Source organism: Urocitellus parryii, unplaced genomic scaffold, assembly GCF_045843805.1.
Source record: "Urocitellus parryii isolate mUroPar1 unplaced genomic scaffold, mUroPar1.hap1 Scaffold_79, whole genome shotgun sequence".
NCBI classification, from domain to species: domain Eukaryota; kingdom Metazoa; phylum Chordata; class Mammalia; order Rodentia; family Sciuridae; genus Urocitellus; species Urocitellus parryii.
This window is the reverse complement of record NW_027554171.1, coordinates 1,369,426-1,513,604: the sequence shown is the minus strand read 5'-3', so window position 1 is coordinate 1,513,604 and position 144,179 is coordinate 1,369,426. Positions and strand designations below refer to the sequence as shown.

Here is a 144,179-nt window from a genome sequence, read left to right as displayed (position 1 = left end):
TTCTTGATATTTGGACTCATTTATTTAGTTGACCTCTCCACTTGAATGCCATACATGATTCAAGTTTAAAAAATTCATACCCTATATCCTCCTCTATTCTTTTCTATTTTCACCTAAAAGTGCTCTTTTTCTTCATTTTCATAGAGAATGGCATAATTCAGTCCCCCAGGACTAAATGGTGGACATCGTTATCGTTATTTTGTTTCTCTATTATACCTATATTCAAGTAATTTAAGACAACTGTCATTTTTTCCTATACACCTATACTGATGTCATCTCCTTCTGTTTAATCCCTGTATCACTAATGAGTCTCAATTGAACACTTTGAGAAGGCTATTTGGTATACCTTCAATATGCATTCTTATGTTTGTTGAACAATTGTATTTCTCTTCTGTATTTCTCTTCAGCTCTTTAACCCATTTATTGATTGGGTTATTTGTTTTTTTTGGTGTTAAGTTTTTTGAGTTCTTCATATATCTTAGAGATTAATGCTCTGTCTGAGGTGTGTGTGGTAAAGATTTTCTCCCATTATCTGGGCTCTCTCTTCGCTTTATTGTTTCCTTTGCTGAGAAAAAGCTTTTTTAGTTTGAATCCATGCCATTCATTGACTTGTGATTTTACTTCTAGTGCCTAAGTCTTTGATGCACTTGGAATTGAGTTTCGTAAATACAATCAATCAACAAATATATGAAAAAAATGTTCAGCATTTCTAGCAATTAGAGAAATGCAAATCAAACTACTCTAAGATTTCACCTTACCCCAGTCAGAATGGCAATTATAAAGAATATAAGCAACAAACAAAAAATGTTGGTGAGGCTGTGGGGAAAAAAAGTATTCCAAATAGCCTTCTCAATGTGTTCAATTAAGACTCATTAGTGATAGAAGAATTAAATGGAAGAAAATGACATCAGTATAGGTGTATAGAAGAAAATGACAGTTGTCTTAAATTACTTGAATATAAGAATAATAGAGAAACAAGAACCAATGATAATGATGTCCACCATTCAGTCCTGGGAGACTAGATGATGCCATTGCTGGTAGGACTGCAAATTGGTGCAACCACTATGGAAAGCATTATGGAGGTTTCTCAGAAAACTTGGAATGGAACCACCATTTGACCCAGCAATCCCACTCCTTGATTTATACCCAAAAGACTTAAAATCAACATACCACAGTGACAAAGCCACATCAATATTTATAGAAGCTCAATTCACAATAGCTAAACTATGGAACCAAACTAGGTGTCCTTCAACAGATGAATGAATAAAGAAAATGTGATATGTATACACAATGGAATATTACTCAGCCTTAAATAAGAATGGAATTATGCATTTGCTAATAAATGGATCTAGCTGGAGAATATTAAGCTAAGTGAAATAATCCAATCCCCCAAACCAAAAGCCTAATGTTTTCTTTGATATGGGGATGCTAATTCACAGTAAAAAAGGGCAATAGGGAAGAATAGAGGTACTTTGAATTAGGCAGAAGGGAGGGAGTGGCGGAGAGGAAGGAGAATGAATCTGACATTATTACCCTATGTGCATATATTACTACAGGACAGGTGTGATTCTACATCCTGTACAACCAGAAGAATGAGACCTTAAACTCCATTTATGTATGGTATGTCGAAATGCACTCTACTGTCCCACATACAAATAAAACTATCATACAAATAAAAATGTGCATTCTTTATATATTTGTTATTGTTTATTTTGAAAAGATGAGGGTGGAGAAGGATGACCACTGGAACTAATGTGCTCCTTTGATTTTTATTTTCTTAAACTTCATTTTTGTCTCTGAACTTGAAAATAACAAGACTTACCACCCTAAAAGAGCATGTTGCTTTCCATCCATGGTAACTTGAGATTGCTGCTTAGGATCTCTATCATCACTCTAAACTGGTGAAAGTATATCTTTCAAAAATAGACTGTGTTCTACCAGGGAGGAGCTTTGATAATTGTGGATCTTTCCATTCTCTTCTTAAGTATCCTGTAATGTTTTATCACTCTTGTGATATTTTATTTACACCTGTAGTTTGGCATCCCCCCCAAAAAAATATGTCTTGCTGGCCCACCTCTGCATCCAGGTGCTTCCACTGTTGAAGCTACAGACATACCATTTCAGCCTTGGAGTTTTGCAACAGCTTCCTACCTGGTCTCTCCATTTCCAGCATTTCTGTTTTCTCCCTCCAACTCCACTACAAACACAAGTCATTTTCTGCACTTTAGTTGGAATGATCTTTGAAAACTGCAAATCTGATCATATCACTCCCATGTGTGAGTCACTATACTGACTTTCTCTTTTTCATAGGAATTTTTTTTCATAACTCCATAGGAAATATATTCTCCATCTGATCTTCTGACACTCCCTCATCACCCTTTATCTTCTTTAAGTTATTTACATATACTGTGGGGCTTTTTTTCTTTCTTCTGATGTTTTTCAAAAGTTGTCCTCTCTCTCTAGAGCATTCTTACTAGATAGCCAGCCCTTGCTCACCATTTGATTACAAAACTAGACTTCACTCTTTTTAGAACTGTTTTCTGTCCCTTCCGGCACCTGATCCCACAACCTCACATGCCTACTGCAGTGTGTTTCTTTCTTTTTTTATTTTTTTTAAAGAGAGAGTGAGAGAGAGAGGGGGACAGAGAGAGAGAGAGAGAGAGAGAGAGAGAGAGAGAGAATTTTAACATTTATTTTTTCTTAGTTCTCGGCGGACACAACATCTTCGTTTGTATGTGGTGCTGAGGATCGAACCCCGGCCGCACGCACACTAGGCGAGTGCGCTACCACTTGAGCCACATCCCCAGCCCCTGCAGTGTGTTTCAAGTTATTTAATCGCCTTTTATTTCCTCTTCTAGATCATAAGTTCTGTGTCCAAGCACAGAACACTTTCATAAAACTTTCATAAAACACTTACATAAAACTCAGTATCATTAGGCCATAGCGTGATTCACAAATCAATTATTTAGCATTCAATAAGCACTTATTGAACACATAGCCACGTGCAAGAAATGTTGAGATAGAGCAAACCATCCTTTTTTCGATCCCATTCTAAAGGGATTTAAAAAACTATGACATATATTTGGTTTTCCAATAATTCTTATAATTCACAGAAGTGCAGGTTTTATAAGACAGCCTTCTAATCATGAAGAACAGAGTCTGAGAATAGACCATAGGGAACAGAGGAGAAAGAAGATCTAAGCCTGGGAAACAACTGAACAATCATCTAACATTTTCATACCTAGATTCATGTTAACATGGTGAAAATATTTCCCTTTGTTAGTGCTCACTGCCCGCGGGGTTTAGTAGAATTTCTATTTTATTTCTCTTCTGATAACTCTACTATGCAATATTTAAATAGGAATTATTTCACAGGTATTATTTGAAATTTACAATTTTGTGTCCTCTTTCTAAAGTACAACTGTGTGCTTTTTCCTGCATTGGCTGCTTAGCATTTTCCCCCTATATAATTTACTTGTCTCATTTACTTTCCCTGGTGACACTTTCCCTGGAGTCCAGAGCTGTCCCAAGAAGGATGTTTGCTAATGCACAGCACCATCTCCTGGTGATACTTGAAATTGACAGTGGGATTGCCTAAAAAATTGAAGCTTGTTTCCTGGGGAGGATGTTTGGCCTTTGCCATAGACAGATTATGTTTGTTTACTTGTTCCAAGATTTATTCAGAAACTTATATAAAATATTCCACATAAGTTAGTATTTACCTTCGTCTTCCTCCTTTTTTGCATACCGACTAGTTTGGAAATAAGGTGATTAGTAACTGCTGCTAGCAGTTATACACAGCCAATCATACAGATGATTCCTCATTTTCAAATATTTTTGGTGAGATATTTCAAATGGCTCTTAGAAAAAGATACCTCAGGAGTTACAAGAATCTTGCTTTTGCTACTTTCAATGGTTAAACTCCTCCATCAGATTGTCAGATTTCCATTCATTTTGATTTTTTCTTGGAGAAACTGAAATTGGCAGCATCTACAGTTTCCTCTTCTACAAGGTGGGCATAGTCAGAAGACAATGTCAAGACTTGTTTGTTGTTGTTGTTGTTGTTGTTTGTTTGTTTTGACATAGCAGCAGTGGACGCAGAATGATGGTTTATAGATAGGCTTTTGCTGACATAATGGTATTAGAAAACTCTAGCAAAAGCCACCCTTTTACCAGAGATGGACCTGCATGACTTGGTATTATAGAGGGGGCCAGATTTACATCCTTACTTTAGGGTACCACTGGAATCACATAATAGAATAGAATCTGTGGACTTGTGATATATGATCAATAAATATTACATACTTTTGATGCATAATGTATGAATAGCATAAAATATCTTCATATTTGAGATTATGAATATAAAGGACTCATCAAGGGTCAGAAAATCTGGATCTGGGAATGTGCCTTTGCTTTTGTGAGTCTCAGGTTTCTCCTCGGTTGAATGATCATGTTTCTCCAACATGCCTCAGGGTGCCATCCTAAAAGTAAAGTGAGACAGTGGGTGCAAAATATCAGTGAAAGACTAAAGATACACAAGTGACACTTGAAGTCCCAGATAGCTATTGAAATTGCCACTTTTCAGGACAGACACAATTAAATATGTGCTCTGATACCATTCCAGGCAGACATTATAATAATCTTGTCTTGTTGGGTTGAAAAAAATTGAATTTAAGGACTGTTCACAAATCTTCTTATGATCCTGTGGGCAAAACACACAATCCCGCACTCCAAGGATGACCTTCTCATTCCTCTAAGTTCCACACTTGACATGAGCTGAGCACACAGAAGAACCTATCCAACCTGGCATGAGATGGGTTAACCACAGAATGGTATACTTGAGGGGCCACAGATACAGACAATGCAGTTTTATCCTCTGTCCTTGCCTGATGATCAAACAAATGAGACTCATAGGACTGAGGGCAGCTCTTTATCCATTCTCTAGGCTACAATTACATAGGTTGCTTTGATGCCTGTCACTCATTTAAGGTTACCTGTTAATGCAATTTGTCTTTTTAAAGAAGAGTTTTTAGACAGCTTGTGCGTAGAAGAGCTCTAGAGAACTGTGCATCTAATGGTCTCTTTTCAGTGATGATAAAACTGTTGACCACACAGAAACAAAAATATTTACTCCTACTATAACAGTGATAGCAGGTACCCCAATATACTGAACCCCAACTATATCTTTCATTTTGTTTCTACAGTACGGAGTGCTATCATAGTTTTGTGTTTTCTCCTTGATCTATACTTCAAAAATTTTTTCTGATATAGAATATCAACATCATGAACAAGCTAGATGTAATGGAGAAGACATTGGTTCTGCAAATAGGATCCAGAGATTGTGTACTGCCAGGTTTAGTGTCCTGGAATTTTTTTTTTTAATCAAAGAGGACATAACCCAGGTGATGATGAAGAAGTGATCAGAGGTGTGCTCAGGCAGAAAATGGGACTCTCCTAACTGCAAGGCAGAAATACCAGAGTCATGCTACCCTCCTCAGTAAAAGCCTGGGGATTTATTTGGGCTAGTTATCAGAGATGAGGAGTCTTCTCTTAACTTTCTCTAGGCTACACCTGACAGCCTGGATCCCTAAGTCTAATTCTGAACCAGGAACAGCTCTCAGAGACTCTGACTTCAGCCAGTGATCATAATAATGGCTGGTGACTCTAACATTGCCCTTTACCTATTTGAGGCTTAGTTGGAATCTTGTTGAGTTTGGAAAGCTACTCAAGATCTGGAGGGAACCTGTCCTCCATAGGGAGCAGACACAGAAAAGACTCTAGTGATGACCAGCAGGATTCCTGACTCTGGCTAACTCTGACCTCTTTATCAGGGGACCCAGGACAAAACTCACTGAGATGGACCCAACTCAAGGAAACATATGATGAGAGTGTAGCACTTGGAAACTTGTGACTTTGGGTAGCCTCACTTTTGATTTCTTAATGACCAAATGTGTATCCGTTTCTAGACCTGAGGGCCATGAGGACAATCAACTGGCCAAGAGACAAGTTGGTCACTTACATGATCATTCAGTGTAAAGTATCCTGAAGTCCAGAGCTGCAAATTCTGGAAAAGAAGCCTCATTTCTGCTAGTCTTTTTTTTTTTAAATCTCATTCAGATCCAGAAAGGCATTCAAATGGTATATTTGGATTTTAATTTAAGAAAAACAAGTAAGGCAGACAGACTCACTGAAGGACACACACGGAAGGCCCCACACACGGAAGGCCCCACAGCCCTGCACTTTCCTATCCCAGACAAAACTGAGGCAGTTACTTATAAGCTTCTTTATGAGCAATGCTGCCTGCATAGTTAGTTATTAAAGCTGGCTGCACACGTGGGGGTACTCAAAGCACAGTAGATTTTTACTGTTTTTTTAATACAACCTTGGAACCTGTGTCACACTGCAAGCCAAGGCAGGTGGGATACATCTTAGTACATAAAAGGAGGTCTGAATCATACCACAAAATTCCTGTACTTGAACTAGTCATTTTGTCTTTTATGTATAGCATTTAATATCATTTATATTAGTGATCATTTTAAGTCTTTATTTGTACAAATTTTTTAAGTTTACCACTGTGGTTCCTCTCTCTTGGCCCTGTAGGGTGAATGTTCTTGGTTAGTGATCTGGACGCAGGCTAGACTCATTCAGAAAAGACACTTTTGTGGGAGTGGGATAACCAGGGATTCAACTCAGAGGCATTCAACCAATGACCCACATCCCTATTCCATATATATATATATATATATATATATATATATATATATATATAATTTTATTTAGAGACAGAGTTGCACTGAGTTGCTTAGCATCTCCCTGTTGCTGAGGCTGGCTTTGATCTTGTGGTCCTCTTGCCTCAACTTCCTGAGCCACTGGGATTACAGGTATGTGCCACTGCACCTGGCCAGAGTAGACACATTCCTCTTCAAATTGTTATATGGCTTTTTAAGGAAGCATTAAAATTTGAGCCCTATCTGGAATTGTCCACTGTTACTAAGATAATATTGCACTTGAAGTCAAGCAGATATCACAAGAAAAATTCTACAAGTGAAAAGGGATCTTTTAAAAATAACACCTCACTGAACTCTGTGACCTTTGAACTCTATTATACTCAACACATATTTAGCAGCATATTATTGACAGAAACTATGAAAATTAAATACAAAATTGATTCATGTAAAGTGACTAGAAGAGCACACAGTAATTGATGGCCAACATACATGCTAAAATACATATTGTTGTTATGGTAACAAATACTTAAGTAGAAATCTTAGAAAATTCAGATAATAGCAAAGATAATAATATCAACATTGATGTCATACCACCACAATAGATAACCCCTGTTAACATTTATAGTTATGTAAATTTTATTACTCTAATAATAATTATTTAAAACATATCCTAAGGACTTAATGTATACCAAGATAACCAACCCTGAAGCATTTGGCGTAGAATACTGAAATGAAATTAGGAGATTAAGATTTTAGGCTTTTTTTTGCATTGAACTAACATTCTGCCCTCAAGAGATTCTCATATTCCTTAGTCTTCATTTGAAACTTCATAAAAACCAGCAGAGATGGAGAATCATGAACAGCTCTCTCCACTAACACTAAAAATTAGAAACCAAGTGCTATTATCCCCCTTTCTCTTTATGTTGACATGTTTACCCCACTATGCAGACATATAAATAAACAGGTGTAGATCAGATAATATTGAAATTACAATTTCTAAGTGAATAGAAGTAAAATTTTTTTCTCACGTATTTTACATTAATGATCATGCACATATAGCTAAAATGCACAAACACACACACTCACAAGTTCTTGGAGGTACTAGTCATCTACAGGTCAAAAAGATGCTCATCTATAAAATCTGACAGAGTTTCAGCAATCAGAAAAGCCAAATCCATTTGATCTTTGAAGTTGTCAGTGAAAAATTGATGAGTTGTTCCTGCTCAAGCTCTGAGCTAGGGTCAAATTACCCTTGAAGACACAAGAAAGAATAAGTGATTTGCAGATAAGGCTGATGGCCTTGGCACCAGACGCTTTTATTTTCTTAGTTCTAGTCCCTGGGAGAGGAGTGTGCCTCAGCGGATACAAAGTGTTCCCCAGACAATGTTAGACACACGCCAAACTGGAGCCCTGCCAGGGTCCAGCTACTACACTGAATTGCTGCTTGCCACCCCTGGGCATACACAAAAGGCAGGCCCAGGTTACCATAGCCTCCCGGGAGAGGACCAAAGCTGCCATTTGTCATATTAAATGAATGGGCCATTCTTTTTCCTCCTGCCCTCTGATCAAGGGCAGTAAAACTTAACTGGAAAAAAATGGACAAAGAATAACTCAAAATCCTGAGCTTAGGTAGAAGTGAACTCCCCTCAACTTCTATATTAAGTAACATTGCCTGATTCTGCCATTTATTTTTCATGTCAGTCTGAGTATGCATTTCTCTAATTAGTGACATAAATCTTAACACAGTAGTTGTTCTCTGAATGAGAGAAATGCTTATCTGTAGATAATTTTAAAAATCAAAAGAGTCCAATAAAAAATTAAGAAGTTATCATGATCCAAAATTAGAGATAGCCACAATAGTCAATTTAATGTGGTTTGTTCTGATCATTCACGTGTGGGTGGTGTATTTGAATATGCATGTTGTGCAATGCAGATGACTAGAAGCAGAAAACAACTGTTTTCAACAATTGGAACACATTATACATAATATTTTGTATTTTTTATCTAACACGTTATGCTATTATAATTGGAAAATTATGAACATTTGAAAATAATACTTTTCAGGATTGCTAGAAGTATTATATAGATAAATTTAAAATCTGAAATGACAAGAGGTATGTAATAATCAACTAAATAATGTTCATTCCATTAGAGTCTAATCAGCATGAAATTATTTTTCAGTTTAAAATATTCAAAACTATATAAGTAAACTATCTATGGAAAGACATGAGAAGGGCATTGTTGAATATCACAGACTAATAAAAGCAGTGATCCTAGAGTTGGTTGATATTTACTTCTGTACTCTACTAAAGAGCAGGCCAAATTATGCTTGAGCTGAGTCCACTGACAGAGAAATTATTAGATGCTAACAAAGCTCATTCTGTTGTCTGATGGCTTTAGTCACTAGAAAATTCCATGTAATGTTAATATCAAAGTGTCTCCTTTAATCAACTCAGTTGGTGCTCCTAGTTCAAGTCATTTAACCATATTAAAAATATCTAATTTTCTTTATTTAAGATCACTGTGCAGAAAATGTAAGACATTGAAGTTCAACACGAAGGTACTCCCAGTTTTCAATTAAAGTAGGATTCACTGATCTTGTGCTCTGGATGCTTTTCTTCTATTTATGCAGCTTGATGGTTTAAATTCATTGTTCTCTCAAATTAGGCTTATTATTAATTAAGAGGTTAGAGTGTTTTTAAAACTGAGGGCAGCCTTGGTAACAATATCATGCAAAATGTATATAACATGATTAAATCTGTACTACTAGAAGATAGAAAATCTTTGGAAGCTCATGATGAAGATAAGAAAAAACACTATCCAGAAGATTACGCCTATAACTTATATAAATTATGTTTAGCATGCTCAACTTAGAACCATTGTTAAGAGGATGAACTGCCATTATCAAGCAGCAAAAGTACTCTGAGAAGGTTTATATCAAATGAAAATATATGGATGTCATTGTAGCCTTTCAGTCTATTAGAAACACTTATTAAGTGTCCACATGTGCTGGGCACAGCGATTATTTTTTATATATGTACTTCTATTTAATGATTAATCCTCCCAGAAATCATTCATTTTAAAAGTTGATCAGGTAAGATGAGAATGTTGATATCTAGTTATTTGATGTTCAAAATAACTCACCTTTGATTGCATAGGCAAAAATGTCAATACAGGGTTTTTCAAATTGAATGTGTGTGTGTGTGTGTGTGTGTGTGTGTGTGTGATTGGGAAAGAGGAAAATATATATGCAATTGGCTTTAAATTTACAGAATTATTCACGCTAGAATTATTCTTTTTCTCATTCCCACTTCTTTTCCTCTTTTCTACACACAGACACACACACACACACACACAGAGTTAGGTTTAATCAAAACATCAAAAGAACAAATGATTATGTTTTCTTTATTCAAGCTATTTAATTGACCTTCTAAGTAGTCTCCATGCCTGCCACAACCTCTTCTTTAAATATATCCCATATATTCTATTTTTAGAAAGACTAGTTTTACAAATCATAGGCTGATATGTACTATTCTTGTCTAAACAAACCAACTTGATGGAGCTTCTTTGTTTTCAGGAAAATTCCAAAATCCATCACATTAGAATTCAACTCTATAGGTGCTCAATCTCATCCCATGCATGGTGTTGCAATGTTACTGCAGGGAAGTCCATGTTCCTCATGTGTATCACTGTATCTTTTCTCTTTTTTCTAGCTAAGTATAGTTATATGATATTCCCCAAATGTGGTATTCATCTCCATATTTTGCTCATGTCATTTTCTTATAGTTATTGCCAACTGAGTTAATACTTCACTCTTGTTTCACATACTATCTCTTTGATTATGTCTTCATCATGTAGTCAAAAATTCTTTCTTCCTCTGTCTTCTCACCTCATTTTCCTTGTACACCTGTCACAGGATGAATTTTGTTCTACCTCATAAGCTCTTCAAGGTCAGATGGTACTTAAATGTGAGACACTACTACACACCAAAAAAACTAAAGATGGAACCATATTGGATATCTGCTCTCCAGAAGCTGTCAAGTGTGAGCAAGACTCTAAAGCCCTTAACTTCACATTAGTCAGAATACTGCATTATATATACTTATTTGTATATACTTCTTTGATATTTTGGTTTCACTCTAATGATCATGAATGCTTATTCATTTTTATTTATGTTTCTTAAGACTTGAAGATCTGTTTAGTCTTATCAAGTCTGTCTTAATCTATTTGTGCTGCCATGAGAGAATACCACATACTAGGAAATTTAGAAAGAACATAGATTTATTTCTAAATATTCTGTATTTTCTAATTCTTTAACATATATTCTGTGTATGAAGTGATTTCTTCAATTACAACTTCCAGTTCACTAATTCTTTCTTCAACTGTGCTTATGGGCTGTTTAATTTTCCAGTTCTTAAAAAATATTGTGCTGCATATTTTTTAGGACTTTTATTGATGTTCAAACATTTTTAATACTTTTTATAAAACTAAGATTTTTTTTATCTTTACCTGTACATTTGACGCAGCATATAATCAGACTTTTTCTATCTAGTCTTGAAACAGTTGTGTGTTAAGGGTGGACATTAGTCATTTTTCATTTGATAAAACTATTGATACATTTTAATTTACTTATGTTATTCACTAGTTTTCACCTCTGTATTCAATTATATTTTCTTTGCCTTCTCTGAAATGTTTAAATAATCTTAAAACACTTTAATTTCTCTTCTAATCAGAAGTTACATCTGATTACCTTCTTGTTTGGTTTTTTTCCTGGACAGTATGGGTTATAATGTTAATTTTAAAAAGTCTAATATTAGTACATACCTTTAACCTATCTCCACATATAACAAACTGTTTAGGAACTCTATATCCATTTCTTAAAACCACATTATGGACAATTATTTTATTTGCCCATATATTTAAGAATAATTAAACATGTGTAAAATAATTATTATGTTTATGGATATACACCTCTTAACATTTTTATAAATTATTTTAAATAAGTAAAATATCAGCTCTTCCATCTTGAATAACTCTAAATCCAGGCATATTTCCCACCATAGGCAATAGAACATTATGGTCAATTACCTAGAACTTTGGCTATATTTGAAACCGCATGACTTATGGGTGTGTAAGCTCATGGTTACTAAACTGGCTTCAAAGTATTCCTTCAGATATTGATTCTGAGGACTTTACATCTTATGATTAAGTGTAACTTTATATATATATTTTTTAATTTTACTCTTAATTCATTTTATTTATTTATTTATTTTTTTATTGGTTGTTCAAAACCTTACACGGCTCTTGACATATCATATTTCAGACATTAGTTTCAAGTGAATTATGAACTCCCATTTTTACCCCAAATACAGATTGCAGAATCACATCAGTTTAAATATACTTATTAGTAATTATCAATTATTTCTAGCTGTGAGAAGAAAGAGAAGACTTATCTCTGCCAGCATATTTGTCATGAGACTCCTATTTCGGGTTAGAGTGATCTACAGGACTAATTTTTTTTTTTTCTGGAAAACTTCGTACACTTATGTGTAAAACATGTTATATATACTTTTCTATCAGATACAGTTGTAAAACTGTTCTACATTGAATATTATAATCTCACATACATGGAAACCAGGTAAAAATGAATTCAAGATGATCATGATATTTTCCACCTATTAAATGAAGTGTGCTTATCACTTCAACATGCTACTCTATTTCTTGATGGAAAACAGCCTACAAAGTGTTCAATACACATGCACACAAATACACACATACACATACATCACACAACACGGAGGTATCAGAGTAAAATCCCTAAGACATACAAAATAAGAATTATCAACATGCCAGAGAAAATAGAAGTTTCTCTCTAGTGGTAATGATCTCAGGTAGATCTAAATAAATTCATTTGATCATTGTCTGTTTTAGCCTTGGATTAGTTATCAAGGGGATTAAGTTTCAATGGAAGTCCTGTGTGGAGGTAGTAAACTTAGCATTTGATCTGCTTGATCTACTTCTCTCTTCACTTTTCTTCACATAATACATGAGGGTAGAAATGTCACCTTAGATTGGGTAGAGAAAAGTGATAGGAGGGGAGGGGCGGGGATAGGGGGAAAGGAAGAATAGTAGAATGAAATAGACATTATTATTGCTGTGTGTATATACATGACTGCATGACCAATGTGATTCTGCAACCTGTACACTCAGAAAAATGATAAATCATATCCCATCTGATTCAAAAGTATGATATGTCAAGGTCATTGTACTGTCATGTGTAACAAATTAAAACAAATATTTTTTTTTTAAAAAAGAAATGTCCTGTTGTCTACATGGTCTTATTTCTGACCTAACTTTTTCATTTTATTATACCTTTCTTCTTCCAAGTACCAGGTTTCACAACTCAGTATTAATAATATGATGAGTATTCTATTTTTGAGATCCTCTAGAAAGGAGGTGTTGGTAAATAGGATCATGAATGACAAAACCATTACTTTAGTAGATTAAAAAAGAATCTATCTCTATTATAGTACCCATATTTAAATTATTCCAAATATCTAGGAATATTCAGAATCTTATGCAGGTATCCAGGTCAATAATATAAAGAAATGGGTAAGGTATATATGTGATATGTTATTATATAATTTGCTAGAAAGAATTGTCTAAGAACATTTACAGAATATCTATTGAAAATTTTTAGAATTATAAGAATTTTACTATCTAAAATTGCTGAAAATTCCATGACAGTGTTAAAAACCTTAGAAATGTTATAAAAATTCATAGTACCGGGAGGCTGGGGCAGGAATATCACTAGTTCAAAACCAGCCTCAGCAACGGTGAGGCACCAAGCAACTCAGTGAGACCCTGTATCTAAATAAGAATACAAAAAAGGGCTGGGGATGTGGCTACATTGTCAAGTGCCACGGAGCTCAGTCTCCAGTACCAAAACAAAACTATATATATATATATATATATATATATATATATTCATAGTATATTAAAACTAATCTCACTATTGAGTGTATTCTCTATTTACCATCTTTTCTTTTATATGATCCATTCAGTCATGGGCTTCCAGTACCCAATGTATTCTATGTATACGTTTCTTTAATTCCTTTGAGTAGATATTCATCTAACAATATAATAAATGTCCTATAAAATGTCAGGGAAACCCTAAGCTCAAAATGTAAAAATCTAAACCATTTCAATTCACTTTCTTGGCTCCATCTAATGTCCAAACAATGAACTCAAACTTCCAATCCATTTACAGAATTGAACATATATATTCACAAAATTTTAATTATTTGCATATTCATTCAGCCACAAAATTGGATGCTGTTAGTTCTTAAGCTTATTTGGTATCTCAAAACTGGCAGAGCTATCCCCAGTGGTTGATTAATTGTCCATCATGGACACGTTGCCTTCCCTATCTGTCACATCTGGATTTGATTATTCAGTGAGGTAGACATGGTGTGATGGAGGGATTTGTGGCTGAATAAAAACCTCCCTACTCAATTAAAAGCCTGGGAAACTTATTTTTATCACAACAGCTTATGTGAAATTGACAGAATTTTACATGATAGTGTAAGATATAATCATAGAACTGTCACATAATGAAGAAGACTTACTGTTTAGTTAGTGCTCTAAGTATTTTCTTCCCAACAAATGCAAAGCAATGTTTTTTAACCTTTTCCTATACCACACCAAAGCAGATAACTTACAAATGGCATTAGTAGACTTAAAGATGATATGTTCTCACAGCATGTAGTGGAATAATTTTGAGATATTTATGTTGTCTGTGTTTATATATGGACTCAGGCCCATTCATGGCCAGGTGTTGTGGCCCACACCTGCAATCTCAATAGCTCAGGAGCCTGATGCAGGAGGATGGAGAGTTCAAAGCCAGCCTCAGCAAAAAGCAAGTCACTAACCACCTTAGTGAGACCCTGTCTCTAAATAAAACAGAAAATAGGGCTGGAGATGCAGCTCAGTGGCCAAGTACCCCTGAGTACAATCCCCAGTACATCCCTCCCCAAAAATAAAGTCATTCATGACCTCATTCCCATTTCTATTATAAATTCTAGAAAACAAAATATTTTATACTCTCTTAATCACTTGAGTTAGATGTGGTCATGTAAATCTTCCTTTAGCAAATGAAATGTAAGAGAAAATCAGTGGGTTAATTTCTAAGGAAGGTTTTAGAAGATTAGGCTAAACTCTTGGTATGGCTGTTATTTCACCTCTCAGCTCTTCTGATTATTTTTTTTTTCCTTCCTGGATGATAGATGTGATGTTTGGTGTGTGGCAACCATGTAAAGATTGTGACAATAGCATATCCTAGGTGAGTTTTGCCCTTATCAGGCCTTTATCCTGAGCTTTTTGATTCTTGAGAAAAACAAACTCCTATTTTACCCATGGCCAGTTATTGTTATTATTGTTGCCATTATAATCATAAGTGATGCACCTTCCCCACCACTTGGGCCACAGTAATAGCTCCTCTTCATTGTGAGATACATGTCAGAGGGTTTCTGTCTTCATAGTGCCCCAGACCAAAGAACTACCCAACAGTTCAGTTTATTGAGTAGTTAAATCCAGTTCAGCAATTGCAGTTTGTGTGGTATCTGTGTTTCTCTCAAATATGTAAAATAGCCCACTGCAACCCTGTGAAATAAACTGCAGTGTCCCTGAGTGAAAATACATGTATAAAAGATCTTTCAAAGCCTGGTCTCCTGGAGTAGGGCAGGGTACATATACAAGGTACATATTATTATGTACAAGGATACATAATAATACTTTAGAATAAAGTTTTGACCTATATCCTGATAATCAGTCTTAGTTGCACAATATTTTACGAGTATCAAAATTCAAAATCATGTGTGCATAAAACTGATAAAAATATCACATGTAAATGCACAAATGGCAGTAGTTAGGATAAATTATTAAAGAAGGAATAGAGGACTCAAAGTGACAATACATAGAAATCTACAATGACTGAAGTAAAATTATATAACATAGATACAGCGTTAAAACTAGGATGAGTCGGAGCCAAACACTTCACAACAAGAGGTTCTAAGAAGACAGATATGGGCTCCTACTGTGTGTAAGAGCTATGTAGATGTCTTCTACCTAAAATCAGAAACTACCAGCTTGTGTGCAACCTGCCTTGGAGTTATGGAATCCATAGTTTTGACTGGGATTTCTTAACACTCCACTAGTGACAGAAGAGTATTTCTGCTATGTAATTGGCCCCAATAGCAGAACCCACTGTGGTTGTATCCAAGACCAGGTACAAATTCTTACTGATTAAGCAGTGTTGATAAACTGGGACAAGTCATGCCCAAATCCCTGAAATGCATGGTCACAAAACAACACTGAAAAGTATATTTTATGCATTAACCAAAAATTAGTGCTATGCAGATACCATAGTGGTACTGCTCAGGCCAATTATAGGTCTGTTGGACTTAACCTCACAGCACCATCAATAACACCTTAATGAACAGCAACAAAGACACACTGAAAACCACATGCAAACACCATCCATGGTAATAGAGTGATGACACTATACTAATATGTGTTAATGTCAGTTCAAATAATACCATGCAAGTGAGGACTGCCTGTCTTGTGACTATAGAATTTTACAGTGAATTCTGTTAGCCATGCAATAAAAACAGTTCCACTAATTTTGGATTTGCATTATAGAATATTGAAGAACTAGTTAAAATGATCAGTTTCAGATTTTGTTGTAGCTTGATATTTTTTTTTTTGAGAGAGTGACAGAAGGGAGAGAGAGAGAGAGAGAGAGAGAGAGAGAGAGAGAGAGAGAGAGAATTTTTTTAATATTTATTTTTTAGTTCTCGGCGGACACAACATCTTTGTTGGTATGTGGTGCTGAGGATCGAACCCGGGCCGCACGCATGCCAGGCGAGCGCGCTACCGCTTGAGCCACATCCCCAGCCCCTGTAGCTTGATATTTAATTCAATCTTGAGTGAAATGATCAATTACTTTTGATTATTCATTTTATTCTGTAAGAAACTAGGACAGGGGCTGGGGATGGGGCTCAAGCGGTAGTGTGCTCGCCTGGCATGCGCGGGGCGCTGGGTTCGATCCTCAGCACCACATAAAAATAAAATAAAGATGGCACTGGGCATATGAGGAATTCAATTCATAATTTCAGGGATGGTTTTATGATTATGAAGAATATATATGATATATATATATATATATATATATATATATATATATTGCCTTGCAGTGAACCAAACAACACAAGTTGTTACACAAGGTACAACTTAGAAAAGGGAAAGTTTATTTGAGGATTATGGTTTCAGAAATCTCAGCCCACAGATTGTCTACTCCATTGCTCTAGAACCATGTTGAAGCAGCATATCATGGGGGAAGAGTAGGCTCCCCCAGCGAAAGCTATGAGTCAGAGAGAGAGAGAGAGAGAGAGAGAGAGAGAGAGAGAGAGAGAGAGAAAGAGAGAGAGAGAGAGAAAGAGACAGAGAGAGACAGAGAGAGAGAAGAGACTGCAGCAGGGAAGATGCACCCTTCTAGGCCATGCCCCCAGTGATCATCCCCTCCAGCCATGCCCCATGTACCTACATTTAACACCCAATCAGTCCATTCCATCTAAGATGGACTTGATCAGGTTACAACTGTCATAATCTAATCATGTTGCCTCTGAATATTGCCATGTCAACAGGAGGTTTTGGGGAATACCTCATATCTGTGGAGGCCTCAAGAATAGAAGTGTCAAATATTTGCAATCCTTTGCTGTCACCATATTGAAAGTCTTAATAATTTAATCTATGAACTTTGAACCTGCAGTTTGGGATATTCAAATGTCACAAAGGACTATACAAAATATATATGTCCCCTTTTCCATTCACATACAGTGTTTGAGATGTTCCATAGGCAAAAAATTCTTGCAGATCCAAGATACATGGAAGTTCAGGAGACTCAAAGTGAATCCAAGATAAGTAGGCTGTGTCTATACTGACAAAGAATGGCTCTGCTTACCTCAAAAAGGCTGTGCTTTCTTTTTTCCTTTTCTCTTTCTTTCTTTCTTTCTTTCTTTCTTTCTTTCTTTCTTTCTTTCTTTCTTTCTTTCTTTCTTTCTTTCTTTCTTTCTTTTTGGTACCAGGCATTGAACTCAGTGGCACTCAACCATTGAGCCAGATTCCCAACCCCATTTTGTATTTTATTTAGAGACAGAGTCTCACCGAGTTCCTTCATGTCTTGCTAAATTGCTGAAGCTGGCTTTGAACTCACAATCCTCCTGTCTCAGCCTTCTCAGCTGCTGGGATTATAGGTGTGTGCCACATCGCCCAGCCAAGGCAGTGCTTTCTGATCCAATTAAAACCTTCCTTGAATGGAAAGAAGGCAAGTGCATTTTGAGAAACCATGAGAGATAAAGAAACCCTAAAACATCCTTCATTGCTCATGTTAATTTCCTATATTATCAAATCACTTGCACTAAAAAGAATGATAGAAAGAAAGGGAAAGACAGGAATACCCATAGTCAGCCTTGCCTTTTAATCTTTCCTTACTCATCAGTAAGTTAAAAGCAGAGTGTTGATGGAAAGTGCAAGTGTCAAGAAGTGAATAAAATGCTGTTGAGTTAATTCTGTAAACAATTTCCCTGTTCTGGTAAGAATAAAATACCTATCTATGTATGTACAAACTACAAAATATGAATTGTGTAATTTCCATGATTCCAAATACATTTTAAGTATTCTATATTTGCATTAAAATTGGCATTGTGCAATTTTACAATGCACAGTAAAATTCATCCTAAAACAAATTTTAATTTTTCTTTACTTAGAATGACACAATAATAAATAAAAACATCATGAGAAGTCAAAACAAACCTGTGAAATAAAGGAAAATGCTATTATTTTAATGATATTTTCCTCCTGCTTTTTGAATGAGGAACAGCATATTTCCATTTTGCAGTGAGCACATAAATTATGTAGCAGACTCTGAGTAAATAATATTATTGCAGCCAGTATTCTTGACATATTAGCAACCTGATGCTATGGATGAATAAGTACTGAGATTCCTACAGACACACAAAAGGACATCATTCATTCAATCCACATGTCTCATTTATTTCTTGAAGGAAACTGGAAAACGGGACATAAAAAGACAGAGTGAATATTAACCCAACTAAATGTCTGAAAGAAAATACTGCATGAGTAAATTTCAATACTTTGTTTCACAACTTAAGGGTAGGTACTGTATTGCAGGTCTCTTCTGGGAAGTGGATACCTTGGTGATTTGATGTTTCCTTGGTGATAGGTCTTTCTTTTAGATGTGTTGTATTTCTTAAAGGTGGGGTTGCTAGCTTTGGATAAAGACTATTTATTTACTCTTTCTGCTGGCTTCAACTTTTCAACAGTGTTAATAATTAAAAGGTCATATATGAAATGATTAAACATTAAAGGGAGTTTTAAAAATCTTACGAAGAAAACATGGTTGAAAGTATCTTGAATAAGTGGGGTATTTTTTGTATTAAAGAATCATATAATATATTTGTTCTGCCCTGCTGTGACAACCCTTACTTTAAAGATCTGAAATCTCTTTTGCAAATTCACTGTGCTATCAGGGTATTAGAGAAAGTCTTGTCAGGTGATTTGCAGCATGCATGAAGAAGGGCAGAGAGAAAGCATCAGACTCTTTCTCCCCTTCCTCTTCACTCTAAGTGTGGTGGGATGTGGGAATTGGGCAGCAATGAAGGCTAATAAGAGGAGGGGGCACTCTCAAGATCCTCTGCATAGCACTCAGTGAAGCACTCACTCAGTGATCTGAGCTCCCTTCAGGAAGCAAAGTCCTTAGTGACTCTCCCTGACTGTGCAGGATTCCTTGGGAGCCATTTACTTCTCTGCTCTCTCCCTATAGACTTCCAGGCCAGAATCTGTATTAGGGCTTCCCTGGATAATAAGAACTCTTTTCAAATTACAAATCCCAAATGAGCATGCAGTTGGCAATGGAAGGACTGTATATGACAGACCCAAACTCTGGGGCCAGTCTCAAAAATCACCTGGATTCTAATGGGTTTTAATCACAAGTGGGAATTACAATTGGAGAAGCAGAAAAGCCTTTGATGTCCCACTGAATAAACCATCTATTCATTTAATCAAATTGGAGGCTTTACATTATATAGAGAATGTGTATTGTTATCAGCTATGAGAGATCAAAATAAATGAAGAGAGGCCCCCACCTTCTAGGAGCTCCATCTTTATAAAATTTGAAATAATTAGCACATCTTTAGAAAATACCAGCTGCTGTGTGCCCACCCAGACAAACTGGATTAGACAGTCTGTGTCAGTGGTATTTTTAACAAAGCTCCAAATTAGTTTGCTTACTTGGAATTTGGGCCCATCATTTGAGAGCCACTGGTATTGAGAGATACAGTATATCCCATATAACTACAATCCCTGCCCCCAGGGCCTTAAAGTTAAGGGGTCATGGCCTAGATCCTGAAAACTAGCCCAGAGGTTCTCGGCAGGAAATGATTCTGGCTTCCCAATTTCCCCAAAGACATTAGAGATAGTCTGGATGGATACTTTTTGGGTTGACAAAATTGAGGGGAGGGTGCTATTGGGTATAGGCCAGGGATTCTGCTAAAACTCTTGTAATGCGCAGAAGAATCCCCATGGCAAAGAATTATATGGCCTAAGTATTAGTAGTGCTGAGGTTGGGAATTGCTGATTTAGTCTTAAAGGTAGTTCTCTTATAAAACCAAGATGGCAAACAGCTTCCTTTATCTAATTTATTATGTACTTACCATGTCTTAGGGACATTATGTGTGGTAAGAAACACTGACCATTGTTTATTAGGTACTATAATTTGTTCCTGTTATATGGATGAGAAAATCAAGGTGCAGAAATTAAATAATTTGTTCAAAGGCACGTAGCTAGTAAGTAAAAGACTTGTAACTCAAACATGGGCAGTCAGGCTCGGGCCTCAACATCTTACCACTGCCCAATAGGTTCTGTTTTTCTTTGGAGAATTTTTCCAGGCAAAAAGTATCACAATTACATAATATGTTTTTTCTTTCGTTTCTCAAGATTTTCTGTTGGATGAAAAAAAAAAGAATTCCTCATGTAAAAGGTAGCCCTTCTGAGCCAGGTGATTATAATAAACTGATCATTTTTGTGCCACATGGCCATGCTAGAGCCATGAAAGTGCTCAGAAGAATCTCCAAAGAGGATGATGATTGATGCTTTTGACACTAACAGCGTTTGGCAGCTACTGGCATAATGCAGCACATTTGGGGTAGTGCCTGACCAGCCAAACTGTCTGTGACAGCTCTGATCTCCTTAACTCTGAGCATCTGTTAGAATGATGCCTCAGCAGGAAAACATAGTGGAGAATGTCTGCTCAGAGCATGTGAGTGTCTGAATGGCCCCTCAGATGTCCTCTAGAAAGGCCTGATGTCCCCAGGTCCCTTGTGCTCCCTGGCTCTGCCTTGTGCTTTGTGCAGACAGAGGAAATGAAACAGGACCCAGCAGAGGTCATTTACTGTCTCTCCGGTGTCCTACCCATGGTCTCCACACTAGGGAGAGGATACGCCAGTTGTGTATCTGCTCCTGGGCATCATTCTGTCTCTGAGAGGCTCTTGAGGGTTACAGCAATGTCCACTCTGTCTGTGAGGCATTCAGGCTAGCAAATGAAATGCCTTGTCTGAAGCCACGTATCTACTAAGTGGGAACTCAAGCAGCCAGGCTCCCAGCCATAACACTATACTTCTACTCAACAAATTCTGCTTTATAATAGGAGTTTTTCCAAGTAGAAAATGGGGGCATTTATGGCATGACTGTAAAGTGTGCAGAAGATGATCATTTGGCTCAATTTTAGACAGACAATATAGACAGACAATATACCACTGCCCTCCCTCCTTGACATTCTTCACTGAGGGAAACCTTCCATGGGACACATTTTGTGTTCTTCTGGCTCCAAATTTATAAAAAGAATCTTGAAGTTGGCATCAGGAAATAGAAGTTTATGGAGAACACTGGCTTGGCGTGTTACCATCCTTTTTGGATTCCTTCCATTTCTATTAAGAATGTAGGCGACTGATAAAGGATTACAGTTTGCAGTCTTATTCAGCTCTCTCTGCAGTCTCCCACAGAATTTTTCATGAACATTATTTTCTTTTTACTTCCTCAGTCTGCCTTCTACCTCAAGTGGTGATTCTGCTTCTTACTTTGAGAAGTTGAAGCTCTCAGTATGAATTCTCTCAGCTTTTCTCCTGTGGTAATCATTAGTGCTATTTCCCAAATTGCTCTGTTTTTCTCTCCATTCAAACCATGGCAAGATTCTACTCCCTGATCCTTCTGGAGGTGGGGAAGGAGGTCTGACTAATTCTTCATAAAGTGAGCAGGAACAAAGAGTGCCATATCCAGGTAAAAACATGTGATTGTTGGGGTGAGGCTCTAGGTCTAGGCTCTAGGTTTCTACCTCTTGGCATAGTGGAAACATTTTACATGTTGACTATTCTATTGGCTTGAATACCTTGAGTGGATCCTGTTCTAAGATAGAAATAGGATAAACAATGAGTAAATCTTAATTTGTTGAAAATTCACTGCAATGTTGGTTTTCTTTGTCAACACACCACAAGTTAGCCTATCTTGACTAATATCCTGTCCCTTTCATCCAATAAAATGCTGTATACACACCCATCCCTTTTTGCTTCAAGACTTTCTCAGATGATAAGCTGTCTCCGTGGATATCCCAATCTTTAAAATCACTCTTAATTAACCCTCAAAAAATAAAATAAAATAAAATAAAAACCAGAAAACAAAAAGCAAACACCCAACAATAACAAAAAGGAAAACAAAAATAAAAACCAAATTATTTAGCACTTTGCATTGTCTGGAAGGCTGCATTGTCTGGCCTGTCTAGCCTCATCCCACACCTGACTTCTCATGCCCTCTAATTTGGTCACATACTCTTTCTTTTGGTTCCTCTTACTTGGTTTCTTTGCACCTCAGGACCTTTGGATATACTTTAAATATGATCTTTCTGCCAGAAATGCCATCCCCACCACTGGTTGACTGTTTATATTCTTTTGCTCTTGAAGTATGAGCTCCTTAGAGAAATTTCATTGACTTCCCTACTTATGTCATATCTAATTTTAGAAGCTCTCATAATTTCATGTTCTTTTCTTCATAATACTTACAATTGGAGTATTACAGGTTATTTGTGTGATGCTTTGATTAAGGTCTGTCTTCCCTCTTGATGGCCAAGATCATGCTACTTTCATTCATTACTATGTCCCCAGTGTTTGGCAAATCACACTTTGTAATCATTCAGTAAAAGCCTGTTGAAGGTACAAATGAGGATACACAGCCATGCTGTACAATTGGGTAACCACAGGCCACATGTTGAACTTTAAATTAATTAATTTTAAAGATATAAATAATTGTTCCATAATCACACCAACCTCAATTCCAATGCTAATTAGCCACATGAGGCTTATAACTCCCATATTGGACAATAGAAAATAGAACATTTCCATCATCATAGAAATCCTGGCACTATCAAGTCCAGGAAACAGTACCTGGCATGAATGCCTTCAAGTGTCTGGTTCTTGGCAAACTTTCAGCCTATTTCTTTCCCTGTAATGATAAAGCCACAGGGAAGGATCACTCCTCTAAACACATTACCTGAACATGCTTCTCTTTCTCAGGGATCTGTGGCTTTTTGCTTTTGCCTCTCTCTGCCTAAATTGCCATCCTATTTAGCATTTCCCATTCATAAAGCCTCCCCCACTCCCCCCCCCGCCACACATATTTTTGTGAAATTACATCATTGGGAAAATTTTACTAAGGTCCCAAACAGTGCTAGCTAGTATTTCCTTTGGCCTCTATATTGCACCTTTCCCATTCCTTTGTGCCCTGCTCAGACAGGATTGTATCATTCATTCATTATTTCTGCTATCACTACATGAGCCCCTCAAGAGCAAGGCCTGGGCCTTGGTCTTCCAGTGTGCTGAGCACAGAACTAGTGATATGTAGACATCAGTGGGTGTTTGTTAGATGAGGAATATATAAGTGAATGAAAATCATAGGGAATACTATTTCCTTAATTCAGTAGCATGAGGAAAAATGGAAGTGCGTTATTGAGGTAGAGACAGTAGGGTCTTCCCAGGATCCTGTGCGCTTATCTTCCTCCCCATGGACATGTACCAGACCCTTATTTTGTGTGAGAATAGCTTCTGAAGTCAGGAATAACCCCTAAGTTTTTGGGTCTTGAAAGCTTGGGAGCAGTGGAACTGTTTCTTGAGGAGAGTGGGGGCCTCTCAGCTGAATGGAAAGATGGCTCATACCATGATCAGAGTCCAAGCCAAGCTGCACCCCACAATGATAGAAGTGGGAGCCAGCTGAAAGTCTGAAACAGAGATTAGGCTGTGAATTTAACTTTGCTCAGATAGTTAAGTAGTTAAGGGACTCCCTCCTGTGCACAGGTTGCTGCTGTTAAAGTCATGGGATATTTGTCCCAACTCACTCAGTAGACTGATAGCTTATACACTATCTTATTCTCCTTGAGTTCTCTAGCAGGCTGAGGTCAGTGTCTGTAGATCCTATGGGTGGTGGCTAAAATGATTGATTAGATGGAACTAATTACCCTTGTTGGAAATGCTGCATGGTAACAGATATGCTTTCTGTTCTGATAATAATCTATTTTGCCAAAAATATCCTCATGTCTTTTTGTGATTTTTTTCAGTAGCAGGCCTTTGCTTAATTATATCTATCTCCTTTGAAGATGAAGTTATAGCTTCTGTCATGCAAACAGGACATTCTGAGTTTCTTTGCTCCATCCTCCTTCAACAATTGAGCCTACAAGACTAATGACCACATAATTTTCTTGTAGTGACTATGATATTCACCTGATCCTAATTAAGGCAGATTGGACGAAGGAATGAGAAGAGATGATATAGGGAAAGGAAGGCAAAACATCATTATGGTAATTAAGGCAGATTTGAGGAAGGAATGAGAAGAGATGATATAGGGAAAGGAAGGGAAAACATCATTATTGTAAGTCCAGAGATGGAGAAGCAACAAAGAAGGCTGAGACATGTTGTCCAATAGACAACTGGTCCATTGAACATGTTGAACAGGACACCAAGACCTGGGTCTTGATGTATGTGACATGTCACTGAGCACACCACACACTGGGTTCACTTTAGGGGTACAGCCTGGGTCTAAATGAGCCAAATTGGGATCCAGACTGGGTCTTCATAATTGGTGGGGCTGGAAATCCCCTATGCATTTATTTAGAGTCAGTTTATGTTATGAGAAGAAGGCCTTTGAGAAGGAGATTTAGGTATGATTCCCTGGGGCTAAGATAAAGAGATGGAGAAGACTGTTATTCAAAATAGCCCTGGAGGAGGAGGTCTAGAGTAGTGTTGTACATTAAGGACTTAAAAATGTCTTTAAGCATAGATATCTGTTTGACTATGTTAGCTTAAGGTCTCCAAATCTATTTGAATACAAAACATTTTCTTTCTCTCTCTTTTTCTTTTTAAGGTAACATCTTATTAGCAACTCAAGGAACTGCCAAGAAAAACTAGTTCTTTTTTTTTTTTTTTGATTACTGGATTAATGGGTTGATTTTTACATCATGTAGACAGAGCCATAGGAATTTTTTATGGTTTAATATTCTAGCCATATCAGGTATAAATGGCAGTATATTAGTAAATAGGCCTTGGTGCTAGTTAGTTTATAACTCAAATATCCAGGTTAGATTGTGCCTACGCAAGCATGGTAATGTTAATAAATTAAAAATGGAAGTGCATTATAATATTAGTATGCCTTTTGATATTAGACATTTTCACCAGTAATTCATAATAGAATAAATGTCAAGGAAAGCTTCGAGTCTGCCTACTATTGCATAATGGTATACATGGTTTGAGAGAATTTATCCCCTGGAAATGAGCAAGGCTGGCATTTTATGCTGGTCATTGATCATTTTTCTGCCTATGGATGGCAACAGACATTTGACATTTATGGTGGATATTTCCTGAGACCTTTCTGACTTTCCAAATTGGAAAATACCACTAGAGCAAATAATTTCCCTCATGAAACCTTTTTATTCTGAACTAAACCATCATGCTTATGGAGAGCTTCAATTTTTCTTGTCATTAATTATCAGGGCCATTTGTACTTGGTAATTGACAATGAGAGGGAACATGGAGCTGTGAGGAAGTGACAAGACTTCTGGCTTTACTGTGTACTCTACCATTGATGACAGTTTTGCTAGACTTATTTTATGTTTCAGAAAAATGGCTAATATCTGCATGCCATGGACTCTTGAAATTGCTCATGAATAGCTGAAACTGTGACTGTAAATTTTCAAACATCAAGCATCAGTCCCTGTTCTCTGGCTTTTCAAACACATCTTAACTTTTCCCATGTGCTAAGTGGCAAGAAGATACTTTGGTTTGGGGAGGGAAGAAAATGTTTGCAGTTTTGGAAATTCAAGCTCACCTTTACTAGTGCTGTGCAGCCTCCACAGCAGGTTTATGTGAACTCAAGGGCATGAATATCTCAGCAGTTTCAGGAAGTGATTGTCATGCTTTAGTAAAAAGACATCAGGGAGTTCTTGGCTTAGTTTAAAAAAAATGTATTTCCCTGAGCTAAGAAAATATCATTATACTTGAAACCACAATCTGACTTTTCTGAGCACCGCAATAAACTCTCTGCTTTCTAATATGAATCTCAAGGCTACATTTTCCATGGTTTATCAACATGATCTTTGGGACTCAGAGTCTTAGGGAAAAAAATCAATTTTTTCTTAGGATTTGTGACTATTATTGAAGTAAAATGGAAGAAAGATCTTATCAAACTTGGAAGCTCTTTCTAGATGAGTCCCACAGATCCATGTCATTTCTTGAACTGGTTGACATCACACAAAGTAAGATAGTCAGGGGAGAGGAGACATTTCCAGTGGCCAATTTGGGAAGTATTAAAAATACTTTTCATGTTTGACATGTGAAATAGCTACCCCCCCAAAAAAAAAAAAAAAACAAATTCCTCAAAGACAGATCCACTCTGCCTTGCTCATATAGAAAGTCCACTGACATTTAACCATATAGGTTTTTGGAGCTTTCCAGTTTTCATCAGGATGAATGATGTCAGGCAACAGACCAGATTCTACAGAATTCAAATATATATAACATGGAAACACAAGTGACTTTTGCTCCTTAGGACCCTAATCTGACCAGACACTATGATGCAAGGGTTATTGGGTGACAAGAGTCATTACAGACATGATGATATCTATTTAGGAGGTGGAACAAGCTTACTTTTGGGAAAGTCAACTTAAGCTTCCCATTAAGGGATTTCATATGACTTTGAAGTAAATTTCTCTAATCTTTTGAGGACCATGGATGCCACAAATTCTTTACACTAAACCATTTTCTACACAATTAATGCTATTGAAAGACCTGAGTTATCTGTTTCTCAAGATTTGGAATTGGCTTTCTAGTAATGGGATTCCTCACTGTGACACTACTGCCAGTAGTCTGGAGTCTGAAAATATCTTCTGTTCTCCAGGTTAAAGGTCTAGTCATGGACTGACTCATGATTCGTCTCTCTCTATTTGGAGGCTGGGAATTGAGCTGGGAAAAGGTGGTGGGATCTGAGCAGCCCTGTGAGACTGGCAGTTCCCTGTCTGGAGAGAATTTGGGTGTAATCACAGTCACTTTACAGGAACATGAAATATGAGCACAAAGCTAGGCCAGCTGCCCTGTGAAGTGAGGCAGGAAGGCCAAGAAAGATGGGAAATCTTACCTTCTTGACTTCATATTTAATGGTAAGTTTTATCCTGCTCAAACTTGGACGGTGGTGGTTGGACCAGACTTGGAGGTTCACATCATTATTTAAAATTGCTTCTAGCTCTTCTGTGTCTCAGCACAGGTCCATCACGCCCACCACAAAATCCTTGCATTGCATAGATAACTTCCTGTAATCATTCTATCAGAATAAAGAAAAATCAGGGGTGTGTCACACTGAGCCCTACAGATAAGCTTGCCCAGCACAGCAATGTCAATCAGCAATTGTCCACCAAGTGCGAACTTAATGGAACACATTGGAAACAAGGGCAATTGCTTGATTCAGAAGACAGGGATGTTTCTCTTGACACACAACCTAGAGGACATCTTCTCTAAGTCAGCACTTGTCAGAATGTAGTCCACAGATCACTTGCATTAGAGTTACTTTAGATCATGCTAAAACCGTAGAATTCATGGGAATGAGGTCCAGGAATGTATTTTTTTTAAAGTTTGCTCTTTAAATGATTTAAGTACCTGCCATAGCCCATCCAGGCTTTTTCAAAGCAGCAAATCTTTGGGCCTAATTACTAGCCAATTGTAAGGGAGGAGTAATAAGGAAATGAACTTTTAGGATGCTAGAAATAATACCTTACTCATTTAGCACCAACCTAAAATAGTGACTGCTCTGCATAGGAATTTACTAGAAAGATAAGGCTGACACACTGAAGTCTGAAGAAATTTATACACAGGTTTGGTTTTTATATGTGCTAGAAAATTGCTTGCAACTTACACATTTAAAACTCCAATGCAATTTACACTTTACAGGATTCTTTCTTATTACAAATCCATTTGTATGGCAAATCATGGCTCCTTAAATTACTTGACTGATGAGTAGACACTTTTAGTCTTGAACTTTTTGTTGTTTCATTTTTTTAATGAGTTGCCCCTGGGATACTCTTTTCCTTACCCTAGGTATATCTTTCCAACTAAACAAACCAACTTCTCTCCCTCTCAAACACACAGCTTAATTTCTGGATAATGATCCAAAATGTTGGACAAAAGAATGTTTTCATGTCACTCTCATACCACTACTTTCCTCCAAATATATCCTCCTGAGGCTTCCTTATTTCTTTCTTGGTTGACACCAATCTATTTAGAAACTACATAAGGACAAGATGCCACTTTCAATGTTAATCAATGTCAACAACCCTCAGACTCATAAATAGTAGTTGGCAATAGGAGAGCAGTTTTGCTTTTCCAGAGCCCAGATTCTTCAGCAAATAGATGGGAACCTGGCAAACTGTAGGAGCTCAGCTACTTTTCTGAGTTAATGATTTTTGTCTCCTTCCAGGGCTGCTGCATTAAAATGTCACTTTGCCTTAGAGAAAGAGGTAAGTAAATGCTTGCTTGCTGGGAAAGGGAAAATGATCATGAAAATATTTTCAGATGAGAATGGATACCCTTCATTTTTATGTATAATTTAGGTAGAAGAAGGAAATTTGAAAAATATGAGTAGAAAAAGGACTGCTCAGCTTAGGCAGATTGTGATGGACAAAAATTTGGGTAAGATACTTAGAGAGTCCTAGGTTTGGGCATCTATTGGGTGGTGGTTGGGTGGTGACATGAAGAGTTGTATTCTGTGCTTCTCCATCCCTAACACCCACCCATTCACATTCATTCATCATTTAGGAGCTACTGTATACCAGGTACTAAGTTAGCAGAGAATGAGGCCAATGTGGTTTCTAAGTAGTGAGGGCTGAAGGAGGCTGGGGATCCATCCTTAGGGTCCCATAAGGGTAATGCCATGTAAAACTTGCACAGAGTTTGTCCTGGCTAAAACATTTTTCAGAGTGCTGATGAGCCAGAGTTGAGAATCTCAATGTATAATACACTGAGCTCAGCAAAATGGAGAAGATGGTTCACCTCACCACATTGACCCTGACCCATTTAACTCTGGAAGTCCCTCTGTTACAACTGACATTTCCTGAATCTCCTTGCCCTGAAGCATCAACCTATTGCCTCTTCAATGAGAACCAGAATTGTCTTTGAATGTCAGTTTTCCTGGTAAAATGGAACCTGTTGGCTAGATTATACATCAACTCTTGGTGAAAACTCCTACCTGTAACTGAATGCATGAATGGGTACATGAAGTAGAAAAGGCTTGCCTTAGCCCTGGTCTAAGCTCCCACATGGGGAACAAGTCAGGCTATATGGCACTATACATGTTTTGTTTCTGCAGAATTTGAAGCAGGAAGTGCTCCTTCATTAGAGGCTGTCAAATTCCTGGGCTCTTTTACCTAGCCTGCCCATCTAAAAGGAGGCACCAGAGCAGCCAAAGTGTATAATAACATTTTTGTCTTCTGCATTAGACACAGGCTGTATGTCAATAAGGCTGGTATCTGCAGGTAGCTGGAGGAAAAAGAGAGAACCCAGGCCTGCCAGAGAGGAGAATCTCTGGTCATGTATGATGGCAGAGGGTTATAGGTGAAACCTCTAAAGAATTATGGCTTAATTGGGTCAATCCTGAGCTCTTGAGCCTTACAAGACATACCCCTCATTGTAGTTGAGGTAGATGAGATACATGTCCAAGACATCAGACATGCTCTTTAAAGTTTTAAAAAATATATTCCTATATTCTGAGGTTCCCCAGTCCCAATGGGTGACAGGTGTATCATCTAGCTCAATTCTTATAAAAAGTCATGATGGAAAGGCTATCACCATTTTCAACTTAAAGATGAGAAAAATAAGAGAGATAAGCAGGCTGAATACACTTCTCTTTATTGTATTAGTTACTGATCTATGGGTCACTCACATTTGGTGATTTGAACTCCTATCTCACTACCACTGTCCCTCCATTAGTGCTTTTGTTATTCTTGCAGTTTCAGTATATTGAAAGATTACTTTCCCAATACCCTGTCCTCTCACTTTCTTGACAGATCCTTTTCCAGTGAGCTCATCTTATTCCAAACTCAGCCACTCAGTCTTTTAGCTATTTCAGTAGCTGTGTATCATCCATGACTGCAACTGCAAATATCTTTTTTTTTTCCAATCACCGCCTCCCTATATATCCAGCTCACTGTTTCTGGGACCCCAATTAGTAATCTTTTGATTTCACCAGACCTACAAGCAATTGACCATTCTTCTTTTACCCTAATTTATACTCCCCTCTTTAGGTTACTGTTTTTCTCCTTAAAAAGCTTATATCTCATTGTTAATTATATGATAACCTTTGCACACATCAGCAACTTTTCTGGGCTTCACTATTTTTAGCCTTCACTGGATAAAAGCCTGGTCTTAGTTGAGTCTAATTGTCTATCACTCTGGTCCTGCCTCGGTACAGTAAATGTGTCTGAGAAGAGACAACTGCACTGATACATCTTCCTGTTAACTGTCTCTAACATCAAGTAGTCCTTAGTACTCCTGGCAATTTACTCTTTTACTCTTAAACAAGCATTTCATACCTTTCCCCCCTACATCTTCAAAAATCTCTACTTCTTCCTAACTCTTGGATGAGGACCTTGTTTTCTATTTATTAAGAAAATAGAAGTTATCAGCAGGGAAGCTCCCCATGCTCACACCATCACATATATGTACCCACACACATCTGTGTCCATGTATTCTGTTTTCCCTCTTTTTACTTTGGATTAACTGCCTCTGCCCCTCTTTAAGATCAACTCTTCCACTTGCATCCTGGATATCAACCTCTTATGACTACTCAAGGATGATGCTCCTGCAACCTTCCTTGTTCTCTCCTGTGCTGTCAACTTCTCCTGTCCCTACTTGCTCAGCACACAAACATGTGGTTATTTTTCTTTTCTTAAATAGAAATTTATCTTGACCCCACTTCCTCCTCAAATTGCTACTCCAATTTTCTGTTCCATTCCACACCAAAACTCTTCAATAGGGTTTTCTACATTTATTGTATTCAATTGCCCTTTTTGTACTCTTTATTTTTCCATTTAATAAGGCTTTCCTGCCCACAGAATTTACTGTGACTCTTCTGGGTAAAGTCATAAAGGATTTTTATGTTCCTAAATTCAACAGTTGGTTCTCAGTCCTCATTTTATATATCAAGTGCTTTGATATAGCTGATCATTTCCTCTTACTTGATATACAGTTACTTGGCTTAAAGTATAACATATACTTTTGTGTTTATTTTTTATGAATTACTACTTTTTTCACTCTTTGTTGATTCATCCTAATTCTCCTTATGTCTTAATTTTGGAATACCCCAAAGATGTGTCCGGTCCTCAAAAGTCTCCTTTTATCTATTGACACCCTTTGCTTTAGTGATCTTATCTAATGTCATGGCTTTCAGTAATGTACATATGCTGATAAATCTGAATTTTATATCTTTAATGCAACCTTCTCCCCTGAACTCAAGATTCATATATCTGACTGTCAACTTTATATCTTCACTCAAATGTCTAATAGGCATATTTCAAATTTAACAAAAAATTTTAATTGAGTCTTTACCATATTTTCTTTCCCCCACAGTTTCAGTTATTCTTGACAAAAAATTCTTAAATCTAGCCTTCATGTCTATCTTCCTCTTATAACCTGGAAACTTAGTGAAACTTTGTATGAAAATGAAAAATAAAACAGGGTGGAGATGTAGCTCAGTGGTAGCATATCCCTGGGTCCAATTTCCAGAAAACAAAATCAAGGAAAGGTAATGGGGAGTTGAGGAATGCTATGGTGTGGATCATGTGTTAGACTTAGTCCCCAAGGTGGTAGGAAGGGTATGCCCCCAAATTACCTAAGAACCTCCTACTAGGCGCTGAGACTATCTCAGAGGAATGGATAGGGTGAACATCATGGTTCATCATATCAGGGGTTCTTTTGTATCCATAAAGATCTTTCTTACTTGCAAACTTGTATCTGACATCCTTAGGTAGAATAGGATGCATAGGTGAGATGGAAGTTCTCTCTAGTCTTGTCAATGCTGATGGCATCCATAAAACAAGCAGAGTAAGATATGTGAATGTGGATCTTGTCATTTATCTCACTAAACCACTAGGTAGGCCCAGATCTTCTTTACTTCATCTCCTGTTAGGGCACACTTAAATCTGTTCTTTAAAGTAGAGGGCTGAGAGGAGATATTCTTAGCTTCTGGGGACTAGTGAATGAATGAGGAATAAACACACGAGGCAATATGTGCAGCATTCAGGGCTTAGGAGATGTTGTATGTTGCAGTGCTTCTTTGGACCATAGCAATGGCTATGCTGAAAAAAAAATAGGCCCTAGATTTTTACCTCTTCAAGGATGTCACATAAATTACATCATACAGGATATAACACTTTGAGACTGACTTTTTTTTTCTGAGCATAATCTCTTTTAGATTCATCATGTTGTTGCATGCATCAAAAGCTTATTTTTGATCCATCCACACGGGCCTGTGGAGGTCCAGGTGCATAGCAGGCCTGGTCCACCCCTCCCCAGCAGGGCAGACACCCGCCAGAACCTAGCCTCTGGTGCAGGATCATCCCTTCTGAGCAGCAGACTACCACTTGAGGTCAAGCCCAGCAGTCCAGATCCACCCACACCAACTTATGCAGGACCCAGATCCAGAATGCAGTAGCATTCACTGAGGGATGCCAGAAAAGTCTGGAAGCCCAACAACAAGGTGAGGTAAAATCTGCACGTGTCCTACAAGAATATAGGGAAGAAACTGTAATATCTCAGATTCACTCTGTGAGAAAGGAAAACACATAGACAACATGAGAAAACAAGGGAGGAAAGTGACCCAAATAAACCAGGACACTATAAAATAGAACCAATGGACAACAAAGTTGATGAAATGTCAGAGAAGGAGTTCAGAAGGTTCATAATTAAAATGATATGTGAATTAAAGAATGACCTAAATGAGCAAATACAGGTGAAAAATTGATCACTCCAACAATGAGATAAGAGAGCAAATACAGGTAGCAAAAGATTGCTTCAAGAGAGAGATAGAGACTCTGAAAAAAAAATCAGAAATCATTGAAATGAAATCAATGAAATCAAAACAAAAAAATTAGAAAATTGACAGAACAAAAAGTTGGTTCTTTGAAAACATAAATAAAATTGACAGACACTTAGCCATGCTAACAAAGAGAAGGAGAGAGAAAACTCTAAGAGTTATTTTCTGATATTATCTCATTGAAGAGATTGTACATTCCTTTGGTTTGAAAATCTGTGCCTTTCTCTATCCCAATAACTCTTAGATTTTTTCATCACTAACATATGTGATGAAAAAGGAAATATCACAACAGACACTACAGACATACTGAGGATAATTAGAAATTATTTTAAAAACTTGTACTGCAATAAAATAGAAAATATTGAAAGCATTGACAAATTTCTAGAGTCATATAATTTGCTCAAATTGAATTAGGATGATATATACAATTTAAACAGATCAATTTCAAGTGACAAAATAGAAGACACCACTGAAAGTCTACCGACCAAGAAAAGCCCAGGACAGGATGGATACTCAGCTGAGTTGTATAAGACCTTGAAAGAAGAACTAGTACCTATACTCTCCAATTTATTTCAGGAAATAGAAAAAGAGGCAGCACTTCCAAACTCATTCTTTGAGGCCAATATCACTCTTATTTCAAAACCAGGAAAAGACACATCAAAAAAAAAAAAGAAAACTTCAGACCAATATCTCTGATGAATAGAGATGCAAAAATTCTCAATAAAATTCTGGCAAATCAAATACAAAAACATCAAAAAGATCGTGCACTGTAATCAAGTGGGATTCATCCCAGGGCTACAAGGTTGGTTCAACATATGGAAATCAATAAATGTAATTCATCATATCAATATACTTAAATATAAGAATAATATGATCATCTCAATAGATGCAGAAAAAGCATTTGACAAAATACAGCACTCCTTTATGTTCAAAACACTAGAAAAACTAGGGATAACGGGAACATATCTCAACATCATAAAGGCTATCTATGCTAAACCCAGACCAACATCATTTTAAATGGAGAACAATTGAAGGCATTCCCTCTAAAAACTGGAACAAGACACGGATGCCCTCTTTCACCATTTCTATTTAACATAGTTCTTGAAACGCTTGCCAGAGCAATTAGACAGATGAAAGAAATCAAAGGGATACACATAGGAAAAGAATAACTCAAATTGACACTATTTGCTGATGATATGATTCTATACTTAGAAGACCCTTATAGTTCCACCAGAAAATTTTTAGAACTAAGAGATGAATTCAGCAAAGTAGCTGGAAATAAAGTCAACACCCATAAATTAAACACATTTCTGTATATCAGTGACAAATCCTCAGACAGGAAACTGAGGAAAACTACCCCATTTACAATAGCCTCAAAATAAATAAATAAATAAATAGATAGATAGATACATAGATAAATAAATAAATAAATAAAATACTTGGGAATCAACAAAAGAAGTGAAAGATTTATATAATGAAAATTACAGAATTTTAAAGAAAGAAGTCAAAGAAGACCTTAGAGGATGGAAAGATCTACCTTGCTCTTGGATAGGCAGAATTAATATTATCATAATGACCATACTTCCAAAAGCACTATACAGATTTAATGCAATTCTTATCAAAACCCCAATTACATTCCTCATAGAAATAGAAAAAGTAATCATGAAATTCATCTGGAAAAATAAGAGACCCAGAATAGCTAAAGCAATCCTTAGCAGGAAGAGTGAAGCAGATGACATAACTATACCAGACTATAGAGCAATAGTAACAAAAATAGCATGGTATTGGCACCAAAACAGACTGGTAGATGAATGGTACAGAATAGAGGATACAGATACTATCCCTCAAAATTACAATTATCTTATGTTAGACAGAGTTGCCAAAATCATGCACTGGAGAAAAGATAGCCTCTTCAAGAAATAGTGCTGGGGAAACTGGAAATCCATATACAACAAAATGAAAAATTAAACCCCTATCTCTCATCATGCACAAAACTCAACTCAAAATGGATCAAGGACTTAGGAATACAATGAGAGACCCTGCATCTAACAGAAGAAAAATTAGGCCCTAATCTCCAACATGTGGGATTAGACCCCAACTTCCTTAATAAGACTCCTGTGGCTCAAGAATTAAGATTAAGAATCAATAAATGGGATGGAATCAAACTCAATGTTTCTTCTCAACTTAAGAATCAATCTGTGAGTTGAAGAGAGCCTACATCTTGGGAGAAAATCTTTACCTCTCATACATCAGATAAAGCACTAAATTCTAGGGTACATAAAGAACTCAAAAAGCTAAACACCCCCCCAAAAAAACCCCACCCCAAATAACCCAATCAATAAATTGGCCAAGGACCTGAACAGACATTTCTCAGAAGAGGATATACAATTAATCAACAAATATATGAAAGAAATGTTCATCATCACTAGCAACTAGAGAAATGAAAATCAAAAACCACTCTAAGATTTCATCTCATTCCAGTCAGAATGGTAGCTATTATGCATACAAATGATAATGAGTGTTGTCAAGGATGTGGGGGAAAAGGCACACTCATACATTGCTTCTGGGACTGCAAATTAGTGCAGCCAATATGAAAAATAGTATGGGGATTTCTTGGAAAATTGGGAATGGAACCACCGTTTGTCCCAGCTATCCCTCTCCTCGGTCTATAACCAAAAGACTTAAAAACAGCATATTATAGGAACATAGCCACATCAATGTTTAGTGGCACAATTCACAATAGCTAGATTATGGAGCCAACCTATATACCCTTAAATAGATGAATGGATTAAAATAATGTAGCATATATACACAATGGATATTACTCAGCAATAAAAGAAAATCAAATCATGGCTTTTGAAGGTGTGGATGGAGTTAGAGAAGATAATGCTATGTGAAGTTGGCTAATCCCCCAAAACCAAGTGCTGAATGTTTTCTTTGATATAAGGAGGCTGATTCATAGAGGGACAGGGAGAGGGAGCATGAGAGGAATAGGCGAACTCTAGATAGGGCAGAGGGGTTGGGGGGAAAGGGAGGGGGCATGGGGTCATAAATGATGGTGAAATATGATGATCATTAATATCCAAAGTACATGTATAAAGAAAAAAAAGCTTATTTTTTTCTGTTTAACATCCACTATATGTTTGTATCACAATTTATATATTCATTAACTGATTGATTGTTTGTTTCCAGTTTTTGGCAATTAAGAAGAAGGCTGCTATAAATATTCACATATAAGTTTTTGTGTGAAAATAAATTCTTATTGTTAGAAAAGCTATCTAGGTGTGGGATTGTTGAGTATATGGTAAGTGTATGTTTAACTTTGTAAGAAACTACCAGTTTGTTTCTGGAATAGGTATATTATTTTACATTACCACCATCAAATTATGAGAACTACAGCTACTCCATAGTCTTGCCAGCATTAGCTATTGCCAAATTATTTTCTGTGTCATGGTATTTCATTGTGGTTTTAATTTGCATTCACTAATGGGTAGTGATGTTGGGCATCTTTTTCTGTGCATCTTTTCCACCTCTGTATCTTCTTTGAGAAAAGATCTGTTCAAATTCTTTGTCCTTTTAAAAAAATTGAATTGTTAATTTTCTTATTATTGAGTTTTGAGATTTCTATTTATATTCTGGATATAATTATATATTTATATAAGAATTGTATAAGTTTTCAACTTTCAAAAGCAGATGTTTTTAATTTTGGTGAACTCTAGTTTATCATGTTTTTTCTCTATGGTTATGTTTTTGATGTCACAACTATGAAATATTTCTTTAACAAAGAAAATTTTTCTCTAGAACTTTCATAGGTTCATTTACATATTTAGCCATGACCCATTTGTGTTAATTTTTATATAATGTGTGCACATAGATTTTCACTTGTTCTAGTCTCATTTGTTGAAAAATTATCCTCTTTCCATTGAATTGCTTTGACACAATTGTCCAAAATTACTGACTGTATTAGTATGTGTTTATTTCAGTCTCTCTATTCTGGTTTCTATAGCCTATCTTTTCCTACCTTCACTAATACTCAATGTCTTTATTTTTGTTGCTTTCTGTTAATTATCAAAAGTAAGTACTTTTATTCCTCCAACCATGCTCTATGTTTTAAAATTGCTTTGACTTTTTTTCATTCCTTCCATTTTTTATATAAATTTTAAAAATAATATTATTCATATCTAAAATAACTTACTCTGAGATTTTTAATGGAATTTTATTGAATATATAAATCATTTTGGGGAAAATTGACTTCTTTGTTGAGTCCTTCAAACCTTTAACATGATATTTATCTCCATTTACTAAGGTGTTCTTTGATTTCTTTTACTGATATTTTGTGTTCTCAAACATATGGGTTTTACATATGTTTGTAAGATTTGTATTTGAGTATTTAATTTTTCAACTACTAGAATTTACTTTTTTCTTTTATATTGTTCATTAAATAGTAATATGATTAACTTTTGTTTGTTTTCCTTATGTCCTATGATTTTGCTAAATTCACTTATTGGTGCTTTGTTGATTTCTTGAGATTTTTCCATATGAACAAACATATTCTCTGAAAATATTGATTGTTGACCTTCTATGAACACATACTTTAAACACATTGACTAACATGCCTGATAAAATGCTCAGAATGATTATTTTACATTTTTTTAGACTTATGAAGTATTGTTTTAAAGAAGAAAATGTTGTCAAATAATGTTTTTTGTTATCTTTCATTTTTAAAATATTTTTAGTTGTCAATGGATCTTTTTATTTTATTTATTTATATGTGGTGCTGAGGATTGAACCCATGGCCTTGCACATGCTGGGCAAGTGCTCTACCACTGAGCCACCCCTCATCCCTGTTTTTTGTTATCTTTCAACTCAAACTTATTAACTCCATACTTTTTATGTAGCCAACACTTTAAACAGTTTTAAAACTATTCACCCTTTACTTCTGGTTTTCTGTTCAACAGATATTAGCTGAAATTCTTTGGTCCTTAATAGCCTAGAATTTCTTTTCTTTTCTTTGGGTTCTTAAATTTCACAAGCTTATTTATTACTGAGATGAATTTCTAGTCCTAATACAAAGGACAAACTGAAACCATCCAACAAGGTAAATTGATATCTTGAACATTTGGTGCTGAGACTATTGTTTTGACAGCATCAATTTAAGGAAATGATTGGTTTGCTTGATTTTGGTTAAAAAACCCAACTCTACAATTTTGTAATAGCTACTGACAAACTTAAAACAAAAGAGGGAGAGAAGCTCATTACACTGATGGGTCAAAAGTTAAATGATTTTCTCAGAAGGATGCTGTAGAGACACCCACACAATACAGAATAATTAACACTCATTTCCCAATGGAGACCTTAGAAATTAGATTTAAAAAGAGTGTGGGCTTCCAATACATTCCCCCACCCCTCCCTTAAGGAATGTAGTTATTTGAAAGGAATGTGTATGGAAAGCTTCAAGTGAAATATAAAAGGAGGTAAGTCAGTATATGTGTGTATGCTGTAAAACCTGGGAGGTGTTTCTGCTTTTGACATTAAGGTTAAGTTTAGTAAATGGTTGTTATGACAATAATTAATAATAAATATGTTCTAAACATTTTAATGTGTTACTAAACAGTCACAACTGTCTTATAAAGCAGATAGGGCCATTAACCCTAAATGAGAAAAGTGAGAATTGACTAAAATTGGAGGTCACTGGTTACCTTGACTGGAGTACTACTTGGGGAATGAGGGGCATCACCAGAAGATGAAAGAAGTATTAGAGCCAATAGTTTGGACAGCCATGGTGAGAAATTTTATTGCAAAGAGAAATGAATTAGTAGCTGATGTGAGAAGAAGGGTCAAGAGAAGCTTTTCTTTCCTTTCTTTCCTCACTTTTTTCTTTCATCCTCCATTTCCCCCTTCCTTTTTTCTTTCCTCCTCCTGATGAGAGAATATTTTTATGGGGATGGAAATTTTTCAGTAGATAATTATGCTAATCATTGCCTATGATATTAGTAGATCCTTATATTAATCCATTAGTCTTAATAGTTTAGAGCATTGAATGTAGTGTATAAGTAGAAGAATAAATTTATATAGAATCATATATGGTTTGTTTGTAGTAACAGGAGGGAAGTTCAATTTGTAGGTGAGGAAACTAGTAGGGTTAATTCATGAATGAGGAAGATTACGGATATTTTCTTCCTATTGCCTTAATTTCTTTCAGTGAAATAGGACTAAAAATAATTAGTTGTGATTGCAAATAAAGGAGGCTGTAGTAGAAGTTCAAGGAGAGGAGTTCTGATATAGGTTTTAGGAGAACATGAAAATGCAAAGATTGGTCGGTTAGGATATGAATATGGAGAACAATAAGAGCCCATTTGAGAATTATGGTCCTCAATTTAAATGAAGTCAGTCAATGTGGTGATTTTTTTCCCTGCCACATTCATTTTTTTGGGTGCCAGCATGGAATAGATAAAGATTTTACCAGGGTTGTTTTTTGTACACAAATCAAGAGAGGGGCTGAGAAGTTGAACAGTATATGAAGGAGTGATTATGACTACAGTCATGGTACTGAAACTGGCATGGAGAACTTTGAGGGGAAGTTAAAAAATGAAAGAAGGGTTATGTGAGTTTGGGGTACTGGAGGAGATAAGAGACTGACAGGACTGGTGTAGTCAAGGAAGATGGAAACATTGGAGCTGCTATTCTGAGAGTGTTATTGGTGATGCTTAGATGATGGAGGATTTACATTCATTGATCAGAACACGTGTAAGCTCAAGTAAGCTCCTGATGACCAACAGAAGTGTGGAATATGAAGAGATGAATCCAACTGAGTCAGGGTGTTGGAAGAACAATCTATGTGTATGTTAAAATGCCAAGAATTTAAACAGGTGGAACTGAAATCATGGGGAATGATTAGGAGTGACACATTGTTGCAGACTGTACCAATAAGGGAAGTGGCAGATGTCCTCCTCTAATGAAATATTACTCAAAGATGGATGCTCTTAGGGAGGAAAGATGGAGAAAGGTCTGGAGAGTCAAGGAATAGCAAGGGGATGTCCATCCCATTGCCAGGCCCAGTGCTATGAAGACTGTGGGAACAAAATCAGCCCCAGGACTGCAGGGGAGACTATGTCATTAGGGGGAGCCAATCTTTAGAAAGTGTAACAAGGTGGAGCATCTCTCAGGGAAGGAGTCAATGACAAGGGTCCTTTGTTGAGGAGGGACTATGACTTCTAGTGGATAAGGTGAGAGGGTATCTGGGAATGAAGAAAAAGGCAGGTATTAGGGTGGAGTAGGGGAAAGGAGCAATCTTCTGGAGAATCCAATACAGGTTCCAAGGGTGATCTGGGACACAGTGCCTTCCTATGGCAATGACATGGAGAAGCTTAGTTATGTGATGTTATAAGGATTTGTGAAGTGAAGCAAATAAAGCAGGGAGCACAGTCCTGGACACACAGGTCACACACAGTAACTTTTAGCTCGCAGGACTTCAGTGATGCATCCTACCCTAGCACACTCCCTTCTGCACACCCCCTCACTTGTTTTGTGGGATGAGAAAACTCTGAATGCTAATATTTAACAAACAAGACTGAATTGTTATTAATTATAACTGGAATCATTGAAATAATTAATGCTGGGTAAGAACCTGAGCCTGGTGCTCATTTTTGCAGATGAAAACTGAAAAGCTTCAATCCATGTTTTAGGTTTCATGCATACAATTAATTGTTTCATTAACCTTCACCATATCACTAAACTCATGATCCAAAGGATCATCAAAGCAAATACTCTTCAGTATTTAAACTCTACTTAGGAGCACAGATCTAAGGAATGTGGTTCAAATTTTGTATATGATACAGAAATCCAGGATACAGAAATCCAGTACTTCTCGCAGCTTTCTCAGGGAGATTTAGATAACTCCTGGGTTCTCAGCATCCAGGGTTCTGCCCTGAGGGTGTGGTCAAGTAGACCTGGGTCCTTGCCCAAGACCTCCATAAAGGCTCTGCCATTGTTTACTCACTGTCATCCTGAGTTGATATGCTCTCTGCAGGAAGTCTTCTTTTGTTCACCCTAAATGTATTCCCTGCATTTTTCAAATGCATCTCTGTGCATCAGGGTTTCAAGATCTGGGAAAGAGTAGTGTGTGTGTGTGTGTGTGTGTGTGTGTGTGTGTGTGTGAGAGAGAGAGAGAGAGAGAGAGAGAGAGAGAGAGAGAGAGAGAGATTGGTGATTTTGGAATTTTTACTGATTAGTTTTTTTCATGAGAAGGATTGCTGGATAGTTAGTGTTTGGGTTCTAATCTCAGCTCTTCTGCATGCTGCATGTATATTTTTTAGTATAAAATTTCATCTCAGTATTTTCTAGTTAAGTCTACATAACAGGGATGATAAGAATGTCTACTTTGTAATTTGTTGCAAAGAGAAAACTGAAAAAGATAATCTAAATAAATTTCTTAACACAATAAGTGACAACTGGCCAATATTACAATGATCTGGACTTTCAGGTTAACAATATGGCTAGTTGTCAATTTGAGTGCCTTTTCTAATACAGCTGGCAAATCCTCTTATTGGATTCACTCCCAAAGTTTCACTCTGTGTGAGTCCTTAGGTAAAAGGTACAAACAGTTGGACAGAAGCTTAGAGTATGGAGATTGGGGCAGAGTTCTGCTAACTCACAATGCAGGAGCAGCACCCAGGTACTGAGCACTGAATATGCAGGGCACTGTGTACCACCTTCTTCTACCAAGCAGAGCTGACAGTTTCTCTGTAGACACTTCAGTTTCCCACCTGGGTTTTGGTTTACTTAATTGGCAGCTACTGACATTGTGAGCAGCTCTTAGCACTTCAAAATGATATTTGTGAAATCCCAGAAGGAATGGATTGCTCTGCTTATTGATTTTTTAACAAGTCCCTTCTGCTGGATTCAGAAGCTTGCCTAAGAACATAGGCTGTCTTTTAAGGAAGCATCTCAGGTATTTTATTAGCAACTCAGGTATAATGTCTACTGATTTAGCACCCACAGTTCTGGGCTCTGAAAATACAGATCTAGATAAAAGACAATCCTCACCCTTGATGAGCTCAGGGTCTTCCTGAAGAGGATATAAGTAACCAGATGAGAGCCACAGGTTGATATAAGTTCCTTGAGGTGGAAGACAGGGTGGGGACACACTAGCTTAGCTACAGATATCAGGGGCTTCAAAGAGAAGGCAGAGTGTGAACTGACACCTGAAATGAGTAGATGTTAGTGGGGCTTAGGCAGGTGAAAGAAGAGGTAGCAGAGAATAGATATTCCAGAAAAAGGGAGCTCCCAGTGCAAAGGTTCCATGAAGAGAGAATATTTATACATGTATGGCTTAGCTGACTTTAACCAGAGCATGGTCATGTGCACAGTATTCAATATTTTACATAATTTCTCAGAATTAAGTGAACATCAATATGCTTATGTATCTGGAGAGGAATTTGTGTACACTCTGTAAATACTTATCCAGATTGAAGATGCTGCTTGTGTCTCTTATGGAACTTCCAGAAGAATCTCTCAGCTTTCTGCTCTTCCTGCTAGAACACAGTGAACCCAAACTGGAAAGCAGGTCTACCTATGGGAGCTTTGCCCCATGCTATTACCACACATATCTCACTCTAGCCAACATAGGTATGTGCTCCATGGCAGAGTGACTCCTCTAAACTGTGACTTAGGAAATATTCCAGGACATGTAAGTTGAAAGAGGAACCTCCAGAAGCCCTGTGGTTCACTTAAATAGAAGCAACTCCACCTTTTTTCAGGCCTGCCTCCATCTGGGTTGGCCTAAGTATGATTGATTGGTCTCTGCACTTCTCACAGTGAGAAACTATGGTTTGAATGTTTCCTCCAAAGTTTATGTCTTGGAAACTTAATCCCCAATCCATAGTGTTGGGAGATGACGTCTAATAGGAGGTGATGAGATCATGAGATCTCTGCACTCATGAATGGATTAATATCATTATTGGGGGAGTGTGTTAGTTATAGCATGGGCGGGCTTGTTATAAAACCAAATTCAGTCTTTCCTTACTCTCTGGCACTCTCTTGCCCTTCTACCTACCACCGTGGGATAATGCAATCACAAGGCCCTCACCTGATGCTGATACTTTGACACTGGACTTCTCAATCTTCATGGTTCTGAAGAGAACCATGAGAAATAAATTTCTTTATAAGTTATCCAATCTGTGATATTCTATTATAGGAACATAAAACAGGCTAAGAGACAACATTAAAAGATATGATTATTACTATTGTTGCTACTATTAGTTATTATTTATTGTTTACTATACACAAAGCCTTGAGCTGATTGTTTTACATATTTAGCTCATTAAATTCTCACAAGAAACCTAGGAACTAGTTATTATCATGTTTCTTCTGTGTAGACAGGGGAACTAAAGCCCGGAGACTTCAGTAGCAGCTGAGATCTGAACTCAGGTATGGCTGACTCCAAACCCATGATTTTAACATTGGTAAGTACTTATTTGATGAAAATATCAACTGCTCTACCTCATGCCCTGAATATGACTCTGCAGGACAGGTGTGATAGGGGTGTTCAAGGTCCTTCCTGATGAAAAGAAAGAGAAAGATGAGGGACTATTGTTATGAGACAAAGGTACTGAATTTAAGTAAGGCAATCCCTTTTATGGTATACCTAAGAGAAGGTTAGGGAGGGAAGGCCAGCTGAATCCAGGGATCTGAGATTAACCTTCATACTCTTTGGTTACCAGTAGGTATGTTTATGATCAGAAAGACATGGGATAGAATCTGTCCCTAATGGATAGGCCCATCCTATTGTTCCCAAGGCTCTAAGCCTATGAGCAAAATGTCCATCTGTCCACTCCCCTGTACCCTTTTTGGTCTCATGACTCTTATCAGGGCGTTGGTTACTTCTATTCTGCAATGAGTCTTCCAGTTCCATCAGTAGTGGTGAAAAATTATGGAAATGGATGGGGGTAAGCAGAGGGATTGCTGAGTTCCCTCCTTATGTGACTTGGGAATCGTGGAGCACAATTCTCAGGCATACAGAGAAACAGCATGGTAGGATGAAACAGCATTACTTATGTTACTTCAGTCCATCAGGGGGCAGCATGGTGCTATTGTTCGTGATGCACTGGCTTTTAATTGGCACATTTTGGGGGTCAGTTTACTCTATTGGGCTAAAGCATACAATATAGTTTCATAGTAGTGCTAAAGTAGAAGATTTCTTCATCCTGGATCCTTCCAAATTTTTCATCCACAAAGGACACAGCTCAGCCACATCAGTGCATGGATTGGCTCATGGTAGACCTCATGTATAAATTCATTCATTTAATCAATAAGCATCTGTCATGGGATAAATCCTGTGCTGCAGTCCTGACAGTGCAATGGAGAGTGAGGCAGGCATAGTTTTTCTCTCATGGATGTGGCAGACTTGAGAGCAAGGTAGACAATGAGAGTCCAGTTGTGAAGTGGCATGGTGAACTCTCTCTCCTCTTTGGAATTTAGACCTGAGTCTCTCTATATCCAGCCTCACATTTATTTAATAGGAAGATATTTTTTTTCCAAATAAACCCAACTGCTAAATTGCAGAAACTAGGAGCAAGTCTGTTAGCTCAAAGGTTTGAGTGACATCTAGGAGTCGCCTTTATGGAGACCTTCTGCTCAATTCAACATGGGCTTACTGAGTCTTCTGTGTGCCAGAAATTGTGCCTTGCATTGGAAACAAAAGGAGGAGTAAAATGGCATTACTGCTCACCCATGGAGTTATTGCACAAGCGGATGTGGTGAGTGCTAGTCATTCAGGCAGCATGTTGTCATTAAGTAACCATTTTGTGCCAGGAGCTGCTCTGTTTTATAGGTACAGCCATAAGCAAAACAGATAGCCTCTACTCTTTTGGTACTTTTTATTTTATAGGGGAGTAGGGATTGCAGAGAGGGGATCACTATTTTATATAGATGGTGAAACAAGAACTCCCTGGGGGGACTTTTTTTGTACCAGGGATTGAACCCAGAGATTCTTAACCACTAAGCCACATTCCTAGCCCACTTTATATTTTATTTAGAGCCAGGGTCTTACTGAGTTATTTAGAGCTTCATTAAATTGCTGAACTCTCAATCCTCCTGCCTCAGCCTCTGGAGCCACTGGGATTACAGGCCTGCACCACTGGCACCTGGCCCTCAAGGGGATTTTGAATAAAGAGTTGAAGGAGGTAAGGAAGGTAGTAAAACAGATTTATGAGATGTTCTAGGCAGTGTCACAGTAACAGAGGGAGAAGAGTGTAAAGGGAGAAGAGGGAGAGCTTCAGGAGTTCATTAGGAATAGCTGGGGGGCTGGTGACTGGGGCAAAGAGGGCCAGAGGAGAAAAGGAAGAGATGAAGCCAGGAGAGAAGCAGGGAGCAGATGGCCCACACCCTAGTAGGTACTTGTCAGGACTGTAGTTTTTCCTCTGGTGAGATGGGAGAGTCACTAGAAGTTTCAGGAAATGAAGCTTACATGATCTGATTTATGTTCTGAGAGAGGATCACTCTGGCTGCTGGGATGGAATAAATTGTAGAGGCAAGACTAGACCAGAAGGACCAATTCTAGGGCTGTTGCAATTATCCAGAGGAGAGAAGATGGTGGCTTGGATCTGAGAAGTAAAAAGTAAATAGTCAAGGAGATGAGGAGTGTACCATTCTAGATGTCTTTTAAAGAGTAAAGAGGATTTGTTGATGGACCGCATATGAAGTATAAAAAAGAAAGAAAGAAAGAAAGAAAGAAAGAAAGAAAGAAAGAAAGAAAGAAAGAAAGAAACAAGGATGAATCAGAGGTTTGGTGCTTGAACAACTAGTAAGATAGAGTTACCATTGAAATGAGCAGTAGGATAGGTTAGATAATTGTTTGGCAAATATTTCCCTCCTTCCTCTCTGTCTGCCTGAGAAGAATCTAAATTGATGTTGGCTTTGGTCATAAGACTTGCTTAGGTAAATGAAATGTGGATGGAAATGATGGTGTGCGGGTTCTTGGCCTAAGAAACATCATGGATTTTCTGTTCCTTGAGAGCTGACTGCTGCCAGGAGAATGTGTCCTAGGTAGATATCCACTATCTACTGGGATCCAGAATAAGAATTAATACAGCCTCCTTTACTAATACCAGGATTTTGATTATAAAAATAAATGTTAATTTTGTAGACAACTGAGTTTTGAGGTGGTCTGTTACATAGTATTAGTGTGGCAATTACTGACTGATAAAAGGGACACAAGTTGGCTCCATTTTTTCAGACATCAGTATCAAAGGTTCTCAGCCATGTCTGTGTCCGGGATGTTGCCCTGGAAGAAATAAAGCCATTGCTGAATCCTAAAGATTCACTTACCCAGTTTGAGAGGTGGAGATAGCCAAACTGAGGGCATATCACAAGCAGACACAGAGATACATGAGAAATTACAGGAATATACAGGGAACTATGCAAAGAGAGGCAGAGGGTAACAAAGATGAATTTAAAGAAGTAAATAAGAAATTGATTATAAAGAGTTATTTGAATTCCCTGATAAGGAGACAACCTATACCCTAGGCAGAGGGAGTCACCAAAACCTTTTAAGTGGGAGAATGTCATAGTTTGATTTGCACCTAGGTAAGATCCATTTTTTTTGTCAATGTCAATATCACAAAATGAGTTTATTTATAAGGATAATTTAATATAAGATTCTTTTGCCCCCTTATTGGAGACCACCTCAGTGTTGTGGAATGTTGTGTCCTGAAGGCAGAAGGGTCAAGTAGGCTCTGTTTATAATCACCTGTCTCTTGCAATGGTGCTCAGGATGCAGGGATGGAAATGGATTGGGGAAGCACTGAAGTGTTAAAACCAGTAGGATTTATAGAGAGAGAAAGAGCTCACTCAGTATGTGGCATGCTTGAGACATCAAATGCTGGAAAAAATTTTCTATCATGTTAATGTCTCCTGGGATTCTAGATGGTTTTTCTTTTCTTCTATACAAATTCATTTCCTAAATTAATCACACATTTACAATATAAACAGAAAAAAGTTTGGGGTATGTTACAGTGTTTAAATCTGTGTGTTTTGCTATAGATCAAATTTCTTGCACTTTAAAATCTTAGTATTGTTGAATCTTAAAATGTTAAAGTTTTGATGTCCTCTTGGCCAAGGTTGCTGTCTTTTCTACTTGGTATCTGACTATTTGAATCTTTTTTTATATAAACTGAAAGAAATTCTAAAAAGAGTTTCAGAGCAAATGTGACCTATACATCTTATTTGTACTAACTGTATATTGTGAAAACATTTCAGAGCAACACTAATTGGGAATTGGCATCACCAGATAACATATCCTTTCAGAGGATTATGTCATGACTCATCTGATTATAGATTCAGAATAAGAAATATGCATGAGATTCATTTCAAAGAGTAATTAAAGCACAGCATATGTATAGGAGTACATTTTTAAAAATTGCTTGTGATTGCTGAAAATGTTATTAAGAGGCGCTAATAGCTAGATGGTAAAGTAGCAATTTTTAAAAAATGTAGTTGATGATAAAGAACAAAAATCAAGTTAAGCAAATCAGTAATTTCTTGTAATTTCTCTGTTCAAGGAATATACCAGGCCTTCCACTTCAGTGCCCCTGTCCATGGTGTTCCAAGCCTATACTGACACTCTTCTTTGCCACCTCTAAGAACCCTACTCCTTTTCAAGACTAGCTTGAAAGTAACTCTAGGGTGCCTTTTCTATATTCCTGGGGAAGTCTGATGCTTCATGCCAAGGGATCCTACTGCATTTTATTCTTAGGGTCCAATAGCCTTGTCCATGTGCTGTCTGTATTTTTTACTTTTGGACACTTAACCAATCAAAGTCATTCATTTGTATACTCTAGCCCAGGATGTGACACACTATAGATGTTAAGAAGTGTTGCTCAGAGCTGCAGTTATGGCTCAGTGGCAGAGCACTTGCCTAGCATGTGTGAGGCACTGGGTTCAATTCTCAGAACCACATGTAAATGAATAAAGAAAATAAAGATCCATCAACAACTAAAAAGTATTTTAAAAAGAAGTGTTGCTTAAAATGACTTGATATGTATACTCTGATTTAAGAATCTTTTTATAGGAAGCTGAGGAGCAAGGAAATGTTGGTATGTGACTAGAAGGAAATTGAACTGGGTGCAATAAAGCAGTATAACTTAGCTCAAAACTATGGTCTTGAAGCTAAAGCTGGCTGCTAACAGCCATTATGTTATGCTTAGATGCTTGCAGTGACTTTCTAAAACTCCTGAAGAAGGCAGAGGTGAGAAATGAGTAAGGATTGCTTTTAAATAAGTTTTAATCTAATTAGGAAAATGAGATTTCATATTTTTGCTTTGAACTGATTTATTTAATGAAAGACTGGATAACACTTGGAAGTAGTTCTTATAACTATTGTGTAAACTCAGAGACTGAGGCTTTGATATGATTTCATTTATTTCCACAGCTTTAGTGGTCACTTATGTGCTTATTCCTAGGCTTTTACCTCCAAATCTGACTGTATATTTTAAAACTCTTTTTAAAATATTTATTCTTAACTTTAAGTGGACACAATATCTTTATTTTACATTTATGTGGTGCTGAGGATCGAAACTAGTGCCTCTCGCATGCTAGGCAAGCACTCTACCACTCAGCCACAACACCAGCCCCTCCAGACTGTATTTTAAAGATCAAACTTGTGTATTGAACTGGAAAATGCTCATCTACACTTCTAAGTCCTACATGCTCCAAGCAAAACATATGGATATTCCATCTAACACCAAAACCTGATCTTCTGTGTCCTGTTTAAGGAAAGAGTCCTATACACTCAGCCTCTGGAGCTAGAAATTCTGGGTTCATGTTATCTCTGCCAGTTACTTGCCAAGATGTATGGATTTTGATCCAAATTATCTTTTTTTTTTGTTTGACATCTAAACACCATACTCACACTATTATGTCAAATTCTCACTATTTATTGTCCAGACGTTTGTACTAGCCTACTAATTGGGCCACTAATAACAAAAGTTCATTTTGCTATCCAGAAGCTAAAACACCACTCCCTTGACTCAAAAGCTACAAGAGCAAATTTGGGCCTTTTACACATTATTAACACCAAGCTCCTTCCTATAACCCAACTTCCCTTCAGCAGCACCTATCCTCCATAATTACTAAGCTTGTACATGCCTTTGTTCATACTCATTCTCCTACCTTTATGCCTTTCTTTCTCTCTCTCATTCATCAAACAGAAGGATGTCACTTTTCATCCTTCAAGAACCACTTCAAACTATCATCTCTTCTGAGAAGGCTTCTCTCATATTGCCACATAGCTTGTTGCACTCTTTTGTTTTCTCCTAGCAGTTTGCTCATATTACCCTATAGTGATGGTGTTGTTACAGTCCAGCCTCTCCCTTTCTTTGGGTTTGGGGCCTGGAGTTCATTCCTACTTGGTATTCCTAGGACCTAGCACAAGGTTTGGCATGCAGAGGTAAGACTACCTTGCTAATACTATTCTAACCATTCTTATTCTGTTTCCTCATCTGTAAAACAGGAATGATAATCTGTTTCTAACTTTCAATTTAGATGTTGTTATGGAAATGTTCTGCTGCAGTTGAAGAAAGGGCTAAAGAAGTGAGGAGTTAAGGGATTATTTAATCCATGCACTTGGCTTTATGAATGAGGAAGATGTGCTGCAGAGCAGTGAAATGATTCAGCCAACCTCACACAGAAGTTCATGGCAGAGCCTGGGTCTCCTGACTCAAGGTCTTTTTATTCCATTTCTCTGCTTTTGGAAACTTCAAGGACATATCCTAGTATTGTCCCAAAGGATCTTCCTTTCTGATGCTATATAACTTGAGACATATGCCATGCCCTGAGGAAAATCTGATCATAAGGCTGCAAGCTATTTGCTCTCCTCAAGTAATCTCCTAAATAGGACCATCATGCAATTGCTCCTCAAATATTTGCATGAAATATTTGGGTTAAAAACAGATCCAAACACTATGCTTAATCTCTGATTTCTAAATTTGCAATCTTAGAAGAGAATCTATTTAGAGGAATAAATTCTGGCTCCTGATTTTTTTCAGCCTAATTTATATATTTTTTTCCTCTCCTTGCCAACTTTTTCAAGCTCAATTTCCATGTTTATGTTAAAATATGTTTTAAGTGCATAAAATATGAAGTTTCTGATGTCCTTTGGGAAAATACTGGGTAGATTCTTTAGAGTATAAACAAAATAATCACCAGAGAAGAGAAATTGTCATCAGAAATACTTTTCATCCAGCAGTCCTAAGTGAGATGGAAAAAGGCTCAAAGTACTGTTTTCAAAGAATGTGTGTGTAGGAGAAGCTGTTAACTCAACAGAAAAGAACATTAATTCACATCATGCAGAATGTTGGCAGCTGCAGGCTACTGCTCCTAAGAATGAAAACATGAACACTGACGTCCAAGCAATTGCATTCTGAGTAATTATACTGGAGATAGAAAGGGAGAAAGAAAGGAGGAGGAGGAGGAGGAGGAGGAGGAGGAGGAGGAGGAGGAGGAGGAGGAGGAGAGAGAGAGAGAGAGAGAGAGAGAGAGAGAGAGAGAGAGAGAGAGAGAGAGAATATGAATATATGAGGAGGGGCAGGCGGAAGAGAAAAGAGATGAAGTGCTTAGCATTTCAATGTGTCCCTTCTTAATTTTTAAAGCTTTTGTCAATCAATAACTAGCAATCTTTATGTGAAGTCAAGAAAAGCAGGCTATTATTATTAATTCCATGATATATGTATGAGAGATGGAGAAATCACAGTAATATGAAAGATGATCATGCTACCAAGAATTTGGGTAGCCCATTTCTCTTTGAGAACTGGTAGTACTTACAAAAATTTAGCTTTAATAATTATTATATTCCAGTAATTTTAGTAATATTTACAATCTAAATTTTCTTGATTTTCTATATCTTATACAACATGGCCTCAACTGTTACCTGAGCTTGTACCCCTACTCATCCACAATTCTTAGCCATTAGGGGTCAAGAAAAGAGTGTATATAGTACCAGACCACCTGATATATTTTATTTAGTGCTGATAGAAAAGTGTATGACCTTCTGTTGCTCAGGCAGTGCATATTTTGAAAGGAAGTCTGTGCCAGGATATTAGAAGACTTTATTTCAGAGTTATTTATTTCTACACTGTGTTTGAATCTATGACATCTATGGTATATATCAATCACATAGTTTGTAAATGGTAAAGAGAGATACACTTAGTTCATCAATCTCAGGAGAGATTTCTGGCTTCTTACATCTGAGTGATGGAGATTTTTTTCACTTTTCAGTTACTTGCAGTTATCTCACTTTTCTTGATTGGCACTAAATGGTACTCTACCTTGTATCCAGAGGCTGCAGTGGCTTTCAAGAGCTTCTTATAACTCATGGGCTGATGGGCAAAACAAGAACTATGACTTATTACTGGTACTGCACAAATACCAAACACTAAAATAATCTAAATCCTGAAAAAAATGTTAAAAATGAACTGAATAATGCTTTTGACTTCCTGCTTAATATTTGTGGATGAAAAGATATTTCCTAAAAATAATGAAAATAATTTTATTCATAATAGTCCCCCCTAAAAATACATGAAAATAAATCTAATAAAGTTTTTTTTTAATATATATATAATTGGGTTGTGGTTGTAGTTGAGTGGTAGAATGATTACCTAGCATGTGTTAGGTGCTGGGTTCAATCCTCAACACTACATAAAAATAAATTAAAAAGGTATTGTGTTCATCTACAACTAAAAATATTTTTAAAATTCATTATAATCTATTTAAGATTTAAAAATAATAACAATGAAAATTACAGAACACTAAAGAACGAAATTGAAGAAAATATTAGATGGAAAGACCTTCCATGTTCGTAGATAGGCTGAATTAATATTATTAAAATGGCCATATTATCAAAGATGAAAAACAGATTCAACTTAATATCTATCAAAGCACCAGTGACATTCACAGAATTGGATAAACTAATCCTAAAATTTATATAGAAGAATAAATGATCAAATAGCCAAAGCAATCCTGAGCAAAAATAGCTGGAAGCATCACACTACAGAATTGTCAATTATACTACAGAGCTACAGTGACAAAACAACATGATACTGGCATAAAAACAAAATGTAGACCATGATTAATTAGGTTAGTGGATGTATAAGAACAAACATATATAAAGTCTTCTGATTCTTGACATTGTGCCAAAAAAATATGCTAGAGAAAAGACAGCTTTTTCTTTTTAACAAATTTTGCTGGGAAAAACTGGACATCCATATGAAGAATGAAACTAGATCCCCATATCTCATACATAACAAAAATCAATTCAAAGACATCGGAATTAGACCAGAAACACTGAGTGTATTAGAAGAAAATTATCAGGTCAATATTTCAATAGTTTTAGGCATTGTATTTCTCAATAAGACTCCTCCAACTCAAGAAATAAAACCAAGAGTTAACAAACGTAATAGCATCAAATTAAAAAGCTTCTGCACAGCAAAGAAAACAGGGTGAAGAAAGAACCTACAGAATGGGAGAGAATATTTGCCAGCTACTCTTCTGACAGAGGATTAATATCCTGAATACATAAAGAGCTTGAAAAACTTACCACCAAAAAAATAAATTAAGACAACCTTATCAATAAATGGGCAAATGAACTAAAGAGACATCTCTTGAAGGAGGAAATGTAAATGGCCAACAAATATATGAAAACATGTTCAACATCTTTAGCAATCAAGGAAATGTAAATCAAACTGCACTGAAATTTCATCCTCTCCAATTAGAATGGCAATCAATAAGAATACAAATAGTAATAAATGCTGGCAAGGAAGCGGAAAAAAGGAATTCTTATACACTGTTGAGATTGTACAACCACCATAGACATTAGAATGGAGGATCCTTATCCCAGTTATACCACTCCTTAGTATTTATCTAGAAGAATTAAGCCAACATCCTATAGTGATATATGCATACTCATGTTTATAGCAGCACAGTTCACAATAGCCAATTTATGGAACAAATCAAGATGGTTTAGATATAAGGTGTCCCCCAAATGCTTGTGTGTGAGACATTACAAGAAAGTTTAGAGATGAAATGATTGGATTACAAAAGGTTTAACTTCATCAGTGTATTAATCCCCTAATAGGGAGACACTTGTTGGTAACTGTAGAATGGTAGGGTGTGACTACAGGAGGTGGCTCCTGTAGTCCCTTCCCTGATGCTTTTAAAGAATATCCTTCCCCAAATAGATGTGTCTCTACTTTAGCACCTAGGGCCCACCCTCACCTTAGACTAAGTCATAAATGTCCTAGGGTGGGAAGTTACCACAGTTTTATTGATGACAATGCTAAAATTTGATAGGAACTGGTATTTATAAAGTGTTGACATAACACAGGGGAAATGCCAAAGTTAAAATATTCAGTGAGAAAAGTAGGATTCCAAATTGTCTATATTGTCTTGCCATAATTGTAAAAGGCAAACAAATCTATTCACAGAAGTAAAAAATCCCTGATTCTTCCTACTTGGTTAAGGTTATAAAACAATCTAGAAATGAAACTGTAGGAGTAATAGTTACACTGAATACTGGAATGGAATAGAAATCCCAGAAACAGAAACTTGTGCATTTGGGAATTGGTCTTTAATGAAGGGGACTTTGCAGATGAGTGGAGAAAATTTGTATTATTTAATAGATGATGCTGGGAAACTATGTGTAACAGAAAACCTTATAAAATTTGCTCTGAAAACAAAAGGAAATTCCAATTTGACTAAAGACTTAAATGACTGGTAAATCTATGAAAAGAAAAGAATGAAAAAAAATATATGTCTTTATGCCTTTGGGTGGGGAAGAATGTTTTAGCAAAACTAAACACATAAAAAATTTCAAAACTAAGGGCTTCTGGAGCTGAGCTTGCCTAGCACCTGTGAGGCACTGGGTTTGATCCTTAGCACCACATAAAAATAAATAAATAAAATAAAGGCATTGTGTTCATCTACAACTAAAACTATTTTAAAAAAACCAAACATTAAAAAAAAGATAAGGGATTCTGTTCAAGTAATGATGCAAGATGTTTATCAGAAGTTAGGGCTCAAAAGACACTATCCCAAAAGACTTTGAAGTAAAAGAGATTGGGAGGACCTCAGAGGCAAGAAGGTCATCTGACCTTCCTCTCTCTCTGTGTGAGAGCTGGCTATCAAGTAATTTTCTGCCCTAACCTACCCCCTAAAATTATGTCATAGACCCTCATGTCAGAGGGGTCCTACCTTATATTCAGGGGAAGGAATGGTACACAAAAGAGGTCGCAGGGAATCTAGAAAGACCTTACTATTACTATTAGATCATATTCTTGTTCAGTTATACTTTCCATTCTCCATTGAACCTAAGCATAAAAATAGAATGGTTCCCCCCAGGTCTTTGAGTCTACATTTATTAAGAATCGTATGACTTGTGAAACTCTGTTAAGTAAATTTGTCATGCTTTTCTTTTATTAACCTATCTTATGTTATAGGAATGTCAGCTGTGACCCTTGTGATAGGTTAAAAAGACATGACACTCTTTTTACTCCAATACAGATAAGTGACAGACTAGAAGAAGTTATTTGCAAAGTCTGAAATAGGCCAGGAAATATGTAGAATATGTAAGAAACTCTTGCAAAAAAATTTGAATACCCCAAGACAAGCTGGGTTTGATGGTGTATACCGGGAATCCCAGTTACCCCATGAGCTGAGTAGGAGGATCTCAAGTTCCAGGTCAGCCTAGGCCACTTAGTGAGACCCTGTGTCAAAATAAAAAGAACTGGTGAGGTAGCTCAGTGAAGCACCCCTGGGATCAATCCCCTATATTTCCAAGAAAAAAATACTGAAAGACAGAAATAATGTTGAAGAGTGGTAAAGGGCCCTGCACAAAACTAAACTCAAAGTGGATCAAGGACCTCAGCATTAGACCAGAGATCCTGCTCCTCCTAGAAGAAAAAGTAGGCTCAAATCTCCATCATGTTGGCTTAGGAACCAAATTCTTTAACAAGACTCCTAACCCACCCCTTAAAATTACATCACAGAACCTCATGCTAGAGGAGTCCTCCCTTATATTCAAGGTAAGGAATGGTACACAGAAGAGGCCACAAAAATCTAGACAGGCCTCACTATTACTATTAGATCATATTCTTGTTCAGTCATACTTTCCATTCTCCATTGAACCTAAGCATAAAAAGTCATAAGAAGTCAAAACAAAAATCAATAAATGGGATGGTATCAAACTAAAAATCTTAGTTATAGCAAAAGAAACAATCAAGAATGTGAAAAGAGAGCTTATAGAATGGTAGAAAATCTTTGCCACCTGCACCTCAGATACAGCATTAACCTCCAGCATATATAAAAAACTCAAAAACTTAACAACCAAAACCCAAATAACCCAATTAATAAATGGGCAAAGGAACTGAACAGACACTTCTCAGAAGAAGAAATATGATTGGTTAACAAATATTTGAAAAACTGTTCAACAACACTAGCAATTAGATTTAATTATCAATTAGAAATGCAAATTAAAATTATACTGAGGTTTCATCTCATTTCTGTCAGAATGGCAATTATCAAGAATTCAAGTAATAATAAATGTTGGTGAGGATGTGAGGGAAAAAACTACACTCGTATATTGCTGGTGGGACTGCAAATTCGTGCAACCACTCTGGAAAGCAGTATAGAGATTCCTCAGAAAACCTGGAAACACCATTTGATTCAGTTATCCCACACCTAGGTTTGTTTATTTATTTATTTATTTTAAATGTTATTTACTTGTTTAAATTTTTTTTTCATTTGTTATACTTAGTTGGGCATGACAGCAGAATGCATTTCAATTCATTGTACACAAATGGAGCACAACATTTCAATTCTTTGGTTGTACATGATGTAGACACACACAATTTGTGCAATCATATGTGTACCTAGGGTAATGATGTCCATCTCACTTCATCATCTTTCCTACCTCCATAATCCCTTCTCACCCTCCCCTTTGCTCAGTCCAATGTTACTGCATTCTTCTCATGCCTCACCCCCATCATAGATCTGCATCCATTAATCAGAGAAAACATTCAGCCTTTAGTTTTTTGGGATTGGCTTACTTCACTTAGCATGATATTCTCCATCTCCATCCATTTACCTGAAAATGCCATGATTTTATTACCTTTTAATGTTGAATAATATTCTATTGTGTATATATGCCATATTTTCTTTATCCATTCATCTACTGAAGGGCATCTAGATTGGTTCCACAATTAATCTATTGTGAATTGTGCTGCTATAAACATTGATGTGGCTGTGTCTCTGTAGCATGCTGTTTATATGTCCTTTAGATATAAACCGAGGAGTGGGATAGCAGAGTCAAATGGTGGTTCCATTCCCAGTTTTCCAAGGAATCTCCATTTTGCTTTCGATATTGATGACACCGATTTATAGTCCTACCATTAATATATGAGTGTGCCTCTTTTCCCACATCCTCGCCTACTCTTATTGTTGTTTATACTCTTAATAGCTGTCATTCTGACTGGAGTGAGATAAAATCTTAGAGTATTTTTGATTTGCATTTCTCTAACTACTAGAGATGTTGAACAGTTTTTCATATATTTGTTAATTGATTATATATCATCTTCTGAGAATTGTCTGTTCAGTTCCTTGGCCATTTATTAATTGGATTATTTGGGGGTTTTTTTGATGTTAAGGTTTTTGAGTATATCCTAGATATTGGTGTTCTTTCTGATGTGTGTTGGGAAAAATTTGCTCCCATTCTGTAGGCTCTCTGTTAAACTCACTGATTGTTTCTTTTGCTGAGAAGCAGCTTTTTAGTTTGGATTTATCCCATTTATTGATTCTTGATTTTATTTCTTGCACTATAGGAGTCTTGTTAAAAAAGTCAGGGCCTAATTTGACATGATAGAGATTTGGGCCTTTTTTTTTTCTTCTATTAGGCATAGGGTCTCTGGTCTAATTCCTAGGTCCTCAATCCCCTTTGAGTTGAGTTGGTGAGATAGGAGTTTAACTTCATTTTACTACATATGGATATCCAGTTTTCCCAGCACCATTTGTTGAATAGGCTATCTTTTCTCCAATATATGTTTGTCTAATATGAGATAACTGTGTTTATGTGGGTTCATCTCTGTGTCCTCTACTCTATACCATTGGTCTAGCAGCTTTTTCTATTCCTATGAGGAATATCATTAAGATTTTGATTCGAATTGCCTTAAATCTGTATAGTACTTTTGGTAGTATGGTCATTTTGACACTATTAATTCTGACAATATTTATTCTGCCTATCCAAGAATAAGGTAGATCTTTTCATCTTTTAAGGTCTTTAATTTCTTTCTTTAGCTTTCTGAGGTTTTCACTGTAGAGGTTTTTCACCTCCTTCATTTATTCCCAAGTATTTAATTTTTTTGAGGCTATTGTAAATGGGATAGTTTTCCTAGTTTCTTTTCTAGAGGATCTGTCACTGATGTACAGAAATGTCTTTCATTTATGGGTGTTGATTTTATATCCTGCTATTTTGCTGAATTCATTTACTAGCTCTAGAAGTTTTCTGGTGGAGCTTTTTGGGTCATCTAAGTATAGAATTGTATGGTCAGCAAATAGTGCTAATTTAAATTCTTCTTTCCCTATACATATCCCTTTAATTTCTTTTGAATAATTACTCTGGCCAGAGTTTCAAGAACTATGTTGAATAGAAGTGGTGAAAGTGGGCATCCCTGTGTTGTTCCAGTTTTTAGAGGGAATGCCTTCAATTTTTCTCCATTTAAAATGATGTTGGCCTGGGGCTTTACAATGTTGAGATATGTTCCTCTTATCCCTAGTTTTTCTAGTGTTTTGAACATAAAGCTGTGCTGTATTTTGTTGAATGCTTTTTCTGCATCTATTGAGATGATCATATGATTCTTATCTTTAAGTCTATTGATGTGATGAATTACATTTATTGATTTCCATATGTAGAACCAACTTTGCATCCCTGGGATGAATCCCACTTGATTGTGGAGCAAGATCTCTTTGATATGTTTTTGTATTTTATTTGCCAGAATTTTATTGAGAAGTTTTGCATCTATGTTCATTAGAAATATTGTTCTGAAGTTTTCTTTCTTTGATGTGTCTTTGTCTGACTTTGGAATCAGGATGATATTGGCCTTATAGAATGAGTTTGAAAGTGTTCCCTCTTTTTTATTTTATGAAATAATTTGAGGAGTATTTGAAATTCTTATAGAATTCAGCTGTGTATCCATCAGGTCTTGGGCTTTTCTTGGTTGATAGGCTTCTGATGGCATCTTGTATTTCAATGCTTGAAACTGAATTTTTTAACTTGTATATATCCTCCTGATTTAGTTTAGGCAAGTCATATGACTCTAGAAATTTGTTGATGTCTTTGATATTTTCTACTTTATTGGAGTGCAAATTTTCAAAATAATTTCTAATTATCTTCAGTATTTTTGTAATGTCCATTGTGATATTTCCTTTTTCACCATGGATGTCAGTAAATTGCGTTTTCTCTCTTCTTCCCTTCATTAACAGCTAAGCATTTATCAATTTTATTTATCTTTTCAAAGAACCAATATTTGTTTTGTCAATTTTTTAAATTGTTTCTATTTCATTGATTTCAGCTTTGATTTTAATTATTTCCTGTCTTCTACTGCTTTTGGTTTTGATTTGTTCCTTTTTTCTAGGACTTTGAGATGTAATGTTAGATCATTTATTTGTTGACTTTTTCTTTTTCTTCTCTTAAGAAATGAACTCCATGCAATGAACTTTCCTCTTAGTACTGCCTTCATAGTGTCCCAGAGATTTTTGTATGTTGTATCAATGTTCTTATTTACCTCTAAGATTTTTTTAATCTCCTCTTTAATGTCTACTGCACCACATTGTTCTTTTAATAACATATTATTTAGTCTCCAGGTGTTGGGGTAGCTTTTATTTTTATTTATCTTTGATTTCTAATTTCATTTCATTATGACCTGATAGAATGCAGTGTAGTATCTGTACTTTTTTTGTATTTGCTAAGAGTTGCTTTGTGGCATAATATATGATCTATTTTAGAGAAGGATCCATGTGCTGCTGAGAAGAAAGTGAATTCACTTGTTGATGGATGACCCACTCTTAGGTTTATATCAAAGAACGCAAAATCAGCAAAATATAATGATGTAGTCATACCAATGTTTATAGCAGCTCAATTCACAATATGTAAGCTATGGAACCAACTTAGGTACTTTTCAACAGATAAATGGTTAAAGAAAATGTGGTACATATACACATATTACTCACTCATAAAGAAGAATGAAACTATGATTTTTGCCAGTAAATGGATGGAACTGGGAACTATCATGTTAAATGAAATAAGCCAATTCCAAAAAGCCAAAGTCCATATGTTTTCTCTCATATGTTAATATTGTCTCACAATAGGTGGGGGGTGAGGGGGTGAGAGGGGGAGGTTCACCAGATTGGACAGGGAGAGTGGAGATGGGAATAGAAAAGACAGTAAAATGAGTTGAACATAACTTTCTTATGTTCATATATGAATACATGACCAATGTAAGTCCACATCATGTACAACCACAAAAATAGAAAGTTATACTCCATGCATGTATATCAAAATACATTCTACTGTCATGTATAACTAAAAATAACAAATAAAGAATTTTTTTAAAAGTGAGTGAAGGAAAGATGGGAAGAGGCAATTCATGGTAAGGAGAAATTCACATGGCTAAACAGTCTAGGAAGTGCTCAGCTTCATTAATGATTAGAGAAATGTAAATCAAGTGACTTCACACTGCTCAAACTGGCAGACAATGGAAAGCAGAATAATACTCAGTGCTGGCATCATGTGGCAAACTGCAGCCCCAAGAGAGTGTAACCAGGGCAGACCTTCTGGGCAGCATTGTGTTTGGTAAAGTTAAACATGGATGTTCCTTCCTGAATCTGTAAGAGGGTACAGGGATGTCTTTGCAGCGTCATTTGTGGTAATAAGAAGTTAGAAGCAATGTAGGGGCAAGAAGAATTTAGAAGCAATATATGCTATCCCTGTGGGAAGGAATAAGTTTAAGACTGTGCAGAGGATGAAAGACTAGATGGTAGACAGAAGAAATGAACCATTTTTACCCACAGCAACATAGAGACAACAGGGAAAAAGGCACTGAGTGACAGAGAATAAGAAAGAACAACTTTTTATGACATAATCCCCTTGTATGTAATTTACAAACACACAAACCTACCCAATAAACAGTTATTTTTATGTAACCTGCATTAAAATATAAACTTCAAGAGGGCAGAGATGATGGGGTTTTTAATGATCTTGAGGTATTCCCAGTCTCTAGAATTTGAGAGTACTGTAGAGGCATCGGATATGTTCTTTAAATGAATGATACATACATATCAACATTTTTAAATATATAAATACATTGCAATGGGTGACTCTTTTAGTATGAGAGAATGGAAATGGAAAGAAATTGTGAAGTGAAACAAAAATATTGTGGTAATATTCCATCATCTGATTCACAGTAATAATTCAAATTTTGCACCTGGGATAAGAGGAACTCTAGGCAGAACATTCTGAAACACGTAATATTCTTAGGTGCTGGAATTAGTGCTCACTTCTTTGTCCCCTCTGACTTTTTATATTTTCTAAAAATTCTAGAATGAGTAGTATTTTATTTTTATTATCGCCAAATCCAACACTTGAAAATGCCTTCCTCAGGCTGGGGCTAGCTCAGTGGTAGAGTGCTGGCCTAGCACATGTGAGGCACTGGGTTCAATTCTCAGCACCACATATAAACAAATAAAACAAAGGTCCATCAACAACTAAAAAATATTTAGAAAAAAAGTAAATGCCTTCCTCATACTTGAAAGGAGCAATGCCATCAATACCAAGTTTCCTTCCATTGCTTCTGTCCCTACCTTCCCATCTTTTATCCACCCTGACTCCTTCCCCCAGCACTCTCACCCCCACTCACTTGTATGGAGTTGTAGTTAGCATCCTTGGCTGTGCTTGTGTCTCTCTCAATAAGTAGTACCAGCAGCCTTACCCTTTTCTTTCAGACTGACCTCCTAGTGTAGGACTGACTTTGATTTTCCAGAATAACTGATTTATGACCTTTTCTCTTGCTTTCCTTTGAATATTTGCCTTGTTTCCTGGTCTCAGCATTCTCTAATTCATGTGAACCTGGTACTTCTCCCAGTGTATTGCTCAATAGTGTCCCCTACTCCAAGGCTTATCCTTCCTAGAAATTCAGAAGGTGATCTTATTTGATAATGGGGTAGTTACAGGTGTAATTAGTTATGATGGAGTCCTACTAGAGTAGGGTGGCCCCTTAGTCCAAAATGACTGCCACCCTTATGAGAAGAGACATAGAAATATCCAGGAAAACCACCACATGCTGACAGAGGCACAGACTGGAGGGATGTGTTGATGAGATAATATTAATGGCAAGGAAAGGAAGGTTTCTCCCTGAGAACCTTTGGAGATAGCATGGCCCTGCTAATTTCTCACCTTAAATACTGTAATACAATAAAGTTCTGATGTGTTACATCACCAAATTTTTAATAGTTTGTTATGGTAGCACTAGAAAACCAATACACCCACCCTGACTAAACTGGGTGTCCACCAAGGAGGATTTTGGGTGCTCAGAAAGCCTTGCCCATATTCTGTCTCCTTTTAGTCTGTCACAACACCAGAAACCTCAAGGGGAAAAGAGGAGGAAGAAAAGGTCTACTCCATGCTTATATTTATGCTAAAATGAGCTCCAGTTTAAAACAAATTAGAGATATAACTCAACAACTTCTCTCACTGGAATGAAAAATTAAAATGGGACAAAAATGTATTTAGAGTCTGGAACATGCAGTGCAAAGATTAAAAATCAGTGGGATCCTTTCCATACTGGGATTATCACTTCTGATTCCACCTTCCAATATCTCTGTGATGCCAATGCTTTGCAGAGAATAATTTGGCCAAGTCTGGAAGTCAACATCTTCTTCCTTCAAAGGTCAGGGTGGCAGATTGGGATCTACCTTACTCTCTTTCCCTCTTCCTATTTCACTGGGCTTCTGAATTAGAGGAGAAGTTAAAGCCCTGGTCTATTCTGTTTCCTTTTCCTGTGCTTCTTCACTGCCTGGTGCACCCCTGTGTAGCCCCAAGAGATCCCAGAGATGGGAGAAGCAGGGCTTTGGGAAGCTCATAACAAGAAAGCTGTCTAGGAGGCAATCACATACTCTAACTGTGCTGTGGGTCCATCTGTGATGGTTGAGATGTGCTAGTCTTCTAGAAACTCATGCCATTCACCCTCGTTCAGGGTTGATCTCATCTTCCTCAGCAATCTTTAACTTCTTCCTTTCTTTTCCTCTCTAATCCATTTTCTACAGTAGGCAGATTGGATTTTTCAAACTGTAGATGTGAGTAACTCTTTCACCTGCTGAAAGCTTCCAATGACTCTCCAGATTCACCTTACAATGAAGTCCAGCTTTTTACATGGTCACTGAAGGTAAAGCCCTGTCTGAGGTCCTGGTCAGCATCCCTATCACCTGCTTCCTTTTCCTTTGACTCCCTGCAATGGATCCATACCATGATACCTGCAAATTTCTGAATGAGCCTCCTTTTCCCTCTCAGCAGTGTGTTATTCCATGTAACTTTCCTATGCCCAGAACCCTCTTTTCCATTCCTTGATGTCTGTTTTGCTCTTTTATGCCCTTGGGTTTCAGTGAAACATTGCCTTCTTTGAAAATCTTCAAATATGTGCATGTACACACACATACACACATACACACACACACACAAACACATCTGCATCACTGACTCAACTCTCTGAAAATTATAGAGTTTATAGTTTTATAGTTTATAGTGTATAATTTGTAATGCTGTGTTTATTTTTGTGGTTGTATGAAGAATGTCTGTTTCCTCCATTAGACAATGAGCTCCTTGACTGTGGGAACTTTACCTTCATTATTTATTTGAGCACCTAACCCAGAGGCTTGCTTAGGCTAGAGGCTTGATAAGAATCTGTCATGCCTGGGCATGATAGCTCTTACCTGTAATCCCAGTGGCTGGGAAGGCTGAGGCAGGAAGATTGTAAATTCAAAACCAGCCTCTGCAACTTAGCAAGGCCTTAAGCAACTTAGTGAGACCCTGTCTTTAAACAAAAAATAAATTGTTTGATGGTTAAGCACCCTGGGTTCAATACTGGGTACCAAAAAAAAAAAAAAAGAATTCATAGCATGAGCGCTTGGGTTTTAGACAGCTCTATAACTAGGGTTCATTTGGTTCTGATACTCTATGTGTCTATAGACTCTGCTCCTCTCCCAGCAGATACATCCTGACATGTATCTCCCCATTTAATCTGAGTGTGAATTTATTGCTAATTAAAACACATACCTCTATGTCAATGATATGTGCAGCATACTTGATTAATGCTACCCCATTATGATTAATTTATATAGCATTGTGACTTTTCCTCTTTCAGAGAAAAAATCCTTGTGTTTTCTTTTGATTTAATTTGTGCTACTACTTATTGGCTAATTTTCTTGAAGAACCATCTCCATTTTTCTTTGTATCTCTGATAATTCAGACTGATAGTTTCACTTGTGTAGGAAATGATTTTTCCCCCTTTTTTTAGTGTGTGGTGATGAATCTTTTCCACAGATATTTTTCAAAATCTCTGTTTGCATTTTGCAGGAGCTCTGCCTGCCCATTTCCTCCTACTCTCTTTTGATTTTCTATCTTTCCAGCTCACATCACTTCTTTTCACAGTAATATTTGAGCAGCATTCTTAGTTTATTTGGTTTTAGTGGTCTACATTTTTCCAATTGGAGAACATTTACTTGGCCTATTTTTAACCACAGAGCTCACACGTACAACCTAGATCTTTTCTTTTTCTGAAAAGTTCTGCTGAGGAGATGGGCAGCTTAGCCAAAATCAGAAAGACCCTATGAATAGAGGAGGTGCTGAAATGTAAGCTGTTTTAATGGTAAAAAAAAAAAAAAGTTGTGGTGCTTACAATTCAGTGGGCTTTGGGAAAGGAAATGCCACTGAGGTCATTCTCTCCTCTACTCATTGTGCATAATTAGATGTTAAAGCACAGGCCTAGAGTGGCCTAGTTAGATTTCTTAGTGTATCAGAGATGATACATAAGTGAGTGCTTTGAGGGCTTTTCTGCCAGATTCTCTTATACACACATACACCACACAATTGCACTTTCACAGCTTGAAAAATATTTCCCCATTGTAAAAGGAAATGATTTTCAAATCATTTCCTGCATGCTAAGCAGGCATTTGTTTATACTACCAGCCAAGCTTTTAAACTTCAAGGAAATATATTTTCATAGGGTGTTAGTCTATAAAATTTAAAAATCCTGGAAGTATTCAAAGCATATGAGAAACTAGTACAAACAACGGAGGGCAGGGCAAAAGACTTACTCAATTTTTGGGACTGCTTCCAGCCTAGGCTGGGCCTTCACTCAGCTTTTTGTCTTCCTAGCTCCAGATGGCCAGAGTTCAAGTGTACTCTGAGCTCTCAGCACCACAATTCAAAGTCACTCCTCTTTCTCTCCAGCTCTTCCCTTTTCTGTCTTGATAAGTTTGCAAGCAAATTACAAACTGTCATCTCAACATCTGTATCTTCCACAATGGGATCTCACTAAAATCATAGCAAGTGGCAAATTGGCCTGATTTATCATTATTTGTATTTTTAATTTGTAGTATTTCAGGCCTGGAGGGTTTTTTATGGGTCTTAAAATGACAGCACAACATCAATTTATAATTCATTATCTATTTTTCATAATATCCGTGGTTAACTATCCATTGAAAAACACAAAGGTCATTAACACTTAAGGAGAATGAGTCACATTAGCTTTCTTGATTCCTACTCTTCCTCTCTGAGGTCTGTCAGAATAAATTGCTGTGACTGAATCAGAAGTCTCCATGTTGCTCTTGTGTCAACAGGAAGACCTTTCTCAGCAACAGCTTTTCTAGCCTTCAGAATGGACAAATGTTAAATAACTGAGCTGCACTGTTTGTTGGGCTTCCACACTTCTCTGACTTGGGGACAGTAGATGCTTTCAAATTGAAGCAAAATTTTAAGGGAGCAAGAGGGACCCCTCCATCCCATCCTCCTTTCTTTCCTAAGCCCTGCAATATTCCCTTGTCACCCTTTTCTTCCTCATCCCTGCCCTGCCCCTAGGGCACTGCTGCCACCTACTCTAAATTGGAAGAAATACTGACTTCTAATCATTTTGAAACATCATTTCCACAGATAAGCAACACATATAGGCAAATCGCCTAGGAATGCATCTAGGAAGATATCAACAAAATAAAGGGGTACCTTGAGCAATTTTATAAGAGAATGATCAGCAAAGAAAACCAAGCAGACTAATTCAGGAAAGATACAGAGGCCTCTATATTCTTGGTGGCAGGAGTTACAACCCAACCAAGATAGACATATTCTTTATTTTTTCTTGCTAATCCAGATGCTTCTACACAGAGAGAGCCCATTCCACCAGGGTAAAGCACCCTGAATAGTCCAGATCACACCAATCTTCCCTTTCTCTGGCTCCTAGTGCATAGATAAACCAATCAATAAAAATGTCAGTTTTGGGCAGTGCTCTCAAACCCTATTTTAGGTTAGACAAAGAAGACACACTCTGCTGTCCATATACCATAAAATGCAACATATGATTAGTCTTCAGTCATTGAATGTGAAGTTTTTATCCCTGGCTACCAGCTGTGGTCTTCTTTAGAACTTCCCCATTTTACCATGTTCATCAAATACTACTATGAAATCCACAAATGTATTAAGTTTGAGCCATAGATAAAAGTAATAATTTGCTTCAACAGCTGGAATGATTATTCTTTAGGATTTATTTCATTCCTTTCATCACGTATTTCTGGAATGCTTACTAATTTACTGGGTATATTTAAGGCACTGGGAGACTCCACTGACCAGTTGAATTTTAATATCTTTATAGACCCAAGAATATAAGAGAGACATATGCAATCCTTGAACAACTACACAATTTCACCACCAAAAAATAATGGCTTTCTAGTAGGCATCTGATTCCAGACACAATTTACTGGAGACCTTGACATTGGCTGTACTTGTTGTGAATGACTAGCCTCTATTCTGGTAGTAAATTAAAATGACACCCCAAATTCAAGTTTATCCTGGATCATATATACTAGTCAGGACATGTCACTCCAGAGTGAGCATTTTAGAAGATGTGGAGGATGACCTGTGACATATTTCCAATGAAACCCTGATAATATTTTACATAATTGATGACACTAGATCATCTCCATAACATGTGACAACAAGCAGCCACATGTAGTCCCTAGAAAGCAGAACAGACTCATCAATAGTACAATTTAAAACACATTCACTGGTTCTTTATTCTTTCATTACAGTTTGACTTCTTTCCTGCTAAACTGCTCTCTGAGAAGATTTATAATGTCAGGAATGAACATACAAGGATAGTTGAATAAGTAATAAAATTCTAAAGGAACAGTTATGTTAATTTATAATGCACCATTTCTCGACAATCTGAAAGACATTATTTCAAACAAACGTAACTAGGGCAATGTTAACAGCCAGCAAATGTATTTATGCTAACTCTTATTCTGAGTAAATGACTGCATTGTAGAAAGGATTTGCCATCATGTTAGTAGTGTTCTTACTTGTCCACAATTTCCATAATTTACTTTTGAAATCAAAATATCATAGAAAATTATTTCAACAAACTTCCAGTTTTAGATATTATGTACACTAAAATATGCCAGACTTTAAGTTTTAGTAAATGAAAAAAATGTCTCAGATGTGTTTCCAAATGTTAGTCTAGCATTGTTTTATTTAGGCTGGCATGCTCCCAGATGTGAGAGAAGTAGAGAATTGTGCAATTATCCAGATAATCTGATCCAAAGCACATTTTTTGCTTGCTTTTTTTTTCCTCTTGGCCAGAAATATCTGAAGTAATTGGCTTAGCTGTTTATTTTATAGAGCCTGTTCAGGATTGATCTGAAGGCTGGGGAATAAGAAAAGTTCCAATAGCCTTGCTTGGGACATCGTTGCCCTTGGTGTGAGAAAAGAAGAGACAATAGGTATATTTCTTCGGAGCTTCTTTGGGTAATCTCGGCATCAATAGCCACCATGTTTTCTAGATGAGGCCATGAAGGAATTAGATGGAATAAAATGAGCTTAATTATAGGGTGTTTTATCTATTCACAATCTGTGGTGCCATGCTACCTCCTCTTGGCCTAGTTTATCTATCCCTAGCTGGTGGAACAAGCCTTTTCTTTCTGGCTTTATGTATGCATTCCTGAATTGCTCCTCTCTTTAGTCTTAGTGCCCCACCTAGTCCCAGTCCAAATCCTCCATTTCATCTTATGTTAATAAATTTCCAAAACTCTAGTTTTCACTACATAGTACGTGAATCATCAACTTTTAGTGGCTTTCCATTTCATCCTACAGAATGACATTCAGAGTGCTCAGCCTTACATGCAGAGCCCTCTGAGATCTTCCCCCCCCCCTGCTTCATATCTTCAGCATTCCTCTTGGTTGCCTCAGCAAGAAGTCGGTATTTTAGTTACATGGAGTTCCTCATCTATCTCCTCCCTGCTCTGGGCTTTGTTGGGCCTCATCTTCATTTGCTTATCCAAATGCCACCAGATACTTTCTTTCCCCCTGGATCCACCTCCTACTGCTCAGTAAGACCTGATCTCATTTCATCCTTTGAGATCTCCATGAACAACATGTCCCAGGATAGCCTTCCTTGCTATGAAATGGTACACATCCTTGGTCACCTAATTGTATTCTATGAAGGTATAGCTCTTGCATTGCATCTCTTTTGGATAGTGAAATTTTTACTTGCAAATGACATCTTTTCTCAATTTGATGTCCAGCCCCCATGTGATGCCTTTTTGTGTGTTCCATAGCCAGGAGGGGAAATAATGAGCCCAATTGTAGTTACTACTCTTCCAGCCACACCTGGAGTGAGGAATCCCTTCATCATTCAGGTTAAGGCCAATAAAATTTTTAGAAGCTCAATGTATGAAGAAGACCTCTGGCACAGGTTTGCTGGAGTGACTGAATCAGCTCTGGATGCCTAGACTAGAACAATGGTTTCATTACTTATTAACTGTGTGCTTTCTGTCTACTTCTGTGCTCTCATACAAAAATGGGGATAGTAGTAGTACCCGCAACATACTGGTTATTGTTAACCAAGATCAATAAGTAAGGCAGTTAGTGCATGGCATATAGTAAATGCCCACTAAGTGTTGTTACTTTTATTAAACATTATGTCAAAAGAGTTTCTTACATTATGTCCTAGTCTTCTCTTTCAGGGGAGTGTCAGTTGACAGTAAAATCACAGGACCACTCTTAAATAATGGACTTTGGAAATGAGTATCCATCCTTTGGCCTGATAGGCAAGGTGCTCTCAGGGTGGCTAAATTGTAGGGCTTTGCCCTAGACCCATTTACTGGAATGACAAGCAATTATACAATTTTATTTGCTTTTTCATGTGATGCCATCTCAGCCCATTGACAAGAAAATAGCAATAGCTGGTGAGGTTTAAGAAAGGTGATCCTGAGTCTTTTAACATTGGGCTGAGACTGAACCTAAGATTAGCACAGTTCAGCATGGGATAGAGATGTGAATGAGACAAATCAAAACCATGAAGATGAAACAATCATGAAGTCTAAGACCAGACCAGGAAATAACTTTGGTATCCTAGACCTTCCTAAGTGACCACGGATAGGGCTGAGGTGTCTGCCCCAGCACCACAAATTCCTTGCTTTTTATCATATTGATTTGTGCAAAGCCTCCTTTTATTTACATTTATGTTTTTTTTTTTAAATATTTCACCTAGTGGGCTGCTTTTCCCTCAGTTCTACATCTGACCCAAGTGAGATGTGTAACCCTTCCCCTCTGTGAGCCTGACTGACAAAAGCCAGAGGCTTTCACCCTTTCTCAGACCAGAAGACAACCCATTTTGCTACTGGGCACATGCAGAAGAGCCCACTGGGTCATCTGCCCTCAGGATGGTGAGTGGGAGAATTGAATTCAGTCTCAATGTTGGCTAGTCTGGCTAATTCGTTGCTTAGCTCCAGTGCGGTGAGGACAGGGTCTTCACTAGACAGTGACAAATAGGCAGCGCTTGCCAGTTCTTTGTAGGCATTCATGCAGGAGCGCGAGTGATTGAAGGAGTCTTTCCGCTCTTTCACGGTGCACTAGGTGCACTTGCAGAAGTAGTTGTGGGGCCTCTCGATGTGGGCGCCCTTGAGCAGCAGGATGTGCACGATTTCGTACTCCTGGCAGTGGGCAGCCAGGATGATGGGCATGATGTCATGAGAAAAGCACGTGCCATCCTCATCATAGACATAGAAGTCGTCGTCCTGCAGCTCCTGCTCCAGCGGGCTAAGTGTCAGGCGCTGGCACTGTGCGAAGGCCGGGTGGTTGAGAATGGCCTCCACAATGTGCACGTAGCCCTTGCTGATGGTCAGCAGCAACTGCGTGCGTCCCCCACCCGCGCCAAGTTCTCTTTCTTGAGCAGCAACTCCGTGACCTCCAGGTGCTCATTGCCCACAGCCAGCTACAGCGCATTCTGTCCCATGAAGTCCATGCAGTTGAAATTGAGGGTCTTGGACTCCTCCAGCTTTTTCCTGACCACCGGGATGTTGCCATACGCAGCTGAGTCTAGGAAGCGCCATTCCTCAGGCGTCAGGCAAGTGCCCTTCTCATTGAACATGTAGGCGGGACCCCGAATAGCCTGCTGGTGGTCCTTCTCTCTCAAGGTCGTGTGCCTGCGCTGCATGTTTTTAAAGGTGCTGCTCCCCAACCTGTGGGACAATGAGGCAAAGAAGTTCAGTTACATTCCCAGAGGCCTGCAGACTCCTCAGAGGCAGAACAAACAAAAATTGTTGAGATAAAAAAAATATCATGATTGGAACGTTATTACAAATTATGAAATCTAATTAGAAATCATTGTCTTAAACACCCAGATCAAGACAAATAGTTGCCTGAACTTTTTTTTTTTTTTCAAATGGAGAATCTTCAGTTATCCAGTTTTTCTACCCTTGGGTAGAGGAGTCCAGCAGAGGTGCATGTGGGTTGATGTGGAATGTGATGGGAGATGGAGGGAGAGTGTGGGGAGGGTGAGGGGTAGGGGTGTGGCAAAGGCCTGTTTCATCCATTTGTGTAGTCAAGCAAGTCATTTGTTTCCCCTGTACTTTTGTTTTCTTATGTACAACATAGAAAACTTTCTGCACCATAGGGTCCGTGGGGGGATTAAATGAAGTAACTTGAATGGAGAAAGTAGGCAGTATTACTTTTTTTCTGTTCCTTTGCATCTACCCCCATTCTACAAGGGCTGTGTCCACCACAGTTACTGCCACATTTGCCTCAAATGTCTTGCCCCACTACATTGTCATACTGCAAGTATGGTCACATAGGCCTGTTTATATATTTCTCCATGAAAATTAAGCATCTAAGAGAAAAAAAAAATGTGACAGGGAGCAGGACTAGAGTCATTGCCACTTGCTGATGGCTGCAATCAGCCCTCCTGAAGGAGTTCAGTTGTAACATCTTAAGACTGAAACTGGAGTTTTATATGGGGTGGGGGGAATAGGTCAACTTACATGTTGGGTTCACTTCTAAATATTCTTTCTCACTGTGGTGTAATATAGAGGTTAATATTAATACCATTAATCATAGCCATTAATATTTATTAAGTACCTATTATGTGGCAGGTGCTATGCTAACATATATAGGTGCTAACTTCACATATATTAATGTGTTAATTCTTGTATCAAACCTATGAGGAAGGCACCATTATTATCCTCATCTCAAATAAAGATGCTGAGTGAAACTAGGCTCAAAGACAGTATTTGAAGTCAGAAGGTTTAAAGTAGGAATTCTGGCTCCGCCATTTGCTAGTCTATGATTTTAAACAAGTTACCTAAGAAATTAATAAGGTTTTAAATGGCAAATGAGATAAACTAATAGCTATCATGTAATTTGAGCTCAAGTCAGTATGTTCCATTTCCAGCTAGCCTTGAGTACCTAAGAGCGGGGCTGGGCCAGACGATCCCTCAGCTTCCACTGACTTAGACACCTTCAACTTTTCTGATTCTCCAGTTGACCCTTCCTGAATTTTCTATTCCCTTCTCCACTCTGCTTCCATGGACACTATTCAAATAATATTGAACGGCATCCATTTTAACAAGACGTATCTATTCTAAAGATAAGTACTTAGGAATTTGTTTCTAAATTATTTTTCATGATCCAAGAAAATTATCTTTTTGTTCTCAGTTATGTCTTAATGCATAAAGAATACTTAGTATTTCACTTAAGCCATTTTTAATATTTTTTATTTGTAGGTAGACACAATAGCTTTATTTCATTTATTTATTTTTATGTGATTCTGAGGATTGAACCCAGTGACTCAAATATGCTAGGTAAGCACTGTACCACTCAGCCACAAATCCAGCTTAACAACCCATTTTTAAAAGTAATCACAGAGCAAGACTTTTAAATTGAACCTAGGGTTTTGAGGTTTTTTAAAAAAACTATTAATTAATCTTATGAATTTTTAAATTTTGGGCTCTATGTAGCTTACTTCTCATTTTACCTTTTGACCTATGCCAGCATTATTTTTGGTATAAACCAAAGATTGGAGGCCAGAGCTTAGAACTCTTATTCTGCCTATAGCAGAGTCCAAGAGAAAAAGCTTCTAAACTATGTGGTAGAACATATTCTTTATCTGCAAAAAAATAAAAGGAATAATTACAGGCAATTCAATCTATTTGGATTTTCATGGCTTTCTCTTTATTTCCTAAGTCATGCTTTCCCTTATTTTTCTGTTCTTATTTACTCTATTCCCTAATTTGCTTACAAACCATGTCATTAAAAGCACAGATTGTTGACCATAAGGAATATGGTCATTTCAGATCTTTATAAAAGCTAAGAAGCATGAAGCCCAGAGAAGTAACTTTGCCAAGGTTTTGGTTAGTGGCAGAGCTGGAACTGGTATTAAGTTCTTTAGATATCCAATTTATGTGCTTTTTCCATGTTATCAAGAAATATTTTATAAATAACTAGATCAGACTTAGTATTTGCTTTTGAACTTATTCTTGCTTTCTTATTTTCTTCCTTTAACATTTAAAGGAAATTTTTTTTCAGTACCATGCAGAGGCACTTAACCATTGAGTCACATCTCCAGTCCCTTTTTGTAGAGTCTCCACTCTATTCCCTGAGCCAAAGTAGCATTTCATCCACGTATACCATCTGTTTTATCTTTATTCTATGCTGAGTCTTTTTACTGGGATTATTTAGGGAGCTCACACAAGATAATCACAGCCACCCTCCATCTTCTTGGAGTATTAGTTTTACTGGAAATTTTTTGAGATGAAAATGTTATATTTTTATGTTAAAGCAAACATAGGTATATAAAGAAGTAGACTGTAAGTTTTATTTTTATTTTATTTTTCAAAGTGTTAATGATCAAACCCAGGGCCTTACATATACTAAGAGAGCACTGAATTTTTTTACATTATTTTTAAGATACAAATAAATGTCCTAGAAATCTTGAGCTTTTGGCTGTACTGCCCAGGCCTCAAGAGTATGTATTCTTGAGAAATTTTGAGAATACTTATCTTTGTACTATTTTTCATTTCCTAAGTTTTACATATGGTATTTTATCAGGATGGAATCTCATCATACCCTCTGTTCTAATTTTCCATTTGTCATCTAACTCAGATTATTTCCTACATGAAGATAGGCTGTTCACATGTTAGAGATTCTTTCCTGTGAATCTTTGTTCAATTTATATTAACTTTTACAGCACTTTAACATATGGTGCTTTGTATTTTGTGTACATTTTATAAAAAAGAAAAAAATGTCTGTTTTGTAGTATGTACATCCCTTTGCTTTCCTTGTAATTTTAAGATCTTTAAGAACAAGAATTCTTTTTATATTATTTTTTATCCATTACAATGTTTATAATTCATTGTATATAGTACGCTTTTGTTAATTGAATGAGTGAATGAATTTTCTTTTTTCTTTTTCTTTTTGCAGTGCTGGGGATCAAACCTAGGGTTTCACTCATGCTGGGTTTTACACTGAGCTATATTCCTATTCTTCCTTTCAATTTTATTGTTGTTGTTGTTGTTGTTATTATTATTACTTTTTAATTTATGGTGCTAATTGAACCCATGGCCTTAAGCATGTTAGGCTAGCATGCAACCATTGAGCTATCCTTCATATCCCTACTTTCAATTTTAATGCATTCTTATGTGGGATCACACATTAGAAACTTTTTTAAAAAGGTCTTTATTTGGTTTATTTATTTTTAAATATGCTGAGGATCAAACTCAGTGCCTCACATGTACAAGGCAAGTGCTCTGCCACTGAGCCAAAACCCCAGCCTGATATATTAGAAATTTTAAAATAGCTGGGCATGGTGGCACATGCCTGTTGACTCCAACTACTTTAGAAGCTGAGATGGGAGAATCACAAAGTTGAGGCCAGTCTGGGCAATTTTCTGAGACCCTGACTCAAAATGAAATTAAAATAGTCTAGGGGAAGGCATAGCTCTGTGATAGACTGCTTATCTAGCATGCATGAGGGCTTGAGTGGAATACCTAATACTGCCCCCCAACCCCTATTTTAAAAAAAAATATTCTGCTATCACTTTGTTTTTTATTGTGATTTTATAAGTTTAGAATGATATTGATTTTATTATTAAAATATAACTATGAATTTAGATAAATGTTCAAATTATAGGACAAAGTTTTAAATTGTTAATTATAGTTTTTGTCCTTACCTATTGTTGAATCTGATGCCAAGTGATATTATTATGAGTATCAAATAATTTCAGTAAGTTGAAGATAACATAATCTTCATCATCCAGGCATTAGAAGAAGGAAATTGGTTAGAGAGGTGTCTGTGTGTATATGTGTGTGTATTATAACCATAAAAGTATCTGATTCTTACTTGGATAGAGTTTGTTTAGAAATCAATTACTATAGATTGTGTTTGTTTACTTCATCCCCAAAAGAGTACTTTGAATAAATGTCACAATCAAAATAAGTCTATATGACCATTACAAAATTGTGTTTGACACCTTTTTGAAATTTACATGAAAATAGTGCTCCATGTATCGTGTGCTCTCTCCTCTAGAAGCTTCGCTTATCTTCTAAATTCATTAAACTAATTTTACCATGCCAATCAAACATAATTGTTGTTTTTCTAAGATTGTAAGATACTGTTGAGGGATATATGATATATATTCACTGTTTTAGTTAGTTGTAGTAGACTAATCCAATTATTTTTGAGGAAAAAATTCTTTTGGAGTAAGTGGCTTGCCAAGACATAAATTACTAATTATTGAAAGTAAGATTCCATAAGGTAGAAAATGATTCAGAGATGAACCCTGAAAAATTAATTTAACTATTCTTCAGTATTCTTGTGCAAGTTAAAGAATAATTGATCCCTCCTTTGTTTTTTTTTTTCTTTAAAAACTATCAGATTTCTTATTCAGCCTTAGTTACATTTACCTGTATTTGTAAAGACTGCTCTCCTGGTTCTTCTTTTCCAGTCTGGCATATAGTTTTCTGTTTACATTTCATGGTGTGTGGTCCTCTGCTGCCTCCAGCTTCATTTTAGTTGTATATTGGGCTGCTATTTTGCTCTAAGTCATTTTCACTGTGTTTTATCAAAAAATCAGACAAAAAGAATTTATGTATACATTAGTAAGATTGCTTTCATCTAATATGACTGTAAATTGTGAAATCCTTTTAAAACAAATGGTTTATCTCATTGAGTACACAGAGGTGTGCAGTTATAGGAAAGCCAGGAGAGAAGGTCAAAATCCGATCCTACAACTTAGGTCACACTGGAAGGTGGGAGCCTTCTCAATTCAGTGGGCAAGTTCATTTTACTCTTCATAAGTGTGTTAACTAATAGGAGGTAAGGATGGGGGTGGTCTAGGTAAACAAGCTGGGGGATCCTGGTAGTATGTACCTTTATATGACTGAGCCTAGAAGGACTGACTCTATCTCCTTATCTTTATAGTAGTCTGTCTGGCAGATAAGTCATATATTTTAACTGTTCCAATTTTATAAAATACATTATTCACTAAAATAGCACTTGTTTAAAAAATGTCTCAAACTAGAGTATTAACTTTTCCTTTTGATTTTTTTAATATATGACAGCAGAATGCATTACAATGCTCCACCATGTTGGCTTAGGACTTCCTCAATAAGATTCCTAAAGCACCAGAAATGAAATAAAGAATCAATAAAAAGTTTCTTCACAGCAAAGGAAACAATCAAGAATGTGAACAGAGAGCCTACAATATGGAAGAAAATCTTTGCCACCAGCATCTCAGACAGAGCAATGATCTCCAGGATATATACAGAAACCAACAAACTTAACCAAATAAATAAGTAAATAACAACAACAACAACAAAAACAAATAACCCAATTGACAAATGGATTAAGGAACTAAACAGGCACTACTCAGAAAAAAAAATATGAATGGTCAAAAAATATATGAAAAAATGTTCAACATTTCTAGCAATTAGAGAAACACAAATCAAAGCTACACTGAAATTCCATCTCACCCCACTCAGAATGGCAGAGGTTCATTTGTACATTGTTGGTGGGAGTGCAAATTGGTGCAAACACTCAGAAAGCAGTCTGGAGATTCCTTAGAAAACTTGGACTGGTTGTACATTCTGTGTCAAAGGAACTGCTGAGCTAGAGTCAACACTATAAATACAGAGATTTGATAAATTGTGGTATAAAGGTGTATTAAAAATCGTAATACAAAAAATTATGAATGTATTGCACTCCACTATTGTCCTGTATGTAAGAAATAATTAAAAAAAAAGAAAACTTGGAATGGAACTACCATTTGACCCTGTTATTCCACTCCTTTCTTCATATCCAAAGGACTCAAAATCAGCATACTACAGTGACACAGCTACTTCAATGTTTATAGCAGCTCAATTCAAAATAGCTATGATACCAACCTAGGTGCCCTTGAAGAGATGAATGGCTGAAAAAAATGTGGTATATATACACAATGGAATAGTACTTAGTCATAAAGAAGAATGAAATTATGGCATTTGCTTGTAAGTAAATGGAACTAAAGAATATCACGCTAAATTAAATAAGTCAGTCACAAAAATCCAAAGGCAGAATGTTCTTTCTGATACGTGGATGATAAGTCACAACAAAGGGGCGGGGAGGTTCAAAATTCACTGGACTAGACAAAGGTAAATGAAGCAAAGGGAGGGGGTGACTGCAATAGGAAAGACAGTAGAATGAATATGGAATATCATTCCTATCCTCATATATAAATAAATGACCAGTGTAACACTACATCATGTACAACCACAATAACAGTATCCTAATTGTAACAAGTTACACTTATTCTATGTATGTATAATATTTCAAAATATACTCTACTGTCATGTAAAAAATAATAATGATAAAAAGAAAAAAAACCCTTTCTTTTTCATAAGGTTATAGCTGAAATCAAAGAATTCTAGAATTTCAGAAATGATGGGGACTTTAGAAATGATTTAATACAATTTTTTAGGAAAAAGTTCCAGAGAAGTTGTGATATCCCTTGTGTCACACAATAAATTGGTAGTGGGGGTAAAACAAAAACCTGATTTTCTTTCTTTGACAAACTGTGGAAAAATTTGGAAGCCCCTGATTGATTTCATGTAATGAAATCATTATGTTTTCTTTGGAGTTTTATTTAGTTAAAATAAGTTTGCCCTGTTCCTACATTTATTCAAGGAGTACTGACAACAACAGAAAATATTCCTCAACAATGAGAACCAGAATAAACGTGTGCAATCATAGTTCATCTATTTCATCAAGGAATAAAGGTCCAGTGAAGTTGTGAAACTTGCCATCATAAAGAATGAAAAAGTGTCTACCCATTCTGGATCACAGTCTCCTTTTCCAGCTTCCACTTTCCAGTAAAGTAGACTTTATTGCAAACTGAGACACGTTATGCTGTTTTATAAGCATATAAAATAAAATTAAATGTTTAACTGAAAAAAGTAAGAAACTAACTACTCAGAACAATCTTCAGATTCAATGTAATCCCTAACAAATGCCAATAGCATTTTTCTTAGAGATAGAAAAAAATCTAAATTATTAAGGAACCATGAAGAACCAAAAAACCAAAGAAATCTTGAGAAAGAATAATTTTAGAGGCATTCTACTTCTTGACTACAAATTATAGTACAAAGCTTCAATAATTAAGATAGTATGGTGCTGGCACCAACATATACACATAGACTAACAGAACAGAATAGAGTCTAGAAATAAACACACATTCTGTCACTAATCTGACAAGAATACCAAGAAGGAAAAGGATAGGCTTCAATAAATGGTGTTGAAAAAACTGAACATCTACATTTAACAGAATGAAACTGGAACCTTGTCTTACACCATATGAAAAAATCATCTCGAAATTTACTAAAAACTTAGATGTAAGATCTGAAACCATAAAACTCCTAGAAGAAAACAGGGGAAAAGATCTTGACACTGGTCTTAGCAATGAGTTTTTGAATATGTTCCCAAGGACACAGGAAAAAAAAGGTGCAAATAAACAAATAGGGGTGCACCAAAGCTACAAACCTTCTGCACAGAAAAGGAAGCCATCAATGAATTTTTAAAAATAACATATGTAATAGGAGAAAATACTTGCAGATGTTAGTAAGGTGTTAATATCCAAAACCTATAAGGAACTTATATAGACCAAGAACAAAAAGGCTAAAAATTCTATTAAAAAAAAGGTGGAGGGACAAATGAGGCCAATAGATATCATTCTGTTGAAATACAGAATGGCTAAGAGACACAAAAAGGTGCTTACTTTCACCAATCATTGCGGAAATGCAGATCAAAATCCCAGTGAGGGCTGGGGTTGTGGCTCAGTGGTAGAGCACGTCAAGCATGTGAGAGGCCCTGGGTTTGATCCTAAGCACCACATAAAGATAAATAAATAAAATAAAGGTATTGTATCCAATAACAACTAAAAAATAAATACTTTTTAAAAAATCACAATGAGTCAACACCTCACATCTGTTAGAACGAATATTATTAAAACAATGAAAGTATTGGCAAGGATGTGGAGAAAAGGAAACTGCTACACACTGCTGGTAGAAATGTAGTTGGGGATGCCATTATGGAAAATGCACATGGACAGCCTTAAGAAATTACACATGGAAAACATCATCATCATCATAGGAATTCTACTTTTGAATACATATCCAAAAGAAATGAGATAAATATCCCATAGACATGTACACTTCTATATTTATTACATCATTGATTAGAAAAGCCAAGATAAGAAAATAGTCTAAGTCACCCAAGATGGATGAAAAAAGAAACTGAAACACAATGGGAGATCTTTCAGCTTTACAAAAGAAGAGAATCTTGCCATTTGCAATACTATACATTGTGTTAAGAGAAATAAGCTGAAAACAACAAAACACTGAATAATTTCATTAACAGGTGCAATAATAAAAAAGTCAAATTCATAGAAGCAGATTAAAATAATGGTTAAGAGGGGGTGAAAGTGGGAGATATGAGGAGATATTGCTTAAAGGATACAAAGTTTCATTTATGTAAAGCAAGTTCTAGACATCTAAGGTACAGAAGGGTGACTGTATTTAATAATATCCTATTAATAGACTTGAAATTTGCTAACTAGATATTAAATGTTCCCAGTACAAAAATATGTGATTATCTGAAGTGATGGATATCTAGCTATCTTGATTCTAGCAATTATTTTATAATTTATATGTATATTTAAGTACCACATTTAACACCTCAAATATAAATCATTTTTATTAAAAATAAAATAGTATTGGGGAAAATTTACTAAATATTATGTTTTAAAAAAATTAAAAATCAATACTTATTTGATTCCGGTGTTATTTGACATTAACTGATAATATCAATATTTGGAGGAATGTAGCATAAATTATGTCTATATTTCCTGTGTATAATTGAAGTGTTTCAAAGTATTAGCATTTCATTCATATCCAAAGAATGATTATGAGTCATTATATACCTAACAAGTACAACTAAGAATTAATTACCTCATAAAAGAAGTACCCATGAATTATAGATATGAAGATGTGTGAGCACTATATACATGAGAAATTCACCTAGAAGACTCCAAAGTTGATATCAAGTTTTTTGCAACAAATTATTCTAATACTGATCTGGCTCCCTGGAAAATTCACTGAGTGTATAACAAAGCTATTCACCAGGGTATGTCAGGATATTTGGACCTGGCTAGTTTAGAGACATTAACTATCTTTTCTAATTGAATATAATAAGTACACAATATGTTCAACATACCTTTGAGGAAGGATACCTGTTGAAGACTCTGAAAATAGCTAATTCAGCTGCAACAGTCTTTCTTGATCCAGTGGGTGCTCCAACTAGGACACTACAGTCTGTGAGATACAGTGTATGAAATATTTGTGTCTGCACAGGGTTAAAGTGGCTGAAGTTGTACAGGGCTTCATATGCTTTACATCCCAAAGCCATAATTGGCAAAGGCTGAAGATCCAGTAATTCTGAAAAGATCCAACAGGTACTTCTGAAAAAAAAAAACTGAAAAAACATGCACAATACTGAATACTGTATTTTAAAGAATAACATTTCCTAATTATCTCTAGAGAAGAACATATTTCATATAAGTTCTTATACACCAGTGACACATCTTGTTCAGTCACTACATTTAACATAACTGATAAATAGAACACTTTTATTGAAGAATCCCCTATAAACCAACTATATATTTCTCTTCCAAAAAGGGAAATAACTTGAATAAAAGTACATGAAAGTATGTATGTTATGGTACAAAAATAAATCAATGAAAACCATTTGTAAACAGCAATATTGGAAGGGTCACTAACAACAGATTTGATCTGCTACACACTGACCAATCCTGAGTAGCTGAGGGATCTTTTGGTATGGCCAATGGAAACAAAAATGAATTTAGCCTTATTCAGGAAAGAACAAGGATAGTAGTTTCAGAACACAGCATGACTGAGTAAAACAAAACAAAACAAAACAAAACAAAAAACTCTCCTTAAAGGGTACAGGTCTTCTTACTTTCACTAATCATTGGGGAAATTTATGTCTGTAAAGTAAATTTATATATTGAAAGACACTAGATTTGGTTGCTTCTCATTATATGGACTGGGTGCTGAAGAAATTAGATAATTATTACAAAGTTTAAAAAAAAGATATAAAAAAATCAGTTAAGAGGACACCTTGATCTGACCTTTATAGTATGGTTGCAAAATGAAAAATATGGTAAATTTTCTTCTAAAAAATATACTTAAAATAAAATCTAACTTAGTTGGGCATGGTGGCACAGGCCTGTAATTCCAGCAGCTCAGAGGCTGAGACAGAAAGATCCCAAGTTGAAAACAGCCTCAGCAATTTAGTGATATCCTATCTCTCAAAATAATAATAATAATAATAAAAAGACTGGGGATGTGCTTCAGTGGTTAAGTGCCCTTTGGGTTCAATCCTGGGTACCTTGTCCCTAAAGGAAAAAAAATCCAAAATAAAAAGATGACTTTAAGAAGTTATCTTTGCCCCACCCATTGCTCTACTCTATTACAAGGAGAGCTGAGAGCTAACTTCATACTCCCTATGTCTGTTTATGATTGTTTAAATTTTCCGTAGCTCTGGAAATCCAGGAAGGAGGAAGACATTGCATGATAAGGCATGCAATGTTAATCAAACATATTTTTTTAAATAAAAGACTAAAAATTAAACATTGTACAATGTCAAATGCACAGTTATTGACAATGTTAAATTAAGATGATCTATTACAGTGATTTTACCTAGATGGTATGTTTATACTACCTCAGCTAGTTATATAAATAGGTTGATATATATTTGGTTGCTTAAGAAAAAAATTATTAAATTGGCATTAACATATAATGCTAATATATGTGGAAATTAGTACTTTAATGAAAGAAAGAAACCTAGCAATGATATTGGAAGCATATATTTTAAGTTAAAACATCATGACTTCCACATATTTTTAATTTATGAGATTCTAGATATCACATAAACACATTTGATGAAATAAGACCAGAAAGACCTTCTGCAATAAGTAGATTACTAGATTATACAGTCTCAATATCATTCTATTTTGATAAAATTTTTTGGTTTTGCTATGCCAAGATACCACAGAGAAATTGAGATGTAGTATAAAGAATATCTCAATGAATAGTATGAATAAGGTGTACATTTGACAAAATGAAAGATTATAAAGTCATATTTAGGTCTCCTTTCACTTCTGAAAGGACTGTCAAATAGCATGCTATTTAAAGTCGTCATAATAACATTTTTATTCTGAAAAGTCAAGCAGTTTGTCTGAAATATACATGGGAAAGAAAATTTGACTACTAATTTATGTCTGTAAAGTAAATTAAGGACCTCTGAAAATCAATACTCATCAATTATGAATTCTCAAGAAATGAAATTAGTATACTAGTTTCAAGATGTTTTGGAAATAGATTTCAGGGGTACTTGAAAGTATCACTGCAAAGATTTATTCATGAAATTTTGCTTTTTTAATAAATCAAAATAGAAAGGCATTTGTTCATTTTATGAAAACCTAGAGTTTATACATTACCACAATAAAAAATGCTGCTGAATGCTCTTACTATTTATCCCTTTTAATAATTTGTTATATATATATATATATATATATATATATATATATATATATATATATATACAAACATTCCAAAATCTAAAAAATAATGTGAAATTTGAAACACTTCGGGTTCTAAAAATTTTGGATAAAAGGTAACCTGTACTAGAATTAAGCTTATGTGAATTGGACTAAATGTATGAAAAAAGAGATATCTCAAAACTTTCACAGAGAATACAGATTAAATGATAAATGACAATTGCAATGAAAAAGGAAGGCTATATGGAGAAATAATGATTATATGTACAGATGAAAGTCCAGTAACACAGAAATAGTAACTCTCCTCATTAATATGATTATCAGAATTGACTAAGCCTACTTTAATGCTTTTGGAGCTTAAATAAACAAAAATTAAAGGTCCACAATTTGACTATCTACATATACATATTTGATTTTGAAAATTTTGAACATACAGTTTAGAAACAATTTTGTCAAGTAAGTTGGACTTTGATTCAGAATAAAACAACTTTATACTTGTCAACATTAATTAAAATAACAATTTTGGGAAGTCAATAATTCACATCAACACATTAATGTTCAATTTGTTACCTGTATGGGGCTGATGCCTGTCTGGTAGAATCAGATGTTGGAAGCTGATAATACAAACAGCCTCTGCTCCTAACCATCTATCAGAAACTGCTCGGATATAGTATTGGGAAGGCATAGGTTCAAAAATAGGGATTGCAAATACCAGTAGTTGAGCTTCTTTACTAATGACCTAATGTGAAATAAAGTCTAAAATAAATAAAGTTCTTAGTAGTCAATTCTTAATAGTATCTATACCAGATGTAATAAAAATAAACTATGTTGTATTTCTAAATAGCTCTGATATTCAGGTACTACAGTAACTTGTAGGTGATTTCCTTCTGAGGATTATTTGACATAACAGAAGGTAAAAAATTATACTAACTTTATATTATTTATATATATGTTATCATTATGACATGTTACCAGTTTGATTCATTATCAGAATTTCCCAAACATGATTCATGCAATTATTTCATGATTTCTATAATTTCAAGTACCATATTATTATTTACTTAATATTTTTCTTTAAATCTGATCAGTTCTTAAGTGGAATATCTGAAATCTCTTAAAATATATAGGTTACATGGTTATCAAGAAGATAAATGCATGAAAACAAAATATTGCTATAAAATACTATTGCTATCTAGTCAAGATTTTCAATCGGAAGCTTGCTTTCTCTTTGATAAAAAGAGAAATTACAAATAAAACATGAGTTAAAGATGTAGCAACAATTGAGTCTTTACAGATAATTTTACAAGGAATGATCTTTTCACTAAGCAATTTATTATTTTGCAGGAAATTATTTTACCCCCCTTATTTTATATATTCCACGCCTCTAGAAGCCATGCCTTAAACCATGGTAAAGATTATAAATGAATTTCTTGAACTAGGATCAAACTGAATAAGCAATATTGTCACACTGAATCTCCGTGTTCCTTTGAAACAAAACAGGAAAACAGAACATAACAAAACTTTCATGGCACTCTGAAATCAGAGAGATAGTAAAAATCAAAAATTGTTTATATATTTTTTTATGATAGCTAATTAATAAGGTTATATTCACCTGCTTTTTAAGAGCTAGAAAATACTCTGAATGATAAATATGATAATTTGTAGGATCTTCCACCCAAATCCACCAGGGTTCTCCTACTGTCCCATGGACCTAGAAGAAAAATTATCCTAGTACAATGAAAATCATAACTCAAGTAACAGTACTGTTTACATATCAGCACCTATTAGTCTAACAACTTTTTTGATATATAATTTATAAAACAAAGTTCACTCATTTAAAGTATATAGTTCAATGGTTTTAACATATTTACAAAGTTGTACAACAATGAACATAATCTAATTTTAGAACATTTTTATCACCTCCAAGAGAGTACTTATATTCATTAGAAGTATGGACATGGATATTCTAAACACTTTGTTAAATTGAATGATATAACATATGGTCTTCTGTGACTGGCTTTTTAAACTTACCATACTATTTTTGTAGTTCATCCATGTTTTAAACTGCATCAGTACTTTGCTTCTTTTTATTGTCAAATAATATTCTACTGGACACATATATCATATTTTGTTTATATAAGCCAATCTCTCTTTTTTCCTTATATGGTCCAATACTGTTCAGTATTCACTTCTTCCTCAGGGACTCATGAAAAGGAGATCACATCCCAATCATTTCTCCTCTAAATCTTCTTGCACTATCTCACATGAGCTTTTGGGGGACACCACATTTAAACCATAACACCTGGGATAATTTTGATTCACATAAAGCCAATCAGCTCATGGCATTCTCCTGACAATATCTATAGTAAAGGAGAAGTCCATAACAAACACTTGGCATAATTAGACTGGGGAAGGCATGTATTTGTGGGAAGAGGGCTTACAGTTTATGCTGTGGGCTGAGGAAGTGGGTATGTGTTCCCCTTTCTCCATTAACAGTGAAAGAGAAGCAGGAAAACATTTGGGAACAGTGTGAGCAGAGCAAAGAAGTGGAAAGATCTTGGGCCTTGAACAATACTATTAACCTCAAGACTGGACCCTCCTTAGGGACCATCTGATCTGTGAACCTTTTATTGTACAAAAGGATATATTACCTTAAGTAAATCAGACTGAGGCAAGTTAGGTTTTACATTCTTGAAGTTAATAGCATTATAAGAGAGTTAATTATAAAAACAATCAAGTACTTTCTCCTATTAATTAATAAAACTAAATTAGGATGTATTATAAATAGCAATAGTAGAAAACCATGTGCAAAAATGGTTTTCCTTTAAAAACAATCAAAAATTTCAAATATGAGCTTATACTTAAATATAATTTTATATTTTATATAAAATTTCATATTTATAAAAATATTAACTGTAATTTGGTGTTATCAACTAGTGCTCATATACTGTGAGAAAAATAGGCATTAGGAATGCTTTAGGAATTAAAGGTCTGAATGCTTTAATGACAATGTGGAATTAAATTAAACATAGATGGGTGATTTTAGAACACACTGCTGAACAAAATTCATTTACATTAAAGATGTACAAATGTTAACTAATATAGGAAGTATCCAAATACATTTAACTAGAATTTTATAAGACTACTTGATGTAAGCATTGTTATATACAGTTTCTGATTTACTTGCCTTCCCCAGTTAGTTTTTTGAAACTGAAGACTGAGTCCTATTTGCCTTTTGTATGTACAATTTCTAACACAGTAACTAGTCAAAAGATATATCTGAAAAACTATTGATAGAATAAGAAGAGGATACAAAGTAGGTTTTTACATGTATGTTTACCAGTATGTTGGTAAACACATATAAGATATTGAAGAACATCTAAGTATTAAAGCAGGAAAAGGAGGAATAAAAGTAGAAATAGAAACATGATAAGAATCAAGAAAGGACATTCTAGGGAAGAGCTCCATATAAAATGCTATCTAATCAGAGAAGGAAAATAACTGAAAAATCTGCTGGTTATGGCAACTGGTCAATCAGATATTAGAGATCCTTGAGGAAGTGGTCTCAGCAGAAAAGAAACTGGTGACAAGAAAGAAAATGTAGAATACCTTCTATACAAGTCTAATGTTTAAGAAAAGGAGAGAACGGTATTTTGAGAGACATCATGATTTAAAAATGGATTTTTGGTAAGCAAAAATGAGAGTCAATAGAGAGGGCAAAAATAAATGGCAAAGTTCTCATGGATTTGAAACCACTAAAATAGTGTCCAGTGATGCAATGTTAAGTTCTCTAGGCTCTCTGAGGAAAGATGTAGGGAGGTGTAGTAAAATCTGAGGTACAGACATTTTAGTTTAATATAGATATAGATATTTTCCACTTCTACCTGATCATTCCATGTGAAATCAGGGTAGATGCAGACAGTCCGTGTGATATGCTGAATGGATGCTTCCATCATAACAGAAGGAATCTGATGAACACAGTGTTTGACCTTTCGTCCAATATTCACGATGCAAAATGTGACCTGAAAGAAAAATATCACATAGAAGTAATGTGTCCAGACAGAAAAAAAGCAATATAATCTGACTTGTAAGTGGGATTTCAGAGTAGGTGATTTTATTGATTGTTTTATGATTTGCTATGTAGAATAGATGACATTCTTGACCTGGCATTGTTGAGAGCCACAGCCCAGTCAGAATGATGCCTGACATTTGCCAGAGGGAATGTTTGAAAGGTGACGCCAGCGAACCATTGAGATGATGATTTGAGTTAAGCTATATATAATTGCTGTGGATTGATTGAGTTGTATATTTGACCTTTACTGTCGGGCAATAGGGTGGCTCTTGCTGCCTTGGGTAGCAATTCGTAGCTCTGGAAATCAGTATCAAGGTTCCTTTAGGTATTAATAGGGTTCTGAGCCTCGATATTGTGCTTAAACTACTATAAAAGGAACTACTTCTTTTTGAGTTAGTTTAGAACACATACAGAAATATTTAACATTTTATGTACATAGCCACTGGTTTATTCACGGTCTACTTTAGAACTCTAAAATCATGAGAAATGCTTCAGGAATTAAATACAACTTAGTTGAATTAAATACAACTCATCCACCCAGGCCCACTTCTAGAAAACATAAAATTATCAGGTTTTGGAATGCAGACATGTATGGGAATACCAAGGGTAGAGGCTGTTAAAAAACAAATGTGACTAACTGATTTGAGCAATTAAGTGAAAATAGATCATATTTTAAAGCATCAAGTGTGCAGTATGTGTACAGTCAACTTACTTTGTTAATAGTCTGTCTTTCTGCCCTTTTTCCTACTCTATCTTAGAGTACAAATGTAATGACTATCTCAGCCTCTCTAAACATCTTTGGAATTATTTTTTCTTTTATTTTTTATTCTCTAAAAATTATTTACAGTTAATAAGTTAAAAAGCAAAGTACAAACAAATTGTAAATCTTAATCATATGCACATTAAACTGTCCAGGGAAACACTTCAGTTCCACTACAAACAATTGCTTTCTAATGCAATTAAGCCATAACAGTTTATCAAAAAAATATTTCAACACACCAATAAAGCAAATGTTAGGTATATATAATCATTAAAAATTATAAATTTAAAGAGTGCTGTGGCAACCCAACCCTTAAAACGACCAAAAAAAAAAAAAACCTTTTGAGTTCAAAATTGCTCAGACTTTTTGTATTCAATGATTTTTAAAGATTTTATTGAAGAGTTTTCTGAAAAATAGTACTAACATTTGCTCATAGCAAATCAACAAGTATGTGCCACTAGCTTAAGTTACACTTGTCCAATAGAGTACTCAAACAAAAATAAATACATGCCACAACAGCAACACTTTGCACTATCAATGATGAAGCTTGCCCTCAGAATCACGGCATTACTGGTTTTTGTGACATAGAAAATGAGTTGTTGGTTGTTAGGAAGGAATGTAAAAAATACCAAAACAGATTATTTGTTGTGCCAGTCACATTTAGGCACCCAAAAATCAAAAATCAAACAGAAATATATCAAGGTGATAAAATTCCTCCTAGCTTCCTCCTCTACTTGTGTCATATGAGATATAAATGAAGGCAAGAGAACAAACAAATGGGACTTCTTTAAAAAAAAAAAAAAACTATACACAAGCTAAGCTACAGAATCACTTCTGAAACAATTAATGGATGCCTCACCATACAGGCCACTATGCCAAGTTTCTTTTCACACTCTGCCCAAAGGTAATCATAAAATACTTTCACTTTCCTATTAACATACTAGTCAACTATATCAGATGTTTCTCCACATTTTAGAAGTTGCAAGATAGGTTTTGCTAAAGAAAACTTGGCAAAAATATTTCTTACATCTTACTTCACAAACTAGAAACAGCATTATTTAATAGTCCGTATGAACCATATTGACTTCAAGATGGGCAATCAGATTCAAACTGAAATCAGATAACCCAAATAAGCCAAAAAATCATTTACACACATTCCAGTGTACTAAAGTAACAAGACATAAGAGGAAAAAAATGTCAAGAATATCAGTTAAAAGACATGCAAGGTGTCACTGGTTATGTTTCAGTTGTGTGCTGAGAAAAGTTATTCTCAGCTAATTTCAAAATCCTCAGGAAAACTATCTAGATAAGCTACATGTTGAAATTACATTCTAATATGGCCATTGGATTTACTTTAAAATGGTTATAAAACTATATACAATAGTGAAATGGTACAATACATTTTTTTCAGGTGCTAGTTAGCTATAAAAGTTAACAATATATTTTTGGAAAGAAAACTCCTATGTGTATGAAATACAATTGGCAATGGAAGCTAATAACCAAAAAATGTCTCAGCTTCCTATCACACAACTATAATTTAACACTCTCCATCTTCTAAGTAATTATTCACTTTTTTATTTACCCATATGACAGTGTTTGTAAGGATGCATCATCATTGAGTAGTGAATAAAAGACTATGAGGCTTACTGGGAAACTGGCATAAAGTCATATATATATATATATATATATATATATATATATATATATATATATATATATATAATTTTTTTTTTCAAAACAAGAACACTGAAATGAAAGTCACAACATTTCTACTATGGACTATTAAACTTAAAATAATTATTTCAGAAAGCTATGCCATTTGAATTCTAGGAAAACAAGAGTAAAAAATCACAACTCTCATTATTCTCCTAATAAGCTGCCAAGCAGAGATAAACCTTTGTATTGAGGGTTTCACATGCCAAGTTCCAGCCCAGTATGGATAGTTCCATGGCAGAATACTTGAATTTTAAATAATTGTGGTACAAAAACACTACTTGACCCTTTAGGTATTGCAGTAAAAGCTGGCTGTGGCATCACTGTCTAATAACCAGTAAGTCTTGCTGCCACCATTGACCAAAGGCACTTGGATAATCAAGAATTCCACACTAGGCCATATGGTATACACACTATTACAAAAGTGTAAAATAAGGGTCAGTACTCTGGGTGGCTTGCCTGTTTGATTTCAGTGGCCTTCAGCTATCAAACAAAGACTGCAAACGTAACTATGAATGGAAAAAAAGAAAATTCACAGGACAAAAAAGTCAACTAATTGTCATAATGTTTACAAATGTGATGAATACTAGTCTTGGCATTTCTTGTTATCCAACAATAAAAACAAAGGGATCTATTTTGCCCAAAGTAACTTCAACCAGTTACTTGATACCAAGAAATGCCCCCACCCTTCTCTATAGATCATGTTGAGGTTTCTAATGGGTATTCTGTTTGTCACTTTATTCACAACGTTTACACACATTTATCTCTCCTATGTGACTTCAATTTTAAAAATTATTATCTTCTCATTAACATTCTTGGATTTTTATGTTTGACCAGGACATGTTGCCAGATTATCTCCAATTGAATTCCAGTCATTCCTGCAACACCACCAGTTCTTCACGATTCTTTTTTCCCCCAATCACAAGCCATGTGGTTTCAATGCACTTCAATTTTTATTCAATTAAAAAAGAATTCAACAAGTCAACTTTTCATTAAACAAAACTTTGTATGAGTATGCTACCATTTGCTTTAGGAGCTCAGTGAATATAAACATTAAACTTCAATATAAAATCATTTAGAAACACCTTTAAAACGTTAAGCAATTGGACTTTACATCTCTTTTGTTTGTAATCACTGAGCCCATGAAAATCAAAGCCATATAAATTCTTGCATTACTAACAGTCAAGCTTGAACCTCTCAAAAAAAAAAAAAGAAATCCTTGGTCAAAGCTTTGAAATTATGTAAAAATTCAGAAACGAGTGGGATTCAGAATACCCTGAGCACAAACTAGTGCAACACCACAAAACATGTTTGATCTTCCGTCCAGAAAGAGGGGTGGCAGTCAAAAAGAAAAATGGAGGCGGGGGTTAAAGAGCAAGCAAATTCTGGCTTTTATTACTCAAGCACTAAAACAAATTCCTTTGGAAAAGAATGACTTCTTCGGAGGACTTCCAGACCAGTGAGGTAGAGTCCGATAGGGAGAAAACCAATCTGCCCATATAGTCCTGGAGACTTCTCAATCTGGGGTTCGGAAGCAAAGGGACCTCCCCTGTGAGTCCTGCAGTCTCCTCCTAGGCAGACGCTGTGCGGGGAGGCTGCAGAGGGTACACCTGTCCCTGAGTTCCAGACGCGGGGACGCATCCCGGGGGTGCGGGGCAGGGAGGCCATCCAGGGACTTCCTCGCGCGAAAAGTGCACTAGGGGACGGTCCTAGAGGAGTCTGTAAACACTCGACTGACACTTGTTCATTTTTCCAAGCAGAAACTCCATCTTGGGCCGGCGACCTGCAGGAGGCGTCCTGGGGGCGGCCACTCAAGCCCGGGGCACTCGGAAGAGGCGGAGCCTCACCAGGGGTTCCAGGTCCACTCGCAGGAATTGGCACGCATTGTGTCGCGCAGCCGCCAGGCTGTGCTCGCCCCACATGTCGCCGCCTTCGCGGATGGTGGGGAAGGTGGTCAGCGTCGGGGTGGCTGCCCTCCAGATCTCCTCCAGGGTGCGGCCCCTGAAGCAGGGCTCGGGCGCCGAGAGATTCTCCAGGCAGGACTGCTGGGGGGCCTCCAGCAGCGGTGGCGGTGACGGTGGAGGCGGCGGGGGCATCCTCCTGCCCGCAGCGTTCGCCGGGGCTCCGCGTCGCCTCCTCCTGGCTGCCGCGAGCGGGGCCGGCCGGCGCGTCAGGCCGCGGGCGGTAGGGGGCTCCGGGGGGTCAGGCACCAGGGCTCGGCAGGAGGCGTAGCCATAGACGTCCTTGCTGCGCAGGATGTGAGGGGAGAACTGGTGCTTGAGGCTGCAGAGGAAGCTCCAGAGCTCCGCATCCGAGCTCATGAACTCCGTGCTGCCGGGCATGAACAGCTTGAAGGCATCGCCCAGCGCCTTGGTGCTGTTGACCAGCGACAGTTGCGACCTATAGTACACCACCTTCTTCTCCCGCGCCTCCAGCCCGGCCCCTCCTCCCGCTCTAAAGCCGCAGCCCAGGGCGGCCGAGGCTGGGGGCCGCTCTTCACGCTGCGCCCCCATCGAGGCCACTCGAGGCCGCCCTCGCTCGCCTGGTCTCGCTGTCTCCGCTGAGCCCGCCGGAGTCTGGCTTGGCTCGACTGTGGTGGCCACTGCTGGCGTCTCCAGCCCGGGTATGTCTCTCGCTACTTTTCTCGCCTCCCCCTTTTTTTTTTCGTACCAGGGCTTGAACTCGGGGCACTTGACCTCTGACCTACATACCGAACCCTATTTTGTAATTGTATTTAGATACAGGGCCTCACTAAGTTGCTCAGTGCCTTGCTTTTGCTGAGGCTGGCTTGGAACCCGCAGTCCTCCTGTCTCAGCCTCCCCAGCCTTGGTATTCCTGGGGTGTGCCAGGGAGCTCAGTTTCCTCTTTAGAATTCTGGCCAGCAGTAACCCTCCTCCTTACTTGTCTTCAGAATGACTCTTTTCATTTGTAATGTCTATCCTCTGCAGAAGTCAATACTGTCTAATCAAGGCATTATACATTTATTCCATAAATGTTAGGATTTGCGGAAATGTATGTTTAGGAATAACTTTTCAATATTACACAAAAAGCTGGACACTGAATGCTATGTATGCACTGATGACAACTGGGTTTAAAGGCATCTATGTGTGATTAGCTTGTATAGAAACTCTGGAGAATGTAGAGCTTATTGTTCACTTAAACTTTTATTGTAATACTGCTGATATACATAACATCTTTGAAATTAGTTCAATATTAAGAAACAAAATGAGAATAAATATCACTGAATGATTCTTATCATTTATGGGTAGGATCTACATTTAAAATACTTAAAACTTTGCTAATATAAATTATTTTAATTGCTAATTTTTTTGGAGCTGGTAGTGGTGGTTGAACCCAGGGCCAGCAGCTAAGCCACTAAGCAATATCCCTAGCCCATTTAATTTTTTTTTAAATTTTGAGACAGGGTCTTGCTAAGTTGCTGAAGCTGACCTGGAACTTGTGATCCTCCTATCTCAGCCTCCAGAACTGCTGGGATTATAAGCATGTGTGCCCACATCCAGCCTTAATTGCTAATTCTGCTAAATAACTTCATAAAATTTGGAGTGATTTTTGCTCTTTTGCATAAATAAAGAGATGTCATATGTAGGTTCAAAATTTATATTGAGTTATATGAATTCATGAATATGTCAAAATTAACAATGTAAACTATAATGTACTAAAAAACAAATAAAAAAAGAAGAGAGAAAATAAATTTATGTTAAATAATATGAAAATTCACAACACTTTTATATCTGGTAAAATATTTTATTTTCACAGAAAAATTCATTTAAGCACTTTTTCCCCCTTCTTACCTATTTCATCTTTCCTCATATCTTTCAGCTTATCTACAGTAAGATTTTTTTCATCTAATCTTGTTATAATGTGTGGTGGTAACACTGAGAGGCTGAGAAAGGAGGATTGCATGTTGAAAGCCATTCTCAGCAATTTAGCTTGGCCCTCCCTGAGCAATTTAGTAAGACCCTATTTCAAAATAAAAAAAAAAAATAGAAAGGGTTAGAGATGTGGTTCAGTGATTTAGGGCCCTTAGTTTCAATCCCTAGTATTAAAATAAATAATTAAAAGAAAAAAGTTAAAAAGGACTGAGGATATATTTCAGTCATAGAGAGCCTCTCAGTTCAATCTGTAGTATTACGGAAAACAAAACAAAACAAAACAAAGAAAAGAAATGAAAGACAAAGAAGACAAAAAATAACTTACTTTATTTCACATGATGGTTTAAATATATGAAGATTTTTTTTTACCATAGCAGTTTTTAAAAGTTATAAATTAAATGAGCTGTAGGTTTAGGGAACAATTTTCTTTCAGTACTCAATATTTAAAATCAGAGACCTATCATACTGGAATACATATATTAGGCCTTATATAAGATAGATTTGTTACTAAGCCAAACAAACCACTAACTTTCACCCCCAGTCCTGATTTACAAGCACAGGTTACATAAAAGATGTACAAATCAATATATTTAATTCTAAGGAGAAACTGTAGTTCATAGAATTTCTCAAAGTAATGTATTTACAGAATAATAGAATTAATTGTTTGGTCTCTAGAGATAAACAAAGAAGAGAAAATGGGGAGTAAGATTCTTACCTGTGCAACATTTGCAGAACCTGACATAAGGGAGAAACTATCCTTCTCTCCTCAGCTGATGGAAGTTTGAAGTAAGATGTTTATTTTCCCATAATTATTTTCTACACCTCCAGGAGCTGAGAGTTCACAAAAAATTTTAATAGAGCATCTAACTCCTCTATTTCTTCTTCTCTGACCTAGAAGAGTCAATATTTTATAGTAATATTTGTTCTGATTTATTTAAAAACCACATTGCATGTTTTTAATGTTGCCTTTTAGTATAATGTAATATTTTACTCTTGTACAGCTAAAACCCAGTAATTTTCCCATAGGTAAATTATAAAATATAATATAAAATTATGTTGAGGTGGGTACAATTATATTTTATTGTTCATCACCAATATTAAAATTGCCATTGACACGTAAAAATTTGATATGACACAAAAATTAAGTCATCTGACCTCACCATCCTTCAATTGATGAGGTTTCATTTTTTATTTGACCAGAGTAAAACCTCTGCCCAGACTGATTAGGGCAAACTTGATTATCTTCAAATGCATTCGTTATAGTCATATATTTTTATATGCTATAATGCATTCATAGCTTAAAGTTGTGAAGTACTATTTCAAAGTATTAAAGTTTTCACTGTTAATAACATTAAATTATAATATGGGTAATACACAACCTATTTAAATTTCTTGACTTTGGATACAAAGCAAAGCATAATGTTAGGTATGCTGTAATATTATTATCTAGAACACTGAGTTTTCTTGTACAATAGAAAACACTGCTGATACTCCAAATATGCCATATGGCTTTTTTATATTGTATCAGGAATAACAATTAATTTCAAACTTTCATAAATAAATAAATGTACATACCTGACTGAAACTTCAAGTAATCTTATCTTGATCTGAACAAATTATTCGGCTTTGGAGACTATCTCAAATATGTCACCTTCTGTTTTGTGAGCATCGAAGAGTTCATTAAAGGTCTACCAAAGTAAGTGTCACATTTAATTAAAATGGAAGATCAAAAGATATTATCAAATTTATGAAAGATTAAAAAACACTCCTAAACATAGTTAAGAAAGCCATTAGAACCAAAAAAAGATCAGTAAAATCATCTAATGAAATCTATAATAAATGTCTAAAAATGTTCAACATAACATTCTGGTCTTGACCTCAGTATAGGCATATGGAAATCTGCATCACTTACTAATTATAAGCTCACATACATCATATAAAATTCAGAGGGAAATAACTAGACAACATGCAATTCAAAGAGTCTCAAAATATGAATAGCGAGAATACACAGAAAAATCAGTTAAAGGCCATACAGAAAAGACAAAGGTACTACACGGCTAGAGTTGCTGAAAAAGAACTGCAAAAAAGAAAGTGTTAGGGTGTAGTTTGGCAGCAGTCTACTAGCAAGAGGACAAATGAGAAAGGCTGTCTCATAGAGACAATGATGAGAGTAGGTGATATAAGGAGGAAGGACTAGGTCTGGGATTGAGGAACCACCAAATCACAGCTCTGAGATAATATATAAAGAGGTCTTGCAGAAATCTAGTGTCATACACATATAGATTATTCTGAAAAAATGAGGAAAACCCAGTAAGTACATAAAGGTGTTTTTCTGAAACCTGTTTTATATATAAGCAAATATTAAATCTACAAACCCGAGATTTCATATAAACTGAGTTTTTCTTTTTGATGATTTCTATTCTCCTATTTTAAAAACTACTTTATGTACAAAATGCAAAAATGAATTTAAGAAAAAACTCAAAATACTATCTATTGAAAAAAGTATAAAAATTCAACTTAACCTATTTCAATCTCTTCATATTTAAGTATTCTCCCCACAGGTTATCATTGTATTGACATGTACTGATATATGTACATGAAAACACATAAAGAAATGTATATGTTTTTTAAAAGTAAAAATATTAAAGTATTACATCATCTTAAACAGGACGTTGTTAAAAAGCAACAAATCCTCTTATAATTGTATGGTCAAAATTGGCCTTAAAATTTCCTTAAATTAACCATCTAGTACAAACAGGCTGAGTTGGTAATTTTAGTAGTTTCTTAAACTCTTCTTTAGTGTTTCTTACTAATATGCAATTAAGTTTTCAACTTTTTATTCAAGGAAATAATTAAGCTATCAAGTCCACCTTAAAATCATTCTGGCACACACTCTGTAAGACTCACCAATAGGCTTCAACTATTTCAGGTGTATGTAGTGTTTAGGATATGTTCATGAAACAGGATGGCAGAAGAGCACCATTACTATCTAAAGTCACTTTTTTTCTTGTCATTACTAAAAGTATATTGCTGAATTCATATAAACTAAATGTATTTGCTCATAAGTTGCTTTTGTTATTTGGCATTATTAATATATTTTGAAGTCTAGAAAGTATTTGACTGTAAAAACAAACATTTTTGCATTTGTTCCTCTTAGAATATTACCTCAATGGTATTGTATTTAATATAATAGTGGCTGGCGGTTCTACCCAAATCCGTTGAGGAAAAATAACCAGTTCTCTCTTCAAAATGAATCATCTGAGCTTTGTCTAGTTTTCGTCCAACATCAATGACTAATTGTTCTCGATGCTTTCTTAATGTTGGGTCAATCTACAGGAAAGAAATATAAACACTTGATGTTTTAATTAGACTTTTAAAAACTTAATTTTGAACTGGTACTTTGAAGCATAAAATTATATGTATCAATGGTGTAAAGTGATTTTTCAATAGAAAAATATATTGTGCAATATTTAAAACAGATTAAATACAACTATCTTTAAAACATTTATCCTTTATTTATGGTAAAAACTTGGTACTCATTTATCAGTCTAACATTTATCATTTATTTATGATAAAAACTTAGTACTCATTGATGAGTCTCTCCCCATCCCTCTCTCCAGCCCCTGGTAACCACCATTCTATTTTCAACCTCTGTAACATCGACTTTTTGAGATTCTACACATGAATGCAATCAGGTGGTACCTGTTCTTTTGTACTTAGCTTATTTCACTTAACATAACGACATCCAGTTCCATCCCTGTTACTGCAAAGACAATATATCAGTCTTTTTTTTTATAGCTGAATAATGCACCATTTGTGTATAGGTATTAGATTTTTCTTTATCCATTCATAAGCTGATGAACACTTAGGCTGCTTCCATTTCTTTGCATGGATAGTGCTGCAATGAACACAGAAGTACAGATGTTCTTCAACATACTGATTTCATTTCCTTTGGGTATATACCCAGTTTTGAAGCTGCTGATCAGAGATTTTTCAATTATAAATTCTGAAGTACATTCTATACATTTAGGAAACAACTAGAAAATATTTTATTTGATTAAATAAAGAAAGCTTTAAAATTCATTAAAATTATCAATCCACGTAGTCTTTTTGGATAATAAAACTATCTGTACAGTCTCTTTAGATACCAATATTATTCTTCCGTGGTCTTATAATCTTTAAGGTTATAGACACAGGGAATCGGGTATAAGGAAAAAAAAATATCATCTTCTAATTCCCACACTTAAATAGGCACTTTAAATTACCAAACCATACTTCTATTTTATCAGTCATTTGGAGATATGATGGCAAGAATGCTTTCCCCTGTCAAAGGTAAAATAAATGAATGGTTATCCCATTAAAAATATAATTCTATTGTTTTAGTAATTTTCACAACTGTTGGTGGAAAAATCCATTTTGTCTATAATAATAATAGAAGCAAAGAATAAAATGAAGTTGACAGTGAACTTTTATATAGTTTTAAAACTATTATAATTTTTTCTAAGTATAAATTGATATTAAATACAAAATATTAACAAATATTCTTATTGCTATGTATATACATGCACAACCATACTGTACAAGTGCACAACCATACACATCTAAATCTTGAAGATTAATCTCTTGTTATGAGCAATAATGTAAAATATGACCTTTAATGGGGTGTTGGAGAAGTAGTAAACCTCCTTAGAAATCTAATGACTTAATATTTCCACCATTTGTTTTAACTTAGATCTTTATGGCAGCTTAAAAAAGTTTTAAAAATCAGAAAAATGAGGCAAAAGGAAACCAACTGCAGATAAGTAACATAGCATCAAGAGTATTATCAGCAAATATTTGCTATAAGTGATACTATATATATCAGGTCCAAACTACTTGATTTGTTTTTGTCTATAAGAATTCTATAGGTACACATTTACAGAGCAACAAAATCAAAACATATAAGTTAAAGAAAAAGTTAAGCTATAGAACTGTAAATGCAGTAAAACTATGAATCCTGGAATGAAACAAAATTCCTCTTTTTTAAATACCAGAAAACTATGTTAAAGTTTTCATTATACTGCAAAAAAACTTTTGATATTAACCTAATACTTAAAAATCAATTTATGTGTTTATCTTATTCCAAGGGATATTTAACCCATGAAAATACATGTACTTGTTTAATTTAAGTCCGTCAGAAAATTTTCATTGTACCTTTGACTATTCTCACAATGATCATATTTGTGATGAGAACATTTAGACACATTATTTAAAAAGTGCAATGTCTGTTGGGATTGCTGGGTCACAGCAGCACAAATCACAATAGTCAAGTTATGTAACCAGTTGAGGTACCCATTAACATATGAACGAATGGAGAAAATATGGTATATGTACAAAATGGAGATTTATTCAGACATAAAGAAGAATGAAATTATGGCATTTGCTGGCAAATGGATGGAACTGGAGAACAACATGCTAAGTGAAATAAGCCAGACTCAAAAAGTCAAGGCCTTATGTTTTATCTCATGTGGAAGCAAGAGATAACTAAGGAACTAAAAAAATAGAGAAAGGGGGTGTGCAATGTCCCATGAAAATAGAACAGAGATCAGCGAAGTAGATAAAGGGTACAGAGGGAAGGGAGAAGGGATGGAAAAGGGAGGAACTGATTGAAGAAACTGACCAAATTATGCTATGCACATGTATGAATAACCCACAGTGATTCCCACCTTTATGTGTGTCTATAGAGTACCAGTTAAAAATTAATAAATATAAAAATGTATGAAATCACAGATTATAATGCAGTTATAAACTGCTTATAAAATAAGACATCCATTTGAAGATCAGCACATATTTTAACTGAGAAGCAGAAAAGTAGTGGAATTCTATGTAAAGAAGACCGAAGTATGAAAACCTAAGAATTTCAGAGTACCAGCTTTAGAACTAGTTGCTACTACTATTCTTAATGTTTCCCCCCTAAGTCTTAAGTTTCAACTCTTCCATGGCAAAATCTACTGTACAAGAAAAGGAAAAATGAAAGAAAACCCCCAAAAGTTTGGCAATTGCTTTGATAACAAATGCATATATATGCATTTGTATATATATACATATATATATATGTGCATTTGTATATATATATATATATATATATATATATATATATATATATATATATATATTTACCAATACACACACACATTCAATGCATATGTATGTGTATTTATCAATACAATATTTGTGTGTATGTATATTGGTAAATAGAGAAAAACTATAATTTTGAGTTAGACTCAACCTCTTTGATAATTTTGACTTAACAGAAGTAAATATCATATGAAGATGGTGAAATAATGTTTTTATTACATTACAACTGAATTTTATCTGTAATTAGGAAGCATTTACAGTATATAAAGCAGAGTTCTAAAGAAAAGACAAGATCTGTAAGCCACATGGACCACACAACTATAAAGCTCATAGGAAGACCTGCTATCACGTGTATCTAATTCTCTGTCTATGCACACACATTGAATCATGAAACTGACTTTAAACTTTAAACTTGTTAAGACAGTAATGCTTTAATTCTATCTTTTATTTCACTATAGGGCATAGAAGGGACATGACAGGAGGAATAGATTGTGTATAACAAGCCTATTTTTAAAAATGGTCTATATGTTTAGTTATATCTGGTTATTTCTAAAACTAAATGTACCAGAGTAAAAACCCATGGTGAAATATTAACATCTAACAGAAATATACCTGAAAAATAGAATGATACAAATATAAACATTATTAATGGGAAAAGAGATTTAAATAAAGGAAAATAATTACAAGAAACAAATTTATTTTTTTTAGTGTATTTTAAAAAATGATTAAGGCTCTTTATATTTCTTCTAGGTCCATAACTCTTTTCAGGTGAGGCAACAGTAGCAAATATTTATCCTCACATCATGAAAGGATTACAGAACCAAAAAGAAGGCTTGAGGGTTATTTTTTAATATTACTAATAAGATGCATTGAAGTAGGGGATAGGAAAGGTAGCAGAATACAACAGTTACTAATAGGGCATTATGTAAAATTGTGGATGTGTAACCGACATGATTCTGCAATCTGCATTTGGGGTAAAAATTGGGAGTTCATAACCCACTTCAATCTAATGTATGAAATATGATATGTCAAGAGCTTTGTAATGTTGTAAACAACCAATAAAAAAAAGAACTTGCATGAAAATAAAAAAAAAATTTAAAAAGATGCATTGAAAATCTAAGCAATATTAAGTAATTCTGTGCAATGGTACACAAATTGTTTTCTTAATCTCCATATCAGTGGGTATACAGTTAGTTTATTTTAGAAAATGTGAATGGAAAAATTAGCACTTTGAATCTTGGTATTCTTCTTTTGGCTCCATGTTTAACTTTTTATGAACTGTCTGGTTGTTATGCATATGTATATTTCAACAACAGTGTATAAATTAAATGAGTCCACACATAAGTTAATAAAGAGAACACTCTATGATGTTCCGATTCAAATGTTGTATCATTTTGTCCAGGACTTAAGGGTATAGAACTACTGAATCCGTCTGAAATTTTTAAAGGGAACAAAAGTATTATAGAAAAGGTGTATATAAAACTTCACTAAATATGTGATTTTCTTACAACATTTTTTTATTGTTGGGGAAGATTATTATATAGTACTTCCCCAACCCAAAAAATAAATTTATCATTTTCCATGTATATTGATTTGATAAATTATAGGTATACTGAGGATGGTTTACAAAATTGCAATCACAAAACAGCTGCTAATTTATATAAAAATATCATTCACGAAAATTTCAATATATTTATGTTTTTGCCCTAAATATATTTAAATAACTTATTAATCATAGTGTAGAAATTTAACATGATTTCTTTTTTTTTTAAAGAGAGAGTGAGAGAGGAGAGAGAGAGAGAGAGAGAGAGAATTTTTTTTAATATTTATTTTTTAGTTCTCGGCGGACACAACATCTTTGTTGGTATGTGGTGCTGAGGATCTAACCCGGGCCGCACGCATGCCAGGCGAGCGCGTTACCACTTGAGCCACATCCCCAGCCTTTAACATGATTTCAAATGGAAAATTTTAGAGACTGTGAGGACATAATTGAAAATCGAAGTAAAAAAATCAAGATGTAACCCCTAACCAAGTTCATAAATTAGTTATGATAATATCTTTGCAACTTTTTAAGGTTTAGCAATGTAAATTAAATGGAGAAATGCAGATGTTCATTATCAGCATATGGTTTTTCAAATGTGTATATATTCTTTTCAAATGCTTTGGTCTTTAAATGGCAGTTAAACTCTTGAACTTAGAGAATACAAACAACCATTAAATTATATGCCAATTGGCTTATTATATGGAAATACTATAATTCATATGGTAAAAAAGATGAGGAATAAATTTTTGTTCCTTTCAAAAATGGTTTCATGGGCTAGGATTTTTGCTCAGTGGCAGAGTGCTTGCTTTGCACATTCAAGGCACTGCGTTCAATCCTCAGCACCATGTAAAAATAAAAACAAAGATACTGTGTCAATGTATAACTAAAAAAATATTTTAAAAATGCTTTTACATGGCTATTCTCTTTCACTAAAACTATCTTCAAATAATAAGCTTCTTCTTTTCCTCAAGGGTACATGTCCTTCATAAGCAGAGGGATTTTACAATAACAGAAACTCTTGATTAAATTTATATGTAGTATTTGAATAATCCTTCAGTGAAACAAGAACTTCAGATTCAAAATTTGTTGGTCTACGTTTTGTACGTATGACCAAAGTACCTGACAAGAACAATTAAAGAAGGAAAAGTTTATTTTGGTTGATGGCTTTGGAGCCCTCATTTCCTGATCAGTGAATTGTATTGCTGTGTGTCTGAGTTGAGGCAAAACATCATGGTGAAGGAATATAATGGATAAAAGTTGCTCAGCTCATGAAAGTAGGAGAGATGAGGTGGGGAGAAAGAAAGAGGCCAGGGATGGTTATAGTCTAAGACCATACCCCCAGTGATCTCCTTCCTCCAGCCAAATCCCACATGCCTCCAGGTACCACACACTAGTCCATTAAGCTATCAATGGATTAATCTCTACTTTTTCCAATAATAAATTTTGATTACAATGCTTAGAAATCAATTTTGACAGTGAAAGGCATTCATTAAGTGGTATTATTAAATGAATTCCACATGCTAAGCTCCTGGCTTACAAAAGATAAATTAAATATTTTTGTCAACTTTCAAAGAGATTATAGTTTTTAAGCAAATGATTTAAATTAAAAAGTAAGTATATGAGAAATGGATATTAATTAAAATTACAACAGGAGTAAAATTGATTAAAGGTCTATGGATCGTAAAGTAGAAAAAGTTAACTAGCCAGATAAATCAAATATCCATAGAGAAAAGTTTTGTTTTTATTTAAATCTAACATAACTTTGATTTCAAAATTAATTGATCTACAAACATTTCATAGCTTCCTTGTATTTATTATTTTTGAACATTTTCCTTGATAAGGAAACTACTTCAACATTATTATCCTGCTATTTAATTTTAATTTGTTAGCACCAAATGGAAAACAAACAAAAAAATAAAAACAGAAAATATCAGTAGAAATAATTGTATTAGTTAAAAGATGATGAATAAAAGAAGGGGGCATTACAATTTTAGATTAATTGAACAAATATCCAGTGTCTATTTTTAATTCATAATGTTAATTCTACTTATTGAGAAAATATTCATATATACTTTGATAGACAAATATTAGACAGAAAATAAGGGATGGATGGATAGATACCCTCCTTTCCTGATGTCTGCCATATTCATAAGAATCTTCTTCTATAGAAGTTTATTCTTCTATAATTTGTCCAGTAATGGAATCTCTCATTTTGAGATTCCAGCACATGAATTAACTTATATTTGTGTCCATACTTATTTGTTTGTTTGCAGGCAACCAGTGGATTTTATTACCTGATTGTGAGATACATAGGTGAGAGAATAGATAAATGAATGGGTAAGACAAATGCATCAGGAAGGTAATCTTATCTCCAAACTACCATCAGTGTCATAGTTTAAATAGAGAATATGAATTTAAAAGCAATTAGTGTGAAAATTTTTTCTGTGCTATTTAATGAATATTAAGTAGCCCTCTACTAAGACCTTGATCCTAACATCAATTATGCTATATGCTGTTTGGGTCACTTTGTGCAAGGTGCTAACACAAACACAATTCTAAACCTGAGTTTGGTATTTCATAAACTGCACAGAATAATGCCAGTTGTGTAGCTTGTGTGAGTTTGCTTCTTTTGCTTTGTTTTGGTTTAGTTTTGTGTTTTTCAGAAGTTGTTTAAAATAAACTACTTCTACAGAACAATTAAAAAGGAACTATCAAGCTCTTTGTTGCTCATAGATTCATTTTATTTTGCTTTTCATTTTTATACACTTGAAATCATATTTTATCTTTCCATTTGCTTTTGCTTCACCTTTCTCCATCTCCTTTGCTCTGTGTACCTAGTGTTCTAATTGATATAATTCTGACTAAGCCCTTTCTTTCAGCAATTTGGGATAGGAAGAAGAAAATGCCAGAGAGATAATTTAAAAATAAGTTCAATGGGAAACTTTGATGGATGAAGAATTAGATTAAAAACTAAGTATGATAACCATAAACTAGTGGACTATGTGTAAAGGAAGAATTTGAACAGGTGCTAGACAACCTGCCTTGCTCTGTCATCAACAGAAAATAATCTGAAAAGAAAATAACTGGAAAAAGATTAGGAGTGCAAAATTAAGCACAACATAGATACACAAATAGGATACACTTCTGTTTGTAAGGTGTAGAAAAGCATTTGGAAAGGAGACGTATAAAAGGAGTAGTAGGATAGAATTATGAATAGGAAAATGATTGGAAGTAAAGCATAACAATACAGGTCAGAGTACAGTTAATAATAAGAAGGCAATTTTTTTGCAGGATGAAATGTTCTCTAAAAGTTTTATATTAATTGTCAGATAATTTAATAAGTGTACTTATATTTCCCCTAGATGACAATTCAGGAACAGAATTGAAATATTTGATGAACTCTTGAACTCAGATATGTCATGAAAATAGTTCTTAAATACAGTAGACAAATTCTCAAATGTACACACATTCTTCATGTGGTTGTACAAATAAATATCAAAAGCTAATAAAGCAATATTATATTATTTTAGTATATTTTTCTGTAAATAATATAGTCAGTCACACATGAAATAATTAAAGTAAATAATACATAATTCTGTTTCTGAAATATAAAACAAGAAAACGTTTACTGCTCTGATAGGTGAGTAATATAATTCAAAATGCTATTTTCAAACAGGCTAGTGAGTTTGCCCTGGGTCCTGCATATGTTCCTGTCTAATTCTTCATCTTTTTTAAAAAAAAAAATTAACCAAACAAAATTAAGTATCTTTACCTTGTTAATATTTTGAACATGGCTTTTCTTAGTATACTAGTTAATCTGTGTGAATATTAATCTTTTTAAATGGCATATCTGTGTTCTCTGCATTATGCAAATTAGCTGGTTTTCAGAAGCAATTGCACATATAAAAGACAGAATATTAAATAGAAAGTACTTATTACTAGAAAATCAAGGTACCTTCAAATATTTTCTATTAAAAGGAAGGTTTTGATTAAAACAAAGAACTTGTGGAAAGAGTATAAAAAGTGAATTTGAGTATGTTGACAGGAGTGTATTAAGGAACCTTATGAAGATTATAAGGATTTTGTACATTATCTTTGGAAACTTGAAAAAAAATTAAGGCATTTTAAGTTATGACAAGACAAAATGACATTTGTATTTCCAATATAGAGTATAGATATGGTTTGGAGAGCAAATTATAGGATAAATATAGAATTAGTTAAAAGGAAAGACTAATAGAGTTACAGGTTCATCAAAGATTCCAGTTTAGGTCAGAATGTTTGACATTTATAAAGAAAAAAATATATCATTTAAGACATTTGGAGTTGCAGGTAAACAGAAATTTAAACGTGATTTGGCTTAGTTGAATAGATAGTGTGTTAGCTTATATTTTAGAACTACATGCATTTTTACAACTAGGAGTTAATTATATTTCAAACAATAATGTCTACTTTTGTAGAATCTGTATAATGACATAGTTGTGTCATTTTAAACTAAATTTGTGATTTCTTACTGTTCTGGTAATTCATGCAATTGCTCTATAATTTTGAAAATGTTTGTAATAAGTATGTACAAATGAGCAAAAGCTCATTTTATGTAAACAGAGTAATTAGTAATCTCAAATTCTCTTAACGCTTAAAATGAATATGTTTACAGAAAAATTTTAGCTTACTGCTTTGAACAACTTTGAAAACATAGCATGTAAATGAGATTGAAGAAGGCATTATGTAAGAAATGTTGGAGGATATGATACTGAATTTCTCTTTTTTTTCTCTATGATAATAAAAAGACAAATTATGATAATGTTCATTTGACTAGAAATAAAGGCAATTGATATTAATACAAGAGAATAAAAATGTATGTAGTTGGTCATAATTCAAATCTATTCTTCCTTTCTCTTGGGGGAAGTGTCATTCTTATATATGCTCATTAAAATTTAATTGGAATAAAAATGTACTTTTTATGCTCATCCCTCAGAGTATTGAAAATATTAAGTATATCTCTAAATACCAAGCTATAGTCAATTACCAGTCATACTTTTGATCTGTGAACATTTTACTTTGGATATATCAAAATTTGAATATTACTATATTTTAGAAAATAATTTTAAATCCCAAAGATAGAATGTTAATGAAAAGAGCACAAATCTACCTTTTGTTTTATTCTATTTTTATCCTTTGATACATTTAGTGACCTTTTCCAACATGGAAATTCATATTGTCTTGGCACATTTTATTTATGTCTGTTTTTTAATTAATGTTTTATTTCTGTACAGTTTCTCTACTTTCCATTATTTTTTCCTGCCATATTCTTTTTTTTTAGGATTGATATTTTATTTTCGCCTTTTCTGTTACATAGGATGTATAAATCAGGTATTAAAAGGTACAATACATTGTACAAGTAAGCACCACTTTGTGTAACTGAACAGGCAAAGAAATTACACTAAGCATCAGAATCTGGCAGTTTTCTGTTGGGAAAAATGACTAAGATGGGTTTAAATAGACTAAAACTATTAAATCACATCTAATATTTGATACTACATGATTCAATACATCTATAAAACACAATCATACAAAATGTGTTAAAATCAAAGAATATAACCAAAATTAAGACAGCAATTAAAACCTATACAACTTTTTTCTATCTATCTATCTATCTATCTATCTATCTATCTATGTATCTATCTATCTATTTAGGTACAGAAGAATACTTTGAAGTATGCACATAACTTTGTTTCAGGTAGATATTCTTTAAAAAGAATGAGCAGTTATCAACCTCCAGAAAAATCACATATAGCATTACTAAGCATATCCTCCAAAAGTGTATAATATGCACACTTGTAAAGTGCAAATTTTAAAAAATTGTAAGCAACAGGTGAGATTCATATTTATTTTATTTTAAAAATATTTTTATAGTAGAGGAAAACAATACCTTTATTTTTTAATGTGGTGCTGTGGTTTGAACCAATGCCTCACATGTGCTAGGAAAGAGCTCTACCAACTGAGCTATAAACCCTAGCTTCATGTTTAGAAGAATGTGAAAAGAAGTCCCATTTTAGCACTGTTGTTTAACGAACTGTCTTCTGATGCAGAGTTCATGAATTGTCCTGCTGGGACCACACTGTACAGAAACACTGTTTAAAGTTTATTTTTGCTTTTAAATTTTTTACATTATCAAAATCATTCTGTTATGTGTGTAGGATTCATTATTAAAATTCTTACTAGAAATAATACACAAAGGAGAGGCATATTCATTCCAATTACACTCCTGGAAGATGCTGCCCATAGTTGAGAAGGTCTTCTCTCTTCTTTTCACTGGTTGTGATTGGCCTTCTCATATGCTAAAACGTGAGATTTAGGGTTAGGTGACTGAGCAAACTTCTTATGAAAACCATGGAAGGGGCAACTATAGGGCCCATCTTTGTACGGATTCATACATGTGTGAGCAAGTTGAAGTCCAGTGAAAAGCATTTTCCGCAGCCATCAAATGTGCACTGAGTTCCACACAGTGACCCTTGCACTGGCCCTCCAGGGTCTTGATCTTCACCTGCTTCTACTTCCACTTTTGGTTGCCAGGTGTACAGGCTGCCAGCAGGTGCACAGTTCCCACCGCCTAGGTGACTCTTCTGGCGGCTGCTCATACTGCCAAGGTGACCGGTGTCTCCTCTATGTAGTCCTTATGCTGCCAACCTCATGCATCTGCACCAGAGTTACCATCTGGGGTTGATGCACCAGGGTCAAGTCCTCGGTGACCAGGGACTGCAGCGTGATCACAGGCTGGCTTGTTGTTGGTGATGGTGGTGGCTTGCTTCTGGCAGCCCCGTGAGTGTGATCAAGGCTGCTGCTGTAGCCACCTTCATCCTAGTTCTCTTCAACACGGTAGTTTCCATGGTCTCCACCTTTATCTTTATGCAGCTCCAGGATCTCAGCCAGCATCTCCGTGGCCCTGTAGAGGGTGTGGGAGGCAGGCCAAAGGGAAGGAAGACAACAGGAGGATAGGTGTGGGGAGCGGTAAGGAGAGGGGAATGCATGGTGGCTGGGCTTCTGGCCACCCTGGGAAGGTGGCCCCAAGCTCACTAGGCCACAGCTCCTCAGGCTCCTGCCTCTTTGTGCAAGGCCTTTTATGCCCTACCCCTCTCCTCTTGCTGGGCATCCTCCTATCTTCCATTATTGATTGTCTTAGTATTCAGATATTGACTGTCATGTCAGTTTTCCATTTCTTTCTGAGTAAGAATTGGTCCAAATTGTAATTGAAAACTCTATTTATGGATACTCTTATACTTTCATACCTCTTTGTTTGGGCTATGTAATAAACTTTAAATGGTCTGTTGTTGTGTGTAAATTTTTATTCTTTTTTCCTTGCTTGCATTTTGAACAGTTATCCTCAAATCTATCTAGTTTTCTATAATTCACAGGATCTAAAAGATCATGTACAAAGCATAAAGCTTTAGTCCTCAGTCTAGACCAGGAAGTGAGCATGGAGTTGAGAATTATAAAATATAATGGAAATAAACACACACACACATACACTCATACATACACATATACACACATATATTTATCTAGTCCTAGATTTAAATTTTTAGATTTTTCAGGTCCTTTCGGTACTTAGTGCATCTGAACAATCTTCAAAATTTCTCTAATGGTATTTCTTCTCTTAAATTCTTGCTAGTTCATTTATAATGCTACAAACACTATATCAGTTATTTTATTGGAAGCACTGAGGACTGGTGTCTATTTAAAAAAAAAAAACTCTCTTAGATTTTTTTTGAAAGGTGTTTTCCTGTAAACTATCTTAAGTTACCCTGTACCTAAGTATGAGAGTCTATTTTATTACCTAACTGTTAACTACTTGAACTTTTGACACATTACTAGGTTATTTTGAGCAAAGTACCTTTAAAAAGTTACTTATCAAAAAAAAATTTATTACTAATACTTGTTTTAAATACATTGTCTGTAACTATTTTCCCTTTGTTTTTATGGCTTCTTTCTCTGAAACCCCTTGATTTTGTTTTACTAAAGTTCCTTTATTAAGATCTATCTATCTTTGTGTTTGCTGTAGTGGTCTTGACTAAAACCATATTACTGGGTGCCCCTAATGACTGGCACTGACTTCGTGGAACAAGTCTGTTGATTGCTGTTTAATAATTAAGCAGGACTTTAGTTGTCACTGTAACGTGATAATCATTTTTGACCTCTGTCTCAGGAGAGAGAGAGAGAAAGAGAGAGAGAGAGAGAGAGAGAGAACTGGGAGAGTGGAGAGAGAGAGGTTAGGATTTCCTTAGATAATTTAATTTTTAAAAGGACTAAAGTAGCATCTTTCTGAGTTAAAAAGAAAAAAAATTACCAAAGGGAATTTTTGCAACATCTACTTCTGCTCCCCAATTACTTTTTAAATGTATTATAACAGGCATGAAAGTAAGCAAATATATCCTGCCACAATTCAGAGAATATATGAACTAGAGAGAATCAGTAAGAGTGTCAAACTCATCACCATATAAGTTCATGAAATTGGGTAAGCAGTAAAATCAGAGCTATAGAAGAAATAATAGTGTCACTTGAGGTAAAGTATATGATGTCTTAGGAGAAGGCAATTTTATTTACTTCCTTGTAGATTTAGTTTTATATAGGATATTAATAAAATTTTAGATTACAAAAATTATAAAATTAAGTATTTTTTAAGAATTCTCAACTTACTCTTTTGGGTTTTTGGTTGGTGAATAAAATATGTTCTTATTTTATTTAAGCTCTATTTGCAAGTGAAATGTGAGATTATGATGAAGTGGCCAAACAAGGATTTCAGGAGAATTCAATATTTCTGTTCAATTAGAGTATTTCAATATTTCAATCCTATTACAGGATTCAACTACTGGTGCTGCAGAAAAATAATAATGGAAAACCAGCACAGATTTTTAGAAACTACCTTCAGAAAATTATCATGTGTTTGCTGTGAACACTGTACAGTGGTGAAAATAATCAAAAGCCATGTTTCATCACAACACTGCTGTACCATCCAGCTTAGGCAAGGGAAAGGTAAAAGGGAAGTGACCTAATAACTGACCATAACATGATTCCTTGTCCCTATGTTAAATAATTCTGTGACTAATTTTTAAAATATCCTAGCTGCTTTACTTAAAAAACCAGTGGTTCTTTTAATTTAAGGCATGAATCAATTGAAGAGATTACCAGACTAAAAAAATTATTCTACAATATGTAGTTCAAAAATTAACCTGAATACTTGTCCAAAAGTCCAAGGATATTATGTGATAATTCAAGCTAATGCCATATAATTGCCAGCCTTGCTGTATTAGTGTGGAAATGCCAGGACCTAAAATCAATCTTATAAATATTTCAACCTGATTTCTCCAGTTAAACAAATACATAAACACATTGGAAGCTGGTATTGTTCTTTATAGAAGTAATTCTAGTAAACTTGTTTGATTAGTTAACAGTGAAGTCTAACAGATCTGTTATTAAAGAGATTCACCCCAACAGGATTTTAGGATTTCTACATTACTGTGCAAACAGAATCCCAGAAAATATAGGAAGTCCCAATTTTGTTTAAAAATTAATAATCTCCATTTATATGAGTTTTATTTATACTTCGTGTTTATACAATGGAAAAGTACCATTTATGTGTAAAGCTAATATAAATAACAAGGGTAGAAAACTAAATTGTATTAATCGCTAATTAGATAATTTGATTAGTCAATAAAGCATGTTAAGAGAAGTTAAATTGTTACAGGTCACATGGAATTTAAATTGAGTATAAAAAATAATTGAAAGCCAACACATTAATATAATTCCTGGATATTGTACAGATTAAGAAAATATTTCATATTAAGATCTGATAAGAACATTGATCAAGATTAAAATTCTAAGACAACATGAAAACATTCTAAGTGTAGATTTAGTTTTTAGTAAACTAGTTTTTGCATACACCCTAATTCAATGCATCTCAACAAAATACAATTTTATAGCATATTATGCAGAGTAGTCTTGATATTTATAAAGTAGAGTTAATTTTGAAAATTCTTAAAATAACAACAGCTTTAATTTCACACAAACTACCACCATCAAAATGTGACATACTTTTGATAAGGTATCTAAAGCTTAACTAAAATATCTAAAATATAACACTTCTTTGTTAAAATATATACTTTTTCAATTTAGTTGGACACAATACCTTTATTTGATATATTTTTATGTGGTGCTGAGGCTCGTATGCAGCACCTTGCACATGCTAGGTGAGCACTCTACTGCTGAGTCACAAACCTAGCCCCATAAAATATAACTCTTATGATAACTCTTGAATGCAATTTAATAGATATAATGAATGCAATTATGCAAGGAGTATTAAATTGCTATGAAAACCTACAGTTATAAAGCTTACACTTATTTTTGTTATGTTACCACAAAAAGGAAACAATACAAAAAATAAACCACAGTTGGAGTTTAAACAAATTGTCATCCATTAAATTTTTTAAAAACATTTTAAACATCTTTTTATTATTTTTGAAAGCTGAGGACAAACAAGATTCTTCTCCAAATTATGACTAAGCCAATACATAGAAAGATTTTCTGAGATTTCTGTAAGCTCCAACTAACATCCTCTTTCTTTATGCTACATTTGGGCATTCAAGAGTGATGTTTACCTAGGTGGCTATCTCTCTTCCAAACTCATTTACCTGAATGTATTAGATGAAAAATGATGAGTATTGGGGAATGAACTTAATATTTGGCACATTAAAAGCTAAATAAGTATAGATTAATATGACCTTAAAAATGCCATCTTTTCTCTTTTTTATTTTACTTCTCAAGTAAAAAGACCTTATGTGATAAGAACAACCTGACCTTAAATAAGTTACATATTGTAAGTTTCATATACATGTATAATATACACATGTAATTCTTAGAATGTTGAAATCTATGTGTAGCCAGACATCTAGATCATAATAAAGATCTAACTTTGATTTTAATAATTAGGTAAGCTTTACTGTTTGAATTTATTGTCCTTCTATGATTTAGATGATACATAGTTTTATGTTGGTTCCACTGTTTGAATGATTCTATCTTCTGAATATTCATGTTTCCCCATACTGATATTCTTCTTCTACAATGACTCCTCACTCAAATAAAAATGTCATGGTAACCCTAAGCTTATTCAATTACCTCAGTTGAATTTCACAGAAGAGCATATATAGAGTTGATGTTGTGGTAGGGGTGAATAGGGGATTATGGTCCTGTTGAAAGGCTCCAAGGTAGATGCCAGACTGATCCCTAGGGTATAGGAAGGCAGCTCTGTAGGCCCAAGAGGACATGTTATAGGATAAAGAACATGGCCAGAATGAGAGGATGACTCTGAATCAAGCTCTGTCTTCTCAACCCAGGAAAGATGGACAGAACCAGGCCTGTATGGATACCTGACCTTGGGTATGTTTTCCTGACTCTTTCAACTTTTAAAAAAGTCATGGGAAGGTGGGTGCAGCCTCCTCCTCATAAGGCACTTGAAAACACTTGGTAGGAGAAAGTGGTTGCCAAGGAAGTGACATCATCTCACTTTCTTCATTGGAGTGACCTCACCTCACTTCCTTAGTGATGGAACTCTCTGAACTAAGAATAAAGGTACCTAGGAACTCAGAGGCAGACAGAGTCCCAGTCTGCTCACTTGTTTGGCCTCACCAAGTACAGATCCTACTTTCTTGGTATCTATTGCTCCATGGATGGCCGAATGTAATTAAAGCACTGAGGAGGGGGCTTTGCTGACAATGAAGGTACAGGAGTCCTGAAAACTCTCATGAATTTGCCCAAGGACACTAGAGCTGAGCATATAGAGACTATTACATGTGAACATGGTTTAACATACAAGTCAGATGACACTGTGCATGGACACAGGCACTTTTCAGGTGTGTGTGTGTGTGTGTGTGTGTGTGTGTTTGTGGATGTGTTTTTGATTTCTGACTTTGTCTTTCATTGCCTGAAAATATGGAGGGGAAAGCATTTGTTCCATTGTTATTTTCCTGTATAATAATGTGTCCTTTTCCTGGAGGCTGCCATTTTGGTGTTGATCTATCTGTCTAGGTTAAAGAACATGCCCTAGGAAGAAGAAAAAAGCATGCAACAGTGGAGGTGTATGTCCAGTGAAAATCTTCCCAGTGTTTATCCCTGCAAATTAGTGAATGGACACCTGCTTGCCTTGTGGATGCGGAAGACTCACTACTTTTATTTGTTCAAGTATTCCTCCTGAAATTCAGCCACCACAGAGTAGATGATGGTGGATTTGCATCAAAGAGGTTTACCAGCTCCAAGACCTCTGAAATGGCCATCGATGGGCTTCATGAAGAGACCCATAAACATCACTGTGAGACTCAGAAATCACTGTGGAAGGTAAGGTTTTCAGAGGAGAACCCTTGCTGGATACATAGATATCCAAGCAGGATGAGCAATAGAAGAAATTCACTGTCCTAGTGTTGGTCCTGTAATAAAACTCTGTCCAGAGCTTTTTTTATCTGCTATTGTTCTGCTCTCCTCAGGTGAAGAAGTTCTTTGCCTCAGGGTTCTCTTTGGTGACGCCTCAGGAGAAGAACTTTAGAAATTTGCTTGAATGGGCTGCATCTGTTATTCAGTGTTAAAGCACTTGCCACACTTGAGTGAGGCACTCTTTGAGAGCCTCCTCACAGCTTCAAATTATTAATCATATTTTTTCTCTGTCCAAATATAATAGTACACCAAAATCAAATTGGGTGGAGACTATCCATTGCATCACAAGAGATTCCAGACATTCTTGAAATTAGAACAGTGACCCTTTAGGCCCAATGTGTTAGTCCTTGCCCTTAAGTAGCTAGGACTTAGGTGATTGAGTTTCTTCTAGCTCAAATTTACATAAGGGAAAAAACCCTACCATTGGCAGACTGGAAACATGTGTTATTGAGTTGAGCAGTATTAACTCTGGTCTCATTTCAACTTCCCTGGATCTGGGGATGGTATCTAGCCCACCATGAATTTAGGCAATTGAGGGACCTGGGTACTAAACATTCACAGCTTTTCCTGAATATTTCTGCATTTTCTATTTATCCTTAAGACTATTGCATAGCTTTATATTTGCTTTCTTTTTAAATGATTTTTGATTAGTTTTACTGGATAAAGAGCCCATGGACTTGAATACTTTCATACTTGCTGTCACTTTTTCTACATCATGTATTTTTAATCCCCAAGTTAATTGGTAGTCTTAATTGATATCTGTGAGACTCTGTATATCAAATAAGAAACTCAAATTCTGTCAGAGATTAGATATCCATGGTAGTTGGATACAACTATTTGTAAAAAAAATTAGGCATATAATATATGTGGAAATATTATTCTTGCCTATATATTTACAAATTAATTCATTTTGCCTATGTTTTCCAAATTAATTTATTTTATGTTCTAATAATTAAAACATGATTGATTATGAAAATTGAACTGCATGCTACAGAATTGGGTCATTCAGTTAGATGCTAGTATTGCTACCACTAAGTACAGAATGACAATTTAAGACACTTTTTCAATCACATTAGTGAATTACTTCATAGGACTTTAAATTGGTTTAGAAAGAGACTGCAGACTAGTACTTTTCCGGTCAATAAAATATGATTTTTGGAGTTTAGTTTCCTAGATCATACCTTTAATCCTATAATTTGTTGTTTCATTTCCGAAAGGTCGAGAAGATAGTGTACATGTGCAAGGTATACATAGAACAAGAATATATATATATATATATATATATATATATATATATATACAGTATTTTCATTGCACAGCATATTCTTTCAAACATTAAAGTATAAATCACATAATAATTTGAAAACTGCAGACTTTTCTAATCCATTCAACAAATACTTATTGAGATTGATTTTTTAGTATTTTCTTTCTTTTTGTAAGAGTAATTAACTTATTAAAATTCCTAATGTAATACACAATTTGCAAAACAATCCTGAGTTCATATTCAAGCACTATTATGGTAAACTCCTTGGGTTTTCTCTAGCTGTTAATATTAAAATACAAACCTTTTAGCTATTTCCAATTTCATGAACTATGTAGATGATAGAATAAATCATTAACTTAGAATTAAGGTAAACATTAAATCTAAAGTGAATTTAGATGATTACTAAAATATAGATCATTCTGTTACTTACAATTGCTAACAACATTTACATTTTTATTTGACTTCATACTAATAGAAAGCAAATTAAATATTTTTAGCAATGAAAAATTATTAGATGTGACTTCATAGAAATTATTCCCACTTTTAGTGTATTTTAGAGAAAATTATTAAAATTCTGGAACCCTCATTTTGACCTCTGTCACGAAATCTCAACAGGTTATTTTGATCAGTAAATAGGATGACATACAAATATTTAATACAAAACCATATACAAAGAGATTATGTTTTATTAGTCATAATTCTCAGCATAACAATTTATGTGTGTAATTTTGGTTAATATCTATTGAATTTCCTACTGCAAAATATTCATCTAGGCAGCACTGTGAAGAGGAAAAGGAGTTGTCACATTGTCCTGAGCAAGAAAGGCAGGAACATAGTACTGGAAAATATTGATCATGAAAGGATCTCATATAATCATAGCCATGGATAAAATTAGGTTTGTGTATCAACTCTAAGCAGCTAGTTAGTTATGTTTCAGGAGTGAGCTGCTCAGGACCTGCACTTTAGCACATCTAGTTTTACCCTATGGTGATGCAGAGTGATAGTAGAATAGAGGTGATAGCACTGACCTAGGTGATATTCACTGATCCATGAGAGTTAGTTCATAGTAACATTGCATGGGAATTAAAAGCCTCTATATTTTCTACTAAGTTCATGATTTACAAATGTTCTAATCAGTAATAAGAAATAAAATTGAACTGGAGATCGGTAAAAATATAATTTTTTAAGTGAAGGTACCAAATCACTGTTCTGAGAATTGAAGTGGAGAATATATATATATATATATATATATATATATATATATATATGAAGAAATAGATCTTAGCAAAAAATAAAATGTGGGAAAGGTCAAAAAAGATAGATACAACATGACATTTATTTATTATAAAAACTTAATTTTTAAAAGTAATAGCCCATTTAGATTATAGAATCTGGCTGACATTCTAGTTCTTCTCCTACTTGGGTACATCCAAAGTAGGAAAGGACAGACAACTGGTCACAGCAAGTTCACCTTGCTAATGCACTGAAGAAAAGAATCAAGACTGCCACAAAAGAATTATCTTCAGGAACTTTCACAATTAGATGGAATGACTGCCAATCTGAATAATAAGAGTACTCATTGCTAAACTTCTGAAGTTTATATTTACTTCTTATTTTAAATGGCATATTATTAAAATGTATTCTTAACATAGTCACTAAAAATCAACCAATGGAATTTAAATGCTTATGTGTATCAACTCTAGTATACCTCTCTTGTATTATATATAACTTTTGTTTTAATAGTATAAAAATATCAGTGTGCATAGGTGTAAGAAACTTTGGTTTAATTCAAGGTCAGTGTATCTTCAGTTTAATTTACTATGAAAAATAAAATTATAGAAATTCCCTTTCAGAAATATAATATGTATACTTTTAGTGCCATTTCAAGTTAAAAATGTCTTCAGTTATAACAAAATAATCTAAGAATATTTGTAAATTTAATATTTGGTATAAGTAAAAATTGAGTTTGTAGATACTTCCAAAGGTACAATCTGTCCTCCATTGTATATTTTTTAGAACTCAAGTTAGTCCATATGGACTTGAGGAAACTCTTGAAATAACTATGCTCACTACTAAAAAAATTATCTCCCAAGTAATTGAAAGATGAAAGCAATATCTAAAAATTATTTTTTTATAACAGGGCACAGTATATCCACTAGCAATATAACTCAGGGATTTTTTTTAGGGTCTAAATTGTGTTTGATTTTAGTCTTTCTGGCTCTTCCACATTAAAAGACCATCATACAATTATATTTTAATCTTTTCTGGCTATAAATATTACTATTATTTTATGTATAAAAAGTATGAAAGAAGAAAGTTTTTTCACAAACTGTATTGTATATAACAAATTTATCTGTGTCAAGAAAATATGAAGGTCACTCCATCTTTAAGGAATTTTTGCATCAGAGGTCATTCTATAACTTCTTGGCATACACCACACTGTGTGTTGTAAATGCTAGAGAAAGATAAGAGAAGATAAAATTGTTAGACTCCATTAATATAAATGCAGCAATTACTTAGGACACAATGCCTTTATTTATTTTTATGTGATACTGAGGATCAAACCCACTGTATAACACATACTAGGCAAGCCCACTATCACTGAGCTAAAACTCTGGCCCCAATTTCTTAGATTTTTTAAGAATAAAAATGATCTAGTTAAACATCAGATTTTCTTTTCAGACTGGTTAAATAATTCCCCTCTTTCTATAGCTATTGCTAGGTTATACCAAAAATAAATACTATATTTTTTTAAATATTCAAAATATTTTAATATTTTATAAAATATTAAAAAACCTTATGATTTTAAGGTAAGTACACTTACCTAACTTTTGCAAATTAGGTTATTTCCCATGGAAACAGCAGCTGGCACACAGAAACAGAATGTTTATAACTTTGATATTTCAGCTGTGCTTGTCAGGAAAATGATGGAAATGTCATTGTCTAAAGAAGCACCTGCAAGCTTTTGGGTTCCAACAGATGTGCAGAATATAATATTTTAGCTTCTTAAAAATTTTAGTTCATAGTGTTTCTATATAAATTATAATTATGCCTGCTTTTCAAGGAAGCTTAATTGGTCTAGGTCTATTTTAGAAAATGGCATTTTAAATAAAATGGCTTTTAAAAAATAAATATAAATAAATTATATTTAAATAAAATAAATATAATGGTCTACAGCATTCCCAGAATCACATTGAGAAAAATTATCTCAAAATTTTGCTTTAGTTCAGACATTTCTTAGCAATAATTTTCATGCAGATACACTTATGTGTAGATATAGCATCTCAATTCTAGAAATTCATTTATCTGTGGCTATGAACTTGGAATTATAGATTTCATTATCAGTGGTAAAACAAACCTAGGTAACGGGCTGGTCACCACTTTCTCAGCTACTAATCAACAAATATCAAAACCTGGTTTTTAATGATTGTTATCTGTTTTGTTTAACATATTTCTTTAAGAGATAATAAAGTGTTAATTCTCTGCTGTTTTAAATACAAAAATGTACTTATTAAAGTGGTATTGTGGCTGAGATATGCAGTGTCTCACCAAAGCTCCTTTATTAATGCAGAAATGATCAGAGGTGAAATGATTAGACAGTGAGAGCTGTATCCTAATCAGTGCATTAATCTGTTTGATGAATTAATAATTCAGAAAGATAGTTGTACTGGATGGTAACTATAGGCAAGTGGAGCATGGCTGGAGGAGGTGAGTTACTGAATAGCATGTTCTTAAGGATTATATCTTATACTCCTGCATTCCCCTCCCCTCCCTCTCCCTCCGCCTCCACCACTTTCCTTCTCCCTTGGCTGTTTCTCTCCCTCTCTTCACTTCCAACCTTCAGCAACACTGAGCTGACCAGCTTTCCCCCACCATGCCTTCTGCCATGATGTTGTGTCTCACCTCCAACTCAAAGCAATGGAGTAGGCCAACCATGAATTAAAACCTCTGAAACAAAGAGCCAAAATAAAATTTGCCTCCTCTACGATGTTCTTATCAGGTGTTTTGGTCACAGCAAAAAAAATCTAACACAGATGGTCATCATAATTCCTTCCTATTGATGCATTTAGAAAATTTGCCAGCACCTAAATGTCTTTAGTGACTAAAAGACTAAAGTGAAGAAGAACTGTAATAAATTTAAATTCTTTTCCAAATTATAGCTTCGGGATTGTATTTTTTGTGCAATGAAAACATGGTAGTTTTATAAAGAAAATAAAATTATACCCTTTTAAAAACATTACTTATGTTTTACATATAAAAACAAAGGTAAGACAAACTAAAATATTTGATGAGTCACATTATCACTCTAAAATAAAAAAAAAAACTTCTCATAGTTTATAAACTTAATACCAAGAAACAATTAGTCAAAACAGTGTAGTCAAGTCCATAATAAACTGGCAGTTTTTAATGAGAGCTTACTAGCTAAGGGCAAATGATAATTTTTTATATAATTCAATGGAGTTCATTGAGACACTGCTGCATATAGGACATTATCAGTCTATTGAATAATACAAAATAAAAGAAAGATAGTTCTAATGGATAACAACCCTAGAAGTGTACTCCCGAGCAGGCCAACAAACTCCAGAAAAATAGAGGGCCCAATCTTATCTTGGGCATATCTCAAAATCTTTATATATTTCTCAAAATTTTTCTTAATTGATTAAGCTCTTTCCAAGATGTTATTTTGTGTAAATCATGCATTTTCTTTTCCAAAGTACTTTGAAATAAGGAAGGGGGGATGCTATTAATTAATGCTAGGGGATGTGAGGGTAATCTGGCTACAGACAGCTTTAACTCAGTAGATTTGCCAGGGTTGCTTAGGCTGATCTGAATGTCTGTGGAATGTAAATTTCCTTCCTCAGTATTTCCTCCCACAGCTGAAATGTTACTGAAGAGTGGATAATCCCTGTCAAGAACCATTTTCCTGGCAATTGTGTAGGAGTAACATACTCCCTTGCTAGGACCTCTAAACAAGCTCTTCAATCCACTAGCAACATAACTGAGGGTCTTTAAGCTTCCATGATGTCAGACACATCCAAAAGATGTGCTGCAGTTTGTTGTCTACCTATCTTATAGAAGAGAGAAGAGGAAAGAAAGGAACGAGGGAATGAAGGGAAGAGCAAACTATTAATTTCCCCTTATCAAGACTGAAGTACATTGTTGTCATTCCTTATAGGATATTATAAATTTAATGACATACATTTAATAATTCAGTTTCAGACTTATTATAATAAATCATATAGTGGTTCCTTCATGCAGATCTGTCAGAATTATAGAATTTATAATGTACAATGGTTTTTCAGTATAATTCAGGCTAAGCACTAGCCAAATACAAACATTTCTTGTATAATTATCTAGCAGAAGTTGATTCAGCTTCTGTTTCAACACTCTAAAATTCAGAAAGCTTACTTTCTTGAATTTTAATATATTCAATTTGGAAAACATTTTTATATTTTTTAAATATCTTCTATTTATTTTATAAAGGCCTTATAGATTACCCTAAATCTCTCTATACTTAATGCCAAAAACTTGTGGAATTTTCTAACTATTAGAGTTATGTTGTATAACTTTGTTTTCATGTTAAAAAAAACTTAAATTGTAAGGCAATTGCCAGTTTGAACAAATCATGTTAACTATTTTCACACTCTCTAATAATTGCTTGGAAGTATTCAAATACATTCTAATACTATTCATGGATTAAATACTTCTTAAAATTATAGAAAGTAAAATTTCACATCACTTTACAAATAAAGATGTATATTTCTATTTAGCAACTAAGGGAAAATTGAGAACATGGATTCTGGGTTTTTTTTGCACAACTAATAATAACTTATTGTCTAGTATATATTAATATCATAACAAAACTTTATAAAAATTATTTTTAAAAGTTATTAACAATACACAAAACTAAATACTACATTCCAGACAACAATATATGATAACCTCCTTGATTAAATTCTAAAATTCTAGTTTATAAATTTAAAATTCTAGTCTCCACATGTACATATTAAGAACATGGTGTCCTGCTATGACTTTATGCTGTTTAGTTTCATATGCAGTAAATTAACACAATATAATTTAAATTAATTATAAAGTTGGTCTTTTCTATGGAGTTATCTGAAAATGGATTAATATGGAAATAAAAATTCTGTAATAATAAAGACAAAAATAAACTGGTTTATTTCTTGCCAAACTTGTTAATGTATTTTATTCTCTATAATTTAAACATTAATATATATTGATAATTTTCACTACAAATGTAATGTGTTTGTTTTCTATGCCTTGAATATATAAAATATGGATTTGGCTCATCTCATAGGTTATAAAAAACATTGTGAATACAGACACAGGGCATCTTGCTCAGTATAAATTACCTTGATCATGGAGTTGAAATACTTGAATTCTATCTAGTTTTATTTCTGTTCCTTGAATGTTGACATTTTGGAGTAACTCTAAATGCTTTAAATGATCAGCATCTTGATCCATGAATGAGTATAAAATACTATTGTAATAATATTTTGTAGATATGCTTTAGAATGTGGAAATTGGAATGCAAATAAGTTATTTTCAAATACCAATGAGTGTACAACTAACACATGTTAATTAAAAAGAGTACTTATTAAGGGATAAAAAAAATCAATATTTTTCTTTAAAACATAGGCTTGACTTTTTATGGGCTTTTAAAATTGCTTTTAGATATCCATGGCAATACAGTAAGGGTGTGGATCTTGCTGGGAATAGGGCAGTTCCAGGTTTAAGGTGATTCCTGCTGGGAATAGGGCGTATCCTGCTGCCTGAGGCACCTGCCCACTCCTTGAGTTCCCATTGAGTTCTTGCCAGATTCAGAGAGTATTTGTGATTCAGAGCCCGGTGGAGAGTGTGGAATTTTCCCCAGAACGTGCGTGTAGAGTGCTGGTGACAGTTTGAGAATAAAGAGTTGCTGTTTGAATCTACAAGGTGTGTTGTGGCTTGGTTATTTTGTGCCCAGCCAGACTGCGGTACATGTGATCTAGACAAACTGAAGCACAAGAATTTACAAATCAAAAAAAAATCAAGCAATGGAGCCGAACAGCCATTAAAGACCTTCCACAAGAGGATAGCCCAGAAGCAGAATGATTTGCAGTTGATTCTAAGAGACTTTAACAAAGACATGAGGCCCACCTCCTCATGTTGTTCCATGAAATGAAAAAGAAAGAAACACTGAAAACAATCCTTCTGTAAAGCCAGTAAAACCTGGATACCAAAACCAGACACAGAGACACCCAGAGAGAAGACTTCAGACCAGCATCACTGGTGAACAGAGATGAGAGACTCCTTAATAAAATATTGGCACCCTGCACTCAAGGACACACGAGAAGGTGGGGGCCATGATCAGTGGGTTTCTCCACAGGGTGGGAGGTTGGCTCAACATACAGATCAATAATGTCATATCCATATGTGATTCAACACATGAACAGAAGTGAGGACAAGAGTCACACCATCATATCAACAGAGGAAGAAAAAGAATTCGAAAAACTGCAGCACCTCATCAAGTTTAAAGCACTGGACAAGCTAGAGGTACATGCCTGACCTAAACCTCATAAAGACTACATGTGACAAACCTAAGGCACCACATACTGAAGTGAGACATCCTAGAAACAGTTCCTCTCTGCGCAGGACAGGACAAGGGTGTCCACTCTCCCACTCTGATTCCCAGGGGTCCCTGCATTACACACTTTGACAAAGGAGCATTTTTACATGAACCAAATGCAGAGCAGCATTAGTGAGGCTGAAGTAACAGCTCTGTGGTCACCAGGGTCAGAGGTGAGGAAGCTCAGAGGACACAGGTGAGTCTTTTCCAACAACTCAGTGGTATTTCAGTGGGATAAAATGATTAGTACCACCCTCAGGATTCTTTATAGAGCAAGCATCGAGATAGCCCAGGGTTGGTGCCCTGGACACCTGGTGAAGCTGAGGCTTATGGTCCTCCTGGCTTCCAAGGAGTCCCTGAGACTCAGCACTGGTCCTCTACACTTTTGCTGATGGTAAATGGAAGGTGTGGAGCTGAGAATCAGGTGAGGTTCCTGCAGGGGGACAGATAGCCAGGCTAGGTATGCACAGCAGCTGAACTCTAGTGAGTGCCAGGGCCCCTCTGACCATGCCATTCAGTAAGCCCTGTCCTAACCAAAGTCTGCCCACCTCAGACCTGGCACGTGAGAACAGGAGCCTGACTGCCCAGGTCCTTCCTGAGTCTCCAGGTGGCCCTGAACCTGAATTGTCCACAGCAGTCCTGAAGGGGCAGAGGGGATATCTGATGGACATCCAGGGAGAGATTGTGATGGCCCCTGTGTCAGGAGCTGCTAAGAGGTTGACTCAGATGTCCTCCATTGCTGCCATGATGCACTCTGGTCCAGAAAACAGAAACCACCATGATCAGCACAGCCAAGAGATCTCTGCTGTGGAAGCCCTCACCAGGGCAATCAGGACACAGTCTAGGGGACTCCAGACCCCAGGGGCCATTAGGGCCAGTCAGTTCTCTCCTTGGCCCTGTGGCCATAGTCTCCCTCATAATCACTCCTCCTGAACCAATTTGCAGTTGCTATTTGTACTACTGCCAGGGAAGTGAACAGAACCTACCTGCTTACACACTCAAGTGGAGGCCAGACGTAGGGCACACATGGCCCCCTCCATGTCAATACATCAGAAGGACAGAGGGTAACAGGTCCCTCAAGCTGAGCCAGCAGGGAACCCATCACTTGTCCATGTTGACAAGGGTCATCCTCCTTCCTGGACATCCTCCTTCCTGGTCATCCTCCTTCCTGGTCACCCTCCTTCCTGGTCATCCTCCTTCCTGGTCACCCTCCTTTCTGCTCATCCTCCTTCCTGGTCACCCCCCTTCCTGGTCATCCTCCTTCCTGGTCATCCTCAGCACTTGGAAGAGGCCCAGGCCCTCAGCATGACCTCTGGCACATGAAGCAGGAGCAGGGATGCTGGCCCCACAGTTGTGGCTGTGTCCTCTGACTCTCTCCTGTGGTATTGATAACTGTGGGTGCATTGTAGGGAAACAGAGCACTGGAGTTGGTTTCCCACAGTGATTCAGACCTGGATCAGAACCCACATTTCTGTGGACAGCCTTCCCCTTCCTGCCCTTCTCCCTCCCTGCTCCCCTCCTGGGCTCTGCTGGTCTTTCTCCTATGTGTTACACATGTCTGAGTTGGAGGTTCATGGATGTTCATGAAGGTGAACTTCACTGTTCTCCTTCACATCAGCTCACAGCATAGATGGTGAGTTCCCTTCTGCTCTCCTCCCTTTATCCCTCTGCCCACCCACAGGCCCTGCACCCACTGATCTCCTTCCCTGTCCACCTCACCCTCCTCTCCTCTCACTCTTCTCCAGCTTCCTCAATTGGGAGAGAAGATGGGCCCTTGGCTTCTGCGTCTGGCCTCCTTCATCAGTTTGATGGTCCCAGTTCCACCTGTTTCCCAGAAAATGCTGTCACTCCATTGTCTTCCTGGCTGAAGACCCACTGTGCATAGACTCCAAGCTTTCTTCATCTACCATAACCCCTGTAGGGTGCAGCCCGTCAGAGCTTCTGCTGGAAAGTTGACCATTTCTTCTTCTTCATGAAGAGCCACTGTTGCTTCTCTCCTGGAAAATCCTTCAGGACCTTGTTTTCCCATGAAATCTTGGACCCAGGAGATGCCAGCCTGGAAGATGCCCCCAGACCTTCCCTGGACCAGGGCATAACCTCTCGGTCATTGCTAGGATGGTTCAGGGTATTCCTAGACAATGGCCCAATACCTGCATTAAAAATAACTCCATCCTCATGTTGAACCTCTTCCCAGGAGATAATATCTGATCTGTTCCTCCATCCCCATGGTGGCCCAGACCCCAGGGGACAACACCTGACAGGTTCCTCCATCCACATACTCTACTTGTCCCCAGTTGATTCTGTGTGACCTGTTACCCCTCCCCATGCTCACTCTATCGCAAGTGGATAATATATAACACATTTCTGCCTCTGCATGTTAAACCTGTCCACAGGGATTGTTATCAGAGATGTTACACCATCTGACACTTGACTGTCTCCAGTGGATAATATCTACCTGTTACTCTATGAACATGCTGCCCTGTCCCCAGTGGATAATATCTGACCTGTCCCTCCATCCCCATGCTGGTAAGTCCACAGTAGATGACATCTGACATTTTACCCCATGGTGGTGGCCTGTACCCAGTGGATGTTATCTGAACACTTACTCCTTCCCCAAGCTGGTCCTGTCCACAGTGGATACTATCTGGCCTCATAACCCATCTATACACTGACTCTGTCCCCAGTGGATACTATCTAATGTATTACCTGATCCCCAAGCTTGCCTTTCTACAGTGGTAATCCCTGATGTGTTACAGCATCCACATTTGGGCTGTCCCAGTGGTTAACATCTGCATGTATAAAACTAACCCTACCTAATTCAGTTAGTGTGACATTGGCTGTCCTTAATAATTCATATGCTCCTCTGGTGAAACCATCTGCCCTTGGCCTTGTCTTTCCTGGGTATTGACTCATGATGTGACCTGTGTGTCTGTCCCTTCTCTGCTCAGGCTTCCTGCTCTTTCTAGGCTCACATGGGCAGGATGAACAGTTCTGGAAATGCATGCATCTGCTCCTGCATGTCCCCCTTTGGTCAGGGAAATATATACAGGTGGCCTCATGACCACTTGTATTCCTAAGGGCTCAGAAATACCTGGTTGAGCAGGTGTTATGCCTCTCATTCTTCCCCACCCCCCTTGTCACCCATAACATAAATAATTCTTTGCTAAATGGAGGCTGAAGAGTCCTATAGGCTCCTTGTTCTTTTCCACCTGAGGAGTGCATTCACTGCACCTTGGTCAGGTGTTCCTGGAGCAGCTGGGCCTCATAGTCTTGGGGCTGCATGGTGCTGGGACCACTCTGGCAGCCTGGATAGCTGAAGGGCTGCTGGCAGAGCAGCAGAGGTGCAGCCCATCTGTTCTCAAGGACTGCCTGGGGTGGCCTTCCATCAGGCCCAGGTCAGCAGTGCAGCAGGCCCCATGAGTGGAGAGGTGGCTGTCAGATTAGAGGACAGCACAGGACAGGCAACACCTGGGGACAAGGGCGAGGTGCTCTCAGCACCCAGGGCTGGCTTTGCACCTCTACAGGGACTCTGTGCAGTGGCTGCTCAGGGCCTGCTCAGCTGCCCTGGGGACCTTGTTAGGGGTTATAGGTTCCTGCAATGCTACCTGGGGTCCTGGGAAATGTGTGTGTCCCTTACAGCTGGCCCTGCTCTCAGCATGTCCTGCCACTCAGGGAGGGCCCAAGGCTCTTCTCTGCTTTGTAAAAGTGTGGACTTATGGGCAGCTGAGTCCTGTGTCTGCAGATGGATGGACAGTTCCTTCCTGACCAGTATACAGCTAGGTAGGGAGGCTGAAGGGAGCAGCCAGCAAGCTGCTTCCCAGGATCCTGGTGGGGTCCCTGCATGGCTCTGTGCAGTGGAGCATGGTGTGGAGCACAGGCTGGCTTTGCTCTGTCCTGTTTCCCAGAATTTCCCAAACTGGGCTGAGGGCTGTGGGGGATCAGTGGCTCCAACAGAACTGGTGTCCCCTGTCAGAGGTGAAGGATGGTTTACAGCTGCATGTGTTACAGGGCATGACAGACACGGTGCTGCTCCTGGACAGCAACAGGCTGGACACTCCTCGCTGCTACGTGCACATGAGCCTCTCACACAGTTGGTTATTTCCCTGATCTTTATGTCAATATGAAATGAGGAGATTAAATCCCTGGAAACTGACCAGGTGAAAAGATTACCAGGACCAGGAATTTGCTGTCATGGTTCACATATGTGGTGTCCCACATGCTCACATGTGAGACAACTGAGAGAGGACTAGATTATCAGGGCTCAAGCCTAAAGTGGATTAATCCACTAACATGGATTGACATGCAGCAACTGTAAGCAGATGAGATGTGGCTGGAATACTTGAATCATTGAGGTGTGCCTTTGGGGGACACTCTGTGTCCCTATTTGATGGAGCTCACCTGCTTCCTGGGGGCCATGTCCTGACCTGCTTTCCTCCTCCACGCCTTTCTGCCATGGTGTTCTCCCTCATTGGCCAGATGTAAGGACTTGCCACCTTGCACTAAAACCTCCTAAGTCATGACCCAAAGGTAGCTTTTCCCCCTTTGTGTTCTCAGAATTTTCGTCAAGTGACAAGACAATGTCAAAATTTTGATAAGATTTTAGGAGGTATTTTATGGCCACATCATACATCCAGTAACTTTCTGATTTCCACCAACACATTTCAGTGAATGGTGAGAGAAAACTGAAGCCCTGGAACAGATGGGAGAGGTGAAGTGGGGAAGACTGTCACACAGAGGGATCCTTGATCCCCAGGTCAGAGAGCGGGATCATCCGAAGGTGTCTCCTATTTGTTATGCCTAGAAGAATATACCAGGTTATGTGGTCTGCTAGAAAAACAGCTTTCTAATCAGATGATTTTCTAGGACTTAGAAACTTCACCAAGTGGCTCACCTGGATTTGAAGGTGGTGAAAACATGGAGACCAGCAGGTCTTACCTGAGAAACCCCAGGAAAAGGAGGTGGGTGCTGCAGGCTCAGTGTTTGCAGGGAGCTCATGGTCAACACCACAGGGAACAAGGAGAGGAGCCCACATGTCTTATTAGTGGGCTGTGCTCACTCAGTTAGGCAGGAGGTCAATTCCTGAACCTCATCAGGAGGTCAGCAACTACACCTGCCCTCTCAGTGACCCCACCTCACTAAAGACAGTGTCCACAATTCTCTCCAAATGCTGGGCTGTGGGCAAGGCAGGTCTCACTGCAGTGATCTGCACAGGGAAGGGGACTGGGCCTCCTCCCTCACCCCGCCTGCCCTGCATGACCTCCTGTCTGCTGTCAGCCTGGCTCTGCTTCTCTAGGGGACTCAGGGGCTCTCAGCCTCAGGCTGCAGCTGAGAGCTGCCTCTGCTCCCAGGAATCTCCCCTGGCCCAGAACCTCCATCCTGTCCTCTCCTGGTTGACACCTGAGGGCAGGACAGGTGAGAGTAAGAGCTTAGGGCAGATTCCCACCCACTGCTGTCCACAGGCATTACCTGGACAGTCAGGAGGACAAGCAGGACAGAGGGGGGGAGGGCAGTGGGCACACAGCAGGAAGCCCCTGCCTCCTGAGACCCTGCTCCCTCCTCTCCTGCTCAGTCTGTAGCCCCCAAATCTCACAGAGATGAAAGAGAGGAACTAGTCCTGAGAACAAATGGGGTCTATTCTCCTGGATGTGGGGAACCCCATCCTCAGCCCTGGGCTCTGTTCAGTCATCACTGAGGGCTTCTACTTCAGGGCTGGGAGGTGATCCTGGGCCTCTTGCATGCTGGGCACGTTCTTGCCACTCTGAGACCCTCCCAGGTGCAGGGAGGAAGGGCTTGGAGGAGACAGGGCTGAGCTCAGGAGGGTGGGCTCCTCATCTGACAGCCTTCCAGCACTCCTGAATCCACCTGCTCTCCTCTCACAGGTAAAGCTCCACTTGGGCTCAAGACAGGGACACATCTCAGGAGCACAGAGGACCTTGGCAGCCTGACCCTAGCCTCTCCAGATATCAGAAGAGCCTCACCCACATGCAAATTCCTCCTTCTGCTCTGGGTTCAAATGCCCTCTGGGCTGAGGGATCTCCCAGCTCTCTGCTCAGACAGGGCTGAGGTCTCTGGGAAGGCAGGTGTGGTCTAGAAGATGAGGCTGCTGGGTCTTGTCCTGTGCCTGGTCACAGCTTTGCAGGGTAAGTGTTCTCAGTGTCAGACCTGGATCCATGGGGAGGTTGTGACTTCTAATGAATGACAGGGTGTGACTGTCCTTGTCCCCTGGTGTCCTGTACCATGTGCAGCTGCATGAATCAGGACCTGCCTTGGTGAAGCCCTCGCAGACTCTGTCCCTCACCTGTGCTGTCTCAGGTTACTCCATCACCAGTGGTTATGACTGGAGCTGGATCCATCAACCCCCAGGGAAGTGGCTGGAGTACATAGGGTACATAACTATTGGTGGTGGTACTAACTACAGCCCAACCCTCAAGAGCCGAGTGTCCATCTCCAGAGACACATCCAAGAACCAGTTCTCCCTGCAGTTGAGCTCCCTGACCACCCAGGACACAGCCACCTATTACTGTGCCAGAGACACAGTGACGGGACCTTAGTGTGAGCCTGGACACAAATCTCCTGCAGGGCACCCAGGGCCAGCAAGGGGCACACTGAACACAGGGTCAGTTCCAGAGCAGGTGCAGAGGGAAGAAAGTAAAGTTCCCCTCATGTCCTGAGGTTTCTTCCCAGCCAGCACACCCCCTAACACTACCTTGCACAGAGATTATTTACATCTTTCCTGTCTCAGAATCTCAGAAGTTTGTCCTTTTCTAAATCAGGCTTGTATGAAAGTCTCTTTATCAGCACAGGCTACTCAATAATATTTCTTGATGAACATTAATTTTTTAACCTTTATTTTATTTATTTACTTTTATGTGGTGCTGAGGATCAAACCCAGGGCTTCGCGTGTGCTAGATGAGCACTCTACAGCTGAGCCACAACCCAACCCCCCGCCCTGAACATTAATTTTTTAATGATAATTTCTGCCCAGTGTCTGCAACGTAAACTTTATAAACTTATCTTTTCAGTACCATGGTTTCATATCAGGGGGCCCTACCCTGAGCTCCATCCTAGCCCTGCCTCAGTATTATTTTAAGACAGGTTCTCTCAGAGGCCCAGGCTGGTCTTGAACTAGTTATCTTCCTACCTCATCATCCCGAGTACCTGGGATTAAAGGTGAGCTCTACCACATCCAGTTTAACTTTATAAACATTTGATGCCATGTCTTATCCCCTCCATGCTCAGATGGATCCCCTGATCTCTCCCCATGACACCTTCCCATTCCCAATCTGCTCAGTGTGCTTCCTGTTATGGGTCAGGTCATAGAACACATGTTACAGTAGAGCCCACATACTGCCAGAACCTTTCACCCCTGGGACCTTTGGCAATGTCTGGAGTCAGTTTTATTTTCTCTTCTTTTAAAAAAGAAATTTTCCAAGGCAATTAGTTGTTAGGTAACATTGTAGCTGCCAAACCTCCAGCCATCACACAACACCACCCACAGCAAGGCATTATTGGAACCAAATGGCTATGTACGAAACTGAGAAGCAGTGATAGAAAGGCCTAAACCCAGTTAAAATGCACAGAAATATGCATATTCAGAATAAACTTTCATGTACATGAGCTTTCTATCCTAGTGATGAGGCTCTGTGACACCCAATTCTCAAACCCAGGGCTCCAAGTTCTGTGTGGCCTGTGGACAGGGGTGAACTGAGAAAGGTCTTGAAGAGAAAGAGGCTCCCTTGGCAAAGACCCAGGAGGGAGCGTGGTCAGTTATGCAGGAGACTGTGGGACCTGTAAGGTGGCTCTGAAACTGGCCCCAGGTCCCTGAAGACATGCTCTGCTCAGGACCATTCTGTTCCCATCATGGAGTGAGGTGACCCCAGGTATAAATAAAAATTCCAGTTCATCCTCCTTTATAAAGGCTAGTCAGCAGCTCCAGTTCTTTACAGGTGTCCATGTTCAAGGCATCTGCCTTCCTTAGGAGTCGATCATCACGGTATACTTTTGCTGCATACTGCATATCTGTTTTTTTGCTGTCTTTCTTTCCAGAAATTATTTCAAATATTAGTCACATAATCTTCTTCTACACTCTTTTTTTTTTACCTTTGGTAATAACATTCCTTTTTATTCATTTTTAAAGTCCTTGTTGACATAGTAAACAAGGCCCAAATTTTCTGTTTGTATTTTAATGGTTTGCTCTGATCCAGATCTGGGATATAAGGAATAAGGAGGATTGGAGACCATCAGTTGGCTAATAATGACACAGGATCAGTAGAATAATGGGCATCAGCTGTATAAACACAGAAAAACCTCCCTCTCCCCTTTTTCTTCTCTTTCATGTCCACTATGTCGATGCTGATGTTGATGGCTATAACCAGCTTGGACATTTGAAAATGAGTGTACACTACCTGAAGGAAATACACCACCAAAATATATATTGAATAAGTCTTCTGGAGTTATATCAGCTTCACAGCCTCTATGGAAATTTAATCTGCCATTGTCTTGGTGATTGCATGCTTGTTCTTCACTGCCTGTGAGATACACTGTTTTCATTTTTCTGGATTGCTTAAAACAGCATAAGCATTTCCAATCTTTTTACAAGCATCTGTTGCTCGGGATGCATGTTTTTTTCTGGATGAAACTTCAAAGCAAGCAAATCTTCATCACCAGCATCTTTTGTAACTCCAAGTACTTCATAGTAATTTTTACATTTGTTAATTCTGAGAACTCCCTCTACTTGGTCTTTGGTAAAGCATTTTCCACTTTCACCACCACGGGATATGTTGTGCTTTGTGCAGTGGGGTTTGCTGGGATCACTAGTCCTGATGGTGATCCGCAATGAGGACTATTTCCAGCAGTGCTTCATTTTTCATAATTATCTCCCATAGTGCTCTATTCCCAGCTAGTCAGGAAGGCTGAGGCAAGAGGACTTCTTGAGCCCAGGAGTTGAAGACCAGCCTGAGCAACAGCGGGCCCAGGGCAGAGGGTAGAGATTCTGAAGGGAGCGCTGGGCCTTCTTGCGGTTGCCAGTGATCTGGGCCTCCCTGGCGACCTTGACACATTTCTCTGCCTTATTCCGGTTCCCCCCAGGACTTGCGCCTGGTTCTCTTTCCTTGAGAAGCGCTGCTACGACGGGGAAGCAGCCACTGCCTAGGAGGCGAGGCCAGCCCGGGTGGGAGCCAGGGGCTGCAGCGAGCCAGGAGGAGCACCCAGGACCATGGTGGCGGTGGCAGCAGGGGTGCAAGGGCGGGCCTTGCAGCTCCGCGTCCTCACAGCGACCTCCCTGCCCCCAGTGGGCCACTCTGGCGCCAGCCAGCTCTCCCAGCCCCAGACCAATCTCCTGGGCCTGGGCGTCCCAGCCCAAATGGAGGCCAGTAGAAAGAGCCGACTGGCTTGGAGCTAAGGAGGCCACAGCAGCCCAGGGCAACAGCAGCCATATGCAGAGAGGGGCGGGGACCTCTTTAGGTTTTTATGCATATAAAATTGGGTCATCTAAAACTGAAGTTCCTTGAATTCTCCTTCCCACTTTGAAGGGCCTTTGCTTCCCTGTCCTGTAAATTGCTATTGCTAAGGCTTGCAGTGTGATGTTGACTAGAGGTGGGCAAGCTGGGCTTCCCCCAGGTCTGAGAGAGCCTCTGCTTGGCCCTCATTTGGATAAGCTAGAGAGTGGGGATCTACAGCAAACCCTTAAGTTCAGACGCACTTCCTCCTCATGGTTCTCACAAGTTCTGCACCACACAGGAACATGTGCTGGGATATGACCTCAGCAGTGCTGTGGGACATGGTGGAAGGTGTCAGGGGCAGCCATTGGGTAGCCTGGCCCAGGGTGTCAGTTGTTGTCTCTATCTGTGGATGATGTGGACATGCTGAGAAAGACAGGACAGCAGAATCATGGGCAGGTAGCTGTGTGCCCAGGACGATCACAAGACACATGTCCCAGACAGTGAGATGCTGTTTCCCCAGATCCTGCACTGCCCAGGAGCAGAAAGAGAGGAACAGGTCACAGATGATAGATAGATAGATAGATAGATAGATAGATAGATAGATAGATACAACTCTGTGAAGTTGTCTGGAGCCAGCGGTGAGCCACTCACTACCAGCTTTGTCAGGAATGTCCCCTCTTCAGACCTTTCCTGGCATTTGGCCATCCTCACATCAGTAGGTACCAAAAAAGACTGACTCTGTCCTTGGTAAATCCAAACAAGTGTGCACACTGGGACTGGGACTGGGACTGGCTCCTGGTTCCTGGGCTTCCTGGATCCCAAGTTCAGACAGTTCCATTACCAAAGAAGTGAGGTGAGGTCACTTCCTTCAGGAACTGAATGAGGTCACTCTCTTAGCAACCACTTTCTCCTCACAGTTGCTTCCAAGGGTCCCATGAGATGGAGGCTGCCCCTGCTTCCTGTGACACTTTCACAAGTTAGAATGGTATATCCACCCTAGGCACCCAGGAACAGCTCTCCACACAGGCCTGGTTTGGTCCATCTTGTCTACATTAAGAAGAGAGAGGCTGATTCAGACACATCCCTTCATCCTGATCAGGTTGTTTACCATGGAAGATGACTTTTGCTCTCTCAGGTCCTTTATAGCTGCCTACATCTTCTCCAGGGGTCATTTCTGCATGGACCTTTGAGGTTCTCGGCAGGTGATAGATGCCCTACATTCCTGTATTGTAAGACCAACTCTGTCCCTGCTCTTCTGTAGCATTGGATTCAGGGAACAGTGTATGGTTAGAGGTCAGAACATGTTCAATTTGGGTTAGGAATCATTCTGCTGGATGAAGAATGGTATTGGGAACCTGCCATATTTATAATGATATATAGGAGATATATGTATGAAAACAGAAATCTAAGTAAGATTTCAAGCCCAGAAGGGCATTGGGCCCTTGATTGGGATACTTAGCTTTGAATTACATTCTGCACAGATGTCTCAGATAAACTGATATACAATGGCATAAAACCTTGTACCTTGGATGATTGAATGTTCAAGAGAACATCCAGTCAAAAATGGATAGTCCGTAGGATTAGGAAGATAGTCAGTAGGTTTAGGAAGAAGAGTGAGTATCAAATTTGGACCAAAAGTTGTTTAGCAGTAGGGTGTCAGTTAGAGAGTGAATGTAAATGTCAGCACAGGTGAAGAGTCAGTCCCAATGATGAACTGGGGACATTATGTAGGAAAGCAGATATCAATAGAGACATTAGGAAATCAGGTGAAGTATAAAGTGTGTGATAGGATTAGATATTTTCAATAGGGTTGAGGTTGAATATATATTCTTAGGAAAAAGCAACAGTGTAGTCACCAATAGGTTGACATTTGAGAGGGTTAGGCAACCTGGACAAGGATGTTTTTAGTAATCCATGCTCACTTTCCATTTATCCTTTGGTACAATTATAAGTGTGAACTTTGCATTTTGTGCCCAGAATATCACTGTGATAAAATGTATATGTAGATCAGGTGACATGAGTATTTCTTCCACCATTTGTGGGAGCAATATCTTGAAGACGTATTCATTAGTATTTGAGAGCACAAATAGATGTACCCTGTGTCTATGAATATAGAGATAATGCATGAATAGACCATACTGTGCATAAATAATATAACTGGTTCCAATTTAAATAATGGATTGAATTGATATCTGAAAATATATAGGAAATCTAATATTGATACACAATCATTCATTCAAATCAGTTATACATCTAATGGTCATATTACGGTTATGGTTTACCATGAAGGGCGTGTGAGTTTTGCTTCAAAAGTGATTATGGAAATCGAAAATAGTGTGTTTGGAAAGAAGTCTCATGAAAAGACCAGTCCAGAAACATAGAGGAGTACATGTGTTCTGAAGCAGGAAGTGATTGAAAGTGAACCAAATACCTGGAAATTTGTGAACTTGTGGATGAAATATATATCCAATGATGTGCATCAACTGAAGAAATAGTAATGTACCAGTGTTGAATAAAAAGGAACGTCAAAATACACATCATGTCTCACAGGAATCTACTTGCATTGATGCTAAACTGGGTCAGTTACTTTAGTAATATTAGGATTTCTATGAACCATCCAGTGAAGTGAGTTTTGAGTACTAGGAAACAAATATGTATTTCAGGTGGATGAATATTTCTGAGAAAAATCTTGTGAAAAGTTGATTAGAAATTCACATACATGAACATGAATGAATTTAGAAAGTGTATAATAAGACACATATATTTCATATTTGGAAAAATCTGGAGAGTGTGTGTGTATATATACAAACAAAACAAACACACACAGAAATTAAAAAGTAGAAATATATATGCCAATCAAAATTCATCATGAAATATATATCATCCACAGATCCAAAAATATTTACTTTACTGAACATGGATTTATGTATCATGTTGTTCAAGGAGAAAGGTCACCCCTAGGTTGAATTTTCAGTTCCAACCCCGTTTAGGAGGAGTGATCTCTTCTCACAATTTGTATCTGCCAAGTCAGCCGCCTCACAAGAATGTACGTGGGATACCAGGTAGGATTCTATTTGTGCATATAAATATACATGTGCTGAATAGGCTACAGAGAAAGGGAGACAGGAATTCACATATTTGTTAACTTTACAAACACATGGAGAACTACTTCTCTTAAATTAGACGAGATTTATAACACCTAGCCTGTATAATGCAAAAACAAAGTCCAACTCTACACCATGCCTCCTCTGAACTGCTTGTATTGCTATTCTGTGAGGGTTATTTTCCTCCATCATATCAGGATTCATAATCAGAGTCTAGTAGGGTATGGGTTAGTGTCAAGGATTCAGTATTTCGAATGGAAAATAGGAAAATGTATCTAAAGGGTATGCAATTATGTGCTACACAAAATTCTTCCCACTCTCATCCAGAACAATGCCTGGACATTACCTTTGCCCCAAGTAAGACACAATTCGAGGAGAAGAGTTAGAAAATCTGTGAATACATATCTGCAATGGAAAATGCTCAGGAGTTCACAACCTTGGAGGTGTTAGAGGAGTTTTCCATAAGTAAGGGACAGAGTAAACAGTCCACAAACATGGAGCTCTGCTGGCCTAAAGACTTCTTGGGAAACTGCCTCTGAGGTTGGGCACTTGAAAAATATGTTGTTGTCAGGAGCTTTAGCTTCCTTGGTAGTGAGACCATCAAAGCTGGGTCTGCATCTCTGTGACCTGGAGGACATCGTTTCTGATTTTGCAATGGACATGAGGCAGAAGTGCTGATTTCTCTCTTTGTAGGTAAATTACGGCCACTGGGGGCTAAGTGTCTCCCCATGTGGACTGTGAGGCCACTTGGTCATCCTCCACTTTTCGTGGTGTTTCTTGCTGCTTCACTGGGAGTTTCCTACTTTCTTCCTGAAATACAAGGAGTTCAATTGGCACACAGTGCTGGAGGGAGTTCTGTCACGTGTTCTGACTCAGGGTCCTCCGAGAATGCACAAACCAGGCTTCTATCATACAGAGCTTGCCCCCTTGACCATAGCAACCTGATTCTGAACATTGCCCTGAAACCTCTACATGTAACAAGATTCCTTTACATATAAGGTCTGCTGGCTACACCATGTCAGTCACAAGCCATTTGGAACCCAATGCCAGATGCATATGGCCCCACACAGATGTTTTATCACACACCTTCACACCACTGCTCTAGGCCCACTAATCAACAGGCTCCAACTTACTGGCATCTCTGTTCTACACCATTTTCATTAAACCCAGTCAATCAAGGCACTCTCTGATACACTCATGATCAGCAAACAAGACATCCATAGGTTCTCAGGTGCCACCAGCTCATGGGAATTTCAAAAATTTCATGGTATTTATCAAGCCATTTTAAAGGATGCACTTGGAAACACTGTGGGTTTCTTTTCATTCAGGAACCACTAAATGGCGAGGAAGCTCATTTCAATGAAAGCTCTGGACAAACACTCAGAGGCAAGGCTTCCCAAGAGGGGCCAAAAGGTCACATCAAGCCAGGCCCATTGAGGTCTACAATGTGATGTCCATGTGTGTTTTGACTCTCAACTATGGCTGCCAGGTCTTTAAGAAAAAAATCATGTGATATCCGGGCTGAGATTCCCAGTACTCTGTGGAAAGCCACCCTGGGCCTAGATCTCAGTTTCCAAGGGCGACTCTCATGTGTGGCCTCCTAAAATCCCAACACAATTCATGGCAATACTTCTCTGAGTTCAGTTCCAGAACTCAGTCTCCAAGAGAAATCACGCCACAATTCAAGCCCAGGTGGACCCAGTCATCCCTTCCAACCACCACACAAATGAGCACAATTCAAACCAATACACTGCCAATGGCACTCATCTTCTTCCATATAGACACTCATCATAACCTCTGGCTGGTGGTTTCCATGAGGGGTGTAGCCCAAAAAAGTGTCAAAAATAAGCTCCCTTGCCCCTCATTGCCTACTCTCAGGGTGGCCTGGAAACCCTTCCTGTGAACCAGGAGTGCTCAAAAAGACCTGCCTTTAATACTGCACTGCTTCTCCAATTTGAGGCCTACTGACTGTCAGGCATAGATTCTTTGTGTGAATTGGAGACATGAGGAAACCCAAGCACCTATGGGCTAGCCTCTGCAGGGCTTTGAAGAACGCATTTGACCCAAAGGATCCCTATTCTCACTTGATGGAGGTCAGGAACTTTACAGAGGAAGGCAAGAGATTCATCCACAATGACTGCTCTTTTTGCCATTTTCGCTTTGGATGCACACATGGGATCTTTCTTTAATCCATCAGGTGCTGAGAATCTAAGCCACAGCCTCACACAGGGCCAAGAGGCTGATTCAGACACATCCCTTTGCAAAGCAATTAAGCAAAAAGTCACAGGTGATGCCCATTCATTTCCATATGAAAACTGTTCACTTCAGGCTTCCCAAAGGGCTGGCCTGAGGCAAAGACCTTCCTGACATTCAGGGCAACAGAACAATAGGTAAGCAAAAGGCCCAAAGCAGGGTTTCTGGACTGACACTTTACTGGTCACATTGATATCTGAGATTTCTGAGATGCTCCCATTCCCTTCAGTTCTCCAGTATATGGCCATGTCACAGAGCTGGGAAGTGGTAAATATCTTGCACACTAAACCATGAGCCTATTGTGGAGAGTGGCCAGAATTCAGGAAAAAAAACAGGAACTTAGGAAGATAGTAGGTTTGCCCATGGATAAGGCAAGCCCCAGTCCATTCCTAACTTGGGCAGGATGAATGCTGGGAAATTTTCTACTAGACAGGACACATCCATTGATGCATTCTCTTTTCTAATATCTACAAACAGGGACACAGTGGGATACACATAGAAACACTCACCTTGTCAAACGACTTACTAGAAACAGTCCACTCCAAACCAAACAAACCGCCTTTCCTACCTATTCTAAGAACATGAGACAAAACCACAAACTCACACCCACACCCACAAAGGCACCTCCTTCCCCCAAGTAGGTCTGTGACTATCCAGAGTGTCGTCTGACTTGTGGGGCACACTATGTTCCCCCAAAATGGCCTGTCCTCTCTCAGATCTGGCCTCCTTGGCCAACGCTGTGAAGTTGTCTGGAGCCAGCGGTGAGCCACTCACTACCTGCTTTGTCAGGAAAGTCCCCTCTTCAGACCTTTCCTGGCATTTGGCCATCCTCACATCAGTAGGTACCAAGAAAGACTGACTCTGTCCTTGGTAAATCCCAACAAGTGAGCCCACTGGGACTGGGACTGGGACTGGCTCTGGGTGCCTGGCTTCCTGGATCCCAAGTTCAGACAGTTCCATCACCAAGGAAGTGAGGTGAGGTCACTTCCTTCAGGAACTGAATGAGGTCACACTCTTAGCAACCACTTTGTCCTCACAGTTGCTTCCAAGGGTCCCATGAGATGGAGGCTGCCCCTGCTTCCTGTGACACTTTCACAAGTTAGAATGGTATATCCACCCTAGGCACCCAGGAACAGCTCTCCACACAGGCCTGATTTGGTCCATCTTGTCTACATTAAGAAGAGAGAGGCTCATTCAGACACATCCCTTCATCCTGATCAGGTTGTTTACCATGGAAGATGACTTTTGCTCTCTCAGGTCCTTCATAGCTGCCTACATCTTCTCCAGGGATCATTTCTGCATGGAACTTTGAGTTTCTCAGCAGGTGGTAGATGCCCTACATTCCTGTATTGTAAGACCAACTCTGTCCCTGCTCTTCTGTAACATTGGATTCAGGGAACAGTGTATGGTTAGAGGTAAGAACATGTTCCATTTGGGTTAGGAATCATTCTGCTGGATCAAGAATGGGAACCTGCCATATTTATAATAATATATAGGTGAAATATATGAATCAAAACAGAAATCTAAGTAAGATTTCAAGCCCAGAAGGGCATTGGGCCCTTGATTGGGATACTTAGCTTTGAATTACATTCTGCACAGATGTCTCAGATAAATTGATACACAATGGCATAAGACTTGTACCTTGGATGATTCAATATTCAATAGAACGTCCAGTCAAAAGTGGATAGTCCGTAGGATTAGGAAGATAGTCAGTAGGTTTAGGAAGAAGAGTGAGTATCAAATTTGGACCAAAAGTTGTTTAGCAGTAGGGTGTCAGTTAGAGAGTGAATGTAAATGTCAGCACATGTGAAGAGTCAGTCCCAATGATGACCTGGGGAAGTTATGTAGGAAAGCAGATATCAATAGAGACATTAGGAAATCAGGTAAAGTATAAAGAGAGTGATAGGATTAGATATTTTCAACAGGGTTGAGGTTGAATATATATTCTTAGGAAAAAGCAACTGTGTAGTCACCAATAGGATTGACATTTGAGAGGGTTAGGCAACCTGGACAAGGATGTTTTTAGTAATCCATGCTCACTTTCCTTTGAGCCTTTGGTACAATCATAAGTGTGAACTTTGCATTTTGTGCCCAGAATATCACTGTGATAAAATGTATATGTAGATCAGGTGACATGAGTATTTCTTCCACCATTTGTGGGAGCAATATCTTGAAGACGTATTCATTAGTATTTGGGAGCACAAATAGATGTACCCTGTGTCTATGAATATAGAGATAATGCATGAATAGACCATACTGTGCATAAATAATATAACTGGTTCCAATTTAAATAATGGATTGAATTGATATCTGAAAATATATAGGAAATCTAATATTGATACACAATCATTCATTCCAACCAGTTATACATCTAATGGTCATATTACGGTTATGGTTTACCATGAAGGGTGTGTGAGTTTTGCTTCGAATTTGATTATGGAAATCGAAAATAGTGTGTTTGGAAAGAAGTCTCATGAAAAGACCAGTCCAGAAACATAGAGGAGTACATGTGTTCTGAAGCAGGAAGTGATTGAAAGTGAACCAAATGCCTGGAAATTTGTGATCTTGTGGATGAAATATATATCCAATGATGTGCATCAGCTGAAGAAATAGTAATGTACCAGTGTTGAATAAAAAGGAACGTCAAAATACACATCATGTCTCACAGGAATCTACTTGCATTGATGCTAAACTGGGTCAGTTACTTTAGAAATATTAGGATTTCTATGAACCATTCAGTGAAGTGAGTTTTCAGTACTAGGAAACAAATATGTATTTCAGGTGGATGAATATTTCTGAGAAAAATCTTGCAAAATGTTGATTAGAAATTCACATACATGAACATGAATGAATTTAGAAAGTGTATAATAAGACACATATATTTCATATTTGGAAAAATCTGGAGAGTGTGTGTGTATATATACAAACAAAACAAACACACACAGATATTAAAAAGTAGAAACATATATGCCAATCAAAATGCATCATGAAATATATATCATCCACAGATCCAAAAATATTTACTTTACTGAACATGGATTTATGTATCATGTTGTTCAAGTAGAAAGCTCACCCATAGGTTGAATTTTCAGTTCCAACAGCGTTTAGGAGGAGTGATCTCTTCTCACAAATTGTATCTGCCAAGTCAGCCGCCTCACAAGAAAGTACGTGGGATACCAGGCAGCATTCTATATGTGCATGTAAATATGCATGTGCTGAATAGGCTACAGAGAAAGGGAGACAGGAATTCACATATTTGTTAACTTTACAAACACATGGAGAACTACTTCTCTTAAATTAGACTAGATTTATAACACCTACCCTGTATAATGCAAAAACAAAGTCCAACTCTACACCATGCCTCCTCTGAACTGCTTGTATTGCTATTCTGTTTGGGTTACTTTCCTCCAACATATCAGGATTCGTAATCAGAGTCTCGTAGGGTATGGGTTAGTGTCAGGGATTCAGTATTTCGAATGGAAAATAGGAAAATGAATCTAATGTGTATGCAATTATGTGCTACACAAAAATCTTCCCACTCTCATCCAGAACAATGCCTGGACATTACCTTTGCCCCAAGTAAGACACAATTCGAGGAGAAGAGTTATAAAATCTGTGAATACATATCTGCAATGGAAAATGCTCAGGAGTTCACAACCTTGGAGGTGGTAGAGGAGTTTTCCATAAGTAAGGGAAAGAGTAAACAATCCACAAACATGGAGCTCTGCTGGCCTAAAGACTTCTTGGGAAACTGCCTCTGAGGTTGGGCACTTGAAAAATATGTTGTTGTCAGGAGCTTTAGCTTCCTTGGTAGTGAGACCATCAAAGCTGGGTCTGCATCTCTGTGACCTGGAGGACAGGGTTTCTGATTTTACAATGGACATGAGGCAGAAGTGCTGAATTCTCTCTTTGTAGGTAAACTGCGGCCACTGGGGGCTAAGTGTCTCCCCGTGTGGACTGTGAGGCCATTTGGTCATCCTCCACTTTTCGTGGTGTTTCTTGCTGCTTCACTGGGAGTTTCCTATTTGCTTCATGAAATACAAGGAGTTCAACTGGCACACAGTGCTGGAGGGAGTTCTGTCACGTGTTCTGACTCAGGGGCCTCCGAGAATGCACAAACCAGGCTTCTATCCCACAGAGCTTACCCCCTTGACCATAGCAACCTGATTCTGAACATTGCCCTGAAAACTCTGCATATAACAACATGCCTTTACATATAAGGTTCTGCTGGCTAAACCATGTAAGTCACAAGCCATTTGAAACCCAATGCCAGATCCACATGGCCCCACCACAGATGTTTTATCACACACCTGCACACCACTGCTCTAGGCCCACTAATCAGCAGGCTCCAACTTACTGGCATCTCTGTTCTACACCATTTTCATTAAACCAAGTCAATCAAGGCACTGTCTGGTACACTCATGATCAGCAAACAAGACATCCATAGGTTCTCAGGTGCCACCAGCTCATGGGAATTTCAAAAATTTCATGGTATTTATCAAGCCATTTTTAAAGGATGCACTTGGAGACACTGTGGGTTTCTTTTCATTCAGGAACCACTAAATGGCGAGGAAGCTCATTTCAATAAAAGCTCTGGACAAACACTCAGAGGCAAGGTTTCCCAAGAGTGGCCAAAAGGTCACATCGAGCCAGGCCCATTGAGGTCTACAATGTGATGTCCATGTGTGTATTGACTCTCAACTATGGCTGCCAGGTCTTTAAGAAAAAAATCATGTGATATCCGGGCTGAGATTCCCAGTACTCTGTGGAAAGCCACCCTGGGCCTAGATCTCAATTTCCAAGGGCGACTCTCATGTGTGGCCTCCTAAAATCCCAACACAATTCATGGCAATACTTCTCTGAGTTCAGTTCCAGAACTCAGTCTCCAAGAGGAATCACGCCACAATTCAAGCCCAGGTGGACCCAGTCATCCCTTCCAACCACCACACAAATGAGCACAATTCAAACCAATACACTGCCAATGGCACTCATCTTCTTCCATATAGACACTCATCATAACCTCTGGCTGGTGGTTTCCATGAGGGGTGCAGCCCAAAAAAGTGTCAAAAATAAGCTCCCTTGCCCCTCATTTGCCTACTCTCAGGGTGGCCTGGAAACCCTTCCTGTGAACCAGGAATGATCAAATAGGCCTGCCTTTAACACTGCACTGCTTCTCCAATTTGAGGCCTACTGACTGTCAGGCATAGATTCTTTGTGTGAATTGGAGCCATGAGAAAACCCAAGCACCTATGGGCTAGCCTCTGCAGGGCATTGAAGAACTCATTTGACCCAAAGGATCCCTATTCTCACTTGATGGAGGTCAGGAACTTTACAGAGGAAGGCGAGAGATTCATCCACAGTGACTGCTCTTTTTGCCATTTTGGCTTTGGATGCACACATGGGATCTTTCTTAAATCCATCAGGTGCTGAGAATCTAAGCCACAGCCTCACACAGGGCCAAGAGGCTGATTCAGACACATCCCTTTGCAAAGCAATTAAGCAAAAAGCCACAGGTGCTGCCCATTCATTTCCATTTGAAAACTGTTTACTTCAGGCTTCCCAAAGGGCTGGCCTTCAGTTCTCCAGTATATGGCCATGTCACAGAGCTGGGAAGTGGTACATATCTTGGACACAAAACCATGAGCCTATTCTGGAGAGTGGCCAGAATTCAGGAAAAAAACAGGAACTTAGGAAGATAGTAGGTTTGCCCATGGATAAGGCAAGCCGCAGTCCATTCATAAATTGGGCAGGATGAATGCTGGGAAATTTTCTACTAGACAGGACACATCCATTGATGCATTCTCTTTTCTAATGTCTACAAACAGGGACACAGTGGGATACAAAGACAAAGAAACACTCGCCTTGTCAAACGACTTACTAGAAACAGTCCACTCCAAACCAAACAAACCGCCTTTCCTACCTATTCTAAGAACATGAGACAAAACCACAAACTCACACCCACACCCACAAAGGCACCTCCTTCCCCCAAGTAGGTCTGTGACTATCCAGAGTGTCGTCTGACTTGTGGGGCACACTATGTTCCCCCAAAATGGCCTGTCCTCTCTCAGATCTGGCCTCCTTGGCCAACGCTGTGAAGTTGTCTGGAGCCAGCGGTGAGCCACTCACTACCTGCTTTGTCAGGAAAGTCCCCTCTTCAGACCTTTCCTGGCATTTGGCCATCCTCACATCAGTAGGTACCAAGAAAGACTGACTCTGTCCTTGGTAAATCCCAACAAGTGAGCCCACTGGGACTGGGACTGGGACTGGCTCTGGGTGCCTGGCTTCCTGGATCCCAAGTTCAGACAGTTCCATCACCAAGGAAGTGAGGTGAGGTCACTTCCTTCAGGAACTGAATGAGGTCACACTCTTAGCAACCACTTTGTCCTCACAGTTGCTTCCAAGGGTCCCATGAGATGGAGGCTGCCCCTGCTTCCTGTGACACTTTCACAAGTTAGAATGGTATATCCACCCTAGGCACCCAGGAACAGCTCTCCACACAGGCCTGATTTGGTCCATCTTGTCTACATTAAGAAGAGAGAGGCTCATTCAGACACATCCCTTCATCCTGATCAGGTTGTTTACCATGGAAGATGACTTTTGCTCTCTCAGGTCCTTCATAGCTGCCTACATCTTCTCCAGGGATCATTTCTGCATGGAACTTTGAGTTTCTCAGCAGGTGGTAGATGCCCTACATTCCTGTATTGTAAGACCAACTCTGTCCCTGCTCTTCTGTAACATTGGATTCAGGGAACAGTGTATGGTTAGAGGTAAGAACATGTTCCATTTGGGTTAGGAATCATTCTGCTGGATCAAGAATGGGAACCTGCCATATTTATAATAATATATAGGTGAAATATATGAATCAAAACAGAAATCTAAGTAAGATTTCAAGCCCAGAAGGGCATTGGGCCCTTGATTGGGATACTTAGCTTTGAATTACATTCTGCACGGATGTCTCAGATAAATTGATACACAATGGCATAAGACTTGTACCTTGGATGATTCAATATTCAATAGAACGTCCAGTCAAAAGTGGATAGTCCGTAGGATTAGGAAGATAGTCAGTAGGTTTAGGAAGAAGAGTGAGTATCAAATTTGGACCAAAAGTTGTTTAGCAGTAGGGTGTCAGTTAGAGAGTGAATGTAAATGTCAGCACATGTGAAGAGTCAGTCCCAATGATGACCTGGGGAAGTTATGTAGGAAAGCAGATATCAATAGAGACATTAGGAAATCAGGTAAAGTATAAAGAGAGTGATAGGATTAGATATTTTCAACAGGGTTGAGGTTGAATATATATTCTTAGGAAAAAGCAACTGTGTAGTCACCAATAGGATTGACATTTGAGAGGGTTAGGCAACCTGGACAAGGATGTTTTTAGTAATCCATGCTCACTTTCCTTTGAGCCTTTGGTACAATCATAAGTGTGAACTTTGCATTTTGTGCCCAGAATATCACTGTGATAAAATGTATATGTAGATCAGGTGACATGAGTATTTCTTCCACCATTTGTGGGAGCAATATCTTGAAGACGTATTCATTAGTATTTGGGAGCACAAATAGATGTACCCTGTGTCTATGAATATAGAGATAATGCATGAATAGACCATACTGTGCATAAATAATATAACTGGTTCCAATTTAAATAATGGATTGAATTGATATCTGAAAATATATAGGAAATCTAATATTGATACACAATCATT

The 144,179-nt window shown here is 37.0% G+C and overlaps 1 protein-coding gene and 2 pseudogenes across 1 annotated transcript; all 3 read right to left on the bottom strand.

Moving 5' to 3' along the window:
- Positions 1-27,318: 27,318 nt before the first annotated feature.
- LOC144252979 (short transient receptor potential channel 7-like) lies at positions 27,319-90,396 on the bottom strand (annotated as a pseudogene).
- A 170-nt stretch (positions 90,397-90,566) lies between these two features.
- LOC144252978 (coiled-coil domain-containing protein 71L-like) lies at positions 90,567-91,268 on the bottom strand. The gene has a single exon (XM_077794973.1). It carries the CDS (start codon positions 91,266-91,268, stop codon positions 90,567-90,569), a length of 702 nt encoding a protein of 233 aa, XP_077651099.1.
- Positions 91,269-129,579: 38,311 nt separating this feature from the next.
- LOC144252990 (dnaJ homolog subfamily B member 14-like) lies at positions 129,580-130,738 on the bottom strand (annotated as a pseudogene).
- Between the last annotated feature and the right edge of the window lie 13,441 nt (positions 130,739-144,179).

Coding starts and splice junctions, on each gene's coding strand:
- LOC144252978 (XM_077794973.1), bottom strand. CDS start 91,268: ATGGGGGCGCAGCGTGAAGAGCGGCCCCCAGCCTCGGCCGCCCTGGGC.